Genomic DNA, 144,179 nt, shown 5'->3' with positions numbered 1-144,179 from the left:
TGACCCTCTTCTCTGGGGCTGGGAAGGTCCTGGGAGTGGACAGGCTGTCCCTCTCAGTAGACCCCCCTTTCTCTCTTTCTCTACTTCAATCAGAGGTCTTCGTCACTCCATCGGGATTCAATCAGTGGTCTGCTATTGGATGGAATTCTCAGGACATCTGAAAGAGGGGCATTACCAGAATGAACAGATTTTCACATATGGGTGCTCTATATTGAGTCATGATGATCATATGACAAGTCATGCTGAGATATCCACTACGTCATCATGCAGTATTGCTCTCTACAGCACTTCATTACTACTACCTATACTGAGAGTTCAGCTATTGCCACTGGATGTTTGCCTGTGATTGTAAAATAGTTATTGAGTAGGGAGTAGGGAACCCATGGAATTAAGAAAAGGGACCGTACTGTATCCATGTTTTCTTTCCATCCGTGAGGTCTCTGAGCAAGTGCTGAGTGGCATGTGAGTGCCAGGTACAGGGGACGGATATGAGAAAGGGCACGCCTGTTATGAAAAAGGGTGTTTTGGGGGTTGTTTCATTCTTAGATGACAATAGCCCCTTTGTAGTACTTCAGGGGAGTGTGTGTGTATTTCATTGTTTGCATGTGTGTGTGCAGAGAGGTGACCAGTGGGCCCTGATGACAAACAGATCTATATGAGAGAAGTTGGTTGGATCTGACCAATGACCAGCCAGAAGTTGACTCCTCAGGGCTCTCATCTCATAAACCTGTGTGTCCCCTCCAACCCCAACTCCAAAATTACAGCCTCGAGCCAAGTGAACCAGAAATGGACCAATAGCAAAGCCAGGAAAAGGAAACAATCTCTACACACATTCATTCTCTCCAGACAGAATAACATCTAACTTCTGTCTCCATACAACCTCTAACATCTGTCTCCATACAACCTCTAACTTCTGTCTCCAGACCAACCTCTAACTTCTGTCTCCATACAACCTCTAACTTCTGTCTCCAGACCAACCTCTAACTTCTGTCTCCAGACCAACCTCTAACTTCTGTCTCCAGACCAACCTCTAACTTCTGTCTCCAGACCAACCTCTAACTTCTGTCTCCAGACCAACCTCTAACTTCTGTCTCCAGACCAACCTCTAACTTCTGTCTCCAGACCAACCTCTAACTTCTGTCTCCAGACCAACCTCTAACTTCTGTCTCCTGACCAACCTCTAACTTCTGTCTCCTGACCAACCTCTAACCTCTGTCTCCAGACCAACCTCTAACTTCTGTCTCCAGACCAACCTCTAACTTCTGTCTCCAGACCAACCTCTAACTTCTGTCTCCATACAACCTCTAACTTCTGTCTCCATACAACCTCTAACTTCTGTCTCCAGACCAACCTCTAACTTCTGTCTCCATACAACCTCTAACTTCTGTCTCCAGACCAAACTCTAACTTCTGTCTCCAGACCAACCTCTAACTTCTGTCTCCAGACCAACCTCTAACTTCTGTCTCCATACAACCTCTAACTTCTGTCTCCATACAACCTCTAACTTCTGTCTCCATACAACCTCTAACTTCTGTCTCCAGACCAATCTCTAACTTCTGTCTCCAGACCAACCTCTAACTTCTGTCTCCAGACCAACCTCTAACCTCTGTCTCCAGACCAACCTCTAACTTCTGTCTCCATACAACCTCTAACCTCTGTCTCCAGACCAACCTCTAACCTCTGTCTCCACTGGTCTCTATGGAGAAACTGGAAGGTGGTGTGAGCCTGGGTCATAATAATAATGATCAGTCCTTTGCAAAGGTATTTACCCCCTTTGTATTTCTTCACATTTTATTTTGTTATAAAGTGGGATTCAAATGTATTGAATTGCCTTTTTTTCAACAATCTACTCAAAATATTCTGTCAAATTGGACATTTCTGTCACGACTTCCACCGAAGTCGGCTCCTCTCCTTGTTCGGGTGGCATTCGGTGATCCACTTCACCGGCTTTCTAGCCATCGCATCTCCATTTTTTCATATATCCATTTGTCTCGTCTTGTTTTCATACACACCTGGTTCTCATATCCTCAATCAATCTACTTGTATTTAACCCTCTGTTTCCCATCATGTTTTGTGTGTCATTGTTTTCATGTCAAGCGATGTTCTTTAGCGCTTTACTTTATTGTTCCGTTTTTTTATTAAATCTGCTTGAAAATCTATGGCAAGACTTGAAAATCTATGGCAAGACTTGAAAATGGCTTTCTCCCCAACATCTTGACAGAGTTGAAATAATTAGGAAAAGAATAATGGGATAATATTTCACAATCCAGCTGTGTACCCAAGAAGACGGCTGTAATCGCTGCAAAAGGCGGTTCTAACATGTATTGACTCAGGGAACTGAATACTAACGCAACCACTTTATTTTAATTCTATAATTGTTATCAATCTTTAAAAATAGAACACAATAAAATGTGAAGAAATCCAAGGAGTATGAATACTTTTGCAAGGCACTGTAAATACTAGCTCGGAGCCATGTGGTTTTGTGCTGAACGTTCATTCAGAGGGAGCTGGATACTGTTTTTAGTATGACCCTGTCTGAACACTGGACAGCTTTTCAGTCAATAAGGCAGGCTAAAGTTAAAAAGATTGAACGGGATTAAGCATTTACAAATTCGTAACACATACAAATTGCAGAACGTAACATGACATACAAAATGGATGACGTTGTGCACAATTGTGCAAAACTACTGGCTGAAATAATACAAACCTTTATACACTAAACGCAGAATTAGCTTTTGAATGAAGGGCTGGCTGGGAGAGGAGGGGGAGGCGTAAAACCTATTAAACACTAAAGCATGAGAGATGTTGGGATTTCATTTGGAGGGAAGTCACAGTGGCTTGTGTTTACTGTGGGGTTTGGTGTCAGGGAGAAAGTGGGGGAGAGAGAGATATGTGTTTGATGGAGGGCAAGATGGGGCGAGATGTGGGGGAAACAGGGCGAGATGGGGGGGACGGGGCGAGATGGGGGGACAAGGCGAGATGGGGGAGACAGGGCGAGATGGTGGGGGGCAGGGTGAGATGGGGTGGGAGGCAGGGCGAGATGGGGGGGGACAGGGTGAGATCGAGGGGACAAGGCGAGATGGGGGGGGCAGGGCGAGATGGGGTGGGAGACAGGGCGAGATGGGGTGGGAGGCAGGGCGAGATGGGGGGGGGGGGGTAGACGGGGCGGGGTGGAGATGTGAGTGATTGACACGACTACTTTATCATCGTCAGCATTGTAATTACACCCTGTCTCTCTCCATCATGCCTCTCTCTTTCTCTCTCTGATAATCCCTCTGTCTCATCCCTCTCTCCCCTGAAGAGGAGGAGAGGCACGACAGGCAGACTGCACACCCGCTATGTCCTCACAGACAACTGCTGGAATGAAGGGAGGAGGGGAGGGTGGGTGGGGTCGGCAGCTGGGGGGTGAGGTAGATTTGAAGGGATGAAGAGAGGAAGACTTCTCCTTGGAATCAGACAACACGTGATGGCTGGGCTCGTTAAGAGGAACATTACACAGATTGGGGTTGGGGGGTTGTGTATGTGTGTGTGATTCAAATCAAAGTTTATTTGTCACGTGTGTGGAATACAACAGGTGTAGACCTTACAGTGAAATGTTTACTTACAGGTTCTAACCAACAGTGCAATTTCTAAAAAAACGTATTAGGTGAACAATAGGTAAGTAAGGAAATAAAAACAACATTAAAAAGACAGTGAAAAATAACAGTAGTGAGGCTATATACAGGCACTGGTTGGTCGAGCTAATTGAGGTAGTGTGGACATGAATGTATAGTTAAAGTGACTATGCATATATGATGAACAGAGAGTAGCAGCAGTGTAAAAGAGGGGTTGGGGGGTGGCACACAATGCAAATAGTCTGGGTATCCATTTGATGACCTGTTCAGGAGTCTTGTGTGTGTACATTGTGTTATGCATGTCTGTATGCATGGGGAATTGCTGGCCAAGCCCCAATATTGTTATAGTGTTCAAAACATGGATGGTAAACCATTACCTTAGACTCAGAGTGTGGAAGTCCTCCTCTCTGAATCTGTGACAGGCAGACAGGCTGTTTTTCCATTACCTAGCTGATAAGGATTTATAGACCCACTGCTGATCTGTCTCTTAGAACCCATCCTCCTCCTCCTCCCTAGCACCCAGCAGCCAAAATAGGCACTGGACATATTTAATACCACAGTCAACTGGCATGGGACATCCATAGGCCATCTGTTGGATAAGTTTCCCATACACTGGGACCATAAGCAGAATGTGTTTGCTTTATGGCACATAAATCTACAGAATCTGTGTAAACACTCAAGCGAAGATTCCGTTTCCATTAGATCCTGTAAATTGATATGACACGGACATCTGTGCTTTCAATGTTTTTGTTCCCTCCAGCAGCTTGACACGCCAGTGTGAAGATGAACCAGTGTGAAGATGAACCCTATACATTATAGATGTTGAATCGGTTCTCTAAGGATTTCTCTCAGCTTAGACATTCTCTCAGTTTGTGTTGCTGTCAGGTAAGGCGAATGCCCGATTAGTCCTGGGGTTGACGCTGGGACAACTGAAGGTCCCATGGGGACTGGAGCTGGGGGGTTGGCCCAGGGGCCTGTCGCAATGAGAGGGAAGAGAAGACAGCTCTCAGCTCCAACCTGATAGACGGCACACTGACAAGGTCATCCTTTATGCACAGGTCAATATCTATTGCAGATGCTCCGCCTCTCTTTATTCCTTACCTGTCTTGTGCAGTTCTGTGTGCTGGGTCCCTTGCGTGTTGTAACCTGGATCTGTGTGTTGGTACTGCCGAGATATCCCTTATAGCTGCAAAGAACTGAGTGTTGTAACCTGGATCTGTGTGTTGGTACTGCCGAGATATCCCTTATAGCTGCAAAGAACTGAGTGTTGTAACCTGGATCTGTTTGTTGGTACTGCCGAGATATCCCTTATAGCTGCAAAGAACTGAGTGTTGCTTGTCAAATCCATGTCACACCATGGTCTGTGGAGAATTACACCTAATACTCAACATGTCAGATTTTAGTATACATTTCAAACAAACAGTGTATTACAGACTATTCAAAGGGTTGAATGCTTTATCACTAGAGGAAGGTTAGTGGTCTCTTGTGAAGGCACCCCTCTCTCCTTAGTGGTAGTTGGAATGAAAGCTATGCCACTGGGCACTTTTGAAACTGAGTTCAAAAAGGCTCATGAAAAGCCAACATGCTTTCGGAGGAGTTTTTTTTAAACTTACTTCTCTGTACAGTGTTCAGCTCAAACATGACCCTGTGGGACTCTTGCATGGCACCTCCACCTTCACAGCCCTATCCCTAAATTGTGTTCGTGGGATGACAGGGTGTGTATCAGATGGATGGTTCTGGGGCTTAGAGTGGACTTGGGTTTGCTTAGTGGACATGTGGTGCGGGGTGCAAGGTCCAGCCTGCAGCTACCTCTCCGTGAGGCAGATAATCAGACACCACATTCCTCCAGCTCCCTTCCCAGGATTCCCGGGACCCAGGGAGCATGGCCGCAGGCATTGCTATGGCGCGGAGGTGACCCCTCTCTTTGATTTAAGGAGAGGACAGAGAGAGGCAGAGGTCAGGCTTTATTACAACTCTCATGGACCAGACAGACTTAGGGGGAGAGAAAGATAATCCCTTTATAGTGTGTGTGGACATGTGTGTTCCAGTGCATGTGTACAACCTGTGTCTATATGTATGTAATAAAAGTGTTTGTTTTCTCTGTGTGTGTGAGTTTAACCGCTGTGTGTCATTCAACAGGCTGGGTGTCTGCCCTTAAGGCTCCACTAACTCACAGGCTGCCAATCACAGCTGTCAATCATCTCTGAGAAGGAGGGAGAACATTAGTGATGGTGTGATGCTGTCAATTACCTCCATATCACTTAAATCTCTCTCACTCTCACTCACACTCACACGCACACACACCCCATAACCGACCATACAGTATCCACTCACAAGTTTTTGTGGGGAGATCCTTGTTGAATGGAGAGATCTACTAGATGTCCCCAGGAGCAGTCTTCTGAGTTACAGTACGTGCTTGACAGTAGCTCCGTTCTGGATGTTTTTATCTTGTCAATGATTCTCAGGCCAGGATGACTATTATTAGCCAGTGAAGTTAGAACACCCACTATGAATTCCTCCCAGGCAGATAGATAGTACAGCACATCCCAGCTCAGACCAGCAGGCAGATTAAGACCAGCCACTGATCCAGTGCAGACAGACAGGATTTAGCTGTGTTTCGTCCAGGGAAGATTTTAAAGGGTCAGAGCAGAGCAGGTGTAACAGCACTAATAAAGGTGTACTGTAGCCTCATAAAGTGCTTTTATGGAGATCTGAAAGTGGATGGCTCTCCTTTGACTCTCTCCATTTTATGCTTTTCATGATGAGAGAGATTTTTGTATTAGTTATCTGTTGTTTTATGAGCTTTGATGTCTCTTCTGGCCTCTGGCCCAGAAAATAGTTTTTCGCTCACGGTTGACCCCTCGCCACTGACCTACTATATGAGACAGAATATCCCTGACAGTACTGGGTCCCACTTGGCCCAGTTGGATGAGTTTGCTTTCTGGTCAGAGGTGCATCCCATACTCCCTCTGTAGAACAATAAGAGAAGAGGTTTTTCAGGAAGTAACACAAAACGTGACATTTAACCTGAGGACAATCCACTGGCCCAGAGAAAGAGCTTCACACTGCAGAGTGCACGGTGGATGTACTGAGCACGAGCAGTTAGACCTGTCCATAGTTTCAGTATTTGTTTCACGTTTCCTGTTTGTTTTACTCTAGAGACCAGCTTATTTATCTATGAACAGACATGAGAAAATGATCTTTGTACTTTGTTGGGTAGTTTTATGATCCTTCCAAGTCCAGATTCACATCTTTTCCAAGATGTTTCAACTTGAAACATTCAAGTTTAGATTTTCACCAGGCACCATGTGTTTCATGGTTGTTCTCCTTTTATGTGAAACAAAATCCAAACTTAAATGAGCTTTTATCTACAACCAATGACGACTTCACACAGCTGGCAGGTTGCAGACAGACAGTATGCAGAGAGAGGAGGGGGGCTGACATGTATACAGTGTGAAGTGTCAAAACCAATGCACAGACAACACAGCCAATGGAGAGGTGTTGAAGGATACATAGTTCATTTTGTCATAAGGATTGCTCCACACTCGAACCCTTTCCACAGAATCTATACCATCTAATATAATGTCTAATTTATACTGAAAAAAAACAATGAAGTGAGTTGAAATGAATGGTCTTGTGGGATGTTTTAGTATATTGATAGACTAAACTTGTCACGCCCTGGCCATAGTTTACTTTGTATGTTTCTATGTTTTGGTTGGTCAGGGTGTGATCTGAGTGGGCATTCTATGTTGGATGTCTTGTTTGTCTATTTCTGTGTTTGGCCTGATATGGTTCTCAATCAGGGGCAGGTTTTAGTCATTGTCTCTGATTGGGAACCATATTTAGGTAGCCTGGGTTTCACTGTGTGTTTGTGGTTGATTGTTCCTGTCTGTGTTTTGCACCAGATAGGGCTGTTTTCGTACGTTTGTTATTTTGTTAGTTTAATCGTGTATAGTTTCCTTATTAAATAAAATGAATCACAACTACGCTGCATTTTGGTCCGCTCCTCCTTCCCACAACGAAAGCCGTGACAAAACTCTCTGGAACCTTTAAGAGTAACTTTACTCTATCCCCTATCCTAGTGTTTCCCAACTCTGGACCTCGGGTATCTCCAACAGTACATATTTTTGTTGTGGCTCCGGACTAGCACACCTGACTCTAGTTGTCAACTATTCACCAAGCCGTTGACAAGGTGTTATAAAAATACAAAATGGTTGCCATTCTGGGTTGGAATGTTTTGCATACCCGGAGAGCTATAACCATGTGCATGCTGATTCTCATGTTTACTGTCCTACACCCTCATATACAAACCAACACACAGGGAACAGTCTGAAACGTCTGCACTTATGGATAAACATGCAGTGGAAAAAAGCTGTACTGTCCTCCTGCAACATAAAGTACAAATAAGCCTATAGAAATATTGTTGCTCAGGCGCACACTAATGCTCACAGCACCCCCAGGTAAGGCGTATTGTTGTCCTGAAGTCGTGTAAAAACACACGCTCTGTTTGGAACAGGCTCCTCTGCAGCGATGGGAAACCTGTGATAACATGTGCCCCGCTGAGCAGGCCTAATCGGATTGTGAATCTTGCCTGTTTCATTTTACCATGCATTCCTATGGAGGGATTATGTATTTGCTGTAAGAATGTATGATGTAAATGCATTTGGATCTCTCTTATGGGGGCCGTTTGGGGAAAAAAGGAGTCCAAAGCTAATGTTCTCCTGATTGTGGCAGGGGGGTAACCTGGTTAAAGGTTACAGTAGGTTCTAAAGGTGATGAGTGAGGGAGTGTGGGTAAAGCGCCTCATCTATGGCACCATTGTGTCTGCTGGTGTCTGCTAAGGCTCTGTGTTCTTGAGGAATCAAGGCTTTATGGTGGTTGTTACACTGCTGGGTGTGTGAAGAATACATTCCCTGGGAAAAATCAGTGGCTTTGGACAGAGGAATGAGAAACGACTCTTCACTGAGGACTTTGATGTGTGTATATGTGGTAAAGAGGGTTTTGGGGAGTTTGATGTGTGTATATGTATTAATGTGGGTTTAGCGGGAGTTTGATTTGTATATATGTATGAAAGGGGGTTTAGGGGCGTTTGATGTGTGTATATGTGTTAAAGGGGTTTTTGGGGAGGGTGTCAGGGGGAATTGAGACCACAGCGGGAGGCTTAGCAATTAAGACCTTATGAAAGATTGTGGCTGGCCTCAACGATGGATGGTAGGCTCTGTGATGCTGAGGAGGAGGCTGCTGAGGTGAGAGAAGGCCGACCCCGGGTGTTACTATGGCGAGGATTACCCCCTGACCCCTTGGTGAAGACACATCCATTATGAACCCCAACCCCCATCCCAGATCACACACCCCCGGGGTCGCTGAGCTCTGGAAAGTTTACTCTGGGATTACTGGTGGTCCGACTCTGAGGCTCTGAAGTCAGCCTGATGGTATAAACACTCTTAAATCATCACATGATCTCACCACCAGCCCTCATCTCCAACTCCTCGATGAGAGAGTGCTTATGTTCAAATCAAATCAAATTGTATTGGTGACATACACATGGTTAGCAGATGTTATTGCGAGTGTAGCGAAATGCTTGTGCTTCTAGTTCTGACAGTGCAGCAATATCTAACATGTAATCTAACAATTCCACAACCTAATACACACAAATCTAAGCAAAGGAATGGAATAAGAATATATACAGTGCCTTGCGAAAGTATTCGGCCCCCTTGAACTTTGCGATCTTTTGCCACATTTCAGGCTTCAAACATAAAGATATAAAACTGTATTTTTTTGTGAAGAATCAACAACAAGTGGGACACAATCATAAAGTGGAACGACATTTATTGGATATTTCAAACTTTTTTAACAAATCAAAAACTGAAAAATTGGGCGTGCAAAATGATTCAGCCCCCTTAAGTTAATACTTTGTAGTGCCACCTTTTGCTGCGATTACAGCTGTAAGTCGCTTGGGGTATGTCTCTATCAGTTTTGCACATCGAGAGACTGAACATTTTTCCCATTCCTCCTTGCAAAACAGCTCGAGCTCAGTGAGGTTGGATGGAGAGCATTTGTGAACAGCAGTTTTCAGTTCTTTCCACAGATTCTCGATTGGATTCAGGTCTGGACTTTGACTTGGCCATTCTAACACCTGGATATGTTTATTTTTGAACCATTCCATTGTAGATTTTGCTTTATGTTTTGGATCATTGTCTTGTTGGAAGACAAATCTCCGTCCCAGTCTCAGGTCTTTTGCAGATTCCATCAGGTTTTCCTCCAGAATGGTCCTGTATTTGGCTCCATCCATCTTCCCATCAATTTTAACCATCTTCCCTGTCCCTGCTGAAGAAAAGCAGGCCCAAACCATGATGCTGCCACCACCATGTTTGACAGTGGGGAAGGTGTGGTCAGGGTGATGAGCTGTGGCTTTCTTCTTGCCACTCTTCCATAAAGGCCAGATTTGTGCAATATACGACTGATTGTTGTCCTATGGACAGAGTCTCCCACCTCAGCTGTAGATCTCTGCAGTTCATCCAGAGTGATCATGGGCCTCTTGGCTGCATCTCTGATCAGTCTTCTCCTTGTATGAGCTGAAAGTTTAGAGGGACGGCCAGGTCTTGGTAGATTTGCAGTGGTCTGATACTCCTTCCATTTCAATATTATCGCTTGCACAGTGCTCCTTGGGATGTTTAAAGCTTGGGAAATCTTTTTGTATCCAAATCCGGCTTTAAACTTCTTCACAACAGTATCTCAGACCTGCCTGGTGTGTTCCTTGTTCTTTATGATGCTCTCTGCGCTTTTAACAGACCTCTGAGACTATCACAGTGCAGGTGCATTTATACGGAGACTTGATTACACACAGGTGGATTGTATTTATCATCATTAGTCATTTAGGTCAACATTGGACCATTCAGAGATCCTCACTGAACTTCCGGAGAGAGTTTGCTGCACTGAAAGTAAAGGGGCTGAATAATTTTGCACGCCCAATTTTTCAGTTTTTGATATCCAATAAATGTCGTTCCACTTCATGATTGTCTCCCACTTGTTGTTGATTCTTCACAAAAAAATACAGTTTTACATCTTTATGTTTGAAGCCTGAAATGTGACAAAAGGTTGCAAAGTTCAAGGGGGCCGAATACTTTCGCAAGGCACTGTATCAATGATGTTGCTCTTGCTGCAGGCGATTCCCTGATCCACCTCTACGCACACGACACCATTCTATATACTTCCGGCCCGTCCTTGGACACTGTGCTATCTAACCTCCAAACAAGCTTCAATGCCATACAACACTCCTTCCGTGGCCTCCAGCTGCTCTTAAACGCTAGTAAAACCAAATGTATGCTTTTCAACCGTTCGCTGCCTGAACCTGCACGCCTGACTAGTATCACAACCCTGGATGGTTCCGACCTTGAATATGTGGACATCTATAAGTACCTAGGTGTCTGGCTTGACTGTAAACTCTCCTTCCAGACTCATATCAAACATCTCCAATCGAAAATCAAATCCAGAATCGGCTTTCTATTCCGCAACAAAACCTCCTTCACTCATGCCGCCAAACTTACCCTAGTAAAACTGACTATCCTACCGATCCTCGACTTTGGCGACGTCATCTACAAAATAGCTTCCAACACTCTACTCAGAAAACTGGATGCAGTTTATCACAGTGCCATCCGTTTTGTCACTAAAGCACCTTATACCACCCACCACTGCGACTTGTATGCTCTAGTCGGCTGGCCCTCGCTCCATATTCTTCGCCAGACCCACTGGTTCCAGGTCATCTACAAGTCCATGCTAGGTAAAGCCCCGCCTTATCTCAGTTCACTGGTCACGGTGGCAACACCCACCCGTAGCACGCTCTCCAGCAGGTGTATCTCACTGATCATCCCTAAAGCCAACACCTCATTTGGCCGCCTTTTGTTCCAGTTTTCTGCTGCCTGTGACTGGAACGAATTGCAGAAATCGCTGAAGTTGGAGACTTTTATCTCCCTCACCAACTTCAAACATCTGCTATCTGAGCAGCTAACCGATCGCTGCAGCTGTACATAGTCTTATCGGTAAATAGCCCACCCAATTATACCTACCTCATCTCCATACTGTTTTTATTTATTTACTTTTCTGCTCTTTTGCACATCAATATCTCTACCTGTGCATGACCATCTGATCATTTATCACTCCAGTGTTAATCTGCAAAATTGTAATTATTTGCCTACCTCCTCACGCCTTTTGCACACAATGTATATAGACCCTTTTTTTCTACTGTGTTATTGACTTGCTTATTGTTTACTCAACGTGTAACTATGTGTTGTCTGTTCACACTGCTATGCTTTATCTTGGCCAGGTCGCAGTTGCAAATGAGAACTTGCTCTCAACTAGCCTACCTGGTTAAATAAAGGTGAAACATTTTTTTGGGGGGGTACATGGACAATGGTGGCCATCTTGAAGCATTTGGGGACAGCAGACTGGGATAGGGAGAGATTGAATATGTCCATAAACACACCAGCCAGCTGGTCTGCACATGCCATGAGGACGAGGCTAGGGATGCCGTCTGGGCCAACAGCCTTGCGAGGATTAACGTGTTTAAATGTCTTACTCACATCAGCCATGGAGAAAGAGAGCTCTCAGTCTTTGGTAGTGGGCCACGTTGGTGGCACTGTATTACCCTCAAAGCGGGCAAAGAAGGTGTTTAGTTTGTCTGGAAGCAAGACGTCGTTGTCCGCAACGTGGCTGGTTTTCCTTTTGTAGTCCGTGATTGTCTGACGACCGTGCCAAGTACGTCTCATGCCTGAGATGTTGAATTGCGACTCCACTTTGTCTCTTTACTGACATTTCGCTTGTTTGATTGCCTAGCGGAGGGAATAACTACACTTTTTGTATTCGGCCATATTCCCAGTCACCTTTCCATGGTTAAATGCGGTGGTGAATGCCGCCATCCATCCACTGCTTCTGGTTAGGGTAGGTTTTAATAGTCACAGTAGGTACAACATCTCCTATACACTTCCTTATAAATTCACTCACCGAATCAGTGCATACGGCAATATTATTCTCTGAGGCTACCCGGAACATGTCCCAGTCTGCGTGATCAAAACAATCTTGAAGCCTGGATTCTGATTGGTTAGACCAGCATTGAATTGTCCTTAGCACGAGTACATCCTGTTTGAGTTTCTTCCTACAGGAAGGGAAGAGGAAAACGGAGTCGTGGTCAGATTTTCCGAACGGAGGGCAAGGAAGAGCCTTGTATGCGTTGCTGAAGTTAGAGTAGCAGTGATCCAGTATATTTCCAGCCCTAGTGCTACAGTCAATATCCTGGTAGAATTTAGGTATCCTTGTTCTCAAATTTGACTTGTTATAATCCCCAGCTACAATAAATGCAGCCTCAGGATACATGGTTTCCAGTTTGCATAAAGTCCAGTGAAGTTCCTTGAGGGCCGTTGTGGTATCGGCTTGAGGGGGGATATACACGGCTGTGACAATAACCGGTACCGACTGACAGCATATCCCGAGAGAGCCATGTTTCCGTGAAACAGAGTATGTTACAATCCCCGATGTCTCTCTGGAAAGCAACCCTTGCCATAATTTCGTCTACCTTCTTATCTATGGATGGTGTGCGCGCCTTCGAAGTCTGACCAGAAGACTGCTCCGTCTACTTCTTCTCCGGCAGCGTTGTTTGGGTCAGCCTCAGGAATCAGTTCAAATGCCCTGGATGTATCAGACAAAGGATCCGCTTCAGGAAAGTCATATTCCTGGTCGTAGAGCTGGTAAGTTGACGTTGCTCTGATATCCAATTGTTTTTCCCAGATGTATGTAATAATACTTAAGATTTTCTGGGCTAATAATGTAAGAAATAATACATTAAAAATCAATACTGCAAAGGACTAGAATCGAGGCAGCCCTCTCTGTCAGCGCCATCTTCACCAAGATAGAGAGAATACCGTTTTAAAGCCTTAGCATCTCCTAAGCTGCCCAGAGAAATGGAGGATAAGAGAGCGATAGAGGGGGATTCTGCATGGGTGTAGGTGGTGAATTTGGGTAGAGGGGTTGGTGAGTTTGGGCATTGCAGACAGATGTGTTCAGTAGCCATGGTGCTAGTGCATGTGTGACAGAGTTGTGAGGGTGTCTGGCTTGGCAGATGCTGGATCAAAAGCTGTCTATGTGAAGGTATGCTACTACTGATGGGATTAGGGCCAAATATTACTGATTGGGCCTAGGGCATACTATACTACTGCCTTCCGGGCAACGAGAGGTGGGAGTTTTGGGATGTGAAGGGCAGTTGTGGGAGAGTGAATGGGAGGAAGACAGAGTTGGGATTCTTCACTGGCGGCCCTTTCTCATCATTGGGCTTTAATTATTCCCCTCCGCTGCTCCCTCCATCTCTCCCTCCGTCACTCCATTCAGAAAACTAAATGAACTCTTCACTCTGCTTGAGGATGAGGTAGTCCAAATGAAGGAGGACTCCCCAGAATTGTCAGCATGGTGCAGAATTGAAATCACTTAGAGCAGAATAGTCCCTCTACATAGTCTATTTTAAGGTGGTGTTATAATCCTGAAGCAAGATGTTAAACCCTGAGGGTGAAATGTTTCTGTCCTGGTTTTAAAGAGATACTTCGGATTTTGGCAATGAAGCCCTTTATCTACCTCCCCAGAGCCAGATGAACTACTGGATACCATTTTTATGTCTCTGCGTGCATTGGTTGAAGCTCAATGTTAAATTCAAATCTCCTTACCATCATAACTAAGCCAATATGACACCAATGTCGATGAAAATTTGCAACACACTCCTCGCCTCTTGTCATGAGCCATCCTGCCTTTACAGAGAACCACAGAGCAGATTTTTAACAGAGTCTGTAGCATTATGATCCTTCCACACCTACTTCAGACCTGCTCTCTTATTTGTACATAGAGGTTACGGGGCAGGCCGGCGATGTAAGTTACTGATCTTGGAACAGGTCTTGCAGTGATGTTGAGCTATAATCGCATCATGTAGCCTAGGCTAGTCATCCGGGGTAGTGCACAAAGTATCCAGAGCAGGTGCAGTTTGGATGGAGGCTCAGTTCAAGAACAATCAAACGTATAACTCCTGGCTTGTCATGCAGAATCCAAAGCTGGGCCGTACAACATGCAAAAAGGTAGGGAGCTTTGGTCCGGAAAACACTGGAGGGATGAAACTAACAATAGAGTGGGTGTAATGTTCAGTAACGTCCTCTGCCTCCAACATTTAAAAAAAACAAAGAGCCCTCAGCAAAAAGGTTTTTGAACATGCCCAAACCAAGCCCCATTTAGCAGCAGCAAGCACTGTAGAAAAGAAGACACCTTAACACAGGTTAAAGTCAAAATAAAAACTACAGCGAGTCTTCCGAACAGCTTACAATGAGACTAAATGTCAAAGGCCCGCTCATGGATTTGAGCAAGAATTTGACATGGGGAGAATTCTCCATTCCAATATTGCTTGCTCCAACATACAGCAACATATTTCATATACGAAATTGAAGTGAAAACTATTTGAAAGAAAAGTACAGTGCTCTCCCAAAATGAACCCAATGCTCGATGAGGCTTCAAGTTTGATTAAATAGAGTGCCTTGATTATATACATCAGACTTCAGCTGGCAGATATGGGCGTAACTGCAAAATGTTTTGCTGTTCTTGTGGAACTGGATGATTTCCTGGGGCAATTGTCCGTAATCTGTTATCTTCATTAGAGGGTGTAAAGTTTACTGAGATCTTTCTCTCCAAAACCCTTACATATGATGATGCGTCTGTTATGCTGGGACACAAGAGCGGAGTAGCAACAAGGCTCCAGGCCCCCTTCCCTAATATAACTGTTTGGCACTGCTTGGTACACAGGCTTGGGCTTGCAGTAGGCCATGTGTTAAATGAAACGGGAGCTAAAAATCATTTACTTATGGACAAACGCAATGAGCTTTATAGCGTATCCAACAAAAAACGAATGGTGCTGAGAGAGTGATCATAGAGTTTAGACATTCAGCTGTGCAAAATCGTCAGGATCTTGGACACTAGATGGGTGGCATCCAGTTTTAGAACTGTAGAGTCTGTGTGGAAGAATTTCCCAGCTCTTCACAAGTATTTCACCTCAGCAGCTGAGGATGCCTTCTGCGACGGTGTGACCCGTCTGAGCTATGGTGGCCTTGCCATGCGCATGTCCTCACATGCGTTTGTTAACAATCTAGGTGTGATGCACTTCAAGAACTATCAGAATTGTCACTCGAGCTCCAAAAGAAAGACTGCACAATTATTACTGCACACTGGCAAGTCTTCAGGGAAGCGAGGGTGTTCAGTGCAATGACAGAGCAGCCAGGCCGACACACTACTCAGCCAGAGAGGCATTCAGCAGAACTCTTTCCAAGGTGTCAAACTGAATGGTGGAAGACCCAGCGAGTCCTTAGCAGAGAGACTTTTCCAGAGCTTGGCGAGGAACATGGAGGCTAGAATGTTCTCAAGGAGGACGGGCAGTGGACAATACAGGACACAGCCAGTTCATTGATGAGCTGAAGGTGCTTTACGCGCAATACTGGCCCAAGGCAGCAGGAGCACTGTACGGAGAAACAGAGAGAACCTTTCTGCCAGCGGTTTGGCATTGACAGTCCACTTCTGGTCATACGGACCTACAGGCAGTACAGGGTCACCAATGCTAAAGGAGACATTCCAGGTGGAATTAAAGAGCTGTTGGAGATGGTCAACACCATCCCAATGTCCATTGCAGAATGCGAGCAGGGATTTTCTCAAAATAATATTTTTTTGCACCTCAACTTTCACCTTCTTGCATACCTCCGCCATACCAGGACTAGTCTTTCTGAACCTTTCTGGCCCACCCCTGTCCAAATTCAACCCAGACCATTATGTGAGATCATGGATTGCTAAAGGACGCAGATGTGTCACAGACACCAGGAAAAAACAAGAAATAGGGAGTAGAAGAAGCACGAGGAAATGGCTGTGTTTTTGGGAAACTAAGGTAGGAACATCTTTTTCCTTTACAAACTTGCTCTGTACTGTGAAGTTAATCTGAATATGCGCTTCATCATATCACATAGGCAGGAGGCCTATATATTCTGGTATGTGTGTTCTACTGTAGTCTACATTGATGTCTGGAAAAGTTATATGAAATTAAAGTCTTGTAAACCCCACAGCTGAGTATGCAAATGGTCAGGTTCTGCAGTGACGTCTAACATTTTTGCTATACATTGATGTCATTGCATTAACGTCCCCACCATGGGGTCTGAAGGTCCTGGGTTTGTCTCACGGAGGATACATTTTGACCATTCTCTTCATGTATAGTTTTGACACGTCCCCTTTGTGTATCCCAAGTCTATTTTCTGGGTTATAGGTATATAGACTGGTTTCCATGAAGCTGTCTGCTCAAGAGGAAGCTGCTCACTGTAACCAGTGCCTGTAATCTGGTTCAGGTTATTAATAAACCTACCAGGGCGTTTACAAACAGTATAGGAACTATAGAATTCATGTGTATCAATCACATTTTCACCCATGTTGCAGAACTCCTCTCTAAAGCTGTACCCATTGGAAGTACTGACCATAATATAGTGGTCGTATCTAGAAAAGTCAAAGTCCCAAAGGCTGGGCCTGAAATAGTGTATAAGAGATCATACAAAACATGTTGTACTGACTCCTATGTTGAAGTCTAATGTGTGTAATGAGGAGCATCCAGAAGCTGCACTTGATTCAATTTATGAAATTGTTTCTTCTAGTTATTGATAAGCATGCACCTATTAAGAAACAGACTGTTAGATCTGAACCTTTGGATTGATGAGGAATTTAGAAACTGTATGGTTGAAAGAGATGGGGCAAAAGGAGTGGCTAATAAGTCTGGCTGCCCTTCTGATTGGGAAACTTACTGTAAATTGAGAAATAATGTCACTAAACTCAACAAAAATAAAAAATAAACTTTATTATGAAACCATGATAAATGACAAAGTAGAATGGAAAAAAAGCTATGGGATACTTTAAATTTAATTATGGGCAGAAAGACTAATTCAACTCCATCTTTCTTTGAATCAGATGTATTGCAACCTTTAGATGTTGCAAAATACTTAATGACTATTGGCAAATTAAGCTGAATTAGGCATTAAATGCCAACAACAAACTTTGAGACATCCTATTCATGCATAAAATACAAAATAACGAAGGGAAATAGTTAGCGTGGGTGAGGTGGAAAAATGATTGTTGACCATCAATTATGAGAAAACACCTGGTATTGATAACTTCGATGGAAATATGCTAATATGTTATATTGCCACTCCTATTTGTCATATTTTATTCTAAATGTGGAGAAAAATGTTGTCCTCAGACCTGGAGGGAAGCCAAAGTCATTCCGCTACCCAAGAACGTTAAAGCACCCTTCTTTACTGGTTCTAACCAATGATTTATATATACACTAGATGACTGCTCCTTCATCTTGGCACTTCCCCACCATTAGAAAACATATTTTGGAAGCTAGATGAATGCATTTATTAATGTCTACATTTGTTTTTGCCACATTTATTTACAGACCCCCTAACGCATACTTTTAAATGATACTATGTGAGCTAAGCAATCAAATAAAAAAGGATAAAATATATAAAACATTTTCCATAAAGTACTATTTTTTGAAAGTTCTAAGACTACTGTCACCACTACAACAACAAAAATACTTCACTACATTAGGCTGTTTGAGAAGGTTTGATTTGTTTGAAGTAATATAAATCAAATGTATTGGTCACATACATATGGTTAGCAGATGTTATTGCGAGTGTAGCGAAATGCTTGTGCTTCTAGTTTCGACAATGCAGCAATATCTAACAAGTAATATCTAACAATTCCACAACAAATACTTAATACACACTTATCTAAGTAAAGGGATAGAATAAGAATATATAAATATATTGATGAGCAATGTCAGAGCGCATTTGTTAAGATGCAGTAGATAGTATAGAATACAGTATATAGTAATAAAAGATATGTAAACATGATTAAAGTGACTAGTGTTACATTTATTAAAGTGGCCAATGATTTCAAGTCTGTATGTAAGCAGCAGCCTCACTGTGTTAGTGATGACTGTTTAACAGTCTGATGGCCTTGAGATATAAGCTGTTTTTCAGTCTCTCGGTCCCATCTTTGATGTACCTGTACTGACCTCACCTTCTGGATGGTAGCGGGGTGAACAGGCAGTGGCGAACAGAAGAGCAATTGACAACAAAGGATTACACCAGCTCTACCCCTGACCTCCCTCAAACAGTCCCAGGCAACACAGTACACCAGTAGGAGGTTCTGTGGTTTTAACCCATGACCCCTTGACCCCTCTTAGTTGCCGCTCAACTGGCTGTGAAATGAGTGGATACTTGTGGTAAAGTTATGTATCCATAGCAACTCCTACCTGTAGTGTTTCTAAAGAACAACCCACAAGACTGCTTGACTTCAACGCCACTTCAACATCTATTTCTCTCCAAGACTTTTCCTAAGTTTTCCCATTTCAAACCACATTTCTACCAACCAAGTAGATAAAAGGGGCAGTAGAAATGCTAAAATATTGGATGTGGAGTTGTGTGTTTGAACTCTCCTGAGAGAGTTCCATGGCAGACTTCTTCACCTATTCTTCACATGTTTTTTTACAAAAGGATAGATTTGGAGATAGATAAAGTTGAATTTTTTGGCAGGTACTACATATGCAGGATGCTACCCTCCACAGCATGGCCTTTGCTCCAGAACAAAACTCCAAACCTACAACCTAATATTGACCAAAATTAACCAGAGAGATTACTGCTTCCTTTTTCCAAGCTATATGGAGGGTGCTCTAGCCAACCAAAGGCAGAGACCCAAGGACACCATTCCAACCTGGACCTGAGTGAGTAGAGTTTGGTGCTATTTTGAAGCCAAGAAGAAAAAGCAAATTGAAAAAATGAAAAATATAGTACATTACAATGATATATTTTACTTTATGGGGAATGAATGCTGAGTAAAGGCTCCCATACTTGCAAGGGCAGGCCAGATACAAATTCAATTAGCACTAAGGTGTGAAGTAAAAGGCCTTTGGGCACAACAAGTGTCGGGAGTCTTTGAAGCATCCTCTGAAGCCCCTCATGCTGTTCAGAGACCATCCACTGGCATTTTATACAAGAAATCTGCCTCCAGAAATAAAAGCTTCTCCCAAGTGGGTGACACCTACTCCCGTTGCCTGCTGTACTGCTACTTGGATTCCACCTGGTGATCTGTTCACCGTCTGCCCTGGTCTGTCTCCCCCTGTCTGGTACAGGTACCTCCACCACACTCACCCCTTTCTGTTCACTGTCTGCCCTGGTCTGTCTCCCCCTGTCTGGTACAGGTACCTCCACCACACTCACCCCTTTCTGTTCACCGTCTGCCCTGGTCTGTCTCCCCCTGTCTGGTACAGGTACTTCCACCACACTCTCCCCTCTCTGTTCACAGTCTGCCCTGGTCTGTCTCCCCCTGTCTGGTACAGGTACCTCCACCACACTCTCCCCTCTCTGTTCACAGTCTGCCCTGGTCTGTCTCCCCCTGTCTGGTACAGGTACCCCCACCACACTCACCCCTTTCTGTTCACAGTCTGCCCTGGTCTGTCTCCCCCTGTCTGGTACAGGTACCTCCACCACACTCACCCCTTTCTGTTCACTGTCTGCCCTGGTCTGTCTCCCCCTGTCTGGTACAGGTACTTCCACCACACTCTCCCCTCTCTGTTCACAGTCTGCCCTGGTCTGTCTCCCCCTGTCTGGTACAGGTACTTCCACCACACTCTCCCCTCTCTGTTCACAGTCTGCCCTGGTCTGTCTCCCCCTGTCTGGTACAGGTACTTCCACCACACTCTCCCCTCTCTGTTCACAGTCTGCCCTGGTCTGTCTCCCCCTGTCTGGTACAGGTACCTCCACCACACTCACCCCTCTCTGAACCCTGTCTGCCCTGGTCTGTCTCCCCCTGTCTGGTATAGGTACCCTAACCACACTCACCCCTCTCTGTTCACAGTCTGCCCTGGTCTGTCTCCCCCTGTCTGGTACAGGTACCCCCACCACACTCACCCCTCTCTCCCTGGTCTGTCTCCCCCTGTCTGGTATAGGTACCCTAACCACACTCACCCCTCTCTGTTCACAGTCTGCCCTGGTCTGTCTCCCCCTGTCTGGTACAGGTACCCCCACCACACTCACCCCTTTCTGTTCACTGTCTGCCCTGGTCTGTCTCCCCCTGTCTGGTACAGGTACCCCCACCACACTCACCCCTCTCTCCCTGGTCTGTCTCCCCCTGTCTGGTACAAGTACCCCAACCACACTCACCCCTCTCTGTTCACTGTCTGCCCTGGTCTGTCTCCCCCTGTCTGGTATAGGTGCCCTAACCACACTCACCCCTTTCTGTTCACAGTCTGCCCTGGTCTGTCTCCCCCTGTCTGGTACAGGTACCTCCACCACACTCACCCCTCTCTGTTCACAGTCTGCCCTGGTCTGTCTCCCCCTGTCTGGTACAAGTACCCCAACCACACTCACCCCTCTCTGTTCACTGTCTGCCCTGGTCTGTCTCCCCCTGTCTGGTATAGGTGCCCTAACCACACTCACCCCTTTCTGTTCACAGTCTGCCCTGGTCTGTCTCCCCCTGTCTGGTACAGGTACCCCCACCACACTCACCCCTCTCTGTTCACAGTCTGCCCTGGTCTGTCTCCCCCTGTCTGGTACAGGTACCTCCACCACACTCACCCCTCTCTGTTCACAGTCTGCCCTGGTCTGTCTCCCCCTGTCTGGTACAAGTACCCCAACCACACTCACCCCTCTCTGTTCACAGTCTGCCCTGGTCTGTCTCCCCCTGTCTGGTACAGGTACCTCCACCACACTCACCCCTTTCTGTTCACAGTCTGCCCTGGTCTGTCTCCCCCTGTCTGGTACAGGTACCCCCACCACACTCACCCCTCTCTGTTCACAGTCTGCCCTGGTCTGTCTCCCCCTGTCTGGTACAGGTACCTCCACCACACTCACCCCTCTCTGTTCACAGTCTGCCCTGGTCTGTCTCCCCCTGTCTGGTACAAGTACCCCAACCACACTCACCCCTCTCTGTTCACAGTCTGCCCTGGTCTGTCTCCCCCTGTCTGGTACAGGTACCCCCACCACACTCACCCCTCTCTCCCTGGTCTGTCTCCCCCTGTCTGGTACAAGTACCCCAACCACACTCACCCCTCTCTGTTCACAGTCTGCCCTGGTCTGTCTCCCCCTGTCTGGTACAGGTACCTCCACCACACTCACCCCTTTCTGTTCACAGTCTGCCCTGGTCTGTCTCCCCCTGTCTGGTACAGGTACCCCCACCACACTCACCACTTTCTGTTCACCATCTGCCCTGGTCTGTCTCCCCCTGTCTGGTACAGGTACCCCCACCACACTCACCCCTCTCTCCCTGGTCTGTCTCCCCCTGTCTGGTACAGGTACCCTAACCACACTCACCCCTTTCTGTTCACTGTCTGCCCTGGTCTGTCTCCCCCTGTCTGGTACAGGTACCCCCACCACACTCACCCCTTTCTGTTCACTGTCTGCCCTGGTCTGTCTCCCCCTGTCTGGTACAGGTACCCCCACCACACTCACCCCTTTCTGTTCACCGTCTGCCCTGGTCTGTCTCCCCCTGTCTGGTACAGGTACCCCCACCACACTCACCCCTTTCTGTTCACTGTCTGCCCTGGTCTGTCTCCCCTGTCTGGTACAGGTACCCCCACCACACTCACCCCTCTCTCCCTGGTCTGTCTCCCCCTGTCTGGTACAGGTACCCCCACCACACTCACCCCTTTCTGTTCACCGTCTGCCCTGGTCTGTCTCCCCCTGTCTGGTACAGGTACCCCCACCACACTCACCCCTTTCTGTTCACCATCTGCCCTGGCCTGTCTCCCCCTGTCTGGTACAGGTACCCCCACCACACTCACCCCTCTCTGTTCACCGTCTGCCCTGGTCTGTCTCCCCCTGTCTGGTACAGGTACCCCCACCACACTCACCCCTTTCTGTTCACTGTCTGCCCTGGTCTGTCTCCCCCTGTCTGGTACAGGTACCCCCACCACACTCACCCCTTTCTGTTCACCGTCTGCCCTGGTCTGTCTCCCCCTGTCTGGTACAGGTACCCCCACCACACTCACCCCTTTCTGTTCACCGTCTGCCCTGGTCTGTCTCCCCCTGTCTGGTACAGGTACCCCCACCACACTCTGCCCTTTCTGTTCACCGTCTGCCCTGGTCTGTCTCCCCCTGTCTGGTACAGGTACCCCCACCACACTCACCCCTTTCTGTTCACAGTCTGCCCTGGTCTGTCTCCCCCTGTCTGGTACAGGTACCCCCACCACACTCACCCCTCTCTCCCTGGTCTGTCTCCCCCTGTCTGGTACAGGTACCCCAACCACACTCACCACTTTCTGTTCACCATCTGCCCTGGTCTGTCTCCCCCTGTCTGGTACAGGTACCCCAACCACACTCACCACTTTCTGTTCACCATCTGCCCTGGTCTGTCTCCCCCTGTCTGGTACAGGTACCCCAACCACACTCACCACTTTCTGTTCACCGTCTGCCCTGGTCTGTCTCCCCTGTCTGGTACAGGTACCCCAACCACACTCACCACTTTCTGTTCACCATCTGCCCTGGTCTGTCTCCCCCTGTCTGGTACAGGTACCCCAACCACACTCACCACTTTCTGTTCACCATCTGCCCTGGTCTGTCTCCCCCTGTCTGGTACAGGTACCCCCACCACACTCACCCCTTTCTGTTCACCGTCTGCCCTGGTCTGTCTCCCCCTGTCTGGTACAGGTACCCCCACCACACTCACCCCTTTCTGTTCACTGTCTGCCCTGGTCTGTCTCCCCCTGTCTGGTACAGGTACCCCCACCACACTCACCCCTTTCTGTTCACCGCCTGCCCTGGTCTGTCTCCCCCTGTCTGGTACAGGTACCCCCACCACACTCACCCCTCTCTGTTCACCGTCTGCCCTGGTCTGTCTCCCCCTGTCTGGAACAGGTACCCCCACCACACTCACCCCTTTCTGTTCACTGTCTGCCCTGGTCTGTCTCCCCCTGTCTGGTACAGGTACCCCCACCACACTCACCCCTTTCTGTTCACAGTCTGCCCTGGTCTGTCTCCCCCTGTCTGGTACAGGTACCCCCACCACACTCACCCCTTTCTGTTCACCGTCTGCCCTGGTCTGTCTCCCCCTGTCTGGTACAGGTACCCCCACCACACTCACCCCTTTCTGTTCACCGTCTGCCCTGGTCTGTCTCCCCCTGTCTGGTACAGGTACCCCCACCACACTCACCCCTTTCTGTTCACCGTCTGCCCTGGTCTGTCTCCCCCTGTCTGGTACAGGTACCCCCACCACACTCACCCCTCTCTCCCTGGTCTGTCTCCCCCTGTCTGGTACAGGTACCCCCACCACACTCACCCCTTTCTGTTCACCGTCTGCCCTGGTCTGTCTCCCCCTGTCTGGTACAGGTACCCCCATCACACTCACCCCTCTCTCCCTGGTCTGTCTCCCCCTGTCTGGTACAGGTACCCCCACCACACTCATCCCTTTCTGTTCACCGTCTGCCCTGGTCTGTCTCCCCCTGTCTGGTACAGGTACCCCCACCACACTCACCCCTCTCTCCCTGGTCTGTCTCCCCCTGTCTGGTACAGGTACCCCCACCACACTCACCCCTCTCTCCCTGGTCTGTCTCCCCCTGTCTGGTACAGGTACCCCCACCACACTCACCCCTCTCTCCCTGGTCTGTCTCCCCCTGTCTGGTACAGGTACCCCCACCACACTCACCCCTTTCTGTTCACTGTCTGCCCTGGTCTGTCTCCCCCTGTCTGGTACAGGTACCCCCACCACACTCACCCCTCTCTCCCTGGTCTGTCTCCCCCTGTCTGGTACAGGTACCCCCACCACACTCACCCCTTTCTGTTCACCGTCTGCCCTGGTCTGTCTCCCCCTGTCTGGTACAGGTACCCCCACCACACTCACCCCTCTCTCCCTGGTCTGTCTCCCCCTGTCTGGTACAGGTACCCCCACCACACTCACCCCTTTCTCCCGAGTTTTCGCTCACCTCCAGTACATACACACTGCTGGGGCGAATGACCCTGAACTTACAATTGCTGGCCTCAAGGCATTATACATGTATACATATTTTTTTCTTGTGCGTTTTGCCATTTTGCTATTTGCCTCATGGCTCCTGCATACTTTGTTGACTACAAACCTTCTTTACCCAACTGTGGGACAGACTATGTTTGTTCCCACACTCGGGACTCTGACTCTCTATTGGTTACACAGACTTTTGGCCTTCCATCCTATTCTAACCACCTCTCGCTGGTTTGTATTCATGTTACCCGATGAAATTGCTGTACAATATGATCTTGTTGCCATCTGATGCATATTCAGATGTCATAATTCAGCACTGCAGAGCTCTCTCTGTACTATGCTGTGCTTTGATTGTATTACTGTTGATGATATCTGGAAATGTGCATGTACACCCTGGCCCACCTACTGTTGATAGCCCTAATTCTGACTCTGCTTCCCTAATTTCTGCTCTTGTAAAAGCCTGGGTTTTCTGCACGTTAACATTGGAAGCTTATTACCTAAAATGGATCAATTAAAATTGTGGGCTCTCAGCTCCAATCCAAATGTGTTGGTCATTACTGAGACGTGGTTAAGAAAGTGGGCTTAGAATACTGATGTTAACCTTTCTGGTTATAACCTTTTTCGACAAGACAGACCTTCCAAAGGTGGGGGAGTGGCAGTCTTTCCCAAGGATCAATTTCAGTGCTTGGTTGTCTCCAGCAAGTCTGTCTCCAAACAATTTGATTTGCTGGTTTTAAGCATTGAACTTTCAAATAGCTCTTTGTTGCTGGGTGCTATCGTCCTCCGTCAGGACCAGCCAGTACCCTACCTGCCCTAAGCTCTCTCCTGGCCCCATACACTAAGTCTGAATTTGTCCTTCTAGATGACCTAAACTGGGACATGCTTAATCCACCTGATCAAGTCCTAAAGCAATGGGACTCTAAATCTTTCTTAGATTATCACCAATCCCATAAGGAATGACTCCAAACACTCAGAAAAGGCTACTCTTCTCAATGTTATCTTTATAAATAATCCTGACAGATATGTCTGTTTTTTTCTGTAATGACCTTAGTGATCACTGTTTTACAGCCTGTGTTCATAATGGCTGCTCAGTGAAATGACCTGTCCTGATTTGTCATAGTTGCTTGCTAAAAAACTTTAATGAGCAAGCCTTCCTTCATGAACTGGCCTCTGTAAAATGGTATAGAATCAGCTTGATCCCCTCTGTCGAAGACTCTTGGACCTTCTTTTCTTATATTTTCAGTGATATTGTTAACAAACACGCCCCCATACAGAAAATCGTTTGACCGTGATCTTGCAGAGTTACTCCACCTCAAGAATTGCATTTGGCGAAAGGCTCGGCACATGCATACTCAGGCTGACTGGTTATCATTTAGGCAAATGAGAAATAAGTGCACTTAGGCTATCCGGAAGGCCAAAGTTAGCTACTTTAAGGAGCAGTTCTCTCTCTGTGGGTCTAACGCCAAGAAGTTCTGGAAAATGGTTAAAGACCTGCAGAATAAACCCTCCTCCTCACAGCTGCCCATGTCACTTAAAGTTGATGATGTGGTTGTTACTGACAAGAAGCACATGGCTGAGCTCTTTAATCACCACTTAATTAAGTCAGGATGCCTATTTGACTCAGCCATGCCTCCTTGCCTGTCCAACATTTCCTCATCTCCCACCCCAACTATTGTGACTATCCCCGATGCTTCTCCCTCTTCCCCCCCCCTGCCCCGCTACAAAGTTTAGGTGGTGCTGAAGGAGCTCCTTAAACTTGACCCCCAAAAAACATCTGGGTCAGATGGTTCAGTCCCTTTCTTCTTTAAGGTTGCTGACTTGAACTGTCCTTCTCTCAGCACGTATCAAGCTACAGGCTAAAGTTAAATCTAGACTTGGTTTCCTCCTTCGTAATCGCTTCTCTTTCACCCCAGCTGCCAAACTAACCCCGATTCAGGTGACCATCCTGCCCATGCTAGACTACGGAGACATAATTTTTAGAATGGCAGGTAAGTGTGCTCTCGAGCAGCTAGATATTCTTTACCATTCGGCCATCAGATTTGCCACCAATGCTCCTTATAGGACACATCACTGCACTCTATACTCCTCTGTACACTGGCAATCTCTGTATACCTGTCGCAAGACCCACTGGGTAGGCAAGAGAATGGTTGTGGACAGGCAAAAAGGTCAAAACCAGATCAGAGTCCAGGAGGTACAGAGTGGCAGACAGGCTTGTGGTCAAGACAGGCAGCTGGGTACAAAGTCCAGAAACAGGCAAGGATCAAAATCTGGAGGACAAAAAAAGGAGAACACAAAAAGCAGGAGAACTGGGAAAAATGCTGGTTGACAAACTGGCACAGAGAGACAGGAAACAGGGTAAATACACTGGGGAAAATCAGCGACACCTGGAGGGGGTGGAGACAATCACAAGGACATGTGAAACAGATCAAGGCATGACAGTTACTGACAGTTGTGCCTGCTTTGTGTACTGTTGTCTCTACCTTCTTGACCTTTGGGCTGTTGACTGTGCCCAATAACGTTTGTACCATGTTTTGTGCTGCTACCATGTTGTGTTGCTACCATGCTGTGTTGTCATGTGTTGTTGCCTTGCTATGTTGTTGTCTTATAGGTCTCTCTTTATGTAGTGTTGTGTTGTCTCTCTTGTTGTGATGTGTGTTTTGTCCTATATTTCTATTGTATTTATATTTTTTTAAATCCCAGGACCCCATTTTTCAGCAGAATCTGCGGAATGAGACACGTGTCAGACGGTGTAAACACAGTTCACTTTCATAGCAGCAACGTTGTATTCCTTCTCGCATCTCCTCCTCTTACCCTTACCATCAGCTGTACGTGACCAGGAAAAAAAAACCTTCCGAGCCAAACCATATCATAACTGCTACACAATACCTACATCGTTTTCAGCATATTAGCTTAGGTAACATGATAGTCAACATAGCTAATAGAACTAGCGCGTTAGTAAACCCGCTACAATCATGAAGTAGCGTTACAGTGTAAACAGTTCAGCAGTTACACCGGCGGGTCCCAGTGGCAATATATTAGTAAAACCAAAAGCGTACCTTGACTTTGAAGAGTTCCAGTGTTGTGTTGGATAGTCATAGCCAGCTAGCTAACATGGCATCCCTCTGTTTGAGCAGGTTGTTTGAGTAGGCTAAACTAGCTAGCTGCATTTGCTAGCTAAGTAAGTGAAACTGAAAGTGAAAAAATATGATCTCTCTCTTGCCCTCTCCTTCATTTTGGAAGAAATTAATTTGTTCCAAACTGTTCAACTATTGTCTTTCACTCTGAGTCAATTACTCACCACGTTTTATGCACTGAAGTGCTAGCTGGCTGTAGCTTATGATTTCAGTACTAGATTCATTCTCTGATCCTTTGATTGGGTGGACAACATGTCACCTCATGCTGCAAGAGCTCTGATAGGTTGGAGGAGGTCCTCTGGAAGTTGTATTAATAACTGTGTTAGTCCATGGAAGGGGGTGAGAACCATGAGCCTCCAAGGTTTTGTATTGAAGTCTATGTACCCAGCGGAGGACAGAAGCTAGCTGCAACACCATGTTGCTACCCTACAGAGTGCTGTTGAGGCTACTGTTGTCACGACCGTCTGAATATATATCCCATTTAGCAGACGCTTTTGTCCAAAGCGACTTACAAGTCGGCTGGGGCCACTACTTTTACACATGGGTGGCCCTAGCGGGAATCGAACCCACGACGCTTGGCGTTGCAAGCGCCATGCTCTACCGACTGAGCCACATATGACCGTGTGAATAATTGGACCACAATTGGACCACATTTTAATGATAGTGAAACTTCCAAAAACAACAAAGATATAATGATCGTGAAATACGTAGCACACATAGCCACTCACACAAAACAATAACCCCCCTAGTCACGCCCTTACCTATTACACCATAGAGAACCCAGAGGGCTCTCTATGGTCAGGGCATGACAGTACCCCCCCAAAGGTGTGGTTTCCGACCACGAAACCTGAAACTAGATGGGGAGGGTTAGGGTTGGCAACTAGCGTCGGTGGCAGCTCCGGTGTGGGACGCAGCACCCGCTCAGACCGCAGATCCAGCCATGGAGCCGGGATGGACGCCGTACCCGGACTGGGCACCGGCGCAGAGGAAGGCTCTAGATATGGAGCGGGACTGGACACTGTGCCTGGACTGGGCATCGGCGCAGTGGAAGCTCCGGGCCGTGGACCGTCATTGGAGGCTCTAAACTGTGAACCGTCGCTGGAAGCTATGAACTGTAAACCGTCGCTGGAAGCTCTGGACTGTGAACCGTCGCTGGAAGCTCTGGACTGTGAACCATCGCTGGAAGCTCTGGACTGTGAACCGTCGCTGGAAGCTCTGGACTGTGAACCGTCGCTGGAAGCTCTGGATTGTGAACCATCGCTGGAAGCTCTGAACTGTGAACCGTCGCTGGAAGCTCTGGACTGTGAACCGTCGCTGGAAGCTCTGGACTGTGAACCGTCGCTGGAAGCTCTGGACTGTGAACCGTCACTGGAAGCTCTGAACTGTGAACCGTCATTGGAAGCTCTGGACTGTGAACCATCGCTGGAGGTTTCGGGCTGTAGACCGTCGCTGAAGACTCCGGACTGTACACACACACTGGTGGACGAGTGCTGGGGCTGGGGAGGTGCGTGGAGCCGGCAAAGGTTGCACCGGACTGATGACACGCTCTTCAGGGCGAGTGCGGGGAACCGGCACAGGACGTACCGGGCTAGGAAGGCTCACTGGAGGCCTGGTGCGTGGAGCCGGCACAGGTTGCACCGGACTGATGACACGCTCCTCAAAATGACTGCGCTGCAGCATACTCCTAGCCAACATCTCTCTCCGATATCCCTGCTCATACTGCTTCATCGACTCCCAGACTGTTACTGGCTCTCTCCTCGGGCTCGGCCGACCACCCCTTGTGTCCCCCCCCCCAAGAAAAACCTTGGGGTTGCCCTTGGGCTGATTTAGGCCGTGGACCCCGGCGTCGTCGCTGTCCTCCTTTACTCCTCGGCGACTCCCGCCAAGGAAGGGTCTCGTATCCACCTAGTATCTCTTCCCATGACCAACTCTCCTTCACTTCCTGGGCACGCTGCTTGGTCCTGCTATGGTGAGATATTCTGTCACGACGTCGTATGAATAATTGGACCAAGGAGCAGCGTGAGTAGAGTTCCACATTTTAATGATAGTGAAACTTCCAAAAACAACTAAGATATAACAATTGTGAAATATGTAGTTCACATAGGCACAACACACAAAACAATATCCCACCTGCTAGGTGGGAAAAGGACACACTAAGTATGATCCCCAATTAGAGGTAACGAAAATCAGCTGCCTCCAATTGGGAACCATACACACACACCAACATAGAAATATAAAACCTAGATACCCCCCTAGCCCTGACAGGGCGTGACAACTGTAGACCTTCATTGCAAAATAGTGTGTTTTAATCAATTTATTTGGTGACAGGTGATTTATATTTAGAATAGTTTTATCTAAAAAGGATATTTGAATTTTCTTGAAATTCACTGAGGAGGATGTTCCCCCCTTCCTCCTCTGAGGAGCTTCCACTGGCCTGTATGTAGGTAGCCAGCCAGTCAGGGCAGATAAGGAGAGGGGTCTTGGCTGAGGCTTGGACTAGGCTGGGGCTGATGTTGGGGTGAGGTGGGGTGGGGTTGAGGTATGTGTGTGGAAGTATGTGATGGGATTAGTGGTCTTTGGCCAGGGCTAATCTGTGTTTCCCTGGGGAGTCTGGGCCCAGGGTTGGGAGGAGTTTGGTTTGTGGCTGTGGGAAAGGCTGGCGTGTTGGCCAGGCCAAGGTTGGCTCCAGCTCCGTACAGGGCTGCCTCTGTCAATGTGGCTGATGCTGTAGGCTAATGAATGCTTATGTGCTAAGGGATTGCTTGAACCTCAAGTGGGTGTCACAGAAGACACAGTTATGAGTTTTTATGAGTAATTTGTCCGTTCGCAGTGCGCGAAATTCAAACATATTTTTTTGAAATATGTAAGTTTCACACATTAACAAGTCCAATACAGCAAATGAAAGATAAACATCTTGTTAATCTACCCATCGTGTCAGATTTCAAAAATGCTTTACAGATAAAGCACAACATATGATTATGTTAGGTCATAGCCAAGTCAAAAAAACACACAGCCATTTTCCAGGCAAAGATAGGAGCACAAAAAGCAGAAATATAGATAAAATTAATCCGTTTGATGATCTTCATCAGATGACACTCACAGGATATCATGTTACACAATACATGTATGTTTTGTTTGATAATGTGCATATTTATATCCAAAAATCTCAGTTTACATTGGCACCGTACGTGCAGGATTGTTTTGATTCCAAAACATCTGGTGATTTTGCAGAAATACTCATAATAAACATTGATAAAAGATACAAGTGTTTTTCACAGAATTAAAGATAGACTTCTCCTTAATGCAACCACTGTGTCAGATTTCAAAAAAACTTTACGGAAAAAGCATAAACTGATAACGGAGCTCAGAACCCAAAACAGCCAGAGGAATATCCGCCATTTTGGAATCAACAAAGTTAGAAACAACACCCTAAATATTCACTTACCTTTGATGATCTTCATCAGAAGGCACTCCCAGGAATCCCAGTTCATCAATAAATGACTGATTTGCTCCATAAAGTTCCATCAATTATGTCCACATAGCCACTTGTTGTTAATGTGTTCAGCCCAGTAATCCATCTTCATGAGGCGCAGGCACTTCATCCAGACAAAAATTTGAAAAGTTCCGTTACAGTCCTTTAGAAACATGTCAAACGATGTATGGAATCAATCTTTAGTAGGTTTTTAACATAAAACATCAATAATGTTCCAACCGGAGAATTCCTTTGTCTTCAGAAAAGCTCTGGAACGAGAAGTAACTTTGTCAGAAGCGCGCGTCATGAGACCAAGGCTCTCTGCCAGACCACTGACTCAAACAGGTCTCAGGAGCCCCACCTTTATAGTAGAATCAAACCAGTTTCTAAAGACGGTTTACATCTAGTGGAAGCCCTAGGAAGTGCAACCTCATCCATATCTCAATGTGTATTCGGTAGGCCATGCTTTGAAAAACTACAAACTTCAGATGTCCCACTTCCTGGTTGGATTTTTCTCATGTTTTCGCCTGCCATATGAGTCTGTTATACTCACAGACATCATTCAAACAGTTTTAGAAACTTCAGAGTGTTTTCTATCCAATACTAATAATAATATGCATATATTAGCATCTGGGACAGAGTAAGTGAAAAAGTGAAACCGCTGCCCCCTATCCCAAAAAGGTTAAGAGGTCATGTTCATTGATATTCAAAGTGGTATCCACTACATTTGATTGATCTTGTCCTGTGAGTATGTCCTGTGAGTATATTTGTCCTGTGAGTTACATTTGGCATTTTTGTGTATATCTCAATATTTGTGTTTTTATCTGTGTGATTAAGTTTTGATTCAGGATGTACATACAATATGTGTATGTCTGTACACATTGTTTGGATAGAGGTGGAGAGGAGCTGGGACTAGACCGTTTTGGTCACACAGGAGGGTTAGGTCTAGGCACCACTTGGAAATGGGAAATTAGCCTGGTGCTGAACTGTGTGTGTGCAGGTTTTTTTTCTGGGCCAAAAAGGGGCTGATAGGGTTAGGAATTGAATTTTAGAGACAATTTTAGAGGAGCTGAGACAAATCTTTGCAGTTTTAAAACTAATTTACTGCTATTCTACATATTCTGCCATGGTGCTGAGAGACAATGTTGCCATTTTAAAGCAAATGTTCTGCTATTCTAAGCACTTTGCCATGGCTAATGCTGTGTTATTTTGCTTTACACTGTTTGGCTTGTCCAAGGATTTCAAATTGTAGAAAAACCCCTGTTTTGCAAGACACACAGACCCACTCTCACACACACACACACTCGCACACACACACATGCACGCACACATGCCAGACACCACAGGCGCCACCCATTGTTTGCGTGTGTGTCTTGCAAGGCTCGGTGCAGGCGCTCTGCAAGAAACAAACACACATGCAAGACTACACACTGTTTGCTTGGATTTGGCGGGTAGGCAGGGGTGGAAAGATCTGTCAGGAATATTTTTAAAATAAAAACTAAAAAAGAAGGCACAGAGAGGGCTTTAGGGGGAGGTGTGTGGTTCTGTGTTGGGATAGGTATCCATCCAGAGAGCCTTTCAACTGATGAGCTGGCAGATGGTTCTGTGGTTGATGGTTAATGGGGAAAGAGGGGAGTAGGAGGGTGACATCTGGAGGGGGTAAGTGTGGTTGTGGATAGGAGTCAGGACCTGAGGTAGTTGGCATCCCCATGACCTATAGGAGCAGAGTTAGTGGGTTTCACCCATCACCCATTGACTACCCCCCCTCCCTATATCACTCCATAATGACCCTATGGAAATATGTATCCCTGTATCCCCCTCACTTACCCTTACCTTCCCAACATGATTCTACACATCTATGGATGCTAAAGAGTCCTTGTAGGTAGGAAGAGTGTTTAACTCCAGGCTGGGATTGATATTTGTCTAGAATTAAAACAGGATTACGGGAGCACCTGGCCTCCATCAGGAGAGTACAGTGTACAGAGGTGGATCAGAGGAGATGCTAGGCCCCTCATTACACCCCCATATTTATACACTAAGCACCTTTAATGGGTGCCTGCCAGGGGTCTCTCACCCCACACACCAGGGTCAGAACAGGCTTAAACTACAGGAGAATATGGCTGATGTCCCTGTGTGGTTCATTAGCGCTAGGCTAAACTTTATAAGAGTGAAGGCTGTAAGGGACGGCTGGAGACACAGGGGTTCTTCATCATCATCACGCACACACACACACACACACACACACACACACACACACACACACACACACACACACACACACACACACACACACACACACACACACACACACACACACACACACACACACACACACTAGACACCACAGGCACCACTCACTGTCTGTGTGTGTGTCTTGCAAGGCTCGGTGCAGACGCTCTGTAAGAAACAAACTCACATGCAAGAGCACACACTGTTTGCTTGGATTTGGCGGGTAGGCAGGGGTGGAAAGATTCTGTTAGGAATATTTTTTTAATGAAAACCACAAAAGCAGGCACAGAGAGGGCTTTAGGGGGAGGTGTGTGGTTCTGTGTTGGGATAGGTATCCATCCAGAGAGCCTTTCAACTGATGAGCTGGCAGATGGTTCTGTGGTTGATGGTTAATGGTTAATGGGGAAAGAGGGGAGTAGAAGGGTGACATCTGGAGGGGGTAAGTGTGGTTGTGGATAGGAGTCAGGACCTGAGGTAGTTGGCATCCCCATGACCTATAGGAGCAGAGTTAGTGGGTTTCACCCATCACCCATTGACTACCACCCCTCCCTATATCACTCCATAATGACCCTATGGAAATATGTATCCCTGTGTCCCCCTCACTTACACTTACCTTCCCAACATGATTCTACACATCTATGGATGTTAAAGAGTCCTTGTAGGTAGGAAGAGTGTTTAACTCCAGGCTGGGATTGATATTTGTCTAGAATTAAAACAGGATTACAGGAGCACCTGGCCTCCATCAGGAGAGTACAGTGTACAGAGGTGGATCAGAGGAGATGCTAGGCCCCTCACTACACCCCCGTATTTATACACTAAGCACCTTTAATGGGCGCCTGCCAGGTGTCTCTCACCCCACACACCAGGGTCAGAACAGGCTTAAACTACAGGAGAATATGGCTGATGTCCCTGTGTGGTTCATTAGCGCTAGGCTAACCTTTATAAGAGTGAAGGCTGTAAGGGACGGCTGGAGACACAGGGGTTCTTCATCATCATCATCACACACACAACAGCTCCCACTTTTCTGTTTGTTTGTGTGACTGTGAGGACTGGAACCCTGAGAAATAGCACACTTACTTATACTTCCTCCTCTCCTCCTCTCCTCCTCTCTCCTAACCCAGTGCAATAAACATTGTTCAGCAGCACTTACTTTTCGAAAGGAGCAGTATTGAGGCGTTGGCCTCGGAGGGCATAATTGGATTGGACACAGTATATCGTTGAGGGTTTTCCGAGGGTGGGAATAACGTTACATAGGGGCTATACCCTGTGTTTAGATAGATAGGTACCATGTGGAGTGGATGGCCAGGTGAGGAGGGGGAGAGAGAGAGATTGATAGTTGCCCCTCTCCGTTCATGCTCTTCACAATCCCTCACAGTGGCTGCCATTCAACACTTCAGCAGCAGCATAAACATTTATGCAGGGCCACATTTTTATGTGCACTGTAATTTTGGTTGAGTGCTTGTATATATCCCACATCTGTTGCTGTGGGGTATTGATGTTAGGGACAGTATAGGATGGAATCACAAGCTGTAATGTAAAATCAATAATAATTGTTTGGCAAAAATGTAGATTTTGTACTGCCAGCCCTTGTTATAAGTAACAATCCTTCGTAGGAAGTGCTTACATTACTACGCATATTATTTGTCAATTGTGGAAATAAAGTAAGATATACAGTGCCTTGCGAAAGTATTCGGCCCCCTTGAACTTTGCGACCTTTTGCCACATTTCAGGCTTCAAACATAAAGATATAAAACTGTATTTTTTTGTGAAGAATCAACAACAAGTGGGACACAATCATGAAGTGGAACAACATTTATTTGATATTTCAAACTTTTTTAACAAATCAAAAACTGAAAAATTGGGCGTGCAAAATTATTCAGCCCCCTTAAGTTAATACTTTGTAGCGCCACCTTTTGCTGCGATTACAGCTGTAAGTCGCTTGGGGTATGTCTCTATCAGTTTTGCACATCGAGAGACTGACATTTTTTCCCATTCCTCCTTGCAAAACAGCTCGAGCTCAGTGAGGTTGGATGAAGAGCATTTGTGAACAGCAGTTTTCAGTTCTTTCCACAGATTCTCGATTGGATTCAGGTCTGGACTTCGACTTGGCCATTCTAACACTTGGATATGTTTATTTTTGAACCATTCCATTGTAGATTTTGCTTTATGTTTTGGATCATTGTCTTGTTGGAAGACAAATCTCCGTCCCAGTCTCAGGTCTTTTGCAGACTCCATCAGGTTTTCTTCCAGAATGGTCCTGTATTTGGCTCCATCCATCTTCCCATCAATTTTAACCATCTTCCCTGTCCCTGCTGAAGAAAAGCAGGCCCAAACCATGATGCTGCCACCACCATGTTTGACAGTGGGTATGGTGTGTTCAGGGTGATGAGCTGTGTTGCTTTTACGCCAAACATAACGTTTTGCATTGTTGCCAAAAAGTTCAATTTTGGTTTCATCTGACCAGAGCACCTTCTTCCACATGTTTGGTGTGTCTCCCAGGTGGCTTGTGGCAAACTTTAAACAACACTTTTTATGGATATCTTTAAGAAATGGCTTTCTTCTTGCCACTCTTCCATAAAGGCCAGATTTGTGCAATATACGACTGAGTGTTGTCCTATGGACAGAGTCTCCCACCTCAGCTGTAGATCTCTGCAGTTCATCCAGAGTGATCATGGGCCTCTTGGCTGCATCTCTGATCAGTCTTCTCCTTGTATGAGCTGAAAGTTTAGAGGGACGGCCAGGTCTTGGTAGATTTGCAGTGGTCTGATACTCCTTCCATTTCAATATTATCGCTTGCACAGTGCTCCTTGGGATGTTTAAAGCTTGGGAAATATTTTTATATCCAAATCCGGCTTTAAACTTCTTCACAACAGTATCTCAGACCTGCCTGGTGTGTTCCTTGTTCTTCATGATGCTCTCTGCGCTTTTAACGGACCTCTGAGACTATCACAGTGCAGGTGCATTTATACGGAGACTTGATTACACACAGGTGGATTGTATTTATCATCATTAGTCATTTAGGTCAACATTGGATCATTCAGAGATCCTCACTGAACTTCTGGAGAGAGTTTTCTGCACTGAAAGTAAAGGGGCTGAATAATTTTGCATGCCCAATTTTTCAGTTTTTGATTTGTTAAAAAAGTTAGAAATATCCAATAAATGTCGTTCCACTTCATGATTGTGTCCCACTTGTTGTTGATTCTTCACAAAAAAAATACAGTTTAATATCTTTATGTTTGAAGCCTGAAATATGGCAAAAGGTTGCAAAGTTCAAGGGGGCCGAATACTTTCGCAAGGCACTGTATATATATATATATTCACTTCCGTTCAAAAGTTTGTGGTCACTTAGAAATGTTCTTGTTGTTGAAAGAAAAGCACATTTATAATTTTAAAAGGCTAATTGCTCATTAGAAAACCCTTTTGCAATTATGTTAGCACAGCTGAAAACTGTTTTGCTGATTGAAGAAGCAATGAAACTGGCCTTCTTTAGACTAGTTGAGTATCTGGAGCATCAGCATTTGTGAATTCGATAACAGGCTCAAAATGGCCAGAAACAAAGAAGTTTCTTCTGAAACTTGTCAATCTATTATTTTCTGAAAAATGAAGGCTAATCCATGCGAGAAATTGCCAAGAAACTGAAGATCTCGTACAACGCTGTGTACTACTCCCTGTACCACAGTGCAAACTGTCTCTAACCAGAATTGAGAGAGGAGTGGGAGGCCCCGGTGCACAACTGAGGAAGAGGACAAGTAGATTAGAGTGTCTAGTTTGAGAAACAGACACCTCACAAGTCCTCAACTGGCATCTTCATTAAATAGTACCCGCAAAACACCAGTCTCAACGTCAACAGTGAAGAGGCAATTCCAGGATTCTGGCCTTCTAGGCAGAGTTCCTCTGTCCAGTGTCTTGTGTTCTTTTGCCCAACTTAATCTTTCCTTTTTATTGGCCAGTCTGAGATATGGCTTTTTCTTTGCAACTCTGCCTAGAATGCCAGCATCCCAGAGTCACCTCTTCACTGTTGAATGCATTTCTGATCAATTTGATGTTATTTTAATGGACAAATATATATACACACACACACACAGTATATCACAAAAGTGAGTACACCCCTCACATTTATGTAAATATTTGAGTATAGCTTTTCATGTAACAACACTGAAGAAATGATACTTTGCTACAATGTAAAGTAGTGAGTCTACAGTAATATAACAGTGTAAATTTGCTGTCCCCTCAAAATAACTCAACACACAGCCATTAATGTCTAAACCGCTGGCAACAAAAGTGCGTACACCTCTAAGTGAAAATGTCCAAATTGGGCCCAAAGTGTCAATATTTTTTTGTGGCCACCATCATTTTCCAGCTCTGCCTTAACCCTGGAGTTCACCAGAGCTTCACAGGTTGCCACTGGAGTCCTCGTCCACTCCTCCATGACGACATCACGGGGCTGGTGGGTGTTAGAGACCTTGCACTCCTCCACCTTCTGTTTGAGGATGCTCCACAGATGCTCAATAGGGTTTAGGTCTGGAGACATGCTTGGCCAGTCCATCACCTTTACCCTCAGCTTCTTTAGCAAGGCAGTGGTCGTCTTGGAGGTGTGTTTGGGGTCGTTATCATGTTGGAATACTGCCCTGCGGCCCAGTCTCCAAAGGGAGGGGATCATGCTCTGCTTCAGTATGTCACAGTACATGTTGGCATTCATGGTTCCCTCAATGAACTGCAGGCAGCACTCATGCAGCTCCAGACCATGACACTTCCACCACCATGCTTGACTGTAGGCAAGACACACTTGTCTTTGTACTCCTCACCTGGTTGCTGCCACACACACTTGACACCATCTGAACCAAATAGGTTTATCTCATCAGACCACAGGACATGGTTCCAGTAATCCATGTCCTTAGTCTGCTTGTCTTCAGCATACTGTTTGCGGGCTTTCTTGTGCATCATCTTTAGAAGAGGCTTCCTTCTGGGACAACAGCCATGCAGACCAATTTGATGCAGTGTACGGCGTATGGTCTGAGCACTGACAGGCTGACCCCCCACCCCTTCAACCTCCGCAGCAATGCTGGCAGCACTCATACGTCTATTTCCCAAAGACAACCTCTGGATATGATGCTGAGCTTGTGCACTCAACTTCTTTGGTCGACCATCTCGAGGCCTGTTCTGAGTGGAACCTGTCCAGTTAAACCGCTGTATGGTCTTGGCCACCGTGCTGCAGCTCAGTTTCAGGGTCTTGGCAATCTTCTTATAGCCCAGGCCATCTTTATGTAGAGCAACAATAATTTTTTCAGATCCTCAGAGATTTCTTCGCCATGAGGAGTGTGAGAGCGATGACACCAAATTTAACACACCTGCTCCCCATTCACTCCTGAGACCTTGTAACACTAACGAGTCACATGACACCAGGGAGGGAAAATGGCTAATTGGGCCCAATTTGGAGATTTTCACTTCGGGGTGTACTCACTTTTGTTGCCAGCGGCTTAGACATTAATGGCTGTGTGTTGAGTTATTTTGAAGGGACAGCAAATTTACACTGTTATACAAGCTGTACACTCACTACTTTACATTGTAGCAAAGTGTAATTTCTTCAGTGTTGTCACATGAAAATATATACTCAAATATTTACAAAAATGTGAGGGGTGTACTCACTTTTGTGATATACTGTATATATACAGTACCAGTCAAACGTTTGGACACACCTACTGTACTCAAGTGCATTTTTAATTTGCTGATGATGTTGACCTGAAACAAAGAAATGTAATAATAATAAAAATGCAGTACCAGTCAAAAGTTTGGACACCTACTCATTCAAGGCTTTTCTTTATTTTTACTATTTTCTACATTATATAATAATAAGACATCAAAACTATGGAATCATTTAGTAACCAAAAAAGTGTCAAACAAATCAAAATAGATTTTAGGTTTGAGATTCTTCAAAGTAGCCACCCTTTGACAGCTTTGTACACTCTTGGCATTCTCTCAACCAGCTTCATGAGGTAGTCACCTGGAATGCATTTCAACTTACAGGTCTGCCTTATTAAATGTTAATTTGTGGAATTTCTTTCCTTCTTAATGCGTTTGAGCCAATCAGTTGTGTTGTGACCAGGGGAGTAGACAGAATTTTCAGGGGGGGATAGGCCTCGAATAATTTGGATAGGTATTTTTTCGACTTATCTATTACATTTTTTTGCGATGTGCACGGTATGTTACTTCGTAATACAATTGTTTGTATTATAATACAACCTCGTTACATATACAAATAATTACCAATCCCGGCATATTAAAATAAGACAGTATTTTTAGACCAGTTGCCAACTTGCCAACAACATAAAATGTATCTTCATGCTCACTTTAATCTCGATGGGAAAACAAGTCTATAGTTGATGTTACCATTTATACCACGGCAGGCAGTAGTACTATAAAAAGGAACCTTACCTTTAGTAGACGTATCATAAGGCCTGACCTACATCACAAGGCACAGACGGCGAGGCTTTGAGTTGAATATGGTGATGATTTCATCATAATCCAATGTATGTGTCAGTTCACACTCAAAAGACAGTAAGCGCCCGGCTGAAGTGGTTTAGCATGGCGCTTGTCTTTGATGTGCCAAGACGATTTGTCATCCTAGTTGTTGTTGAGAAAAGTCTCTCCACACTGCATGATGTCATTGGAAGTGTGACAATGATCCTCAACAGAGTTAAAATATCATCAGGGCAGCTGTCAAGTACACTCATTATGGAGGAAAAGTCACGCTTTCCCATGTTCATTTTGCGACTCAACTGCTGAATAAAAACAGTGAATTCAGTAACCTCAATAGACATTGCATAATGATCGCATGTGGTCTTCAGCTGCTCTTTAAGGCCGCAGGTTTGGGATTCTTTGGAAAAGGAGGCTGCCGCTCGCATGATCCCACATGTGTCTTCTTGAAATCTTGAGTTCAACTCAGTAATCTGTCTGTCTAGAATATCTTTCCAAAGTTGGCTCAGGTTACCGTCACTCTTGATGCTGGATGTTTTCCCTAATGAAGTTGTGACTACACTGTCAGACAATTTTACAGGCAGTTTTCGCTGCCGTAATGCGCTCACACCCCAATGACTAATATCATGCTTAATCCTCATCTCTTCAGTTAGCTTGAAAACTTTATCCTGGTCTCCCCCTGAGTTAGCTCTGAATTTAGAAAAGCTGCTTTTGAGGTTTCAATTAAACCAATACAGTCCGTCACAGATAATGTAGAGCTTTGTAATCCCTTCGTAGCAAAATCACTAGTGTCAAACAATTTACTAAATGTGACTAACAGGAAAAAAAACTTCTTGTTCTGGATTTGTTGTAAGAGGGCATCGGCTTCTAATGTGGTTTGTCCACAAGCCTCTGGAAACTCTGCAAGAACCTCTAAAATGACATCTAGCAATAACAGCACTTTACACACAGACCCTGATTTTGAACTATGTGGAAGGCGCAGAATGAACTTCATCATCCTGCTTTGCACACAATTGAACAATATCTATGACCACTTTAACATGTGCACGGTTTCCTTCTATAAAATCCATGTTTGCATCGGCATGTATTTGGTTCAACACAGTCCCACGAATTCTAGGCCCATGGTTTCGCCTTTTAGGATTCACATTTTTCAAGGGCACTAGCATGTAATTTGCTATTCTCGTGTTTGCAGCAAGCATTTCTTGTCAGTTTCCAAATGTCTGAATTTGACATTTGCCCCAGAAAAATGCCTACAAAACGTACAATAAATTGCATCTTTTGCTTTACTATACTCAATCCACACGAACTGGTCATACCACCTTGAAGAGAAGCAGCATGATTTGCCATTTATCATACTTGAAGGGAACTTTGCTAGCTTTGGTTGACAGGCTGGATCATCAACGGCAGACACATCTGTCAGTGGACCTACTGCAGGTTCACCCCTACCCGCAGCATCAAGACCGAGAGGAGACGGTGGGGCAGGCAAGCATGCCTGGCTCAATGGGGAATTGGCGGTTGTGATGGACTGTTGTTTCTCTTTGCTTATTTGAGCTGTTCTTGCCATAGTATGGACTTGGTCTTTTACCAAATAGGGATATCTCTTGTATACCACACCTACCTTGTCACAACACAATTGATTGGCTCAAATGCGTGAAGGAAAGAATTTACACAAATTAACTTTTAACCAGGCACACCTGTTAATTAGTGAAATGCGTCCCGTCAACTGGTGTAAATCATGTAGTGCCTTGTGTCATGATCACAGATTTTAGAGAAACAAATGTCGGTACATATACAGTTGAAGTCGGAAGTTATACACCTTAGCCAGATACATTTAAACTCAGTTTTTCATAATTCCTGACATTTAATCCTAGTAAAAATTCCCTGTTTTAGGTCAGTTAGGATCACCACTTTATTTTAAGAATGTGAAATGTCAGAATAATAGTAGAGATAATTATTTCTTTCAGCTTTTATTTTTTTCATCACATTCTCAGTGGGTCAGAAGTGTACATACTCTCAATTAGTATTTGGTAGCATTGCCTTTAAATTGTTTAACTTGGGTCAAACGTTTCGGGTAGCCTTCCACAAGCTTCCCAAAATAAGTTGAGTGAATTTTGGCCCATTTCTCCTGACAGAGCTGGTGTAACTGAGTCAGGTTTGAAGGCCTCCTTGCGCGCACACATTTTTTCAGTTCTGCCCACAAATGTTCAATGGGATTGAGGTCAGTGCTTTGTGATTGCCACTCCAATAACTTGACTTTGTTGTCCTTAAGCCATTTTTCCACAACTTTGGATGTATGCTTGGGGTCATTGTCCGTTTGAAAGACCCATTTGCGACCAAAGCTTTAAGTTGATGTCTTGAGATGTTGCTTCAATATATCCACATAATTTTCCTCCCTCATGATGCCATCTATTTTGTGAAGTGCACCAGTCCCTCCTCAGCAAAGCCCCCACAACATGATGCTGCCACCCCCGTGCTTCACGGTTGGGATGGTGTTCTTCGGTTTGCAAGAATCCCCCTTTTTCCTCCAAACCTAACAATGGTCATTATGGTCAAACAGTTCTATTTTTGTTTCATCAGACCAGAGGACATTTCTCCAAAAAGTACAATCTTAGTCCCCATGTGCACTTGCAAACCGTAGTCTGGCTTTTTTTTATGGTGGTTTTTGAGCAGTGGCTTCATCCTTGCTGAGCTGCCTTTCAGATTATGTCAATATAGGACTCGTTTTACCGTGGATATAGATACTTTTGTACCTGTTTCCTCCAGCATATTCACAAGGTCCTTTGCTGTTGTTCTGGGATTGATTTGCACTTTTCACACCAAAGTACATTCATCTCTAGGAGACAGCACTGATTTTGAAGGTAGGCCTTGAAATACATCCACAGGTACTCCTCCAATTGACTCATATTATGTAAATTTGCCTATCAGAAGCTTCTAAAGCAATGACATAATTTTCTGGAATTTTCCAAGCTGTTTAATTAAAGGCACAGTCAATTTAGTGTATGTAAACTTCTGAACCACTGGAATTGTGATACAGTGAGTTATAAGTGAAATAATCTGTCTTTAAACAATTGTTGAAAAAATTACTTGTCATGCACAAAATAGATGTCCTAACCGACTTGCCAAAACTATAGTTTGTTAACAAGACATTTGAGGGATGGTTGAAAAACGAGTTTTAATGACTCCAACCTAAGTGTATGTAAACGTCCAACTTCAACTGATAAGGTTTGATAAATTCACCTCTGAAGGTGAAATGTGTACTTACATTCTGAAATCTTGCTCTGATTTATCATTTCAAGGGTGCCAGAGATAACATGAAGTGTCGTTTTGTTTAGATAAAATAATTGTTCATATTCTAAAAAGGTCCATATAGCATGCACGATTCATTTTGTATTTCCACTCGTTCAATTTGCAGAGAAAGGAATCTGTAAATCTAACGCTAAATGTTGTTTCAACCAGTCAAATTACATTCATATTTATTCCTCCGAGATCCTAGAACGTATCCAGACTTCACTATATCATTAGGAGTGTCGTATATCCCACAGGACACCAAATTTAGTCAGAAAGCGACGCCTTCAAGGTGCACCGATGACACAGGAGGTATTCACTTGATTGACTGTAACTTTGTCAAATAAGCACCAATCGGGATTTAACAAAGCTAGCTAGATAGCCAATGAACTGGGCTTTATGGGAGTATGCACAATTTTGCTGCTAACCTTGTGCGACAGCAAGCATTTTCATTTTGGACAAAAATTGCAAGAATATGGAGAGTTGTGAAGTTAGTAAAACTAGGTGTTTTGCAAATGTTGAACTTACAATATGGCTACTAATACTGGAAAAGCTAAATCAAATTCCAAGTATACAGATTTGACAATATTCTTGGGAGGGAGGGAGGGAGGGAGGGAGGGAGGGAGGGAGGGAGGGAGGGAGGGAGGGAGGGAGGGAGGGAGGGAGGGAGGGAGGGAGGGAGGGGCAGATAGTCATCTGGAAGAGGTTGTCCCAGTGTTTAGATGTGGCCTCGGTGCAGAGACTGATAAGCAAGAGGAAATCTCAGATTAGCTGTAATCAGCACAGACTTGTTTATCTGTTCACACTTTGACCCATCCATTCAGAGAGAGAGAGGGGGGGGAGTTGGAGAGCAAAACTCTACCCTTCAATTCCCCACAGCTAAGGGATGAAGAGGGATAGGAACCAGAGTTCCAGCTCCAAAAGAACATATATTCCACCAATCCAATTCATTTAGAACTTGGTTTGGTCTCCAAAACTAAGTTAGAAGAGTTAAGCACCTTGCAGGGATGGAAGTTTGCAAGGTACAGGACAAGGTACAGGACAAGGTACAGGATCAGTACAGACAAGGTACAGCATCAGTACAGACAAGGTACAGGACAAGGTACAGGATCAGTACAGACAAGGTACAGCATCAGTACAGACAAGGTACAGGACAAGGTACAGGACAAGGTACAGGATCAGTACAGACAAGGTACAGGACAAGGTACAGGATCAGTACAGACAAGGTACAGGATCAGTACAGACAAGGTACAGGATCAGTACAGACAAGGTACAGGATCAGTACAGACAAGGTACAGGATCAGTACAGACAAGGTACAGGATCAGTACAGACAAGGTACAGGACAAGGTACAGGATCAGTACAGACAAGGTACAGCATCAGTACAGACAAGGTACAGGATCAGTACAGACAAGGTACAGGATCAGTACAGACAAGGTACAGGATCAGTACAGACAAGGTACAGGACAAGGTACAGGATCAGTACAGACAAGGTACAGCATCAGTACAGACAAGGTACAGGATCAGTACAGACAAGGTACAGGATCAACACAGACAGGCTGGACCACATAGCCTTTGAACATGTCACTGTGTATATGGAGTGGGACCACAAAACCAGTCAAGACTGTGTGCAAGGGAAAGCCCCCTGGCCATCTGTTTCCAGTTGGGTTTGATCTCTCAAACTGATCTGGGCCCAACAATATGCCCTTTCAGTGCCACACTCACTGGTCGCGGCTACGTGCTGCATTAAGGCAGCGCCCATCAGAGGCATAAAATAATCCAGTTTACCTCAGTCTAAGGACTGGGCCCAGCACTCTGCTGTGTTGTAGGCAGGGGTCTGGTTTAGTTGAAACAGGATCATTTCTTAATTTTAAGACAAATTAGATTTTAGTTGAAAAAAGGTATCATGTTCAGGTGAGTGGGGTAAGTTGAGCCAAAAGGATAAACTGAGTCACCCTTATGAAGGAAGAAACCACATGGAACAAGTGGTAAGCAAGTTAAGTCCAAAAAAATGATTTTCACCAAGTCAAATGAATTGATTTTGTTAGAGGTTTCATGATGCTTAATCACTACATGACCAAAGGCACTGATGTTGGGCGATTAGGCCTGGCTCGCAGTCGGCGTTACAATTCATCCCAAAGGTGTTTGATGAGGTTGAGTTAAGTTCTTCCACACTGATCTCGACAAACCATTTCTGTATGGACCTCGATTTGTGCACGGGGACATTGTCATACTGAAACTGTTGCCACAAAGTTGGAAGCACAGAACTTTCCAGAATGTCATTGTAAGATGTAGCATTACGATTTCCCTTCACTGGAACTAAGGGGCCTAGCCCGAACCATGAAAAACAGCCCCAGACCGTTATTCTCCCACACCAAACTTTACAGTTGACACTATGCATTGGTGCAGGTAGTGTTCTCCTGGCATCCGCCAAACCCAGATCCGTCCATCGGACTGCCAGATGGTGACTGCTTGTGTGCGGCTGCTCGGCAATGGAAACCCATTTCATTAAACAATATGATTTTGGAACTTGGTAGTGAGTGCAACAGATGATTTGGGAACTTGGTAGTGAGTGCAACAGATGATTTTGGAACTTGGTAGTGAGTGCAACAGATGAATTTGGGAACTTGGTAGTGAGTGCAACAGATGATTTGGGAACTTGGTAGTGAGTGCAACAGATGATTTTGGAACTTGGTAGTGAGTGCAACAGATGAATTTGGAACTTGGTAGTGAGTGCAACAGATGATTTTGGAAATTGGTAGTGAGTGCAACAGATGATTTTGGAACTTGGTAATGAGTGCAACAGATGATTTGGGAACTTGGTAGTGAGTGCAACAGATGATTTGGGAACTTGGTAGTGAGTGCAACAGATGATTTGGGAAATTGGTAGTGAGTGCAACAGATGATTTTGGGAACTTGGTAGTGAGTGCAACAGATGATTTGGGAACTTGGTAGTGAGTGCAACAGATGATTTTGGGAACTTGGTAGTGAGTGCAACAGATGATTTGGGAACTTGGTAGTGAGTGCAACAGATGATTTGGGAACTTGGTAGTGAGTGCAACAGATGATTTGGGAACTTGGTAGTGAGTGCAACAGATGATTTTGGGAACTTGGTAGTGAGTGCAACAGATGATTTGGGAACTTGGTAGTGAGTGCAACAGATGATTTGGGAACTTGGTAGTGAGTGCAACAGATGATTTGGGAACTTGGTAGTGAGTGCAACAGATGATTTGGGAACTTGGTAGTGAGTGCAACAGATGATTTGGGAACTTGGTAGTGAGTGCAACAGATGATTTGGGAACTTGGTAGTGAGTGCAACAGATGATTTGGGAACTTGGTAGTGAGTGCAACAGATGATTTGGGAACTTGGTAGTGAGTGCAACAGATGATTTGGGAACTTGGTAGTGAGTGCAACAGATGATTTTGGGAACTTGGTAGTGAGTGCAACAGATGATTTTGGGAACTTGGTAGTGAGTGCAACAGATGATTTTGGGAACTTGGTAGTGAGTGCAACAGATGATTTGGGAACTTGGTAGTGAGTGCAATAGATGATTTTGGGAACTTGGTAGTGAGTGCAACAGATGATTTTGGGAACTTGGTAGTGAGTGCAACAGATGATTTTGGGAACTTGGTAGTGAGTGCAACAGATGATTTGGGAACTTGGTAGTGAGTGCAACAGATGATTTGGGAACTTGGTAGTGAGTGCAACAGATGATTTGGGAACTTGGTAGTGAGTGCAACAGATGATTTGGGAACTTGGTAGTGAGTGCAACAGATGATTTTGGGAACTTGGTAGTGAGTGCAACAGATGATTTGGGAACTTGGTAGTGAGTGCAACAGATGATTTGGGAAATTGGTAGTGAGTGCAACAGATGATTTTGGGAACTTGGTAGTGAGTGCAACAGATGATTTGGGAACTTGGTAGTGAGTGCAACAGATGATTTTGGGAACTTGGTAGTGAGTGCAACAGATGATTTGGGAACTTGGTAGTGAGTGCAACAGATGATTTGGGAACTTGGTAGTGAGTGCAACAGATGATTTGGGAACTTGGTAGTGAGTGCAACAGATGATTTTGGGAACTTGGTAGTGAGTGCAACAGATGATTTGGGAACTTGGTAGTGAGTGCAACAGATGATTTGGGAACTTGGTAGTGAGTGCAACAGATGATTTGGGAACTTGGTAGTGAGTGCAACAGATGATTTGGGAACTTGGTAGTGAGTGCAACAGATGATTTGGGAACTTGGTAGTGAGTGCAACAGATGATTTGGGAACTTGGTAGTGAGTGCAACAGATGATTTGGGAACTTGGTAGTGAGTGCAACAGATGATTTGGGAACTTGGTAGTGAGTGCAACAGATGATTTGGGAACTTGGTAGTGAGTGCAACAGATGATTTTGGGAACTTGGTAGTGAGTGCAACAGATGATTTGGGAACTTGGTAGTGAGTGCAATAGATGATTTTGGGAACTTGGTAGTGAGTGCAACAGATGATTTTGGGAACTTGGTAGTGAGTGCAACAGATGATTTTGGGAACTTGGTAGTGAGTGCAACAGATGATTTGGGAACTTGGTAGTGAGTGCAACAGATGATTTGGGAACTTGGTAGTGAGTGCAACAGATGATTTGGGAACTTGGTAGTGAGTGCAACAGATGATTTGGGAACTTGGTAGTGAGTGCAACAGATGATTTGGGAACTTGGTAGTGAGTGCAACAGATGATTTGGGAACTTGGTAGTGAGTGCAACAGATGATTTTGGGAACTTGGTAGTGAGTGCAACAGATGATTTTTACCGTCTACGTGCTTCAGTACTCGGCGGTCCCATCCTGTGAGCTTGTGTGGCCTACCACTTCGCGGCTGGGCTGTTGTTGCTCCTAAACATTTCCACTTGACAATAACAACACTTGAATTGTTGAATTAGTGGTTGTGGTAGTGGTGTTTAATTCAGTACAAAAATGTGTAGGCGGCTTAATTTACCATATCCCATGGCTCAGAAGATTATATTTCCCTTGACGCAGTGATGCTGAATGTAAAATATAGCACAATTTACCTCACTCTCCCCTACCTATAAGATAAATGGTTTTGGCTTTGGATTGGTCTTATGTTCTTTCTCCACCTTTCTGGGCTGCTTGACACATACTGTTCCTACTGTATGGAAGATTCACTGGGGATCGGGACTGGTGAGAGATGGTAATGGCGTGTATTGACTGGAGAGTGTGTGTGTGGTCTGTGGGGAGTACTATAGAGTCCAGTACATTTCTCTCCCTGCTGGACTATAACGGTAAACCCTGAAGGCACCCAGAAGATACACATGCACACTCACACACAGGCACACACAGGCACACACACACACACTGATAGACCACCCATGTGTAACACTAAAATCAAACAGACCTAAATATTGACCAAAAAAACAATCACTCAACACACAACACATTCTAGGCTCACAAAGCAGTAAAGCAGTGCTACACACAACCACACTGCCACCCTCCCTTTGACAGACTTGATGAATGGCTTTCTGGATGGAGGGGTAAACAAATAAACATCAGAAACCATGATCTCTGGGTCAGGGGTTATAGGTCACGGTGAATGACAATGCTGCTGTAATCATCTGTGTTCAGGTCACGACCTTACCATTCTGCACCAATCACAGCGCAGCATCACTGTCCCTGAGCCAAATGTAATGGACTATCTGCCGTACTTAACATTATCGTTGCATATCATAAATACTTATTTAGTCAGAGTGTTGTGTCTTCCAGATTCCAGACGCTCTAGAGATGATAAAACCATCTATCAGGAAGGGAGATTATCCTGACATGTCTCCCCATAGAGGGAGCACTACTCTGGGGCCCGGGGCCAGAGAACCGTCCCTCAGCCCTCCTGGGTGTAGGCTAGGAGCCAGGGAGCTATCAGTTTGGTCAGTAGTGGATAATTGAGCAGTCACGCCGTTCTAGAGATATGAAGGTTTTGGAGAGTTCCAAGAATACAGTGCATTCGGAAAGTATTCAGACCCCTTCACTTTTTCCAGATTTTGTTACATTGCAGCCTTATTCTAAAATTGATTTAAAAAATTTATAAATCCTCATCAATGCCCAATATTGACATTTATTACAAATACAAACTGAAATATCACGTGTACATAAGTAATCAGACCCTTTACTCAGTACTTTGTTGAAGCACCTTTGGCAGCGATTACAGCCTTGAGTCTTCTTGGGTATGACGCTACAAGCTTGGCACACCTGAATTTGGGGAGTTTCTCCCATTCTTCTCTGCAGATCCTCTCAAGCTCTGTCAGGTTGGATGGGAAGCATCACTGCACAGCTATTTTCAGGTTTTTACAGAGATGTTCGATCAGGTTCAAGTCAGTCTGGGCCACTCAAGGACATTCAGAGACCTGTCCTGAAGCCTCTCCTGCTTTGTCTTGGCTGTGTGCTTAGGGTCGTTGTCCTGTTGTAAGGTGAACCTTCTCCCCAGACTGAGGTCCTGAGCGTGCAGGAGCAGGTTTTCATCACGGCTCTCTCTGTATGTTGCTCCGTTCATTCTCCCCTCAATCCTGACTAGTCTCCCAGTCCCTGCCGCTGAAAAACATCCCCACAGTATGATGTTGCCACCACCATGCTTCACCGTAGGTATGGTATTGGCCAGGTGATGAGTGGTGCCTGGTTTTCTCCACACCTGACGCTTGGCATTCAGGCTAAAGAATTCAATCTTGGTTTCATCAGACCAGAGAATCTTGTTTCTCATGGTCTGAGAGACCTTTAGGTGCCTTTTGGCAAACTCCAAGCAGGCTGTCATGTGCCTTTTACTGCGGGGTGACTTCCGTCTGTTCCACTCTACATTAAGTCCTGATTGGTGGAGTGCTGCAGAGATGGTTGTCCTTCTGGAAGGTTCTCCCATCTCCACAGAGGAACTCTGGAGTTCTGTCAGAGTGACCATTGGCACTTCTCCCCCGATTGCTCAGTTTGACCGGGTGGCCAACTCTAGGAAGAGTCTTGGTGGTTCCAAACTTTTCCCATTTAAGAATGATGGAGACCACTTTATTCTTGGGGACCTTCAATGCTGAAGACATTTTTTGGTACCCTTCCCCAGATCTGTGCCTTGACACAATTCTGTCTCTGGCACATCTATTCCTTCAACCTCATGGCTTGGTTTTTGCTCTGACATGCACTGTCAACTGTGGGACCTTATATAGACAGGTGTGTGCCTTTCCAAATCATGTCAAATCAATTGAATTTACCACAGGTGGAACCTAATGAAGTTGTAGAAAAAGTCAAGGGGTCTGAATAATTTCCAAATGCACTGTAGATCCCTGAGGAGCTCCAGAGATTGTTTCAAAGTCCCCATGGTACTGAATGTTACTGAGAGCACAGGCGACGCTATGAAATGGGTCATGGGGTATTGGGGAGGAAGGGGAGTAAAGGAGAGGCAGCATGGTGAGAGTGAGTGGGAGTGGGAGTGGGACAGAGGGACGAGGAAAATTCTTGGTCAGGAGAGGGTTGAGAGAAGAAGGAGTGTTGTGCAGATAGAAGGGAGTAGGGAGAGCTCAAGACATATTTGAAGGGAGCGAGTGGGAGGAGGATGGGTTCGTGTGGGACAGTGAAAAGGGTAATTATTCCTCAATGGGGAATAAAGCCAGAAAGAAGGTATAACTGGGACTGCTCTATTTCAGGCGAAACCACAATCCACAACTGTGTGTCTGGGAGTCAAAAACAATATCCTCTCAGTCTCAGCGCAGTTAGAAAGGCTTTTCTAATGACATGTACTGTATAGTTAACCGTGTCTTGTCTCTGTTTGTTTCAGTACATGAATTGAAACATGCATTCTTGTAATACAATATGTGTTGTTTTTGACTGAGTATCAGTTGTTCATTCTGACTATGTATGTGAGGCAGTAGTAGCGTTGAGTCTGTTGACTACGAAGCTCCTCCTAGTAAGCAGCTCCCTCCCATGCTGCTGTGTTTAAAGGCACCGGTCAGTGGTCACTGTACAGGTCAGTCTGCAATTAGGGTCTGCTTAGACTGATGCCCTCTGAGGTGTCTACAGGGCTCCTGAGCACCCCTGACAACCCCCAGTGTCAAAGGTAAAATGTAACTAGGGTAGGTCCATGAGCCTGGGGGTTAGGCCCACTGATATAACCATGGCAACCCAGGTGGCTGATAGGTAGGGTGGCAGGTACATTGTCTCATGAAATGTACGAGTTATGCACACAGCAACTTGTGTAGCCATTTTCCCTCAACACATCCAGACCCATCTACAGTCACTCTGCACCTGCACTAAGATACTATATGTATTGGAGGTAAGGTACTATATATATCGGCTCTCCTTCCTGTCCAGACTATAGCTGCACACAGACACACACGCACGCACACACATCCCTCTCTCCTCCCCTACTCTGGAAGAGTACAAAGGATAGGCTGAGGTGAGGCGGACTGTAGAAATAGATTCTAGACTGGTCCCAGTGGAGAGACACAGCCTACTGCTCCTCTCTCCTCACTCCGCTCGGATCCACTTCCACTCCCAGTGTCCACGCGCAGCTCAGCTCCAGAGAGGGAAGAAACATTTATGAACCCCCCCTTCCTGTCTCTAATGGATAGGCTGCCCGCTGGCTGTGGCTCTCCCACCACTGCCTCTTCTAGCGAGCAGAGCAGGGAACATGGAGACCATGCATGGAGGGTAGCGGACAGCTAAGTTAGTATCGTACAGTTATATCACCTTCACTGAGTATGTGGACATCTGAGTGACATCACACTATTTCCAAATCCTCAAGATTTGACCCTCAATACAGGGGCATTGGACGGGAGGAGAAAAATATAGTGAAGAAAATGCGTTAAAATGTTTTAATCAAGAAGCCTCACACTATGATTGTCACAGTTGTATACACTGAACACAAATATAAACAAACATGCAACAATTTCAAAGATTTTACTGAGTTACAGTTCATAGAAGGAAATCAGTCAATTTAAATAAATTCTTTAGGCCCTAATCTACAGATTTCACATGACTGGGCAGGTGCGCTGCCATGGGTGGCCCTGGGAGGGCATAGGCCCAGCCACTTGGGAGCCAGGCCCACCCACTGGGGAGCCAGGCCCAGCCAATCAGAATTTGTTTTTCCCCACAAAAGAGCTTTAATACAGACAGACACGCTCCCTCAAAACTTGAGACATCTGTGACATTGGGTTGTGTGACAAAACTCACATTTTAGAGTGGCCCTTTATTGTCCCCAGCACAAGGTGCACCTGTGTAATGATCATGCTGTTTAATCAGCTTCCTGGTATGCCACACCTGTCAGGTGGATGGATAATCTAGGGCAAAGGAGAAATACTTACTAACAGGGATGTAAAGACATTTCTGCACGGAACTGGAGAGAAATAACATTTTTGTGCAAATGGAACATTTCTGGGATCTTTTATTTCATGGAACATGGGACCAACACTTTATATGTTGCGTTTATATTTTTGTTCAGTATATGTATTATTTTAATTTTATTTTATACTTCACACTTAAGCTTGGAGCTTAAGTATTTACTGTACACTGCATGTGACTTGATAAAAATGTAATCTAAGCACTTGGATAGTATAGTAGGGCATCTGTCATTGCGCAGTGGTTGTTTTCAATATATTTTATGTCATGCGATCTTGATGGTAGGTGCTGTCAGACTTGTGTGTGTGTGTGTTTGCATGTTCAATATGGACTCAGTGTGGCCCGACTGGACATGGAGTGTGTCATAGAGACCCAGACATAATCATTCTCTGTCTCTGTCTCTGTCTCTGTCTCTGTCTCTGTCTCTGTCTCTGTCTCTGTCTCTGTCTCTGTCTCTGTCTCTGTCTCTGTCTCTGTCTCTGTCTCTGTCTCTGTCTCTGTCTCTGTCTCTGTCTCTGTCTCTGTCTCTGTCTCTCTGTCTCTGTCTCTGTCTCTGTCTCTGTCTCTGTCTCTCTCTCTGTCTCTCTCTCTCTCTCTCTCTCTCTCTCTCTCTCTCTCTCTCTCTCTCTCTCTCTCTCTCTCTCTCTCTCTCTCTCTCTCTCTCTCTCTCTCTCTCTCTCTCTCTCTCTCTCTCTCTCTCTCTCTCTCTCTCTCTCTCTCTCTCTCTCTCTCTCTCTCTCTCTCTCTCTCTCTCTCTCTCTCTCTCTCTCTCTCTCTCTCTCTCTCTCTCTCTCTCTCTCTCTCTCTCTCTCTCTCTCTCTCTCTCTCTCTCTCTCTCTCTCTCTCTCTCTCTCTCTCTCTCTCTCTCTCTCTCTCTCTCTCTCTCTCTCTCTCTCTCTCTCTCTCTCTCTCTCTCTCTCTCTCTCTCTCTCTCTCTCTCTCTCTCTCTCTCTCTCTCTCTCTCTCTCTCTCTCTCTCTCTCTCTCTCTCTCTCTCTCTCTCTCTCTCTCTCTCTCTCTCTCACACACACACACACACACACACACACACACACACAATATAAGCAGTTCAACATTCTCTATGACATTCTCAATCATACTGGGGCGGCAGGGTAGCCTAGTGGTTAGAGTGTTGGACTAGTAACCGAAAGGTTGCAAGTTCAAATCCCCGAGCTGACAAGGTACAAATCTGTCGTTCTGCCCCTGAACAGGCAGTTAACCCACTGTTCCTAGGCCGTCATTGAAAATAAGAATTTGTTCTTAACTGACTTACCTAGTAAAGTAAAGGTTAAATTTTTTTTTAAATAAATACTGCTTCTGATCTGGAGGACTCACTAAACACAAATGCTTCGCTTGTAAATGATGTCTCTGTGTTGTCGTGTGGATATCTATACATTTAAAAAAATCTATTGAAAATTCTGCCGTCTGATCTTCTTATTATAAGCAATTTTAAATGATTTATAGTTTTACTTTTGATACATAAGTATATTTGAGCAATTACATTTAATTTTGATACTTAAGCATATTTAAAATCAGATACTTTTAAACGAATACTCAAGTATTATTTTTATTGGTGACTTTCACTTTTACTTGAGTCATTTTCTATGAGGGTATCTTTACTTTTACTTAAGTATGACAATTGGGTACTTTTTACACCACTAATTGTTACTTTGTTCAATATGTTTTTCAGTTAAATGTAAATCCTTTAAGGTCTTCTTGAGATTGCATCACTTTGCCCCAAATATCCAATAGTACTTCTTGCGCACAGACCATGATAATTTATTCGTTTCACTTTATGTTAGGTTAAAATACCTAAACAGACGCAGAGTTTGAGCTTAACTCAATTACAGCCCCTCGTCGACAAAATAATGTAACAAACTTATTTATCACATAGTGTGTAAAGTGGACTCTCTGATGAGCATTTTCGTTGAGAGCGTGTCTGTTGAGAGGCGGGTCGCTTGGAACGCTTCCGTTTGATGGCTGCTGCTCTGTTCTCTTGCTCCTCCAGAGAAAGGCGGGGTTGTATAGCGAAGTCTGTTCAGAGGTAGAAACAAACCCACGCTGTCAAGCCCGGCACAGAGAGAGTGGTGGACCCGGAACAAACTAATATCTGATAAAATTATGCACGGAGTCTAGATACAGGAGTGACTGAGTCCTTCACGTTTATGACAAACAGTTTTATAACTTATGAAAATACAGTGCTACAATAATTTTGAATTTAAATATTCGTTTGTTACAGAGGTGAATTGCAAAACTTCCCAAACTCAAAGATCTATCGAAATTCAAAAGGACATTTCCAAGGATGAAGGAATTATCATATTTCTTCTGCCAGCGGATGATTAGGTTTGCTCTTCTTCTAACAACAGTCTCAGCTACCAAGATGAACGTACCACGACTCAGACTTTCATACAAAGGTAAAATAAATTCAAATACATTAATTTGATCACATTTATGTTTTCTGGTCAGCTATAATGATTTTTTTTTTCAAATGTTTTATTATTTCAACAACGTCTAAGACCTCGATGGGGAGGAACGTTTTGACCGATCTAGGCTTACAACTGGGGAAAAATTAAATTATTATTTTGCCTAATAGTCTATTCATATTCAACTATGTGTCATCATTTGAAAATAGATTTTGACAGAATGCGCACCAGGTGTTTGAACATGTGCATTACTTTTTCCAGGGCGTGTATGTGAATTATAGCCTATTGCTCTGTATCCATTATTAGGCTACCCACTCCCACGTAAGCACCTCAAAGTTGAAGAATGTAGGCTAGTGTGTGTTTGTGTTTGTGTTCGCCTGTGTTTTCGACAAGACACATCACAGACGCCAGGGCTCTCCACAGAGCAGAGCCATTCAAAGCGTGTGAGCCCAATTGTGGGCAACAGTATGAATGTCTTAAAGGTGTGTTGCAAATAATATTGTAGAGTATTATAGGCCTATGCTTGCACAATTCAGACAATGGGATAAAGGCAATTACATATATTGGTGTTAATGAAATTATATTCTATGTGCTGTTGAATTCAATGTAATCTACATAATTTATTGGACAATAAGAAATGCAGTATGTTCTATTGTTCAGTTCATGAGAACATGAGTTAATGTGTAAGATTTTTGAGAACATTGAAAAAAATAAGTAGGCCTAGATACAAAAAAATACAATATTCTATAGGTATATTATAGCTACAAATGTAGCTTCTGAGTGTTTTTAATGCACAGGCCTGTTTTATATAATGTGGACTAGTTAAATATTTTAATTCCTCAGTGTTATAACCTACATCCCACGCACAGGCTTCTTGGGAGGGTCTTGTCAAGGTGGGAAATGATTGTTTAAATATGGTTGATTGTGGTCTACTGTAGGTAGCGAGCGGTTAGTCGAAGCCCCACATTTAGTTTGTTGGTTTTAACGTGGATACATCGCCGACCTTTCTCCCTGAAGGGATTTTTGGTGTATTTTCACCTCCTTGCGGTCTGGCACACCGTGGCGCGCGAGACGTTTATTTCATTCCTGCGCCGCAATTAAGTTTTATAGAGCGAGCGGACACTGCTGTTCGAGACGGAAACCTCTAGGCTCTGTCTTCGCACACTCAACTATGACAATATATGGATTCATAATATATTGTCTAACCACTTACATTCAACTGCTGTTTTATCTGCGGCTCATAGACTAGAGTGGGATAAATCAATCTCACAAGGTTAGAAATGTGGAATTATGGTTGTACATGCCTTGAACGTGTGATACCCCTGAGTATATTTGTCATCTCAGGCTGCCTGTAGTACATGTATATGCTTGATTTGGCGGGAACATAGAGTTGTAATTTCCTGGTCAGTGTTCACAAACATGGCCCTTCTCCAGTCCCAGTGGGTCTGCAAGCATTAGTGATAAAAGTCAAACGGGATTTCCTCCTGTTGGACGAGATGTTTTCAATAGAAAATAATTATCCTCATATTTTCTTTATCCTGTTGCTGAAAAAATGGCACATCTGACTGACTTGTAAAATGTAGCTGGTATTGACTCAAATCTTTCCCCTAGCCAGATCCCACTATAAAGCCCTGAGATATCATCCTTCCCTGGGGATTTAGAGGCAATTTAGAAAAAGGAAAAAAGTGTAATTATCTTATTTAATCAATTAGTATGGGTATTTAATGTAGGAAGGGGTACTAAGCAGCACCCTTCCTCTGAATCACCACTACCTCTCCTTCCCTCCATCTGTTACACCCCTCCTCCCATCTAGTCCTTCACTCAAAGATAATCATCAGACTGTTAAACCTCCAATCGGTCCTTCAGACTAGAGTCCCAGGTCCCCCTAACCCTCCCCTTTACTCCTCCCCCCCTTCACTTCCCCATTCCCCCTCCCTCTCACCCTCTTCGCCCTCTGGTGGTATTGGTTGATGTTGGTATTGGATCTGGTGATGCCCCTGCCTCCTGCTCTGTGTGATTAGTTTCGGGGTCAGGCTGGATGGATGGTTGGTGTCTGAGCAGGCAGTGTTTGTGATGTGAAGTAGGGAACCCTTGGTGGTGGGCTCTTAAAGTGGGTCTGGGTCCCCGGGGATGGGGGTCTAGGGGCCGGGTGTGTACTAGAGGTCTCAGGGGGTGTCATTGTAGCCCCAGGTCTGTTCTGTGTGTGCTGGTGAGTTTGTAGATGGAGCCCCCTGGCCCTCTGTCTCCTCACCTTCCACCATGTCCTCCCTTCTCCCCATCCTCCCCCTCCTCTGCCCCATCAGGCATATGTAGACCTCAGCAGGGTAAATAAACCTGTACACGCTCAAATGCACTGACACAAACAGTCGCACGCACGCACGCACACACACACACACACACACACACACACACACACACACACACACACACACACACACACACACACACACACACACACACACACACACACACACACACACACACACACACACACACACACACACACACACACACACACACACACACACACACACACACACACACACACACACACACACCTATCTCACATGTACACAAGCACAAATACACACATAAACACAGGGCTCCTCATCTTCATCCACTTTGAAAGGATTCAATTTGTTTCCAGAGTACTGCAGATGGAGAGGCTGTTTGTTTTAATTCATTAATGCGTTTGTTTTTACAGTGTTTCCCAGATGTTGTTGAGGGGGGATTGAGAAGGAGTTGAATAATCTGTCATTGTCTGGAGATCCAGAGGCTGGAACGTTGGGTGTTTCCATCCCTCTCTCTCTCTAGCTCCCAGACTTCTGCAATAATCTGTCATTGTCTGGAGATCCAGAGGCTGGAATGTTGGGTGTTTCCATCCCTCTCTCTCTCTAGCTCCCAGACTTCTGCAATAATCTGTCATTGTCTGGAGTTCCAGAGGCTGGAATGTTGGGTGTTTCCATCCCTCTCTCTCTCTAGCTCCCAGACTTCTGCAATAATCTGTCATTGTCTGGAGATCCAGAGGCTGGAATGTTGGGTGTTTCCATCCCTCTCTCTCTCTAGCTCCCAGACTTCTGCAATAATCTAGAAACATAAGGCAGAAAAAGGGGTCTCAGAAAACAATCCAGTTGACTCATCACACCAATTAACAGCATATTGTACAGCTCCGAGAGTGAAATACGGAGTAAAACCTTTTGGTGTATGACAGAGATTGACAGAATTGGAGTGGACTAGCGCCTGCTGGCATTGCCTCTCAGCTCAACTCCAGGAGTGTGTTTAGAGTGTGTATCCATGAAAATTGTCATTATGGAATAACTTTAGGAAAGCAGAAGCTCAAGAAAGTCTGAGGAGTTGTTCTAATTAAGCAATAAAGCCCGAAGGGATGTGGTATATGGCCAATATATTACAGCTAAGGGCTGTTCTTAGGCCCAGAGGTGCCTTATTACGGTTTTAAACTGGTTACCAACATAATTAAAACAGTAAAAATATATGTTTTATCATACCCTTGCTATACGGTCTGATATAGAGCTCACACCACCCAATTTATATAGACTGTCTACCATTGAGTGGTGGATTGTTCTAGAATGTCCATCAACAATGTCTGTGTTTTCCAGTATCTCAAAAAACAAGATGTCTGCCTTGCTGCTGCTATGCAGGAATGGTGACAGTAGCAGGTAGCTATCTGCTAGACGCCCGACACCTCAGCGCTGTCATCTCTTCTCTTATCACACTCTGTGACGCTCTCACACGTGTGTGTCTGGTGTCTGAGCCCTGATAAAGTGTCACCATGTCTGCCACCTCTGCCGTAGCACTCTGAAGTTACAGCTCCCAGACGACAATACCGTCAGATCACACAGCACCGACAGAGGAGTGGAGAGAGGGAGAGGAACACATGAGATGTGTGAGAGAGGAGAGGGGAGGCTGGGAAAATATAAGAGAGAAAGAAAGAGCCAGAGAAAAAGTTCCACTTGTCAGACCTATGGAAACTCTCCGGACTCTGGCAAACCAATTGTGTTTTTCTGTATGCCTATAAATGAAATTACAATGAAGTGATGTTGAGGAACACATATTTATTGTCAGGACAGATCATTTGACGTGGAACCAGAGGGTTTTTGTAATGCCTCATCAAGTCAGTGAAAGCAGGTAGGGTTATGAACTCTACGCAACCTCTCCTCAGACCCCCTCTACTACTCAGACCCCCTCTACTCCCAGCACCCCCAATATCTCCCAGTCCCAGTAAGGGCATGTCAGTGTGACTGGGAAGTAATGATTACACAGTCATGGCTGGAGCGCCATCATGAGAGACCCATGGCTTTCTCCAGTCCAGTGGTGACTATCACTGAGAGCTATACACGGCCTCTAATTAGGTAACGTGCCTTTCTCCCCCCGTTTCCCTTGCTCCTCTTCCCATATTGTCTCATCTGGTCGGGGTCTGGGCTTTTCGGTCTGTAATGGCCAGGTTCCGTATTGAGTGGAGAGTGATCTGATGTTGAGATGTTTTCAGTGTTTAGATTTGGTTCTGATAAGCTACAGTTACTGTACTGTGTTGGTCTATCCAAGTCACTAAGGGCTAACTCTGGGCTTTCCCATACGTTTAGCCATTCTGTTTGGAGTCATGTCCATTTTACTCATTGCACGCACGCACGCACGCACGCACGCACACACGCACACACGCACACACGCACACACGCACGCACACACGCACACACACACACACACACACACACACACACACACACACACACACACACACTCACACTCACACACTCACACACTCACACACACTCACTCTCTGATAGACTCATCTCTTGGTCTGTTTCTTTAACCTCTCTGTAGATCATTGTCTGTGGAACCATTAGGGTCCAGCTGAGCCGCAGCATTTAACAAACTAAAGCAGCACCATAGAGAACAGCTGGGTCAGTGTGGTAGGCCTCTACAGGCCTGGCTCTATATGAGGACTGTGTGTGTGTGTTAAGGGAATGTTAGGGAAAAGAGAGGGATTGATGAATGCATGAATGGAGAGGATGGTGGTATAGCGATGGAAGGAGGATACAAGGAGGGCTAGCAATGTGTGTGTGTGTGTTGGTGTGTGTGAGAGAGAGATTGTCTGTGCAAGTCTGTTTGTCTATATACACACTATACATTACAGCATAAGTCTCTGTGTATCATCTGTATTTTTGATTGTGTGTTTGCGTGTGTATTGTATATGTGTATAAATCAGTGATGTGTATAAACGCTGGATTACTGAGGACACTGTATTGAAACCATCATGCAGCCATCTTGGTACTCCTCCTCAATTATAAAAAAAGTGTTTGGAAGCTATAGAAAAACATTAATTAATGTCTAAATTAGTTTTTGACACATCCTTCCTGTTTGCCCCTGTCCGGGGGTATCATTAAATGGGGCCACAGTGTCTCCTGACCCCTCCTGTCTCAGCCTCCAGTATTTATGCTGCAGTAGTTTATGTGTCGGGGGGCTAGGGTCAGTTTGTTATATCTGGAGTACTTCTCCTGTCTTATCCGGTGTCCTGTGTGAATTTTCGGTATGCTCTCTCTAATTCTCTCTTTCTCTCTTTCTTTCTCTCTCTGAGGACCTGAGCCCTAGGACCATGCCTCAGGACTACCTGGCATGATGACTCCTTGCTGTCCCCAGTCCACCTGGCCGTGCTGCTGCTCTATTATTTGACCATGCTGGTTATTTATGAACATTTGAACATCTTGGCCATGTTCTGTTATAATCACCACCCGGCACAGCCAGAAGAGGACTAGCCACTCCTCATAGCCTGGTTCCTCTCTAGGTTTCTTCCTAGGTTTTGGCCTTTCTAGGGAGTTTTTACTAACCAACGTGCTTCTACATCTGCATTGCTTGCCGTTTGGGGTTTTAGGCTGGGTTTCTGTACAGCACTTTGAGATATCAGCTGATGTACAAAGGGCTATATAAATAAATTTGATTTGAATTTGATTTGATTTATTTTATTATATTACAAACACCTTAATGTGAACATTTAAATGAAATTATTAGAGACTACTAATGTTACTATCCCCTAACCTTAACCCTTAACCACACTGTTAGCCTTATGCCTAACCCTAATCTTAATCTAATATTTTTTTTGTTATAGACTTTGTGGCTGTGTTAACTAGTGGAAACCCCTAATTCTATGCTTTACAGATGGAGACTGACTGTAGCTCCAGATTGGATTAGATTTAGGCTGGTGACGCCATTACAGTTTGTTGCTACTAATTCACTGTTTTAGTCAGACTCAGACATGAGGTAGCTACCACCATAGCTGAATCCATTATTTAGTTTTGCCCTATAAAATACAGAATATATTTGTATGAGCTACGAACTAACTTGAAAATCCAACTTGTAGTCTAACGTTAGCTAGCATGTAGCTTGCTAGCTAGCCTGCCTCGCTACTATTATCAAATGATAACGTTATATAACCAACAGTATCTCTTTTCTTTCAAGGGCCAGATTAATCGATTCCACTCAATGAAGGGAACCAAAGTGGGAAGAGGGGCAATTTGCACGTGGAGCTTGGCAAAAGGGGGTATGATTTCTTGACATCACTGAGGATGTCAACTTTATGACCAAAATTATCCTATCTACACTTTGTAGTCAATTTTGACACTAGAATAACTGTTTCTGACTCGTATCGATGCCACATAGACCTTTTTAAAGGGATTAGTTCCTGTTTAGGTGCAACTCATTCTTTAAAGGTGATGGATGCCAGGGATTTGATGTTGGCTCTCGGTTTCTTCATAAAAGGCTCTCCCTCTCCTCGTCTTGGGTAAACAGCTCAGACCTCTGCATATTTCATCATATTTCATTGGAGAGAAAGAGAGAGCAAGAGGTCCTGCTTGGCCCGTAGTGCAGGCAAAGAAAGAAGGAGGGAGAAAAGGTCTGGAGTTTGAGGAGGAGGGAGGAATATTTACTTTAGGCTTTCAACCTACAGCAATCCCTGCATTCACTGTTACTCAGTGAGGAGTGAGTGGGGTTTGTATATTTTCTGACTGCTGGTGGGATTGGCCCTTTCTGCCGTGGCTAGTTGACCCGGTGAGAGAGTTAGTGACAGGGCTACAGTTTCAACTGGGGTCGCAGGGCCGTGGTCCTGGGGGTCTCATTGGGCTATGGTACTGGGGGTCTGGGGAGCTGGAGGGAGGTTGGGGGGGTAGTAGTATTGATAAGAATGTCTAAATGCAAGATGGTCCTGTACATTTACCCCCCCTTACTACTGTAATCACATTGATTGAATGTCACATCTATTTCTCTGATTCTCTGATTTCTCCTATTGGCTGATGTTCAGTGCAGTAAACACAGGAAGCCGATAATATTATTCTTGCCTTTTGGCAAATGAAACAGAGGATTGGTAGAGTGTAAGGAAGGTCCTGTGGTCTCAGTGTGTTGGTCTGGGTGAGGCTACGTGTGTGGGTGTAATGTTGAGTATTGTAGAATTAGATTGGATGAGGAATTAACTTGGAGTCTGTCTGTATGTTGTCTCTGTGCGTGTGTGTGTGTGTGTTAGTCAGTTAGTGTAATGTGTGTGTATATACATGTGTCTACCCGTGTCTTCGCACTAGAGATCCAGAGTTGTGTGGCTGTGGGCCAGTGAAAGGTGAGCAGGAGAAAGCGTGGGGTGATGGGAACCCCCTCTGAGAGCGTTCACAGTGCACTGGGAACAAAGTTAGTGTCGAATTTGGACACAGACTTTGTTGGGACACGGACTTTGTTCCTCGTGCGCTGTAAACGCTCTCAGAGGAGGTTCCCATCACCCCACGCTTTCTGGGGCGGCAGGTAGCCTAGTGGTTAGAGCAATGGGCCAGTAACCAAAAGGTTGCTAGATCGAACACCAGAGCTGACAAGTTAAAAATCTGTTGTTCTGCCCCTGAGCAAGGCAGTTAACCCACTGTTAGGCCGTCATTGTAAATAAAGAATTTGTTCCTCACTGACTTGCCTAGTAAAATAAAGGTTTAATAAAAAATTGTCTCAGCAATCAATTCATTCCACCCTGGAGCTGTTGACAGGAAGTGCCAAGAGCAACAACGCCCGCTGCATTTGATATAAACTCAGCAAAAAAATAAATGTCCTCTCGCTGTCAACTGCGTATATTTTCAGCCAACTTAACATGTGTAAATAGTTGTATGAACACAGCAAGATTCAACAACTGAGACATAAACTGAACATGTTTCACAGACATGTGACAAACAGAAATTGAATATTGTGTCCCTGAACAAAGGGGGGGGGGTCAAAATCAAAAGTAACAGTCAGGATCTGGTGTGGCCATCAGCTGCATTAAGTACTGCAGTGCATCTACTCTTCATGGATTGCACCAGATATGTCAGTTCTTGCTCTGAGATGTTACCCCACTCTTCCACCAAGGCACCTGCAAGTTCCCGGACATTTCTGGGTGGAATGGCCCTAGCCCTCACCCTCCGATCCAACAGGTCCCTGACGTGCTCAATGGGATTGAGAAAGAGGGCTCTTCGCTGGCCAACACTGATATTCCTGTCTTGCAGAAAATCAAGCACAGAACGAGCAGTATGGCTGGTGGCATTGTCATGCTGGAGGGTCATGTCAGGATGAGCCTGCAGGAAGGGTATCACATGAGGGAGGAGGATGTCTTCCCTGTAAAGCACAACGTTGAGATTGCCTGCAATGACAACAAGCTCAGTCCGATGATGCTGTGACGCACCGCCCCAGACCATGACGGACCCTCCACCAAATCGATCCCGCTCAAGAGTACAGGCCTCGGTGTAACGCTCATTCCTTCGACGATAAACGCAAATCAAATTAAAGTTTAGTTGTCACATGCACCGAATACAACAGGTGTAGTAGACCTTACAGTGAAATGCTCTAACCAATCGTGCGGGACAACAAAAAAAGGAAAATAAAAAGTGTGTGTGTAGGTAAGTAAAGAAATGAAACAACAGTAAAAAGACATTTGAAAAAAGAGTAGCAAGTTACAGACACCTGTTAGTCAGGCTTATTGAGGTAGTATGTACATGTAGGTATCGTTAAAGTGACTATGCATATGTGATGAAGAGAGAGTAGCAGAAGCGTAAAAAAAAGGGGTTGTCGGGTGGTGGGACACAATGCAGGTAGACCGGTTAGCTAATGTGCGGGAGCACTGGTTGGTCGGGCCATTTAGGTAGTATGTACATGAATGTATAGTTAAAGTGACTATGCATATAAGATAAACAGAGAGTAGCAGCAGCGTAAAAGAGGGGTTGGGGGGAACACAATGCAAGTAGTCCCGGGTAACCATTTGGTTACCTGTTCAGGAGTCTTGTTGGTAAAAAATGTTGAGAAGCCTTTTTGTCCGAGACGTGGCACTCCGGTACCACTTGCCATGCGGTAGTAGATAGAACAGTCTATGACTGGGGTGGCTGGGGTCTTTGACAATGTTTAGGGCCTTCCTCTGACACCGCCTGGTGTAGAAGTCCTGGATGGCAGGCAGCTTTGCCCCAGCGATGTACTGGGCCGTACGCACTACCCTCTGAAGTGCCTTGCGGTCGGAGGCCGAGCAATTACCGTACCAGGCAGTGATGCAACCGGTCAGGATGCTCTCGATGGTGCAGCTGTAGAACATTTTGAGGATCTCAGGAACAATGCCCCATCTTTTTAGTTTCCTGAGGATGAATAGGCTTTGTCATGCCCTCTTCACGACTGTCTTGGTGTGTTTGGACCAATCTAGTTTTTTGTTGATGTGGACACCAAGGAATTTGAAGCTGTCAACCTGCTCCACTACAGCCCCGTCGATGAGAATGGGGACGTGCTCGCTGCTCCGTTTACTGTAGTCCACAATCATCTCCTTAGTTTTGGTTACGTTGAGGGATAGGTTGTTATTCTGGCACCACCAGGCCAGGTCTCAGACCTCCTCCCTATAGGCTGTTTCGTCGTTGTCGGTGATCAGGCCTACCACTGTTGTGTCGTCATCAAACTTAATGATGGTTTTGGAGTTGTGCCTGGCCATGCAGTCGTGGGTGAACAGGGAGTACAGGAGAGGACTGAGCACGCACCCCTGGGGAGCTCCAGTGTTGAGGATCAGCGTGGCAGATGTGTTGCTACCTACCCTCACCACCTGGCGGCGGCCTGTCAGGAAGTCCAGGATCCAGTTGCAGAGGGAGGTGTTTAGTTCCAGGATCCTTAGCTTGGTGATGAGCTTTGATGGTACTATGGTGTTGAACGCTGAGCTGTAGTCAATGAACAGCATTCTCACATAGGTGTTCCTTTTGTCCAGGTGGGAAAGGGCAGTGTGGAGTGCAATAGAGATTACATCATCTGTGGATCTGTTTGGGCGGTATGCAAATTGGAGTGGGTCTAGGGTTTCTGGGATGATGGTGTTGATGTGTGCCATTACCAGCCTTTTAAAGCACTTCATGGCTACGGATGTGAGTGCTACGGGTCTGTAGTCATTTAGGCAGGTTGCCTTTGTGTTCTTGGGCACAGGGACTATGGTGGTCTGCTTCAAGCATGTTGGTATTACAGACTCAATAAGGGACATGTTGAAAATGTAAGTGAAGACACCTGTCAGTTGGTCAGCACATGCCCGGAGCACACGTCCTGGCAATCCGTCTGGCCCCGCAGCCTTGTGTATGTTGACCTGTTTAAATGTCTTACTCACGTCGGCTACGGAGAGCGGGATCACACAGTCGTCCGGAACAGCTGATGCTCTCATGCATTCCTTAGTGTTGCTTGCCTCGAAGCGAGCATAGAAGTGATTTAGCTCGTCTGGTAGGCTGCTATTACAGGGCAGCTCGCGGCTGTGCTTCCCTTTGTAGTCTGTAATAGTTTGCAAGCCCTGCCACATCCGACGAGCGTCGGAGCCAGTGTAGTATAATTCAATCTTAGCCCTGTATTTGCGCTTTGCCTGCTTGATGGTTCGTCGCAGGGCATAGTGGGATTTCTTGTAAGCTTCCGGGTTAGAGTCCCACGCCTTGAAAGCGGCAGCTCTACCCTTTAGCTCAGTGCGAATGTTGCCTGTAATCCATGGCTTCTGGTTGGGGTATGTACATACAGTCACTGTGGGGACGACGTCCTCAATGCACTTATTAATAAAGTCAGTAACTGATGTGGTGTACTCCTCAATGTCATCGGAAGAATCCCGGAACATGTTCCAGTCTATGATAGTTTAGCATAGTTTAGCATCTGCTTCATCTGACCATTTTTTTTATAGACCAAGTCACTGGTTGCTTCCTGCTTTAATTTTTGCTTGTAAGCACAAATCAGGAGGATAGAGTTGTGGTTGGATTTACCAAATGGAGGGCGAGGGAGAGCTTTGTACGCGTGTGTGGAGTACAGGTGATCTATAATTTCTTTCCCTCTGGTTGTACATTTAACATGTTGATAGAGATTTGGTAGAACTGATTTAAGTTTCCCTGCATTAAAGTCTCCGGCCACTAGGAGCGCCACCTCTGGGTGAGTGGTTTCCTGTTTGCTTATTTCCTCATACACTTGACTGAGTGCGGTCTTAGTGCCAGCATCTGTCGGTGATGGTAAATAAACAGCCACAAAAAGTATAGCTGAGAACTCTCTAGACAAGTAGTGTGGCCTGCAGTTTAGCACAATATACTCTACTTCAGGCAAGCAAAATCTAGAGACTTCCTTAGATTTCGTGCACCAGCTGTTGTTTACAAATATGCAAAGACCGCCCCCCCCCTCCCCGTCTTACCGGAGTGTGCTGTTCTACCCTGCCGGTGCAGCGTGTATCCCGTTAGCTGAATATCCATGTCGTCATTCAGCCACGATTCCGTGAAGCATACGATATTACAGTTTTTGATGTCCCGTTGGTTGGATATTCGTGATCGTACCTCGTCTAGTTTATTGTCCAGCACGTTGGCGAGTAATATTGACGGTAACGGCAGCTTTCCTAGTTGCCTTCTGCTGGTCCGGACGAGGCATCTGGCTCTTCTTCCTCTGAGTCGCTTCCTTTTGCGAATAATTGGGATGTCTGTCCTGTGGGGTGTTTGGAGAATATCGTGTGAGTCCTGCTTGTTGTTGTTGAAGAAATCTTCATCTAATCCGAGGTGAGTGTTCGCTCTCCTGATATCCAGAAGCTCTTTCCTTCTGTAAGATACGGTTGCAGAAACATTATGTACAAAATAATTTACAAATATCGCGAAAACCACCCACATAATAGCACAATTGGTTAGGAGACCGTAAAACGGCGGCCATCTCCTCCGACCATCACCCCTGGTGAGACAAAACCACGACTCGTCAGTGAAGAGCACTTTTTGCCAGTCCTGTCTGGTCCAGCTACGGTGGGTTTGTGTCCATAGGCGACGTTGTTGCCAGTGATGTCTGGTGAGGACCTGTCTTACAACATTCCTACAAGCCTATTGCGGACAGTCTGAGCACTGATGGAGGGATTGTGCGTTCCTGGTGTAACTTGGGTAGTTGTTGCCATCCTGTACCTGTCCTGCAGGTGTGATGTTCGAATGTACTGATCCTGTGCAGGTGTTGTCACATGTGGTCTGCCACTCCGAGGATGATCAACTGTCCATCCTGTCTCCCTGTAACGCTGTCTTAGGCGTTTCACAGTACGGACATTGCAATGTATTGCCCTGCCCACATCTGCAGACCTCATGCCTCCTTGCAGCATGCCTAAGACATGTTCACGCAGGTGAGCAGGGACCCTGGGCATCTTTCTTTTGGTGTTTTTCAGAGTCAGTAGAAAGACCACTTTAGTGTCCTAAGGTTTCATAACTGTGACCTTAATTGCCTACCGTCTGTAAGCTGTTAGTCACTATCAGTTAGTGTCTTAATGACCATTCCACAGGTGCATTAAGCATGGGAAACAGTGTTTAAAACATTTACAATGCAGATCTGTGAAGTTATTTGCATTTTTTACCAATTATCTTTGAAAGACAGGGTCCTGAAAAAGGGACGTTTCTTTTTTTGCTGAGTTTAGTTATTGATATTTATAGGATACAGATGCACGAATGCGCGCACACATATAAACACACACACACACACACACACAGTGATCACACACACTGCGATATCTCAGCACTTCTGGCGATTACATAGGCCGCCGTTAACTTATACTTGAGCTAATACTCCATACAGGCCACGTGTGTGTTAATTAAGAGAGTAGCTCAACATGGTGTGCTGCCTGCCACTGATAGGGAGAGTCAGCTGGTACAGGGGCCAGGGAGACTGCCTGCCTACTAGTGTTTACGAGGGAAATTTCTTCATTACAGAGAGAGAGAGGAGGAGGGAGACCTTCTCAGCAGGGTCTGACAAGACTAGCTTGGACTGGACTGGGCATTCCAGTACCCCTCTAGACCCTCCAAAAGTGGCCTGGTTCTGACCCACCTTGTTGGGAAGCACTAGAACATTTGACAGATGATGGACCATTCTATTGGAACGTATCATCACAAGCCTGTCCCATTTCACGGCCCTCCATACCAGCCATTCCCAATTCAGCCCTAATTCCCCCATAATGCCAGGTTTAGGGTGTTTTATGAGCACTGTGTGTGAACCAGTAAGGTTTGGACTGAGTTTTGGGTGAAACCTCACTCCACTGTGAAAGTCATTGGCAAAGTTTACAGTGTCCTAGGTTGTCCTTCTGTTAAGGGGTTGATTGAGGTCTGGGATGCTGAGGTCACCCTCTACCCCCCTCTCTCCCTCTCCACCCTTTTCTGGTTGGCTCTATAGGGGGATCGTGTGACCCTGTCAGATAAGCGTCCTGAGACGATTAATAAAAGAGATTTTCCTGTGTGTGTGTGTGTGTGTGTGTGTGTGTGTGTGTGTGTGTGCGTGCGTGCGTGCGTGCGTGCGTGCGTGCGTGCGTGCGTGCGCGCGTGCGCGCGTGCGTGCGTGCCCAGTGGATCCCTTCAGACAGAGCCCTGGCAGTGGTGTGAAGAATGTACTACAGCTCGACCTCGACCGAATCCACAGGGACGACTTATGTCTCCACTGAGGACCTTCACAACACTATGTGAGGTCTTAGACATAGAATGTCTAAATGGGTTTTTAAGAAGCAAAAAAACGAGCTTAGAAGTTGAGGGAAGGCCCAACGCACCTTCAATGTGTACATTACTCTCTCTGTCAAACAGACACACAGGCACTCCCTCACACATACTCAGTGTAGAGCTTCACCATATAATGTCATAGAAAGACCAGGTCCATACCAGTCAGTAGTAACCCAGAGTATTGTGTCACCAGCCAAGACAAACACCTGACTTCTGTCGCATAGACTCAAGTAGCCATAATAGACCCCATAGAGATTCAGTCTCCATATACTGTGGAAGAATCTCGTTTGCATTCTCCTTGCATCCTCTCTCCTTTCTTCTCTTCCCCTTCTCAAAACCCATTGGAGGAGAAGCTCCAATGGGTTTTGAGAGGGGAGGGACCTCTGGCATTCTCAACCAATGGGTTTTGAGAAGGAGACGAGGAGAGAGGACCTAAGGAGAATGCAGTTGAGATCTTCCCTGTAAAAATGATCTAATTAGGAAAGAACAGCACTGGGGATGATACACAGCACTTATTTTTCTGGGAGAAATTGTTATTTTCCTGTTTGTCTGTGTGTCTGTGTGTGCGTGCAAGTTTGCTTACTTGTTTGTGTATGATTCTGTGGTCGGTTATATATGACAGGCCCGGAGATGGTAAAGGACGCGTGGGCAGAAAATACAGGGCTTTCATGTGTCAGGCATCTGTGGTGTGGCAGGTGGACACAGATAATGGTGGCAGCCAAGTGAGTCCCCTGTGGGTCCGTGCACAGAGGAGGGGGTGGGTAGTCCAGACAATGTGGAAAAGATGGAGGAGGAGGTGGGAGGGTTGATTTGTGTGTAGACCCAGATTCCTGCCATTCTTGGCACACAGCAATAATATACAGCAGTGCTAAAACAAGGAACACTGGCCTGGGAAGTCTTTTACAGTTTTGTCCAACTGCTTACACTCCTTCTTTTTCAAAACTCTCACAATTCCCAAAACTGCACACACAAAATGCAAAATACCTCACATCTCCTTGAAAATGTAACACTGCATTCAAAATGCCATAAACACATGTCAGAATGAAGCATTTGCATCAAATGGCAAACACTGCTTTCATAATAGTACATTTTTGGATATACCATGTAAACACTGTTGTTCTAAATCTAAAGTTCTTTCATAGGCTTATATCTACATTTCAATACAATGTTCTACAGTGAAAGTAATCAGCTGAGAGGGGTAACAAGTACCCTGTAAACACCAAAGCAATGTAGAAACAGAAAATATTTATTAGGCCGAACATTACTGTTGTATACAGCAGCATACAACAAAACCATAAACATATGGGGGGGGGGGGGGGAAATCACCAGTGCTAAGCTACGCTTCATCTCTTCTCCGGCCTGAGTCTGGCCACAATACTTCGTCCACATCACAGGATAAGTTTTCTCTTGCCAAATGGAGGGAAGTATCTCCTAGCGTGGTGTATCCAACCTTGGACAGAGGCAACCTCTATGTCCCCACATGGAGGGAAGTATCTCCTAGCATGGCGTATCCAACCTTGGACAGAGGCAACCTCTATGTCCCCACATGGAGGGAAGTATCTCCTAGCATGGTGTATCCAACCTTGGACAGAGACAACCTCTATGACCCCACATGGAGGGAAGTATCTCCTAGCATGGCGTATCCAACCTTGGACAGAGACAACCTCTATGTCCCCACATGGAGGGAAGTATCTCCTAGCATGGTGTATCCAACCTTGGACAGAGACAACCTCTATGACCCCACATGGAGGGAAGTATCTCCTAGCATGGTGTATCCAACCTTGGACAGAGACAACCTCTATGACCCCACATGGAGGGAAGTATCTCCTAGCATGGTGTATCCAACCTTGGACAGAGGCAACCTCTATGTCCCCACATGGAGGGAAGTATCTCCTAGCATGGCGTATCCAACCTTGGACAGAGACAACCTCTATGTCCCCACATGGAGGGAAGTATCTCCTAGCATGGTGTATCCAACCTTGGACAGAGGCAACCTCTATGTCCCCACAAGGAGGGAAGTATCACCTAGCATGTCGTATCCAACCTTGGACAGAGGCAACCTCTATGTCCCCACATGGAGGGAAGTATCCAACCTTGGACAGAGGCAACCTCTATGTCCCCACATGGAGGGAAGTATCACCTAGCATGGCGTATCCAATCTTGGACAGAGGTAACCTCTATGTCCCCACATGGAGGGAAGTATCTCCTAGCATGGTGTATCCAACCTTGGACAGAGACAACCTCTATGACCCCACATGGAGGGAAGTATCTCCTAGCATGGTGTATCCAACCTTGGACAGAGACAACCTCTATGACCCCACATGGAGGGAAGTATCTCCTAGCATGGTGTATCCAACCTTGGACAGAGACAACCTCTATGTCCCCACATGGAGGGAAGTATCTCCTAGCATGGCGTATCCAACCTTGGACAGAGGCAACCTCTATGTCCCCACATGGAGGGAAGTATCACCTAGCATGGCGTATCCAACCTTGGACAGAGGCACCCTCTATGTCCCCACATGGAGGGAAGTATCTCCTAGCATGGCGTATCCAACCTTGGACAGAGGCACCCTCTATGTCCCCACATGGAGGGAAGTATCTCCTAGCATGGCGTATCCAACCTTGGACAGAGGCAACCTCTATGACCCCACATGGAGGGAAGTATCTCCTAGCATGGCGTATCCAACCTTGGACAGAGGCACCCTCTATGTCCCCACATGGAGGGAAGTATCTCCTAGCATGGTGTATCCAACCTTGGACAGAGGCAACCTCTATGACCCCACATGGAGGGAAGTATCTCCTAGCATGGCGTATCCAACCTTGGACAGAGGCAACCTCTATGTCCCCACATGGAGGGAAGTATCTCCTAGCATGGCGTATCCAACCTTGGACAGAGACAACCTCTATGACCCCACATGGAGGGAAGTATCTCCTAGCATGGCGTATCCAACCTTGGACAGAGACAACCCCTATGACCCCACATGGAGGGAAGTATCTCCTAGCATGGCGTATCCAACCTTGGATAGAGGCAACCTCTATGTCCCCACATGGAGGGAAGTATCTCCTAGCGTGGCATATCCAACCTTGGACAGAGACAACCTCTATGACTCCACATGGAGGGAAGTATCTCCTAGCATGGCGTATCCAACCTTGGACAGAGACAACCTCTATGACCCCACATGGAGGGAAGTATCTCCTAGCATGGCGTATCCAACCTTGGAAAGAGACAACCTCTATGACCCCACATGGAGGAAAGTATCTCCTAGCATGTCGTATCCAACCTTGGACAGAGACAACCTCTATGACCCCACATGGAGGGAAGTATCTCCTAGCATGGCGTATCCAACCTTGGACAGAGACAACCTCTATGACCCCACATGGAGGGAAGTATCTCCTAGCATGGCGTATCCAACCTTGGACAGAGACAACCTCTATGACCCCACATGGAGGGAAGTATCTCCTAGCATGGCGTATCCAACCTTGGACAGAGACAACCTCTATGACCCCACATGGAGGGAAGTATCTCCTTGCATGGCATATCCAACCTTGGACAGAGACAACTTCTATGACCCCACATGGAGGGAAGTATCTCCTAGCATGGCATATCCAACCTTGGACAGAGACAACCTCTATGACCCCACATGGAGGGAAGTATCTCCTAGCATGGCGTATCCAACCTTGGACAGAGACAACCTCTATGACCCCACATGGAGGGAAGTATCTCCTAGCATGGCGTATCCAACCTTGGACAGAGACAACCTCTATGACCCCACATGGAGGGAAGTATCTCCTAGCATGGCGTATCCAACCTTGGACAGAGACAACCTCTATGACCCCACATGGAGGGAAGTATCTCCTAGCATGGCGTATCCAACCTTGGACAGAGACAACCTCTATGTCCCCACATGGAGGGAAGTATCTCCTAGCATGGCGTATCCAACCTTGGACAGAGACAACCTCTATGTCCCCACATGGAGGGAAGTATCTCCTAGCATGGCGTATCCAACCTTGGACAGAGACAACCTTTATGACCCCACATGGAGGGAAGTATCTTCTAGCATGGCGTATCCAACCTTAGACAGAGACAACCTCTATGACCCCACATGGAGGGAAGTATCTTCTAGCATGGCGTATCCAATCTTGGACAGAGACAACCTCTATGACCCCACATGGAGGGAAGTATCTCCTAGCATGGCGTATCCAACCTTGGACAGAGGCAACCTCTATGTCCCCACATGGAGGGAAGTTTCTTCTAGCATGGCATATCCAACCTTGGACAGAGACAACCTCTATGACCCCACATGGAGGGAAGTATCTCCTAGCATGGTGTATCCAACCTTGGACAGAGGCAACCTCTATGTCCCCACATAAACCATATTTATAATTGCAGTCTCTTGTACATCTGTAAACAAGTGTCCTCGTCCTCCATGATGTCTTTGCCTTTCCACTCTGTACAGAATTCAAACACAGTATGTGTTCAGCATAGGAACTGTAAACAATGTACAAACAAATGTAGTACAGCATGAAAACCAACCTCATTCATTCAATGCAGTGCAGCATGATAACCAACCTCATTCATTCAATGTAGTACAGCATGAAAACCAACCTCATTCATTCAATGCAGTGCAGCATGATAACCAACCTCATTCATTCAATGTAGTACAGCATGATAACCAACCTCATTCATTCAATGTAGTACAGCATGAAAACCAACCTCATTCATTCAATGTAGTACAGCATGATAACCAACCTCATTCATTCAATGTAGTACAGCATGATAACCAACCTCATTCATTCAATGTAGTACAGCATGAAAACCAACCTCATTCATTCAATGTAGTACAACATGATAACCAACCTCATTCATTCAATGCAGTGCAGCATGATAACCAACCTCATTCATTCAATGCAGTGCAGCATGATAACCAACCTCATTCATTCAATGTAGTGCAGCATGATAACCAACCTCATTCATTCAATGCAGTGCAGCATGATAACCAACCTCATTCATTCAATGTAGTACAGCATGATAACCAACCTCATTCATTCAATGTAGTACAGCATGATAACCAACCTCATTCATTCAATGTAGTACAGCATGATAACCAACCTCATTCATTCAATGCAGTGCAGTAAATGGATGGCTTAGAGTTACAAATGTTTATGCAATACTATGCAGTCGTACGCATTTTACACGCATTTTACAGTACATTACTGTAATGCTAAAATAGTCATTAGATAGTTGCATACCTGTTCTCATTTTTGAAGGTTCGAATTATGGACGCCACTGTAAATCGACTCAAGTTGGGCTGGACTCTCAGTCCAGCCTCTTTCATGGTCAAACCATGGTTGATCACATGATCAACAAGTTTTGCCCTAATCTCATCAGAGATGGCTCTCCTTCCTTCTTTTCTTTGCCCTCGTCCTCTTCCTCTCCCTCCTACTCCTCTTGCTCTCTGTCCATTGTTGGCATCCATTGTTCAAAACAGGTAATCTGACCTTTGACCTATTTATAGGCCTATACTACAGTAAAGCCGTGATTGGTTAGTGATCAGTTAAGCTATTAGTGTTTGCACATGTGAGGAGTGTGTGCGTGTGACCTGGTGAATAAGTGTAGCATTTTGATTGGTTGTGTTTGGAAAAGGAAAGCAAGTGACTTCCTGTTCGATTTTTGTGTTTTAGGTAGATAATTGTGTGTAGTGTTTTGAAAAAAGTGTTTTATGCAATTGACAACTGAGTCAAACGCTGAGAAATAGCTTATGGTTTTGGATATTTGTGTGTAGTTTTGCACTTTGAGTGAGAGGTTTCAAAAATCGTGTGACATGAAAAGATTTTGTGTGTAAGCAGTTGGAAAAAACTGTAGTAGTGTAATAACTTTAGTGTATGTGTGTATGAGTGTGTGCACGTGTTTATCTATAATAGTGGGGACTAGAAGTCCCCACAAGAATAGTAAACTAACAAACATTTGACCAACTGGGGACCTTTGGTTAGTCCCCACAAGAGCAAATGCTATTTCTATGGGGTTTAGGGTTAAGGTTAGAATTCGTTTTAGAATTAAGTTTATGGTTATGAGCTAGGGTTAGGTTTAGGGTTAGGGTTAGATTTAGGGTTAGGGAAAATAGGATCTTGAATGGGACTAAATTGTCTATCCCCACAAGATTAGTTATACAAGACTGTGTGTGTGTGTGTGTGTGTGTGTGTGTGTGTGTGTGTGTGTGTGTGTGTGTGTGTGTGTGTGTGTGTGTGTGTGTGTGTGTGTGTGTGCACTATAAAAAAAGCCAATATAACCAATTGTTTAAACAGCGTTCTACTGTGAGTTGAGTTTACTTTAAAAGGACAAGAATTTGAGCTAATGTGTTCAAGTTTGTTTACTCAGCAAACTCTGCTCAAAGTGAGCTGAATATCAACAAGCTTGTTGAGTAAAATTACAAATTCATGTTTGCTCAAAATCCCTCAAAACTACACCCATCATTATCATACTTCCCACCATAGTTGATTAAACTTATGCCACACAGTGATAAATATCATACATGTTTCTAAAATAATGAAATGTGTTAGTTATTGGACTTATTGTACCCGATAGTGAGATGTCTGTTCCAGTTCATATGATTTAGGTAGCTCAATAATCAATCTTGGCAAGGCCTTTGAGAAATATGCAAATAATGTAGAATATATTCTCACGTGGAATTGTATCTTCACTTAACCTACATTTCAAAATTGAGTGATCATACAATTCAACCAGAGAATGTATGTTGGTTCTAATATATCACCAAATTTTAAGCAAATTTACAATCCTATTGCAGGGAGAAGGTGGGTTCGAGATGTAGCGATGAGAGGCATGAGGTGGAGACAATGGGAGAAGGGATGTGAGTGTTTCACCATAGTGTGGCTACGGGGGTCTAATGGGCATCAGATGTGCCCCCTTCCTCTGCCCCTCTCCCTTCACCCCCTCATTCCTCACCCTGAGCTCAGAATAACACTCCTCCAGCCAGCCCTTAACACACTAACTACTAACACTGCTTGGCTTGGGGCACAATTTGTACCTACAGATGATACAGTCAGATAGAAGAGCCTTGAGCACTCCCTCACACACAGCCTACGTTTCACCAGCCCCCCTCTCTCTCTCTCTCTCTCTCTCTCTCTCTCTCTCTCTCTCTCTCTCTCTCTCTGCCTTAGTCTCTCCTTCTCACACTATTTAAATATTTATTTTCCTGTCTAAGCACTGAAATAATACAGCTAGATTGGGGTTATGTCTATGAGAAACCCCATCCATCAGAAACTGTCTTTACATACACAGCTGTGATGGAGGAGGAACATGTTGGCATGTAAGCCATATGGCTAAGGCATCGAGAGGATCTGTATTGAGTACAATTTCCCAGAAGTGATTGGATGTTATGGTTACAGAGAATGTAGTAAATTGCATGTTGAATGTTTTGTGAGTTTTTTCCCAAGCCTGGAGTTGGTCAGAGGTTACCATTAAGCAAAACTGGTTAACTCATCGTTATTTCCACGTAATTCCAACCCCCAAAATCTATGTGATGTCGTTCAAGCAACGCGGAAATCTGATTGAATTTGGAAAAAGTCATCAACGTAAGGGCATTTCGTCTTTTTTTCACCCAATTTTTAACCTAAATCCAATGATAGGGTGATATTAGTTGTAGATGTCACGTTGAGTTCATGTTAATTAACAACTCAACCTAATGTAAATCAAAACGAGACGCTGAACTGACGTCTGTGCCCAATGAGCATCATTATCCCAAGTCAAAGTTTTTGTGGCTGGTGGCAATGTGCATCACTGAGGTGGCTGAGGCATCGTCTGGGTCAATGGTGTTGTGGTTAGCACTCAGACAGACCATAATCAGGGACACTCTGCATTAATATTGAATTGGTATTGGGTTAGTATTTGGATAGTCTGGGTTAGTCTGGGATTTCCTTGGTCTTATCTGTTGAATCAATATTATCCCTGGGCTCAGGTGTCAGCTCTGAGGACCATCCAGACAGGGAGGTGGACACACGCACGCACACACACACACACCACACACACACACACACACACACACACACACACACACACACACACACACACACACACACACACACACACACACACACACACACACACACACACACACACACACACACACACACACACACACACACACACACACACACACACACACACACACACACACACACTATTACGGGGCATTAGCCTATGGGGTGCCAGTATAGTGCGACCAGATGAAGGGCTCAGACCAGATGTTTACACTCTTAATCCACTGGATAAACAAACAGGAAGACTGAAGAGGAGGGGAGAGGAGGAGGAGAACCCTCGATAGACTCCCACCCTCCCTGATCCCCTCCTCTCTCTCCCCAGTCTCCAGTGTTTGGTTCCCAAAGCCCCAGACCCACAGAGAGTGACCCCTCTTTCTCTGTTTATTTGTGTCTGTGGGACACTGCAATGGGAAGACAGTGGATGTTGGTTAAAAGCTGCATGTAGGAGCATAGTTAGTTTTGCTGAGTTTAAGGCAGAGGGTTTTGCTGGGATAATCAATATTTGACACATTGACAACAAATGGTTATTACTTAGATTTGGAAGGGATGTTCTTATTTTGGAGCATTGCGTTAATGTAAATGTGGCATATTTATCTCCATATGTACAATGTTGTTCTTTACATTTGGGGTTATTTTTTTTGGTAACTGTAGGGTTCTAAATGATTTGGCAGATGTTTGACTGTCGTGAGGTTTTTTAAAGAGGTAAAAAGACAGAGTTGAAGATGGAGAGCGAAGGAGAAAAAGAGGAGAAGTGTGTGGGGTATGTGTGAAGTATGACTGTTTTCCGAGGCGTCAGGCTGTTACAGTGATAACAAGCTACAGATGAGCTGAAATCTGTTAGGTATTAGCTTGCCACCACCACCTTTCTGTGTGTGTGTTTGATTGTGTGTGTTTTATGTGTACTGCACAGTATCTTCAGTTTGGGGGGTTTGGGAACAGGCAGAGGAGATAGTGGCTAAAGGAATGTAGTAGGAGCTGCATCACTGATAGGTTTCATTTACTCCTCTCTTGTCAAAACATAGAGGTGAGAGCAGAGCAACAGATCTCGACCTCATAGTTGGCTATCTCGAGCTTCAACACTCACTCCAGACTGAAATCTATCCTCAGCTCATACAGATCAGTGGAAAACACTGAACCCCTACATGCATTTACAGGTGTACGCTGATAACTTAAAATGAAAACAGTGACTGAATTTCTGCAAGAGTTCATTTGGACTCTGTTCAGTTAGACACTGTTCAGTTGGACTCTGTTCAGTTGGACTCTGTTCAGTTAGACTCTGTTCAGTTGGACTATGTTCAGTTAGACTCTGTTCAGTTAGACACTGTTCAGTTGGACTCTGTTCAGTTGGACTCTGTTCAGTTAGACGCTGTTCAGTTGTACTCTGTTCAGTTAGACACTGTTCAGTTGGACTCTGTTCAGTTGGACTCTGTTCAGTTAGACTCTGTTCAGTTAGACACTGTTCAGTTGGACTCTGTTCAGTTAGACTCTGTTCAGTTAGACACTGTTCAGTTGGACTCTGTTCAGTTGGACTCTGTTCAGTTGGACTGTTCAGTTAGACACTGTTCAGTTAGACACTGTTCAGTTGGACTCTGTTCAGTTAGACACTGTTCAGTTGGACTCTGTTAAGTTGGACTCTGTTCAGTTAGACTGTTCAGTTAGACACTGTTCAGTTGGACTCTGTTCAGTTAGACACTGTTCAGTTGGACTCTGTTCAGTTAGACTCTGTTCAGTTAGACACTGTTCAGTTGGACTCTGTTCAGTTAGACACTGTTCAGTTGGACTCTGTTCAGTTAGACTCTGTTCAGTTAGACTGTTCAGTTAGACACTGTTCAGTTGGACTCTGTTAAGTTGGACTCTGTTAAGTTGGACTCTGTTCAGTTAGACACTGTTCAGTTGGACTCTGTTCAGTTAGACACTGTTCAGTTGTACTCTGTTCAGTTGTACTCTGTTCAGTTAGACACTGTTAAGTTGGACTCTGTTCAGTTGGACTGTTCAGTTAGACACTGTTCAGTTGGACTCTGTTCAGTTGGACTCTGCTCAGTTGGACTCTGTTCAGTTAGACACTGTTCAGTTGGACTCTGTTCAGTTGGACTCTGGTCAGTTAGACAATGTATCTTTGTCTGTAACATGATCTGCTACAGAATAGTATTGATGGATGTTTCCTTCTGCCTATACTGTACATGTGTCTCAACCCTACTACCCCTCTAGGTATCTCTCTTCTGTACTGTCTGTATTTGCTAACCTGTCTGTCTCCAGTATATATATATATAGGTATACATATGTCACCTGTGGCCTTGTGGCCCTCATCTGTACTTATCGCTGTGCTCCCCCCCTCTTTCTCCCCGTTAATGCTCATGTCTACAGGACCTGTCTTTGTGTCTGTGAGTTAGATCTCCTGTCTGTCAGTTTGTCCGTCCATCCGTATGTCTGTATGCTGAGTCAGTGGTACCTTAGGCTGCATTCTGTTGGGAGGTAGGCTTAGTCTTTGAATTGGAAAAGGCTTCAAATAACTTTTATAAGGTCTTAATAACAGGCAGCCCTGTTGTTTGGCTTCTGCTGTAGCGATGGTTTCATCAGATTCCAATTAAAGGGGTTGGGTTTGACTCGTGCCACCTCAGCTTTTCCATTTATATACATTTTATTCACAATTAGGAAATATATGAGGGGAAAAACACTGTAAAGTGAAAAGTGTTCTCCAATGCTTTCTACAGTTCATTATGGTGATGAGGGATAACTGTGTGTGTGTGTTGGTGTTTAGCTGGCTGTTAAAAAGCTGTAATAGTGTTTATGTACATGGGAAGACCAATGCCTAGAGCTTGTATGATATCATCAGTGTATGTCTCTGCATGTCTGTCATCTCTCCGCTGTCACCTTCTCTACTGAGTCTCTCGGCCTTTCCGCGCAAACACACGCACACACACACACACACACACACACACACACACACACACACACACACACACACACACACACACACACACACACACACACACACACACACACACACACACACACACACACACACACACACACACACACACACACGCTGATAGACGAGCCCCTGTCACTCAGTGTTCGCTGAGTGATGCACAAGGCCCCCTCTGTACCCATCGACACCTTGTCCATCCGTGGGGCCCTACAGAGTTCTGGGCGTCAGGTCCTCACAAGACACAGAGAGAGAGACACACACCCCACACACAACCCCCCACCCCCAGACACAGAGAGACCCCCCCCCCCCCCCCCCCCCCCCGACACACACTGGGCTGATCAGGCAAAAACATACAAACCACCACCTCTCATCAAACTTGAACTGCGTATCTAGGCCACTCTTGTAGAGAGAGACTGTAGATGTGTTTGTTATTTGATGTTGTTGCCAGAATAGCTGGAGATCCAACAGTGAACTAATGTCTGTGAGACATTAAAGAGTAGAAATGGCAGGCTGAAGAGATGTTTGAAATATAATTACAACACTCCCTGAGCTGAATAATTACCTCAGGTACCACTCTGCCTTTTAATGAGCTCAACGCTTCTGATCTGATGGTTAGAGATCAAAGGATTTTCTCTCTCTCTCTCTCTCTCTCTCTCTCTCTCTCTGAGTTCCACCTCCTGACTCTCGATTGGTTTTGGGAAGAGGGAGATCTGATGTGTACAGACCAGTCTGGCAACACTTCACAGAGACCACCGACAGAGACACACACACACACAGTTTTTCTGTCTTCTCTTACAACACTCCAGCCAAGATGTCAGGGGAGCATGCCTGGCCTCCCTACTGTGCTCTATGTTTATGGTCTGCGTGTGTTTGGTCGATCTGGGTCTGCACTGTAGAGGAGAGCCAGTAAGAAGAAGGCCCTGAGTGGATACTGTGCACACTAAAAAGTAGGGTTCCTCAAGGGTTCTTTGGGTGATTCTTCAGTATGGAACCATATTGTCCCAAATAACCCTTTGAGGCCTTCAGTGGTTATTTTCAGTTCAAAATAGGATTGTTTCCTATTTTAGTGATGAAGGGTAGTGTCATTCCAGTTGATCTAATCTGTTGTGTTCTGCTATGACAGTCCCACTTGGCTTAGTTGGTAGCGCATGGCACTTGTAATGCCAGGGTTGTGGGTTCAATTTCCACCGGGGATCAGTACGAACAAATATGAAAATATATGCACTAACTACTGTATGTCGCTCCGTCTGCTAAATGACTGAAATGTTAATAGAAACACATTGTACTGTATATGACTATGGCCAGTGATGGTGCCTTGTGAAAAACTCATGTATGGTAATTGAGAATGGTTGACTAAATCAGTAATTCTTCATTTTCTGCATGGGAACACCAGCCATTCCAGCGCTAGCACAGCTGATTCAACTTACTAAACACAATAATAACACCTATGGACTTTAACAATATAATATGGCTATTAATCTAGAATTAAAACCATGTATGGTTCTAAAAAGAACCTTCCATCAAGGTTCCATAAAGAATCATAAAAAGGGTTCTATTTAGCAGCAAATAGGGTTGTAACCATAGTGGAATCCTTGGGGTTGTAACCATAGTGGAATCCTTGGGGTTGTAACCATAGAGGAATCCTTGGGGTTGTAACCATAGTGGAATCCTTGGGGTTGAAACCATAGTGGAATCCTTGGGGTTGAAACCATAGTGGAATCCTTGGGGTTGAAACCATAGTGGAATCCTTGGGGTTGTAACCATAGCGGAATCCTTGGGGTTGTAACCATAGCAGAATCCTTGGGGTTGTAACCATAGCGGAATCCTTGGGGTTGTAACCATAGCGGAATCCTTGGGGTTGTAACCATAGCGGAATCCTTGGGGTTGTAACCATAGCGGAATCCTTGGGGTTGGAACCATAGCGGAATCCTTGGGGTTGGAACCATAGCGGAATCATTGGGGTTGTAACCATAGCGGAATCCTTGGGGTTGTAACCATAGCGGAATCCTTGGGGTTGTAACCATAGTGGAATCCTTGGGGTTGTAACCATAGCTGTCACGACTTCTGCCGAAGTCGTTGCCTCTCCTTGTTCGGGCGGTGCTCGGCGTTCGACGTCACCGGTCTTCTAGCCATCATTGATCCTTTTTTAATTTTCCATTGGTTTTGTCTTGTCTTCCCACACACCTGTTTTCAATCCCATTCATTACCTGTTGCGTATTTAACCCTCTGTTTCCCCTCATGTCTTTGTCAGAGATTGTTTTATTGTCAGTATAGTGTGATTGTTGCATAGGTGCGCGTCGGGTCCTCGTACCCATGTTTGGTTTGTTTGTTCATTTATTGTTATGGAGCATACTCGTGAAACTTTATTAAAAGACTCCATTTTACACTCAGTTTGACTCTCCTGCGCCTGACTTCCCTGCCACCTATTACACCTATGCATGACAATAGCGGAATTCTTGGGGTTGTAACCATAGCGGAATTATTGGGGTTGTAACCATAGCGGAATCCTTTTTTTGGTGCTATATAGAAACATTTTCTTATGGTTCTTTATAGAACCTTATGAATGTGTTATTTATGAAACCATACAGGTTCCATTTAGAACTGTATGAGCATGGTTATTTATAGAACCTTCAATTCCCCCCCCATATAATACCAAAATGGGTCCCAAGCCAAATAACCCTTATATGGCACTACAGTGCCTTCGGAAAGTATTCAGACCCCTTGACTTTTTCCACATTTTGTTACGTTACAGACTTTTTCTAAAATGGATTAAATAAAACAAATACTCAGCAATCTACACAGAATACCCCATAATGACAAAGTGAAAACTGTTTTTTAGAAATTATATTCATAAGTATTCAGACTCTTTGCTATGAGACTCGAAATTGAGCTCAGGTGCATCCTGTTTCCATTGATCATCCTTGAGATGTGTCTACAACTTGATTGGAATCCACCTGTGGTACATTCAATTGATTGGACATGATCTGGAAAGGCACACACCTGTCTATATCACCCACAGGTGACAGTCCATGTCAGAGCAAAAACCAAGCCATGAGGTGGAAGGAATTGTCCTTAGAGCTCCAAGACAGGATTGTGTCGAGGCACAGACCTGGGGAAGGGTACCAAAACATTTCTGCAGCATTGAAGGTCCCCAAGAACACAGTGGCCTCCATCATTCTTAAATGAAAGAAGTTTGGAACAACCAAGACTCTTCCTAGAGCTGGCCGGCCGGGGACAAGGGCCGTGGTCAAGCAACCGATGGGGACTCTGACAGAGCTCTAGAGTTCCTCTGTGGATATGGGAGAATCTTCTAGAAGGACAACCATCTCTGCAGTGCTCCACCAATCAGGCCTTTATGGTAGAGTGACCAGACGGAAGCCACTCCCCAGTAAAAGGCACATGACAGCCCGCTTGAAGTTTGCCAAAAGGCACCGAAAGACTGAGGCACCGAACAAGATTCTCTGGTCTGATGAAACCAAGATGGAGCTCTGACCTGAATACCAAGCGTCACGACTCGAGGAAACCTGGCACCATCCCTACGGTGAAGCATGGTGGTGACAGCATCATGCTGTAGGGATGTTTTTCAGCAGCAGGGACTGGGAGACTAGTCAGCATCGAGGCAAAGATGCACGGAGCAAAGTACACAGAGATCCTTGATGAAAACCTTCTCCAACTTCTCCAACTCAGGGCCTCAGACTGGGGCGAAGGTTCACCTTCCAACAGGACAACGACCCTAAGTACACAGCCAAGACAACACAGGAGTGGCTTCGGGACAAGTCTCTGAATGTCCTTGAGTGGCCCAGGAAGAGCCCGGACTTGAACCCGATCGAACATCTCTGAAGATACCTAAAAATAGCTGTGCAGCAACGCTCCCCATTCAACCTGAAAGAGCTTGAGATGATCGGCAAAGAAGAATAGGAGAAACTCCCCAAATACAGATTGTAGCGTTATACAAGCTTGTAGCGTCATGCCCAAGAAGACTCGATGCTATAATCCCTGCTAAAAGTGCTGGAGTAAAGGGTCTGAATACTGATATAAATGTGATATTTTATATTACCATTGTTATATTTTTTATTAACAAAAATGTCTAAAACCTGTTTTTTCTTTGTCATTTTGGGGAATTGTGTGTAGATTGATGAGGAAAAATATATATTTAATCAATTTTAGATTAATGCTGTAATGTATCCAAATGTGGAAAAGGCAAGGGGTCTGAATACGTTGAGGGCACTGTATATAGAACCATTTGTTTTAAGTGTTGCGTGTGTGTGCGTGTGTGTGCGTGTGTGTGCGTGAGCATGCGAGCAAACATGCGTATGTGTTGATGGGTGGTGTACCTCAGAGTAGCGTGTTCCATGTCAAGCCCAGATAACTCTTTCTGCAATGAATGTGTATTACAGGCACATGACATCCTATAAACAGTGTAAAGTGAAAGGAAGCATGGGACTCCACTCAAACTGCTATTGATCTTTATTTGTCATCTCAGAACACAGAACACTGAGTCATTCTCTAGCTGAGCCAAACCTTCCAGTTCTCTAATGTTCTGGAAGACCCCTGAATACCTCTGAACAAACATGGAGATCTCCTTCCCAGCAGGGAGCCCACCCAGAACAACAACCCAAATTCCATCTTAATCACAAACGGTCTTTTCTTCAGCATATTGAGCAGATTTATAGTAGTCCTCCATATTGATGTATTGCATACAAAAAAGAAAGAGAAACATCATTAAAAACAGGTTACTCCATATTTTCACAGTATGGCTAATAACATAGGACATGACTGCATGTGCTGAAATACAACAGAGACATAATCTAAACGACAGGCTCCTCGCTGGTCCCAGACATTAATTCAACATCTATTCCACTAAATGATATGGAAACAACATTGATTCAACCAATGGGTTTCTACGTACTCCATGAATGGAGACCAGGTCAGGTCAGATTTCTTCCGGGACCCACACACGGTGGACCTAACCTTTTCAAATGGCAGAGATGACATCACCTCCTTGACCTACTGCATATTGATGTTTTGCTTAGTTTTCCACTGGGTTTATATATCTTCACATCCCCACTCTGTTCCTATCTGCATCCATCCATCCATCCTCCTTCACCTCCTCCTCCCACAGACCTTGTAGCCACCAACCGGTCCTCTATCTTCAGTGGTCACCACGGTCAACTCTCCCTGAGCGCTGTGTTTCTGGACGAGTACCATGACCGCCTGTTCCTGGGGGGCAAAGACGTCCTCTACTCCCTGAGACTGGACCATACCAACCTGGACTCCAAAGAGGTGAGTCTATGTTCCCTGTAATATATACTGTCAACTCATGTACAATAAACCCCACATCAATAATTATTTCTAAACTCACCCATTGTCTTAGTGTTGTTGTTTGAGCTGCTGACTAGGGTGGCATGTACATCTCACCAGGACTCCATATAGTCACTTAACAGACACTCTTATCCAGAGCAATTTACTGTAGTAAGTTTATAAATCATACCTTTTGTACTGGTCTCCTGTGGGAATCAAACCCACAACCCTGGCATTGCAGGTGCCATGCTCTACCAGCTGAACCACACAGGAATACCAACATCAAATGTCTCTAAATCATCTCTCTTTAATCCAGCTCCAATTTTAGGATTCCTAACTTATTCCCTGTAGAGATTAACACTTTAACAGTATGAGTTAGTGGGAATAGCGGCTTGAGCGGTCTGTCTGTCTGTCTGTCTGTCTGTCTGTCTGTCTGGCTGTCTGGCTGGCTGTCTGGCTGGCTGTCTGTCTGTCTGTGTCCTCATTCACCCTGTGATATACATCCTCCTGTGTGTGTCACACTTATCCTGATCTAGCGTTTACACTAAGCTGGTCTCTTCTTATCAGGTCTTAGTGGTTTCCCACCTGATAGGGTAGCAGAGGGAGAAAGAGCTATTGAAAAAGAGAGACAGGAGAGAAAGCTTAACCATAGCCCCAGGTTTCTCCAGCCTCCTCCTCACATATCATTATTATTTATTTAATCCCCCTCTATCCCTCCTTCTCTCTGGTCCTCCATCATAGACTAAGCTCTCTGCTCCTCCCTCCCTGCCTCTGTATATCACTTAACCTGCTATGTACCAGTTTACTGTTAGACTCCATTTAGAAAGTTAACTCACTATTTATTATATATATTTTTTATGTAGGGAGAAGATCAGCTTTAATATTGCAGATATATTGTAGCTTCCATCAATGTAATTGTCTGCATCACTTCCAATCGCCATATATTTTGTTGGCGCATATACGTACATACATATACTAATAGTGGAAGTCGGAAGGTTACATACAACTTAGCCAAATACATTTAAATCTCAGTTTTCACAATTCCTGACATTTAATCCGAGTAAAAATTCCCTGTCTTAGGTCAGTTAGGAACACCACTTTATTTTAAGAATGTGAACATGTCAGAATAATAGTAGAGATACAATTTGAAATAAATAATTATTTCTTTCATCACATTCCCAGTGGGTCAGAAGTTTACATACACTCAATTAGTATTTCGTAGCATAGCCTATAAATTGTTTAACTTGGGGCAAATGTTTCGGGTAGCCTTCCACAAGCTTCCCACAATAAGTTGGGTGAATTTTGGCCCATTCCTCCTGACAGAATCAGGTTTGTAGGCCTCCTTGCTCGCACACGCTTTTTCAGATCTGCCCACAAATTTTCTATGGGATGGAGGTCAGGGCTTTGTGATGGTCACTCCAATACCTTGACTTTGTTGTCCTTAAGACATTTTGCCACAGCTTTGAAGTATGCTTGGAGACCCATTTGCGACCAGGTTTAACTTCCTGACTGACGTCTTGAGATGTTGCTTCAATATATCCACATCATTTTCCTCCTCATGATGCCATCTATTTTGTGAAGTACACCAGTCCCTCCTGCAGCAAAGCACCCCCACAACATGATGCTGCCACCCCCGTGCTTCACGTTTGGGATGGTGTTCTTCGGCTTGCAAGGCTCCCCCTTTTTCCTCCAAACATAACCATGGTCATTATGGCCAAACAGTTATATTTTTGTTTCATCCATTTCTCCAAAAAGTACGATCTTTGTCCCCATGTGCAGTTGCAAGCCGTAGTCTGGATTTCTTATGGCGGTTTTGGAGCAGTGGCTTCTTCCTTGCTGAGCGGCCTTTCAGGTTATGTCAATATAGGACTCGTTTTACTGTGGACATAGATACTTTTCTACCTGTTTCCTCCAGCATCTTCACAGGGTCCTTTACTGTTGTTCTGGGATTGATTTGCACTTTTTGCACCAAAGTACATTCATCTCTAGGAGACAGAACGCGTCTCCTTCCTGAGCGGTATGATGGCTCCGTGGTCCCATGGTGTTTATATGAACGTGGTACCTAAGGCGTTTGGAAATTGCTCCCAAGGATGAACCAGACTTGTGGAGGTCAACAATTGTTTTTCTGAGGTCTTGGCTGATTTCTTTTGATTTTCCCATGATGTCAAGCAAAGAGGCACTGAGTTTGGAGGTAGGCCTTGAAATACATCCACAGGTACACCTCCAATTGACTCAAATTATGTCAATTAGCCTATCAGAAGCTTATAATGCCATGACATAATTTCTGGAATTTTTCAAGCTGTTTAAAGACACAGTCAACTTACTGTATATAAACTTCTGACCCACTGGAATTGTGATACCGTGAATTATAAGTGAAATAATCTGTGTGTAAACAATTGTTGGAAAAATGACGTGCGTCATACACGCAGTAGATGTCCTAACCGACTTGCCAAAACTATAGTTTGTTAACAAGAATTTTGGTTGAAGAATGAGTTTTAATGAGTGGTTGAAAAACAAGTTGTAATGACTCCAACCTAATTGTATGTAAACCTCTGACTTCAACTGTATATACATATCTTAAAAAAATACATATTTCCTTTATTACCCTCCAACCCTACCACCTCTCCCTCAATTGGAGCAAACTAGTGACAACAACGCTTAGGCCTGTAATTCCAGTTTATACATACTATATACATTTTATGTATATATTAAGTCAACTCACTATTAGTAATGTCTATACTCCTAGCCTCAGTCTGGCTGGGCCCACTAGTCTTTGACAGGGAGAAACAAACATGGATGAGTTGGAGAGATGAGGTCACAGAGACCAGGTTGGCCTGTGAACTGCCCACAGCTCACTGCCCACAGCACACAGCTCACTGCCCACAACTCACTGCCCTCAGCCCACAGCCCACAGCTCACTGCCCACAGCCCACAGCCCACAGCCCACAACTCACTGCCCTCAGCCCACAGCTCACTGCCCACAACTCACTGCCCTCAGCCCATAGCTCACTGCCCACAACTCACTGCCCTCAGCCCACAGCCCACAGCTCACTGCCCACAACTCACTGCCCTCAGCCCACAGCCCACAGCTCACTGCCCACAACCCACTGCCCACAACTCACTGCCCTCAGCCCACAGCTCACTGCCCTCAACTTACTGCCCTCAGCCCACAGCTCACTGCCCACAACTCACTGCCCTCAGCCCACAGCCCACAGCTCAATGCCCACTACCCACTGCCCACAACTCACTGCCCTCAGCCCACAGCTCACTGCCCACAACTCACTGCCCTCAGCCCACAGCTCACTGCCCACAACTCACTGCCCTCAGCCCACAGCTCACTGCCCACTTCCCACTGCCCTCAGCCCACAGCTCACTGCCCACAACTCACTGCCCTCAGCCCATAGCTCACTGCCCACAACTCACTGCCCTCAGCCCACAGCCCACAGCTCACTGCCCACAACTCACTGCCCTCAGCCCACAGCCCACAGCTCACTGCCCACTCCCCACTGCCCACAACTCACTGCCCTCAGCCCACAGCTCACTGCCCACAACTTACTGCCCTCAGCCCACAGCTCACTGCCCACAACTCACTGCCCTCAGCCCACAGCCCACAGCTCAATGCCCACTACCCACTGCCCACAACTCACTGCCCTCAGCCCACAGCTCACTGCCCACAACTCACTGCCCTCAGCCCACAGCTCACTGCCCACAACTCACTGCCCTCAGCCCACAGCTCACTGCCCACTTCCCACTGCCCTCAGCCCACAGCTCACTGCCCACTACCCACTGCCCACAACTCACTGCCCTCAGCCCACAGCTCACTGCCCACAACTTACTGCCCTCAGCCCACAGCTCACTGCCCACAACTCACTGCCCTCAGCCCACAGCCCACAGCTCAATGCCCACTACCCACTGCCCACAACTCACTGCCCTCAGCCCACAGCTCACTGCCCACAACTCACTGCCCTCAGCCCACAGCTCACTGCCCTCAGCCCACAGCTCACTGCCCACTTCCCACTGCCCTCAGCCCACAGCTCACTGCCCACAACTCACTGCCCTCAGCCCATAGCTCACTGCCCACAACTCACTGCCCACAGCTCACTGCCCACTACCCACTGCCCACAACTCACTGCCCTCAGCCCACAGCTCACTGCCCACAACTTACTGCCCTCAGCCCACAGCTCACTGCCCACAACTCACTGCACTCAGCCCACAGCCCACAGCTCAATGCCCACTACCCACTGCCCACAACTCACTGCCCTCAGCCCACAGCTCACTGCCCACAACTCACTGCCCTCAGCCCACAGCTCACTGCCCACAACTCACTGCCCTCAGCCCACAGCTCACTGCCCACTTCCCACTGCCCTCAGCCCACAGCTCACTGCCCACAACTCACTGCCCTCAGCCCACAGCTCACTGCCCACTACCCACTGCCCACAACTCACTGCCCTCAGCCCACAGCTCACTGCCCACAACTCACTGCCCTCAGCCCACAGCTCACTGCCCACAACTCACTGCCCTCAGCCCACAGCTCACTGCCTACTACCCACTGCCCTCAGCCCACAGCTCACTGCCCACTACCCACTGCCCTCAGCCCACAGCTCACTGCCCTCAGCCCACAGCTCACTGCCCACTACCCACTGCCCACCATCGCTTCTTAAGAGCTTCATTTACATTACATTTACATTTAAGTCATTTAGCAGACGCTCTTATCCAGAGCGACTTACAAATTGGTGAATTCACCTTCTGACATCCAGTGGAACAGCCACTTTACAATAGTGCATCTAAATCATTAAGGGGGAGGGGGGTGAGAAGGATTACTTATCCTATCCTAGGTATTCCTTGAAGAGGTGGGGTTTCAGGTGTCTCCGGAAGGTGGTGATTGACTCCGCTGTCCTGGCGTCGTGAGGGAGTTTGTTCCACCATTGGGGGGCCAGAGCAGCGAACAGTTTTGACTGGGCTGAGCGGGAACTGTACTTCCTCAGTGGTAGGGAGGCGAGCAGGCCAGAGGTGGATGAACGCAGTGCCCTTGTTTGGGTGTAGGGCCTGATCAGAGCCTGGAGGTACTGCGGTGCCGTTCCCCTCACAGCTCCGTAGGCAAGCACCATGGTCTTGTAGCGGATGCGAGCTTCAACTGGAAGCCAGTGGAGAGAGCGGAGGAGCGGGGTGACGTGAGAGAACTTGGGAAGGTTGAACACCAGACGGGCTGCGGCGTTCTGGATGAGTTGTAGGGGTTTGATGGCACAGGCAGGGAGCCCAGCCAACAGCGAGTTGCAGTAATCCAGACGGGAGATGACAAGTGCCTGGATTAGGACCTGCGCCGCTTCCTGTGTGAGGCAGGGGCGTACTCTGCGGATGTTGTAGAGCATGAACCTACAGGAACGGGCCACCGCCTTGATGTTAGTTGAGAACGACAGGGTGTTGTCCAGGATCACGCCAAGGTTCTTAGCGCTCTGGGAGGAGGAAACAATGGAGTTGTCAACCGTGATGGCGAGATCATGGAACGGGCAGTCCTTCCCCGGGAGGAAGAGCAGCTCCGTCTTGCCGAGGTTCAGCTTGAGGTGGTGATCCGTCATCCACACTGATATGTCTGCCAGACATGCAGAGATGCGATCGCCACCTGGTCATCAGAAGGGGAAAGGAGAAGATTAATTGTGTGTCGTCTGCATAGCAATGATAGGAGAGACCATGTGAGGTTATGACAGAGCCAAGTGACTTGGTGTATAGCGAGAATAGGAGAGGGCCTAGAACAGAGCCCTGGGGGACACCAGTGGTGAGAGCGCGTGGCGAGGAGACAGATTCTCGCCACGCCACCTGGTAGGAGCGACCTGTCAGGTAGGACGCAATCCAGCGTGGGCCGCGCCGGAGATGCCCAACTCGGAGAGGGTGGAGAGGAGGATCTGATGGTTCACAGTGTCGAAGGCAGCCGATAGGTCTAGAAGGATGAGAGCAGAGGAGAGAGAGTTAGCTTTAGCAGTGCGGAGCGCCTCCGTGATACAGAGAAGAGCAGTCTCAGTTGAATGACTAGTCTTGAAACCTGACTGATTTGGATCAAGAAGGTCATTCTGAGAGAGATAGCGGGAGAGCTGGCCAAGGACGGCACGTTCAAGAGTTTTGGAGAGAAAAGAAAGAAGGGATACTGGTCTGTAGTTGTTGACATCGGAGGGATCGAGTGTAGGTTTTTTCAGAAGGGGTGCAACTCTCGCTCTCTTGAAGACGGAAGGGACGTAGCCAGCGGTCAGGGATGAGTTGATGAGCGAGGTGAGGTAAGGGAGAAGGTCTCCGGAAATGGTCTGGAGAAGAAAGGAGGGGATAGGGTCAAGCGGGCAGGTTGTTGGGCGGCCGGCCGTCACAAGAAGCGAGATTTCATCTGGAGAGAGAGGGGAGAAAGAGGTCAGAGCACAGGGTAGGGCAGTGTGAGCAGAACCAGCGGTGTCGTTTGACTTAGCAAACGAGGATCGGATGTCGTCGACCTTCTTTTCAAAATGGTTGACGAAGTCATCTGCAGAGAGGGAGGAGGGGGAGGGGGAGGAGGATTCAGGAGGGAGGAGAAGGTGGCAAAGAGCTTCCTAGGGTTAGAGGCAGATGCTTGGAATTTAGAGTGGAAGAAAGTGGCTTTAGCAGCAGAGACAGAGGAGGAAAATGTAGAGAGGAGGGAGTGAAAGGATGCCAGGTCCGCAGGGAGGCGAGTTTCCCTCATTTCCGCTCGGCTGCCCGGAGCACTGTTCTGTGAGCTCGCAGTGAGTCGTCGAGCCACGGAGCGGGAGGGGAGGACCGAGCCGGCCTGGAGGATAGGGGACATAGAGAGTCAAAGGATGCAGAAAGGGAAGAGAGGAGGGTTGAGGAGGCAGAATCAGGAGATAGGTTGGAGAAGGTATGAGCAGAGGGAAGAGATGATAGGATGGAAGAGGAGAGAGTAGCGGGGGAGAGAGAGCGAAGGTTGGGACGGCGCGATACCATCCGAGTAGGGGCAGTGTGGGAAGTGTTGGATGAGAGCGAGAGGGAAAAGGATACAAGGTAGTGGTCGGAGACTTGGAGGGGAGTTGCAATGAGGTTAGTGGAAGAACAGCATCTAGTAAAGATGAGGTTGAGCGTATTGCCTGCCTTGTGAGTAGGGGGGAAGGTGAGAGGGTGAGGTCAAAAGAGGAGAGGAGTGGAAAGAAGGAGGCAGAGAGGAATGAGTCAAAGGTAGACGTGGGGAGGTTAAAGTCGCCCAGGACTGTGAGAGGTAAGCCGTCCTCAGGAAAGGAGCTTATCAAGGCATCAAGCTCATTGATGAACTCTCCGAGGGAACCTGGAGGGCGATAAATGATAAGGATGTTAAGCTTGAAAGGGCTGGTAACTGTGACAGCATGGAATTCAAAGGAGGCGATAGACAGATGGGTAAGGGGAGAAAGAGAGAATGACCACTTGGGAGAGATGAGGATCCCGGTGCCACCACCCCGCTGACCAGAAGCTCTCGGGGTGTGCGAGAACACGTGGGCGGACGAAGAGAGAGCAGTAGGAGTAGCAGTGTTGTCTGTGGTGATCCATGTTTCCGTCAGTGCCAAGAAGTCGAGGGACTGGAGGGAGGCATAGGCTGAGATGAACTCTGCCTTGTTGGCCGCAGATCGGCAGTTCCAGAGGCTACCGGAGACCTGGAACTCCACGTGGGTCGTGCGCGCTGGGACCACCAGATTAGGGTGGCCGCGGCCACGCGGTGTGGAGCGTTTGTATGGTCTGTGCAGAGAGGAGAGAACAGGGATAGATAGACACATAGTTGACAGGCTACAGATGAGGCTACGCTAATGCAAAGGAGATTGGAAAGACAAGTGGACTACACTTGTCGAATGTTCAGAACGTTAAGCTTACGTAGCAAGAATCTTATTGACTAAAATGATTGAAATGATACAGTACTGCTGGAGTAGGCTAGCTGGCAGTGGCTACGTTGTTGACACTACACTAATCAAGTCGTTCCGTCGAGTGTAATAGTTTCTACAGTGCTGCTATTCGGGGCTAGCTGGCTAGCTAGCAGTGTTGATTACGTAACGTTACGTTAAAAGAACGACAATAGCTGGCTAGCTAACCTAGAAAATCGCTCCAGACTACACAATTGTCTTAGATACAAAGACGGCTAAGTAGCTAGCTAGCTACGATCAAACAAATCAAACCGTTGTACTGTAATGAAGTGAAATGAAAATGTGATACTACCTGTGGAGCGAGGCGGAATGTTGACCGGGTTGTTGAAGTTCAATTCGGAAGACGTTGGCTAGCTGTTGGCTAGCTAGCTAGCAGTGACTCCTACGTTAAGGACGACAAATAGCTGGCTAGCTAACCTCGGTAAATTAAGATAATCACTCTAAGTCTACACACTCTAAGCTACACAATTACCTTGGATACGAAGACAGCAAAGACAACTATGTAGCTAGCTAACACTACACTAATCGAGTCATTGAGTGTAATAGTTTCTACAGTGCTAGTGGACGTTAGCTAGCTGCTGTGCTAGTGGACGTTAGCTAGCTGCTGGGCAGAAAGCAGTGTAGACTACGTTAGGACGACAAAATACGATCAGCAAAGACAACTATGTAGCTAGCTAACACTACACTAATCGAGTCGTTGAGTGTAATAGTTTCTACAGTGCTAGTGGACGTTAGCTAGCTGCTGTGCTAGTGGATGTTAGCTAGCTGCTGGGCAGAAAGCAGTGTAGACTACGTTAGGACGACGAAATACGATAATTACGCAATTATCTTTGATACAAAGACGGCTATGTAGCTAGCTAAGAAGAAATTGCTAAGATTAGACAAATCAAACCGTTGTACTATAATGAAATGTAATGAAAAGTTATACTACCTGCGGACCGAAGTGTAGATGCGACCGCTCGCTCCAACCCGGAACCGGAAGCTTCAACAGCCACTCTGGCATATCATATTTGGGAAGTGTTTGAACTGTTTCAATACAGTCTTAATGGTAATGACCGACCATGGCAGAAATAAAACAAACACATGCCCATTAAACTCATGTAAATGTGCCACATTAACATGTAAATATTTTACTCTAAACTGAAATGATTGCAGCTCGATATAGACCTTTAGCTTTTGAGGAGTGTTTGTGTGTAAAACCGAACTTGTTTTATGTTGCCATAAATGTGGTCGGTTCTTAACAAACATGTCCCCCTAGTTTCAGTCACACTAGAGACTAGATAAGAGTAGATTTAAACATACGGTCTGTGTGTAGTTCAGTATGTTATGGATCTACTTGATGCATGCCACAGTAAGGTCCTTGATTGGCCAGCTCATGCCAGGGTTTGTCAGTGCTTGTTATGATTGGCTGGTGCCTGGGCTTTCCGGCCAATGGATGACACTACTGAGCCAAACAGGAAAAGGAAGTTGATCAGCACGCTGACAGCCAAGCTCTGGTAAGAAGTTGCCCTAAGGCACAGAAACCCAAGCTGACCAGATCAATGTCTAGACATAGGGGAAACTTTATCCTGCAATTGGTGTTGATGACTAACATGTCAGGATGGTTAAACAGAGGGACGGAGTTATAGAGACAAATAGAACATGATGACCACAGTACTTCCTATTTGAATCCAGGAAATGAATATTAGTATAAATAGCGTAGTGTTGACTATCAGTATGACTGATTCTGTGGGTCAGACCATAAAAAGGCATGTTTCAGACAGGCAGGAATGGATTTATTGTGGTTCAGTTCCAGACAGGCTCGATGAAGGGATAAAGTGTGATTTATAGAGGAGGCCCTAATCCTTTCTGTAACATTCATTTATGATATGATAGCTGTGTTACAGAAAAGCACCTGTATCAGGTGTCGGTTTCTCTCTTATGATGAATGGCCATGCACTATAATGTAGTAGCACGCATGTACATGCACTATAATGTAGTAGCACGCATGTACATGCACTATAATGTAGTAGCACACATGTACATGCACTATAATGTAGTAGCACGCATGTACATGCACCATAATGTAGTAGCACACATGTACATGCACTATAATGTAGTAGCACGCATGTACATGCACTATAATGTAGGCGCACGCATGTACATGCACTATAATGTAGTAGCACGCATGTACATGCACTATAATGTAGTAGCACGCATGTACATGCACTATAATGTAGTAGCACGCATGTACATGCACTATAATGTAGGAGCACGCATGTACATGCACTATAATGTAGGAGCACGCATGTACATGCACTATAATGTAGTAGCACGCATGTACATGCACTATAATGTAGGAGCACGCATGTACATGCACTATAATTTAGTACATGTACATGCGTGTTCCTACATTATAGTGCATGTACATGCGTGCACACATTATAGTGCATGTACATGCACTATAATGTAGGAGCACGCATGTACATGCACTATAATGTAGGAGCACGCATGTACATGCACTATAATTTAGTAGCACGCATGTACATGCACTATAATGTAGGAGCACGCATGTACATGCACTATAATGTAGGAGCACGCATGTACACTATAATGTAGTAGCACGCATTTACATGCACTATAATGTAGGAGCACGCATGTACATGCACTATAATGTAGGAGCACGCATGTACATGCACTATAATGTAGGAGCACGCATGTACATGCACTATAATGTAGTAGCACGCATGTACATGCACTATAATGTAGGAGCACACATGTACATGCACTATAATGTAGTAGCACGCATGTACATGCACTATAATGTTGGAGCACGCATGTACATGCACTATAATGTAGGAGCACGCATGTACATGCACTATAATGTAGTAGCACGCATGTACATGCACTATAATGTAGGAGCACGCATGTACATGCACTATAATGTAGTAGCACGCATGTACATGCACTATAATGTAGGAGCACGCATGTACATGCACTATAATGTAGTAGCACGTATATACATGCACTATAATGTAGTAGCACGCATGTACATGCACTATAATGTAGGAGCACACATGTACATGCACTATAATGTAGTAGCACGCATGTACATGCACTATAATGTTGGAGCACGCATGTACATGCACTATAATGTAGGAGCACACATGTACATGCACTATAATGTAGTAGCACGCATGTACATGCACTATAATGTTGGAGCACGCATGTACATGCACTATAATGTAGGAGCACGCATGTACATGCACTATAATGTAGTAGCACGCATGTACATGCACTATAATGTAGGAGCACGCATGTACATGCACTATAATGTAGTAGCACGCATGTACATGCACTATAATGTAGGAGCACGCATGAACATGCACTATAATGTAGTAGCACGTATATACATGCACTATAATGTAGTAGCACGCATGTACATGCACTATAATGCAGTAGCACGCATGTACATGCACTATAATGTAGTAGCACGCATGTACATGCACTATAATGTAGGAGCACACATGTACATGCACTATAATGTAGTAGCACGCATGTACATGCACTATAATGTTGGAGCACGCATGTACATGCACTATAATGTAGGAGCACGCATGTACATGCACTATAATGTAGTAGCACGCATGTACATGCACTATAATGTAGCACGATGTACATGCACTATAATGTAGGAGCACGCATGTACATGCACTATAATGTAGTAGCACGCATGTACATGCACTATAATGTAGGAGCACGCATGTACATGCACTATAATGTAGTAGCACGTATATACATGCACTATAATGTAGTAGCACGCATGTACATGCACTATAATGTAGTAGCACGCATGTACATGCACTATAATGTAGTAGCACGCATGTACATGCACTATAATGTAGGAGCACGCATGTACATGCACTATAATGTAGTAGCACGCATGTACATGCACTATAATGTAGGAGCACGCATGTACATGCACTATAATGTAGTAGCACGCATGTACATGCACTATAATGTAGTAGCACGCATGTACATGCACTATAATGTAGTAGCACGCATGTACATGCACTATAATGTAGTAGCACGCATGTACATGCACTATAATGTAGTAGCACGCATGTACATGCACTATAATGTAGTATGTAGCACTATAATGCATGTACATGCACTATAATGTAGTAGCACGCATGTACATGCACTATAATGTAGTAGCACGCATGTACATGCACTATAATGTAGTAGCACGCATGTACATGCACTATAATGTAGCATGTACATGCACTATAATGTAGGAGCACGCATGTACATGCACTATAATGTAGGAGCACGCATGTACATGCACTATAATTTAGGAGCACGCATGTACATGCACTATAATTTAGGTAGCACACGCATGTACATGCACTATAATTTAGGAGCACGCATGTACATGCACTATAATTTAGGAGCACGCATGTACATGCACTATAATTTAGGAGCACGCATGTACATGCACTATAATGCAGTAGCACGCATGTACATGCACTATAATTTAGGAGCACGCATGTACATGCACTATAATGTAGGAGCACGCATGTACGTGCACTACAATGTAGAAGCACGCATGTACATGCACTATAATGTAGGAGCACGCATGTACATGCACTATAATGTAGTAGCATGCATGTACATGCACTATAATGTAGGAGCACGCATGTACATGCACTATAATGTAGGAGCACACATGTACATGCACTATAATGTAGTAGCACGCATGTACATGCACTATAATGTAGTAGCACGCATGTACATGCACTACAATGTAGGAGCACGCATGTACATGCACATAAGCACAGACACAAATACACATGGACACAATTGCGGATGGACACGTACGCACATTGTCACAGAAGGTTACTGCTTCCTTGATTGTTTTCTTGGTACTCTGTATAGACCTCTTCCCGAAAGCAAAATAAGCTTTTAAATGAAACACACAAAAAAGCCATCTGCGAGTCAGTAATTTACAACACAGTATCTGATGGTGCCAAAGAGGGGCTTTCCAAAATCAATCTTGAATAAGTGGGATATTGATGATATAGAACACACCGTAAATGTATCACACGGCCTAAATTACTACACTGTGATTACAGTTCCATGTTCGACCCGCCCACATCAATTAGCACTGATTAGCCCATGGATGATTGTGTGGGAGCAAAGACTTAGTGAGATACCTGCTTGGATTTCATGTGATCTAGTACGTTTTCATTGTTTAAACTGTGGCTAATAATGTTCTCATGCCCTAATTGCCTGTAGTTATATTGTGGACTTAGGCAGTGTACAATGTTATGACATGATTTATCATTTTATCATTCTCTCTCTCTCTCTCTCTCTCTCTCTCTCTCTCTCTCTCTCTCTCATCGTAGATCTACTGGCCTCCGTTGCCTGGTAACAGAGATGAATGTGTCCAGAGAGGGAAAGATTCTCAGGTGAGTGACAGCTCAGTCAGGCCTCTCTACTTCCTATTTACTCAAATAATGTCACATCTATGGTTTCCACCGGTCTAGCCTATTCAGCTGCTCTATCAGCCACTCTAGACAGTAACATTCTAGTTACCTTACTGACTGTACTGTACATTCTACATTGCCACATCTGGATCATGTTCTCAGGAAGCTAACCAGCAAATTGATGTCGACAGTTGGCTTGCTGTGTCAACACTCCCTTTTCCTATATCCTACAGGCAACAGACATAGTCCCATGCATCATCCCATCATCCCTTCATCTATCCATGCCTCTATCCCTGGGTACAGTGAAGTTGGTTAACAGCCAGTGAATGAGATAGGGAGTCTTTCAATATCTAGTAATATCCCCTCCCACATGGCTGAGGTATCCAGAGTCGGGTTCCAGACACAATGAACACCAGTAATGACATCTTTAAGAAGACTGCCCATATTGAAACTGGCCCTCACTCCCCAGTCAGACACTCTAAAGACACTTGCGGTTCCATGTTTAATATCTTCTGTCCCCTAAGCCTTGGGTAACAACAGAAAGTGAAACAACCCTCGCATCTGGTCTGGGTTAGGTGGTTTGGCCAGTAAAACAGGACTAATCTGTCTCTGTGGATGTGGAGGGAAGTTTAAGACTCCCCCATTGGGTGTCAACACTGGCCCTATAGGTAACTGTGGCGTTTGAAGTGGCAGGTGAGGAGGGTATCTAATATCAGGAGTTATTACGCGTTTCCTCCTGTATGAGGTATGTGAGCTGGTGTTCTTAGGGGAGAGGAGCAATCGTGAAAAAGGGATAAAGTTGGGCCCACGGTAACTCAATCTAACCTGTGCCAAGGGAGCTGTGGGCTGTGTGTGTTTAAGCTCCCCTCCATACCCCTGGAGACACACCCATGCACCCCAGAAGCACTCACCTACCATCAGACTCATTCAGACCACAGTTCAAGTGGAGTTGGTTCTTGTCCTCTCCATCGTTCTTTTAAACAGGCCTGGACTGAATCTGTTGCTGGAGATACGTTGTTTGTCAGAGAGGAAGAGGGGCCCATGTTTCTAGTCTAGTGTCTAGCATCATTAACAATGACTGGGCTGGGAGGTAGAGGCGAAGTGTGTCTGCTGGGAATGTGTGTACAGCGTCACATCGGTAACAGCTTCTCACCTCTAGTTCCTCCCAACCGGAATACGACACACCACCTCCACCCCAGTGCCCTCTGAGGCTAGGGACTCATTGAGAAAGGCTTTCAGGTACTGTATGTGTTGTTTACCCTATGTAAGAGGGGGTGGTCCCCAGTGGACAGGCCCAGTTATGTCGTTGTCTCTGGGTCATTGATGGGGTGCCCTCTCTGCCGCTGTTCTCTACCTGACAAAGACTCGGACACACACTCAATCAGGGCTCTGTTTACACCTTTCCCCGCTGCTAGACAAAACCCCAGGCAATGTCATAAGTCAAAAAGTTGCAAAGGATAGGTGTTGTTTTGATTGGTTGAAATGAACTTGTTTGTGTTTTTGGCAAAGAGAAAGGCTTGGTTCACAACCCTTACTGAGGGCTGATGTTATCCCAGTGGATGCAGGGACATGTGAGTGTGTACAGAGCAGCTCATTCCGTCACAGATGGACACTTAAATGTGTGTTCTACATATACCCTGTCTGCCTATGCCAGCGGGAGGGTGAGTGAGGACAGAGCTATCCCTCCCTCTCTAACTTTGTTAGGCAGTGTTGGACATGGAGACCTCCCATTAAACAAACACCGTGGAGTGAAGTGGGCACTGGCACTGACTAGACACTGACTAGACACTGACTAGACACTGACTAGACACTGACTAGACACTGACTAGACACTGACTAGACACTGACTAGGCACTGACTAGACACTGACTAGACACTGACTAGACACTGACTAGACACTGACTAGACACTGACTAGACACTGACTAGACACTGACTAGACATTGACTAGACACTGACTAGACACTGACTAGACACTGACTAGACACTGACTAGACACTGACTAGACACTGACTAGACACTGACTAGACATTGACTAGACACTGACTAGACACTGACTAGACACTGACTAGACACTGACTAGACATTGACTAGACACTGACTAGACACTGACTAGACACTGACTAGACACTGACTAGACACTGACTAGACACTGACTAGACGCTGACGAGACACTGACTAGACGCTGACTCGACGCTGACGAGACACTGACTAGACACTGACTAGACATTGACTAGACACTGACTAGACATTGACTAGACACTGACTCGACGCTGACGAGACACTGACTAGACACTGACTAGACATTGACTAGACACTGACTCGACGCTGACGAGACACTAACTAGACACTGACTAGACACTGACTAGACACTGACTAGACATTGACTAGACACTGACTCGATGCTGACGAGACACTGACTAGACACTGACTCGACGCTGACGAGACACTGACTAGACACTGACTAGACATTGACTAGACACTGACTCGACGCTGACGAGACACTAACTAGACACTGACTAGACACTGACTAGACACTGACTAGACATTGACTAGACACTGACTCGATGCTGACGAGACACTGACTAGACACTGACTAGACACTGACTAGACACTGACTCAACGCTGACGAGACACTGACTAGACGCTGACTCGACGCTGACTAGACACTGACTAGACGCTGACTAGACGCTGACTAGACGCTGACTAGACATTGACTAGACACTGACTAGACACTGACTCGACGCTTACTAGACACTGACTAGACACTGAATAGACACTAACTAGACGCTGAGTAGACACTGACTAGACGCTGACTAGACGCTGACTAGACGCTGACTAGACGCTGACTAGACGCTGACTAGACGCTGACTAGACGCTGACTAGACGCTGACTAGACGCAGACTAGATACTGACTAGATGCTGACTAGACGCTGACTAGACACTAACTAGACACTGACTAGACACTGAATAGACACTGACTAGACGCTAACTAGACGCTGACTAGACACTGACTAGACACTGACTAGACAGCCTGGCTGGTTTTAAAGCCGGAGCGCGTTGTGTTACTATTGTTGCACCTATTCAGCGTTCTGATGGTCGCAATCTGTCTCCGTCCCTTATACACAATGTGTCTGTGTCTTGGAGCTGTAGGATGTGCATACTACTTCCCTCCATTGACTGTGGAGGGATGGAGGAGTGAGAGGTGGGTGCATGTCTGTGAGGGTATTTTATTGACTGGCTAAAGGAGGGGAATCGGCTGTTCAATGGGGCTGTGTGACCCCGCTGGTTGACCACTGGGTAACACCTAACGTGTTTGCTTTATGATGGCCTTTCTCACAGGTCGCGACCACATGACCTCTAATTTCATTGCCCCCAGCAGACATAGATGTCCCACAGCCCCTCCCTCAGCAGGAACCAGACAATAACAAAGCCGGAACTACCGGGGTTGTGGCTTTGGGAGAGTTATTAGTCCGAGTGGATGGGTGAGAGATTTGATTGTTTAAAGGATTTGTAGGAGACTTTTGAAGAACTTTGTGAGACTCTGAGACTTCATGCATCAGGGAGTTGGAACCTCAGATTGGTGCCATTTGGCACAGTGCCCTGCCATTATCCAGCACTGCCAGAGGAAACATTCCACTATGTTCATTAATGGGTACAGCCGTACTTATGGGTACAAACGTGGAAGTGACTTGCTTTAAAAAGTGAATCATCTACTAACCAAGGACAAATATGCAGACAGACACTGTGGATCGCTCTAGGCTAACAGTATGTCTAAGCTTACTTGATATGAACAACTACTGCTGGGCTAAAGCAACCAAACTTTAGGAGTTGAGTCTTATAGTGCATTTGATGCCTACGCTTGTGTCTACCACTTGTCTGGGAGCTGGTGGGATTGTGTTGTGTGTCTGTCTAAGTTATCAATGTTCACATCTGTAGTCTGCTCATCTGGCCTTCTCCTCAGCACACTGCTTCTTTGCTCTTTATTCTCCATGTAGCTCCAGCTGTGTGGACCACAGAGACTTGGACTGAAGCATCCTGCTTTTTCCAAAACAGCTTTGTGTGTGCCTCTTTGTGTGTGTTTGCATCCATGTGTGTCTTCGAGTGTGTGTGCACAGCTGTACGCCTGTTTGAGGGTGTGTGTGTTTGTCTTTCTCTCTCTGCGTGTGTTTGTATGTTTCCCTCAACGATGGTCTTGATTTCCTGTTAGTATTAACAGCGCTGATTGCTCTCCAGTGAATGCATGCTGTTTACACTGGAACAAGATGTCTCCATCCCTCAGTATAATCATCTGAGGCCTGATGATATTACCCTACCACCCCGCCTGTCTGTTACACACTCAATATTATGGAGAAATACATTACGAAGGATCTGCCACTCATCAGTTTATACACTGAGTGTATAAAACATTAGGAACATGGAGGAGACAGGGCCAGGAGGCTGCTTCTCGCCACTGAAACCAGTCTGGAGTCTATTTCTACAGTCCGTCTCACTACAGCCTACCCTCTATACTCTACCAGAGCAGGGGAGGAGAGAGGGATGGTGGTAGGTGAAGAGAGGGAGGGAGCGTTTTGGGTAATTAAAACCTGAGAGGAGAAGTATGTGCGTAAGGAGGAGTGTGTGTGTGTGTGTGTGTGTGTGTGTGTGTGTGTGTGTGTGTGTGTGTGTGTGTGTGTGTGTGTGTGTGTGTGTGTGTGTGTGTGTGCGTGCGTGCGTGCGTGCGTGCGTGCGTGCGTGCGTGTGTGAGAGGAGTGTTGTGAGAGGAGTGTGTGTGTGTGTGTGTGTGTGCGAGAGGAGTGTGTGTGTGTGTGTGCGTGAGGAGTGTGTGCGTGAGGAGTGTGTGCGCGTGTGTGTGTGTGTGTGTGTGTCTGTGTGCAGCTATAGTCTGGACAGGAAGGAGAGCCGAGTCATGTTTGGCTGATAGATACGAAGCACACCTGGCTTCACTCCAAACCTCCAATATACTGTACAGTTGCTGGACTTTATCCTGCTAACTGTTCCAAATGTCCGAACTGAATTTGGTAAAAGGGCTTTTATGTACTCTGTGCCATCGTCTTGGAACGCCTTACAAAATACTTTTAAACTGGGAGAACACCCCCGATTGGTGTTTTTAAATCATTATTGAAGGATTTTGAGGCTGATTCCCTGACCTGTCAATGTTTATCATTTGCTGTTTTATACTCTTGTGAATTCAATGGTTTTTACTAGATTACTAGATTACTTGTAGTTTTTCATGTTGTCTGTCTGCCAGGGCACTCTTGAAAAAAATATTTTAATCTCAATGAGCCCTTCTTGTTTTTTTTTGTTTTTTTTAAGTAGTCACACACACACAGCAGCTAAGTGGACGAGTTTGACCCTCTCACCCTAGGGCAGTGACACTCTTGGCTTGTTTCCTGTTGGTCACTGTGACACCACTCCTCAGCTTCTATTGTGAAACTTCAAGAAAAGGATACATCTGTGCCCTACTCTTCCTGAGGGCTCGAGGATTCTATTTTCTCTGTCTCTAGATCTCCTCTCTTATTCCCCCCCTCTCTCTCTAGCTCTCCTCTCTTATTCTCCCCCCTCTCTCTCTCTCTAGCTCTCCATCTTTCTCCTTCTCTTCTCTCTGTTGCCTGATCCCTCCATGTGGCCCTGTCTTTGGCTGTGGGAAAGATCTGGGAAGCCCAGCGTTTGTTGAAGTTTATTGTTTTTCATCTTTTCAAATCTTGCTCTTGGCCCTTATTGCTAACATGTGGAATCAATGGCCTTTGTTAAGAAATATTTTTGCTCTACACAAAATGGTCAGAAATTGGTTGACAGTTTATTGTTGTCCTGTGTATGTGTATTTATTTAACCTGTGTGTGTGTGTGCGTGTGTGTTCACAGACGGAGTGTGCCAACTTTGTGCGCCTGCTGCAGCCCTATAACCGCACCCACCTGCTGGCCTGTGGTACGGGTGCCTTCCAACCCATGTGTACCTATGTGTACGTGGGTTACCGTGGAGAGGTAAGACCCCACTGCATCACACACACACACGCACGCGCGCGCGCGCACACACACACACACACACACACACACACACACACACACACACACACACACACACACACACACACACACACACACACACACACACACACACACACACACACACACACACACACACACACACACACACACACACACACACAGAGGCTCTGACAGATGAGTCACCCTGGTTTTGCTCTACATACTCTCTCCTCCAGCAGCCAGTAATCAGATGAGGCTGTCTGGTCTGGTCTGATGCTGACTGACTCCCATACCTTTGACTGCCTCAGTCTTCTAACCTCGTTGTAAAGCTGTAGTATTGTGATCATGGCAGTGCCAACTACTCCCTATGGATTGTCTGTCTGTCTCCGTTGTATAGTATTTGATACCTGATACTGTCTTATTGGATCCAGTCTGTGAGCACAGTGGTCTCTCTCTCTCTCTGAGACAGTGTGTACAGAAAGAGGCAGCAGGCTGTAGCCGTCAGTAACGTTCAGTGCTCAGAGCTCCAGGCTCAGAGCTCCAGGCTCAGAGCTCCAGACTCAGAGCTCCAGGCTCAGAGCTCCAGACTCAGGGCTCCAGGCTCAGAGCTCCAGGCTCAGAGCTCCAGGCTCAGAGCTCCAGGCTCAGAGCTCCAGGCTCAGGGCTCCAGGCTCAGGGCTCCAGGCTCAGAGCTCCAGGCTCAGAGCTCCAGGCTCAGGGCTCCAGGCTCAGGGCTCCAGGCTCAGAGCTCCAGGCTCAGAGCTCCAGGCTCAGAGCTCCAGGCTCAGAGCTCCAGGCTCAGAGCTCCAGGCTCAGAGCTCCAGACTCAGAGCTCCAGGCTCAGGGCTCCAGGCTCAGGGCTCAAGGCTCAGAGCTCCAGGCTCAGAGCTCCAGGCTCAGAGCTCCAGGCTCAGAGCTCCAGGCTCAGAGCTCCAGGCTCAGAGCTCCAGACTCAGAGCTCCAGGCTCAGAGCTCCAGACTCAGACCTCCAGGCTGAGGACACATGGCCCAGGGTTGTGTTCCAGCATGCAGCTGTCCAGCGGGGCCCTGCTGCCCTGGTGTGAGGCCCTCTGTAGGTGCCTGTATGTGGTGAAACCCCACAAAGCTGCACACAGGCCCATGTGGCTCACCCAGCAGGAGGGGATCGGACTGGGCATGAGGGGGGGAGGCACTGGGCTTGGAGGGTTGGTGAGGGTTCCACCTATTCAAGGTGGGGGATGGAGGTTGTGGAACCAACAGGGTGTTATGTGAGACAGGGAGGGTATATTTATAGGCAGGGAGTGGAAGGGTGGTCTGTCTGTGGTGGTCATATTGGGGGTCTTAGTGTGTTTGTGTGTGTGTTGGTAGTTAGGGTGGAGACTGCTGGATTAACTGTGCGGAGGGTTGTGTGTTCTGCCATGCTGGCCCTCTCTCTAAATTCATCCTCCTGTGTGGTTTGGACCTATGCTTTTTGACACTTCTTATCTCTGTGCTGCCTCTGACAAGCTCACCATGACACTGAGAACAATACATTTACATTTACATTTAAGTCATTTAGCAGACGCTCTTATCCAGAGCGACTTACAAATTGGATACATCTACTTTGTAGAGTAGAGCAGCATAGTGTGTGTGTGTGTGTGTGTGTGTGTGTGTGTGTGTGTGTGTGTGTGTGTGTAGTGCTTGTGCGTGTGTTTCTATGTCTCTCTGTGCCTGTGTGTGTTGGTAGATGGATACAGTGTTTATATGTCTCTCTGTGCCTGTGTGTGTTGGTAGATGGATACAGTGTGTTTCAATGTCTCTCTGTGCCTGTGTGTGTTGGTAGATGGATGCAGTGTGTTTCTATGTCTCTCTGTGCCTGTGTGTGTTGGTAGATGGATACAGTGTGTTTCTATGTCTCTCTGTGCCTGTGTGTGTTGGTAGATGGATACAGTGTGTTTCTATGTCTCTCTGTGCCTGTGTGTGTTGGTAGATGGATACAGTGTGTTTCTATGTCTCTCTGTGCCTGTGTGTGTTGGTAGATGGATACAGTGTGTTTCTATGTCTCTCTGTGCCTGTGTGTGTTGGTAGATGGATACAGTGTGTTTCTATGTCTCTCTGTGCCTGTGTGTGTTGGTAGATGGATACAGTGTGTTTCTATGTCTCTCTGTGCCTGTGTGTGTTGGTAGATGGATACAGTGTGTTTCTATACTATGTCTCTGTGCCTGTGTGTGTTGGTAGATGGATACAGTGTGTTTCTATGTCTCTCTGTGCCTGTGTGTGTTGGTAGATGGATACAGTGTGTGTCTATGTCTCTCTGTGCCTGTGTGTGTTGGTAGATGGATACAGTGTGTTTCTATGTCTCTCTGTGCCTGTGTGTGTTGGTAGATGGATACAGTGTGTTTCTATGTCTCTCTGTGCCTGTGTGTGTTGGTAGATGGATACAGTGTGTTTCTATGTCTCTCTGAGCCTGTGTGTGTTGGTAGATGGATACAGTGTGTTAAGGTGTGAAGGCGACGTAAGGCAGCTGACTGCACATCTGTCCTGGGGAGGCCTGGAACAGAGGGGAAACACCCTGTCAAAGGTCATCCCACCCACAGACCGGCCTGAAGGTTCATGACCCCCCCCATGAGCAAATAAAATATGAATGGATAAGAGAAACAACAACAACAAAAACATTTTTTAGCAATAAAGTCGTGCGGTCTTAAAACTAGCGTGTGTGTGGCAGTGGAGGCTGCTGGGGGAGGACGGCTCATAACAGAAACCATATGTTTAAGATTTGATACCATTCCACTGATTCCGCTTCAGCCATTACCACGAGCCAGTCCTCCCCAATTAAGGTCCCACCAACCTCCTATGGTGTGTGTGTGTGTGTGTGTGTGTGCGTGCATGCGTGCGTGCGTGAGCGTGTGTGTGTGTGTGTGTGTGCGCGCATCAAAGAGCATGTGTGTGTGCCAGTAGTCATGTCAGGCTAGGAAGTGGGGTTGCTGGGCTGTTTGGCTTGGCAGGGCTGACTACAGAACGACAACAGACATAACTAGCGCCAGTCCCCTCGCTCTGCACCGAGTTACCACAGAGAGACTGGATCTGAGAGAGACTAGCCAGGAGGAGAAAGAGAGGGAGGGAGGGAGTAGAGAGAAGGGGGGTGGGGAGGGAGAGATGGATGAAGTAGAGAGAGAGGAGGGAGAGATGGATGAAGTAGAGAGAGAGGGGAGGCAGGGAGAGATGGGTGAAGTAGAGAGAGAGGGGAGGGAGAGATGGATGAAGTAGAGAGAGAGGGGAGGGAGAGATGGATGAAGTAGAGAGAGAGGGGAGGGAGAGATGGATGAAGTAGAGAGAGAGGGGAGGGAGAGATGGATGAAGTAGAGAGAGGGGAGGGAGAGATGGATGAAGTAGAGAGATAGGAGGGAGAGATGGATGAAGTAGAGAGAGAGGGGAGGGAGAGATGGATGAAGTAGAGAGAGGGGAAGGAGAGATTGATGAAGTAGAGAGAGAGGAGGTGGAGATGGATGAATAGAGAGAGAGGGGAGGGAGAGATGGATGAAGTAGAGAGAGAGGAGAGGGAGAGATGGATGAAGTAGAGAGAGAGGAGGGAGAGATGGATGAAGTAGAGAGAGAGGAGGGAGAGATGGATGAAGTAGAGAGAGAGGAGGGAGAGATGGATGAAGTAGAGATAGAGGGGAGGGATAGATGGATGAAGTAGAGAACGAGGAGGGAGAGATGGATGAAGTAGAGAGAGAGGGGAGGAAGAGATAGATGAAGTAGAGAGAGAGGAGGGAGAGATGGATGAAGTAGAGAGAGAGGAGGGAGAGATGGATGAAGTAGAAAGAGAGGAGGGTGAGATGGATGAAGTAGAGCGAGAGTAGGGAGAGATGGATTAAGTAGTGAGACAGAGGAGGGAGAGATGGATGAAGTAGAGAGAGAGGAGGGAGAGATGGAGGAAGTAGAGAGAGAGGAGGGAGAGATGGAGGAAGTAGACAGAGAGAAAGAACACCTGACCAGTTTGGCTGACCCAAACTTAAGGAAAGCTTTGACTATGTACAGACTCAGTGAGCATAGCCTTGGTATTGAGAAAGGCCACCGTTGGCAGACCTGGCTCTCAAGAGAAGACAGGTTATATGCCCACTGCCCACAAAATGAGGTGGAGCCTGAGCTGCACTTCCTAACCTCCTGCTAAATGTATGACTATATTAGAGACATTGTGGAACTCAAAGCCAACCTTCCTCTCTCCTCACTGACAGTGTCAATATAGCTGGGAAGGTCCTTGTGCCACTGGGAATCCCTGTGTGATTCAAAGCCAAGGAAAGGGCACTAACTGGAAAAGGCCACAAAATCAAGGACATGCGGTGTTATTTTAATCATGGTAGCGTTATTAAGTGTAATTCTATCCTGCTGACTTCCATGTCATGGTGTCCTACATGACAGTGTGTACAGTCATTCAACCAGAGAACCACAATGCCTCATTATCTGCACTAGGAACTGCTACCCGGAGCTGGAGACTGTGGATAGTTCACAGAGAGGACATTCATCTGGGTCCTGATTCACTTGGAGCTCATCCTGTCTGTCTTTTTACACTCACTGTGTTACCCCTTGTTACTCCTGTCCCTCACTGATGACATCACTCCAGTCAAAGAGTCACTACTGTATTAGGGCATAGAGATACATTCAATTAAGTGTTCTATTTAATTATATGTATTAGAGTGACGTACTGTATGTTGAAATATTTACAATGAGTTCAGTAATTGCCCTTACAGCCTTACATTCAAATCGTAAGATTTTCTTAAGAATTTAACTGTCGCCTGTAATTGCACTTGCAACCCTGGACTATTAAACTTCTAATCGAATATTTTAATGATATGTGATATCTGGATTTTTCCTAATTCCATTTGTCTTTTTTCCCCTAACAGCATGTTTTCACCATGGACCCTACCAAAATGGAGAACGGACGGGGGAAGGTTCCTCACGACCCCAGCCTCCCCTTCGCTAGCACCTTAATTGGTAGGTCCTGTATTCTGTGTCTTTATTAGTCCAGTATGTTTATCTCAACACAACAGCCAGAAAGGGTTTGATGTTTCTGATTCTGTGAGACACTGTAGTAAGGGTGTTCCTCTCTTGTTGTCATTCCACATAGCTTGTGAAATTAGCCAGATTTACTGCATCAACATGCAACTCTAGAAGTCGCAGGGGTGAAAAGTGTGTGTGTGTGTGTGTGTGTGTGTGTGCGTGCGTGCGTGCGTGCGTGCGTGTGTGTGTGTGCGTGCGTGTGTGTGTGTGTGTGCGTGCGTGTGTCCTCCCACCCTGCCTCTGCTGCTGAACCCCACAGACTCCAGGATCTGTCCCAAAATGCATTGGATCTGGCAGGCAGACATACAGGGACGGCCAAAGGCCCAGCAGTCTATCCTTGAGCACACTGATACACATAAGACAAACCCTACACAAACAACGTAATATTCCACTAATGCTCACTCACATACACTGTATAAAGCTAACATGGAAAAACACACAAAACACACACACACACACACACACACACACACACACACACACACACACACACACACACACACACACACACACACACGTTGTGTACATGTTCTACACTGTTGAATCACACATCTATTATCCTCTATTCATTCTGTAGGGACTTTTGAATCAATTAAGGTGTAATTTCTGGTCGCAATGGATAGATTCATCAGACAGAGATAGAGAGAGAAAGAGAGATGGGGAAGAAATAAAATAGAGCGAAAGAGAAGGGGAGATGGAGAAGTAGAAAACGAGAGAGAGAGGAAGACGGAGCCTATTTGTCATGGCCATTGTGTCCCACTAGTAAAGAGAGCTCTTTGGCAGGGGGAGGCCAGGAGGTCAGTAACCCTCCTGTCTGCTTCCTCACACACACGCATCCCTCTGATGTTTCTCTGCATCTCTTCTTTCTCTGGGATCAGCTATTGAAAGAAGCTATTGCCTTTCGGCGGGGCAAGAGTCTGCATTAATCACTCTTCTCAAAACTCTGTGGGACCAACCCAGACTGACTCTCTGTTTGTGTATGCTCAGGGGTGTAAGGCAGCCCCACTGTCTCTGTACAGCTAGCTGCTATTATAATTCAGCTCCTTGGTTGGGAAACAATCATCGGAGCCATAGATACACACACGTGTGCTCGCACACACAGGCACTTCCATCCTCAGTCAGTGAAGTGATGGCAGGGTTTAGGGAGCTATGACACGGCCACTGTAGATGAATATACTCTTGTTTGGAGCATGACCTGAGCTCTGTCATGTAGAGCAGGGATAGCATTTCATCTGATACGAGTTCAGTTGGGAATGCTGTCTGATTCAATGGGAGATGCTGTTACAGACAGTTGATCTGATCTTTGTCCAGTCTATGAACCTTCTCTAGGGATGCAGGACATGTGGCTTGGGGTATGTCTACTATATTGGCCAATTTTGTATTCCTGTCATCGTGACATTTTTCCCCTGCCATTTTTCCCCTTCCTCATCCTCTCTCCTCATCCCCTCCTCTTTCATTCTCTTCCTCCATCCTTTCCTCTCTGTCTGTTCCCAGGTGGGGAGTTATACACAGGGCTGACTGCAGACTTCCTGGGTAGAGACTCAGTGATCTTCCGTAGTCTGGGAGGTCGCTCCACCATGAGGACTGAGACGGACCAGAGACTGCTGCATGGTACAACAACTGTACTGTACTGCACCCATACTGAATACACACCTAAACCAATATCAATTATACACCCATTCTGCACCACTTGGTTCTTACATCTTCTATAGACACTACTTGCTAAGACATACCTCCTATTTGCTCTCTTTTTTTAAATGTATTTTTCACTGACTCTCTCACTCTCTCACTCACTCACCCACTCACCCACTCACCCACTCTCTCTTCTTCCCTCTCTCCAGATCCTAAGTTTGTTGCGGCCCACCTCATCCCTGATAATGATGACCGTGACAATGACAAGGTGTACTTCTTCTTCACGGAGAAGGCCATGGAGGCTGGGAACAGAGAGGGGGCCATCCACACCCGCGTAGGACGTGTGTGTGCGGTAAGAGAAATATACATACAGTTGCACCTAACTAAATCGCATACCACCCCAACAGATCAACAGATGATGCAATCTCTATTGCACTCCACACTGCCCTTTCCCAAATGGACAAAAGGAACACCTATGTGAGAATGCGGTTTATTGACTACAGCTCAGCAATCAACACCAGAGTGCCCTCCAAGCTCATCACTAAGCTAAGGACCTCTCCCTCAACGCCAGCAAGACAAAGGAGCTGATGGTGGACTTCAGAAAGTGGAGGGCCGAGCATGCCCCCATTCAAATCGACGGGGCTGTAGTGGAGCCAGTCAAGAAATTCAAGTTCCTTGGTATCCACATCACTAAGGACCTATCATGGTCCTGCTACGTTCCCCAGCTAGAAATCCAAATAATGTTGCTCAACAACTACACAAAACAGGTGGGTTTTAGCAGGGGTTCTGTAAGACACTCATGGGTGTGTCCACTGAAAGTTGACTAACAACAATACCTGGAACCTAAACGACACTCACCATGAGGGACCACTAAATTTGCCTAAGATGAGGCAAACAAAAGAAAACCCCCACAATAAACTTAAAGACAGGAAGCAAACCAAAAATGTGGAGCAAAATTAAATCAGGGAAATCAGACAAAGGAATGTTATTTAAAAAAAATAAAAAATAGTGAGTGCCAACTAAAGGTGGGCCAGCCACTCTTAGATAGCACATGGGCCAGCACAGGTGAAACACCCTCCCACTAACGAGATGGCAACCAGCACAGGTATAACACATACTGACGAACGAGGTGACCCCAATGGTGCGCCCTACGTGCTAACGAGCTACATGTGCTAAAGTCCAACCTCAAAACAAAAATGGAAAAACCAAAGCCTGTACAGTCAAAACACACCAACACAGTCTTGAAGAGGGCACGACAATGCCTCTTCCCCCTCGGGAGGCTGAAAAGATTTGGCATGGGCCCTCAGACCCTCTGAAGTTATACAGCTGCATTATTGCGAGCATCTTGTCTGGCTGCGTCACCACATGGTATGGCAACTGCCATAAGATTGCTGGACAGTTAATCACATGTCTACCTAGACTGTTTGCATTGACTCTCTTGCACTAATGCTATTTTTGATTTATTTAACTAGGCAAGTCAGTTATGAACAAAATCTTATTTTCAATGACAGCCTAGGAACAGTAGCTTAACTGCCTTGTTCAGGGGCAGAACGACAGATGTTTACCTTGTCAGCTCAGGGATTTGATTTTGCAACCTTTCGGTTCCCAGTCGAACACTCTAGCCACTAGGCTATTCTCACTCACTGGACTCTACCCACAGACTCACACATACTACACTGATACACCAACATTGGAGGAAAGGGCTCGTAAGGAGGCATTTCACGGTAAAATTTACACTTGTTGTATTCGGTGCATGTGACAAATATAATTTGATTTGATAGTTCACTCTCCAGGACCCCCGAGGTCAGTCTTCAAATTCTCTGAGACCACGTCATGATCTGGGGCTTGGGAACTGGATCATGGCTCGGAGTTATTTCCACAGTGGAGCTTCAGCTCTGGTATAGTGATAGTTTAACGTTTAGTTACAGGGAGATGTGCTTATAGTATCTCCTTACAGGGAGGGTCTCTAATGGTTTAGTCAGGCCACAGGTGGGCGGGTTGGGGAGAGCTGACATTCCCCAACAATTGGCGTCTTTCTTCCTCCTTACACACACAGCTGTTGGATGTGCTCTGGTATGAGCGTCAGAGTGTGCATGCCTCCCATCTCTCTCACACAGTCATGCATCCCTTCTGACACACACACACACACACACACACACACACACACACACACACACACACACACACACACACACACACACACGCACACCACAGCTGACAGGTTCGCAATCTGCTTTAGATTCGCCATCTGCTTTAGAGTCTAGGCAATTTATAGTGTAACATTCCTTTGCTCACACTTACAAGTATATGGTTCTCACACAAACAAACACACACAGTCCCCACAGTCCCCCCCAAATCTCTCTCCATACATGGTATATTTCTTCCTGTACATCCCTCCCCAAGGCGTTGTTAAACACTGCCTGCTATTGTCAGTTCCACCAGAACAGGACCACATCCTTCCAAGAAAGCAATGATCTGATCCCAGACAGCTTACACGGCCCTGGTGTCTATTAAACGACCCTGTCTGTCTGTACGCTGCCTGTATGCTAGCGCTACAACAATACACTATAAAACAGTATGGAGGTGAAGCTCATATGATTACATCTCCATAACCCGTGCTCTCTGTCTCCCCAGTGTCCAGTGCATGGTTATAGAAGGGTTTACCAGACAGCTTTCCCACGGGAGAGGACAGACAGAGTTAGTTAGCTACAGTATGTACTTCTATGCTTTGTAGTCCTGCTGCCGTATAGATAATGGTTCTTCTTTGTTTGGGTGTAACTGATCAACTCTATTTGTTTGCCTTGTATTGACAATTATACTGTATGTCTAGTCAGTGTGAGCCATCTCTCCTCTCTCCCTCCCTCTTTTGGTTAGTGTATGTGTTGTCTGTATGACTGAGATGTTATGGTGATGATGGTGGTGGTGATGGTGGTGGTGGTGTTTTGTCTGTATGATTGAGATGTAATGGTGGTGGTGGTGGTGGTGGTGTGTTGTCTGTATGATTGAGATGTAATGGTGATGGTAGGGATGATGGTGGTGATAGTGGTGGTGATGTGTTGTCTGTATGATTGAGATGTAATGGTGGTGGTGGTGGTGGTGGTGGTGTGTTGTCTGTATGATTGAGATGTAATGGTGGTGGTGGTGGTGGTGGTGTGTTGTCTGTATGATTGAGATGTAATGGTGGTAATGGTGGTGGTGGTGTGTTGTCTGTGTGATTGAGATGTAATGGTGATGGTGGTGGTGGTGGTGGTGGTGTGTTGTCTGTGTGATTGAGATGTAATGGTGATGGTGGTGGTGGTGATGGTGGTGATGGTGGTGGTGTGTTGTCTGTATGATTGAGATGTTGGTGGTGGTGGTGATGGTGGTGGTGGTGGTGATGTGTTGTCTGTATGATGAGATGGTGGTGGTGGTGGTGGTGGTGGTGATGGTGGTGGTGATGTGTTGTCTGTATGATTGAGATGTAATGGTGGTGGTGGTGGTGGTGGTGGTGGTGTGTTGTCTGTGTGATTGAGATGTAATGGTGGTGATGGTGGTGATGGGGGGTGATGGTGAGTTGTCTGTATGATTGAGATGTAATGGTGGTGATGGTGGTGATGGTGATGGTGAGTCGTCTGTATGATTGAGATGTAATGGTGGTGGTGGTGGTGGGTGTCTGTGTGATTGAAATGTTATGGTGAGGGTGGTGGTGATGGTGGTGGTGTGTTGTCTGTGTCCTCTATAGAATGATGCAGGTGGACAGAGAGTGCTGGTGAATAAATGGAGCACCTTCATCAAGGCCAGACTGGTGTGTTCTGTACCTGGGCCTCATGGCATTGACACACACTTTGACGAGCTGGGTGAGACACACATATACACACACACACACACAAGCACAAATAATGTATGCTCGCAGGCACCAAACCTGAGCACATTAACAAAAGTACTCAATAACGCTTGTATTTTGTTTCACAGAGGATGTTTTCCTGCTTAGAGGCAAGGATGAGAAGAACCCAGATGTTTATGCCATCTTCAGCACCATCAGGTGAGCTCCACACATGGTTACACACGTCCATATCACCGTCTATGAATTTGACAGTGGTTGCATTCCTCCAGACCCATCCCTTACCAAAACAAGCGGCAAGGCGGACATTTTGTTGTTTTTCAAATCCCAGTCTGTAGCTTTAACCTGTTGATGCTCTGGGGGCGCTATTTCATTTTTGGATGAAAAACGTTCCCGTTTTAAACAAGATATTTTGTCACAAAAAGATGCTCGACTATGCATATAATTGATAGCTTTCGAAAGAAAACACTCTGACGTGTCCAGAACTACCAAGATATTTTCTGTGCATGCCCTAGAACATGAGCTTCAGGCAAAACCAAGATGAGACGGCATCCAGGAAATGAGCAGGATTTTTGAGGCTCTGTTTTCCATTGTCTCCTTATATGGCTGTGAATGCGAGAGGAATGAGCCTGCCCTTTCTGTCGTTTCCCCAAGGTGTCTGCAGCATTGTGACGTATTTGTAGGCAGATCATTGGAAGATTGACCATAAGAGACCACATTTACCAGGTGTCCGCCCGGTGTCCTGCGCCGAAATTGGTGCGCAAAAGTCAGCTGCCAGTATTTTTCCATGGGATTCAGAGAGGAAAGCAAGCTTCCACGAACTGCATATCAATGAAGAGATGTGAAAAAACACCTTGAGGATTGATTCCAAACAACGTTTGCCATGTTTCGGTCGATATTATGTAGTTAATTCGGAAAAAGTTTTACGTTGTAGGTGACTGAATTTTCGGTTCGTTTCGGTAGCCAGACGCAATGTAGAAAACGGAACGATTTCTCCTACACACAGACGCTTTCAGGATAAACTGCGCATTTGGTATGTAACTGAGAGTCTCCTCATTGAAAACATCAGAAGCTCTTCAAAGGTAAATGATTTTATTTATTTGGTTATCTGGTTTTTGTGAAAATGTTGCGTGCTAAATGCTACTCAAAATGCTATGCTAGCTTTGCATACTCTTACACAAATTAGTCAATTTCTATGGTTCAAAAGCATATTTTGAAAATCTGAGATGACAGTGTTGTTAAGAAAAGGCTAAGCTTGAGAACAGACGCATTATTTTCATTTTATTTGCGATTTTCAGAAATCGTTAACGTTGCGTTATGCTAATGAGCCTGAGGCTTTAGTCACGATCCCGGATCCGGGATGGGGAGTTCCAATGGAGGAACCAAACCCTAATGAAATCAGTCCCTAACATTAAACGTTCCTCTCTCCCCTAGTAACGTGTTCCAAGGCTTTGCAGTTTGTGTGTACCGTATGGCAGACATCAGAGAAGCCTTCAACGGGCCTTTTGCACACAAGGAGGGACCTGACTACCAGTGGGGGGCTTACGAGGGCAGAGTGCCCTATCCAAGACCTGGGGTGGTGAGTAATACCATACAGTACCATACTGCAGGCTACCATGCCATATCTACAAATTAATACTTTGTTTCAGACTCCTTGTCAGCTTGCTTGTGTGAGAGAGATCAGGTGATCAAACTGGGGCGAGAGAGAGAAATTGAATGAGAAAGGGAGACAGACAGCGACAGAGAGAATGAAGAAGAAACTCCAACAGAGGGATAAAGAGCTAGTCCAGTGTGGTTACTGTTGGTCCTCCCCTCAGCAGCTCTGCCTCATGTTTTCTTGTCATCCACATCGCTGTAATTTAGCTTCATTCAGGGCCCGAGTGTCAGAGCAGAATCGGCACCTCTGTGGTTTCAATCCACACACAGGCCTGATTAAGAAGTATGTCCTGGCCGAGAGAAAGAGAGAGAGAGAGACAAGACATTCAGGGGCACGCCTGTAATTCATTTTTTATTTTGCCTTTATTTAACTCGGCAAGTCAGTTAAGAACAAATTCTTATTTTCAATGACGGCCTAGGAACAGTGAGTTGACTGCCTTGTTCAGGGGCAGAATGGCAGATTTTTACCTTGTCAGCTCAGGGATTCGATCTTGCAACCTTTCGGTTACTAGTCCAACGCTCTAACCACTAGGCTTCTTTTACACCCATTGGTGTAAAAGAACCCCAGCATTGTTGATTTTTTTTAAATGGTTTGTTTCAATATCTATGTTTTTGCAACTAAATTGATTTATTAATTCATCTAATGCTACTCAAATATAAATAATATATATTTATCTAAACTAATCCAATATGTTACTTGTTGTTCCAGTTTAAATGGTTAAGTAGTCTCATATGCTGTATTAGTAGTTTTCCCAACCTGGCAGTTATTCTGAAGAATTGAAAATGTTGGATATCCCCACTCTGGTTGGATTCCAATAGGAAAGACACATCATAATGACCCATGAGTTTTAGGTCATTGTATTAGGGTAAAAGTAGGCCCTCAAAATAAGACCTTATTAATAAATACTTTGTACGTTGTATTGTGTTAAAGAATTTAATGTTAATGATAACATATTCGCTTAGGATCTCATTTGGTGAAGACCACAGGTCTACAAATCGATGAATGCAACAACCATGTGTCCATCAAAAAAAAGTGTCATGGGCATTAACTACAATTCACTGGAAAGCCAAGGCACTCTGGGAAATATTCAAATAAGGCTTTACCCGAGCATTGTGTTAATTTAACACTGACAAGTGTGGACCCGTATAGACACTGGAGAATTTACTGTGTACATGCTCCTATACTAATACTTTACATATGCTGGGGGAATCTGCTCCAGTTTGCTCATTCCTGAGGTTCACCAATGTAAACACTCCTAAGCCAAAGACACCCTAAATTACTGGATCAATATATAGCTGACTGGCTTGGATCTGTGTGTGTCTCAAATAGCACCCTATTCCCTATAAAGTACACGACTTCTGTCCATTGTCCATAGGGAATAGGGAGCCATTTTGGATGCATCCTCTGTTTGGCACTGTGGACACATTTGGCTATCTCCTCCCTCAAACAGAGATCACCTCAGCTGTACTGTTTCTGCAAACTATTGTGCAATCTTCTGTGATTTAGTGCTTAGGCGGTGTGCATAGTTTTCACTCCCGTAATGAGAGTAGATAAGAATTTGGCAACAATTTTTTCTCCATTCCTGTCAATTCAGGAATTTAGATAGGCTTTGATAGCAGTAGTGGTGTGTGGGTGAAATCGCTGGGGAAGCTAAAAGTGAAGCATTATTACAACCTACAACCAGTCAAATGTTTGGACACACCTTACTCATCAAGGGTTTTTATTATTTTCTACATTGTAGAATAATAGTGAAGACATCGAAACTATGAAATAACACATATGGAACCATGTATTAACCAAAAAAGTGTTAAACAAATCAAAATATATTTTAGATTTTAGATTCTTCAAAGTAGAGTTACCTCTGCTGTAGAGGTTAACTTCATTAGAGTTACCAGCCTCAGAAATTGCAGCCAAAATAAATGCTTCACAGAGTTCAAGTAACAGACACAACTCAACATCAACTGTTCAGAGAAGACTGTGTGAATCGGGCCTTCATGGTCAAATTGCTGCAAAGAAACCACTACTAAAGTACACCAATAAGAAGAAGATTCTTGCTTGGGACATGAAACATTTGGGACATGAAACATGAGCAATGAACATTAGACTGGTGGAAATCTGTCCTTTGGTTTGATACGTTCAAATCTGAGATTTTTGGCTCCATTCGCTTTGTGAGATGCAGAGAAGGTGAACGGATGATCTTTGCATGTGTGTTTCCCACCGTGAAGCATGGAGGAGGAGGTATGATGGTGTGGGGGTACTTTGCTGGTGACACTGTAAATTATTTATTTATCCGACCTCAACCCAATTGAGATGGTTTGGGATGAGTTGGACCGCAGAGTGAAGGAAAAGCAGCCACCAATTGCTAAGCATATGTGGGAACTCCTTCAAGACTGTTGGAAATACATTCCTTATGAAGCTGGTTGAGAGAATGCCAAGAGTATGCAAAGCTGTCATCAAGGCAGAATTTGAAGAATCTAAAATCTATTTTGTTTTGTTTAACACTTTTTTGGTTACTAAATGATTCCATATGTGTTATATCATAGTCTTGATGTCTTCACTATTGTTCTACAATGTAGAAAATTGTAAAAATGAAGAAAAACCCTTGAATGAGTAGTGCGTCCAAGCTCTAGACTGGTGCTGTTGTGATAATTGCATTGTTTGCTCTGTATCCTGTTAGTTCATATGCCTTGCGACTGTGATATATAGGCCTAAAGGCCGAGACAAAGAGAAGACATATTGGCAGAATAAATTTAACCACAGCTTTGTTTCATCACAAGAGATGCCTCCATTATTCCAGCACCATTTCAACATTTCCACATCATCAAATCACCAATGTTTACTCTAATTCAGCGACAACTCAAAGATACTAAACACAATTTAGTCCAAAACTTTGTCATACAGTACACGCTTGAATTTTTTGTTGTCTTAGGCTACCAGGCTAAAATGCTTGTTAGCTAGCGTAACTTATTTTCATTGGCAACTTTAGCTAGTTAACATTAGCCTTCTACATCTTGCTACATATTGAACTCCCATCGTCTCAGGCTAGGTGCACAATGTAGCAAACATTGGTTGGATCAGAATCTGCGTTATAATCATTGGCTAGTACATAGAATTAAGTAAAACCACAAGATCAAATCCCCATCTCCATCCATGGCTAATTTAGAAAAGGGCAGCAACACAACAAGATGCAACAATTCAAGTTGTTTCTGTCAATATGCTCTCGATGCGATTTGATAGGAGTGACGCCAAATCCAAACTGGCTTCCCTTTACACTTTTTTTTGGTGCGCCAGGACCAACGCTGATTGGCTATTATTTTTTATAAATGATCAAGGGAGGCCAAATGGTCACGGGCATCCCTTACATTCAATGTTATGGGCAGCAACACTGTCATACTCTTTTGGACCAGACTGCTTTAGATTGATGGTCTACACATACAGAGGGGCTGTTTTGCCGGTCAGATACATTCAGCCTCTTGCGATTTAAAGGAAAATTACGAAACATAGAGACGAAAGATACATTTTATATATATATTTTTTGTCATTTTTGGGGGGGAAGCCTGGCTTCCGTTGGTATCTATGAATACACGTCCATTCTATGTCCATTCCAACTTACAGTAACTGAAATTATCTTTTGCAATGCTGTCAGAAGTGTCTATGGATTAGTCAATGTTATGACAGAATTTTAAGAACTCTTCCCAAGCAGTGTTGAATATGACTCCCAGCCAAACATTGTAAGGGAGTCACAGAGAAACACAGACCTAACTTACTAAATGACTCATCAACTGATCTCTAAAGACACCGCTGAATAAAACGTTCATGTCACATTCCCCCTTTTACATTTAACACAAATCATATGTTTTTATAAAATGATTACTAAAGAGTTCCTCTCATCTCCAGTGCCCCAGTAAGATCACCAACCAGCCTGGCAGACAGTTTGGCAGTACCAAGGACTTCCCAGACGCAGTGCTCCAGTTTGCCCGAGGGCACCCCCTGATGTGGCGACCGGTGTACCCGGCCATGAAGCAGCCTCTGCTGGTCAAGGCCAACTTGCCCTACCGCCTCAAACAGATCGTGGTGGACCGTGTGGAGGCAGAGGATGGACAGTATGACGTCATGTTCATAGGCACCGGTTCGTCCTGACTTCTCCACATTTCTGGAATTAGTCTGAGTGGTGACTATAGTCAGGAAACTTGAGTGTATTGGGATGTAAAGTTGACCATTTTGACCTCTGACCCCAGACATAGGCACTGTTCTGAAGGTCATTGCATTGCGCAGCGGCAACACTCTGGACACAGAAGAGGTCACTCTGGAGGAGCTGCAGGTCTTTAAGGTAACTAGATAAGATGCCTCCTTTCTCCGCTGTCTCCCCTCCTCCTCATGTATTTAAAAGTCTAACCAATTCACAATGTCTGAATGCGAATGAAATATAATATTTTTATGTTATTAAGGTGCCAACTCCCATTACCTCTTTGGAGATCTCAGTAAAAAGGGTGAGTAAATGTAAATTATTTATCACAGTTGACATAAACTTAAAGAAAACATGCAAGCACTGAAGCCAACACCACATAAAACATTCTCATTCTCTGGTTGTACTCTGACCCCTTTCCGCACACAGCAAGCACTGTACGTGGGTTCTCCGGTGGGTGTGGCCCAGCTGAGGCTTCACAGGTGTGAGACGTATGGGAAGGCCTGTGCTGAGTGCTGCCTGGCCAGAGACCCCTACTGTGCCTGGGACGGCACCTCCTGCACTCGCTACACCTCGCTCAGCAGACGCCGCTATCGCCGTCAGGACATCAAGCATGGCAACCCGGCCCTGCAGTGTATGGACCAGAACCTCAGTGGTGAGAGAGGGGGAGAAGGAGGGTAAAGGGTGGGAATGAAAAGCTTGGGAATGAAATGAGTGTAAAATAATTACAAAATGAAGATGATAGACTATGTGAGAAGAATATATAATACGGAGACTCACAACATGCCAAGTGGAAAGTAGGGCACTCTAATATCCTGTTGATAAATGCTTATTACAATGTTGTGCATGACAGAGGGGTGAGGGGAGTGAGCTAGTCTGGCTGTCATGGTGGCCAAGCTGAAATTGACCCAAAGTATTTGCTCCAGGGAGGTCACAGAGGTCAAACCTGTCCATTGAGAGGCATTAGACTGAGAGGTGAGGTAGGACAAACACTGGGACGGCATCTGTACATAGCCCATCTGTAAATAGCCCATCCATATACCTCATCCCCATACTGTATTTATTTATTTATTTATCTTGCTCCTTTGCACCCCAGTATCTCTACTTGCACATTCATCTTCTGGAGCAGAACTATCACTCCAGTGTTTAATTGGTATATTGTAATTACTTTGCCACCATGGCCTATTTATTGCCTTACCTCCCTTATCTTACCTCATTTGCACACACTGTATATAGACTTTTTCTACTGTATTATTGACTGTATGTTTGTTTATTCCATGTGTAACTCTGTGTTGCTGTGTCTAACTGCTTTGCTTTATCTTGAACAGGTCACAGTTGTAATGTAAATGAGAACTTGTTCTCAACTATGCGACTATATTTAACTATATTTATCTATGGTTAAATAAAGGTGAAATAAATAAAAAATAATAATAAAAAAAATATTCAATGGTACCCTATTGCCTACATAGTGTACTACAGGAAGGACTGGTTTGGTTACTTTCTAAATGTAATCCGTTATAGCTGCTAGTTACCTGTCCAAAATGTTTATCAGGAATGTAACTTTTGGATTACCCAAACTCAGTAACTGATTACTTTCAGTTACTTTAAAAGGCATTAGATGAAGACAAAAAAGACCCATCAAACACATTTAGTGTGTCATCATAAATTTGGTTTGTCTGAATGTAAAAGTGATCCAATAAGAAATCATCTAGTTTTTCAAAAGTATCTGTAATCTGATTACAATATTTGTGCTGGTAACATAACTGATTACAGTTTGTAACCAGATTACACCCCAACCCTGACGACAGGGCTTTGGTCAAAAGTATAGTACACTACAGTATATAGGTTATAGGGTACCATTTGGGCTGCAACCTGGGTCTGTAGAGAAATAAATATAAATAGCATCTCTAATTTTCTCTCAGGGGAGAGCGAACAAGACATACACTGTAAACAATGTATAGGTTGGATGACCAAAGGCCAGTTGATATCATGTGTCGTTTATATTGTATAGCCCAGTGTCAGTCCTACAGTCGTGGCCAAAAAGTTTAGGAGAACGACACAAATATTAATTTTCACAAGGTCTGCTGCCTCAGTTTGTATAATGGCAATTTGCATATACTCCAGAATGTTATGAAGAGTGATCAGATGAATTGCAATTAATTGCAAGGTCCCTCTTTGCCATGCAAATTAACTGAAACCCCCCAAAATATTTCCACTGCATTTCAGCCCTGGAACAAAAGGACCAGCTGAAATCATGTCAGTGATTCTCTTGTTAACACAGGTGTGAGTGTTGACGAGGACAAGGCTGGAGATCACTCTGTCATGCTGATTGTGTTCGAATAACAGACTGGAAGCTTCAAAAGGAGGGTGGTGCTTGGAATCATAATTCATCCTCTGTCAACCATGGTTACCTGCAAGGAAACACATGTCATCATCATTACTTTGCACAAAAAGGGCTTCACAGGCAAGGATATTGCTGCCAGTAAGATTTCACCTAAATCAACCATTTATCGGATCATCAAGAACTTCAGGAAGAGCGGTTCAATTGTTGTGAAGAAGGCTTCAGGGCGCCCAAGAAAGTCCAGCAAGGGCCAGGACCGTCTTCTAAAGTTGATTCAGCTGCGGGATCGGGGCACCACCAGTACAGAGCTTGCTCAGGAATGGCAGCAGGCAGGTGTGAGTGCATCTGCACGCACAGTGAGGCGAAGACTTTTGGAGGATGGCCTGGTGTCAGCAAAGAAGCCACTTCCCTCCAGGAAAAACATCAGGGACAGACAGGTATTCTGCAAAGGGTACAGGGATTGGACTGCTGAGGACTGGGTTAAAGTCATTTTCTCTGAATCCCCTTTCCGATTGTTTGGGGCATCCGGAAAAAAGCTTGTCCGGAGAAGACAAGGTGAGCGCTACCATCAGTCCTGTGTCATTCCAACAGTAAAACACTCTGAGCATTCATGTGTGGGGTAGCTTCTCAGCCAAGGGAGTGGGCTCACTCACAATTTTGCTTAAGAACACAGCCATGAATAAAGAATGGTACCAACAGATCCTGTGAGAGCAACTTCTCCCAACCATCCAGGAACAGTTTGGTGATGAACAATGCCTTTTCCAGCTTGATGGAGCACCTTGCCATAAGGCAAAAGTGATAACTAAGTGGCTCGGGAAACAAAACATCAATATTTTGGGCCAGGAAACTCCTAAGACCTTAATCCCATTGAGAACTTGTGGTCAATCCTCAAGAGGCGGTTGGACAAACAAAAACCCACAAATTCTGACAAACTCCAAGCATTGATTATTCAATAATGGGCTGCCATTATTCAGGATGTTGCCCAGAAGTTAATTGACAGCATGCCAGGGCGGATTGCAGAGGTCTTGAAAAAGAAGGGTCAACACTGCAAACATTGACTCTTTGCATCAACTTCATGTTATTGTCTATAACAGCCTTTTGTCACTTATGAAATGCTTGTAATTATTACTTCAGTATTCCATAGTAACATCTGAGAAAAATATCTAAAGACACTGAGGCAGCAGACTTTGTGAAAATGTATATTTGTGTCATTCTCAAAACCTTTGGCCACGACGTTAGAGGGAAGTGGAAATCATGTGAAGTTTATATTGTATATCCCTGTGTCAGGTCTAGAGTGAAGTTGTTATCTGATAGAACACAAGCTGTGTTTGACTGAGGTGTCAGGTCCCTGTGTAAAATGTGCATCCCTCTGTTGGGAGCCAGAGTGATAGCAACATGAAACACATGCTTTATCTTAAAACAACACACTTGTGTATATACTGTACACAGACAGATACTGTAACACAGATTATCACAAATATACACAACTTGTGCTGTATTTGGGTTCCTTGTCTGTAACTTATAGGTATGAAACATATGATATGGTGCAGTTGAAATACACAGCATTACCGGTGGGTAAGAAATGACATCATACACAAGCCGTGGGCTGAATGAGAGGGTCTTTAAGAACCTTTTAATTGACCAAGTAATGGAAACTAGGTTGTATATATGGAGAAGCTTCACTGAACCTTGACACGCCTGTGCTGAGAATAAGACAGATCCCTGTCGGTTTGTCATGGTGTGAGAGGGGAACAGAAGGGCAGAGTGGGGGAACAAAAGAAGGAAGGGTGTAGCAGTCAGAGGGGCGGAGAATGTGTGTTTGCTCGCCCCAAGGCGTGTGTGAGGGGTGATGAAAGTTCTCTGCCAGGCCTAGGAGTTCCTTAGGGTTGGATTGCATTACACTGACATTGAATAAAGGCACTAAAAAGGGAGATTTTGTGTCTACCATAGCTGAAGATGACATGACCAAAGTCACAGGGCCTACTGAGACCACACCATACTCTGAAGATCACATTTCTAAGTGTACATATTCTAATGTTGTGTCTGCTGTGCGACAGTGGAGGAGCTGGATGTAACAGAAGACAGGGTTGTGTACGGGACAGAGAACAACAGCACCTTCCTGGAGTGTGTCCCCCGCTCCCCACAGGCCACTGTTACATGGCTGCTCCAACGAGATGGCCGCAAGGAAGAGGTGAGATAGATTGATCAATGGAGGGAGGGAGAGAGTGTGAGAGACAGATGGAGGAATCACGAGAGTGTTGGAAAGAAATGGGTAGAAAGAGAGGGAAAGTCTGATGAAGGATAGAGCAAGAGATGGAGCAATAAGAGGTATGAGACAAAAAGCAGAGAACAAGAGATTTAAAGAGATGTTTGAGAGAGCGAGAGAGCGAGAGAGCGAGAGCGAGAGAGAGAGGGAGAGGGAGAGAGAGCGAGGGAGAGAGAGGGAGAGAGAGGGAGAGAAAGCGAGAGAGAACGAGAGAGGGAGAGAGCGAGAGAGAGAGAGACATGTCCGCTCCAGCTTAGTGCCCTGTTACATGTACAGTAAAGCTCCTGTTTCCTCAATGCCAGGGTCTCTTTATGGTTCCTCTAGGCTTAATGGAGTGTTTCAGTCAAGCATGTACGTATTAAGACATTAGAGCAGCTTTCTATTTCCCACCAAATAAACCTGGCTCTCAGCTGTCAATTGGAGAAACAGGCTGCCCTGTTTGCTTTGGCACAAATACACGCCGTGGCAGAGAGAAAGGACAAAAAAACTACTGCTGAATTTCATGGCAAAATTCTTCTTAGCCTTCCAAGCTGAGAAAACAGCACAAAAACTCAACGTTCACCCCTTCCCCCTCTCTGTGCCATACCTCATCCACTTTGCATCCCCTCATCTCGCCATGTCACCACCACTTTGCATCCCCTCATCCCTCCATCTCACCACCACATTACATCCCCTCATCCCTCCATCTCACCACCACTTTCACATCCCCTCATCGCTCCATCTCACCACCACTTTGCATCCCCTCATCCCTCCATCTCACCACCACTTTACATCCCCTCATCCCTCCATCTCACCACCACTTTACATCCCCTCATCCCTCCATCTCACCACCACTTTACATCCCCTCATCCCTCCATCTCACCACCACTTTGCATCCCCTCATCCCTCCATCTCACCACCACTTTGCATCCCCTCATCCCTCCATCTCACCACCACTTTGCATCCCCTCATCCCTCCATCTCACCACCACTTTGCATCCCCTCATCCCTCCATCTCACCACCACTTTGCATCCCCTCATCCCTCCATCTCACCACCACTTTGCATCCCCTCATCCCTCCATCTCACCACCACTTTGCATCCCCTCATCCCTCCATCTCACCACCACTTTGCATCCCCTCATCCCTCCATCTCACCACCACTTTGCATCCCCTCATCCCTCCATATCACCACCACTTTGCATCCCCTCATCCCTCCATCTCACCACCACTTTACATCCACTCATCCCTCCATCTCACCACCACTTTGCCCCTCTTTATTTCTTCTGTTATTTTTGACCTCTATATGTTCCCCTCTTGCCTTCCTATCTCCCCTTCTCAATCTCTTCTGTTCTCCCTCCATACCTCCAAATATCTGTTATTTCCCTTCTCTTCCTCCCTCCCTCCCTCACCCTCCCTCCCTCCCTGCAGGTGAAGCTGGATGACCGAGTGATGCATATGGAGCAGGGCCTACTCTTCCGCCGCGTGTTCCGTCAGGATGAGGGTGTGTATGTGTGTCTCTCCCGTGAGCACGGCTTCACCCAGACCCTCATCCGCCTCTCCCTGGAGGTCCTGCAAGGGAACACACTGAGTGAGCTGCTGGCCCGTGACGACACCCCCCTCGACGGTCCCCTGGGGGTAAAGGGGTACCGGTCCTGGCCACCCTGCCATACTTACAGGAGCACCAACCCCCTCAGCCACCTGCGCCCCTGGTTCAAGGACATCATGCAGCTGATCGGCCCGTCCAACCTGCCGCACGTGGAGGAGTACTGTGAGAGGATGTGGTGCAACGACAAGCTGCGGCGTAAACACAAGAGCATGCTGGACAAGTACCGGCAGGCACAGGACAGCGTGCGCAAGACCCGCAATAAGGGCTCCGGGGAACGCAACCGGACGCCGCGGGACGTCAGTAACCGACAGCCGTAGAGGGGAGGCAGAAACAGATGAAGGGAGGAAAAAGAGAAGGACTACATGACATGATGAATGAGAGAACGAAGAGGTGGTAGTGATATGTATTGTAGGAAGATGTACTGCCAACAGGGATGAGGGTTGAGACTGATTTGGAGGCAGAAGGGAGGAGGAGAAAGAGAGCGACAGGTACTCATGGCACTCATCAACTCTCATTTGCTTCATGAAAAACCCTCAACTGTTTCCACAAAGGGACCCTTCTCCTCTCCACGCACCCTTGCAACCTCAGTGTCTCTGTATGATTATGGATTGACTGTAACATGCTGCAAATAGTGTGTGTGTTGGACTGCTACAACTGATCTCCTTCTACCCAACATTGCACTCATTTCTCTTAGGTCATTGAGCCCATTCCATGTTACCCATTCTGTGACTGCTTCTGTGTTCTTCGCTCTGTACCCCTTAAAACTGCATTTCCGGAGCCTTTGCCTTACCCTGCACCTCAACACACCCTACACTGCTATGGCTCACTTCATATACAGTCAGAAAGTTAACCGTTATTTTTTAGCAGTGTAATCCCACCACCCTGCAAATGATTCACAACAGCTAATTCTGTCCACACATACTCACACACACTGTTGAGCGAACATACAAGCACACTCACACAACCATCACTCAACCAGCCATAACAACACACAAGCACACTCACACAACCATCACTCAACCAGCCATAACAACACACAAGCACACTCACACAACCATCACTCAACCAGCCATAACAACACACCAGACAATTGCTTTAACTGGAAGTTGCCATGAGACGATTGTTGACGGTTCAACAGAGAAAAGGCCTGTTTGTTGCTTTGTATTATCAGCTAGACTCCAGGTCCCACCATTCCTTTGTGTGTCGTAGGTGTTGTTCTCACTCCTGACAAAGGAAGGAAAATAAAAAGGGTCATTGGCGCTGGCTGAATGTTCTGCTGATGCTTTGTAAACATTGGTTCTTCATTTAAATACAGGATTTCTGTCTCCGTTGTTGAAATACAATGTTTCACTAACATACTTCACCGGAAGCTCTCCTTCCACGGGCGCTGGTTATAGCGGAGGGTGGGAGAGTGAGAGCAATTATTAGCCTCCTGTCCTCCTGTCCTCCCCTTTCTCTCCAAATATTGTTTCTGATCGTATGTTAGACCGACCAGATGTGACGGAGAGAGTGTCGCAGGACTTGTATAGACAAGAATGGGGAGTTGATGACTATTGATGATTGGATTACTGTAGGTATGTCCTGGTTTGAGTGGTTCACTATACAGTACCAGATCTTATTCTGGTTGGTTATAAAGATGGCATTAACACAGTATTTTTCACCAAAAGGGAAAATATACTGCTCCACACAACACAATAGCTTATGGCACACAACTATGCAAAAACAGGATTGTTGAGTAACTAAAAAAAACAATAACAGTGAATATGAATAAAACAATGAAAAGGTTACTGACAAAATGCCATTTGTTTTAGATTTTTCTGGAGCTCCATCTCGCAGTTACTATCAGCAATAGTTTATTGAACAAAACAGTCGTTTTGACATGCTTTGTTTTGAAAATGTCATTCTTAGACTACAACATAAAGTGAGACTTCCAATGTCGATGCCGTGTGGTTTGTAACTCATTGGCGGGTCTCTTTCACAGGGAAGAGCCTGATTTAAATGTTGTATTTATGTCTTATTTAATGCTCTCCTGCATGCGGTGTAAGTGTACTTAACACTAAAAGTTTGGACACACCTACTCAGGGTTTTTCTTTATTTTTTACTATTTTCTACATTGTAGATTAATAGTGAAGACATCAAAACTATGGAATCATGTAGTAACCAAAAAAGTGTTAAACAAATCCAAATATATATTTGAGATTCTTTAAAGTAGCCACCCTTTGCCTTGATGACAGCCTTACACACTCTTGGCATTCTCTCAACCAGCTTCACCTGGAATGCTTTTCAAACAGTCTTGAAGGAGTTCCCACATACTGTATTCTGAGCACTTGTTGGCTGCTTTTACTTCACTTCACTCACAACCAGCTGTGGTAGCCATGCTGGTTAAGTGTGCCTTGAATTCTAAATAAATCACAGACAGTGTCACCAGCAAAGCACTCCCACACCATCACACATCCTCCTCCGTGCTTCACGGTGGGAACCACACATGCGGAGATCATCCGTTGACCTACTCTTATCTGTGGCGGTCCTCATGAGAGTTTCATCATAACGCTTGATGGTTTTTGCGACTGCACTTGAAGAAACTTTCAAAGTTCTAGAAATTTTACGGATTGACTGACCTTTATTTCTTAAAATAATGATGGACTGTCGTTTTTCTTTGCTTATTTCAGGTGTTCTTGCCATAATATGGACTTGGTCTTTTACCAAATAGGGCTATCTTCTGTATACCACCCTTACCTTGTCACAACACAACTGATTGGTTCAAATGCATTTAAGAAGGAAAGAAATTCTACAAATAAGTGTTTAACAAGGCACACCTGTTAATTGAAGTGCATTCCAGGTGAATACCTCATGAAGCTGGTTGAGAGAATTCCAAGAGTGCGCAAAGCTGTCATCTAGGTGGTTACTTTGAATAATCTCAAATATAAAATATATTTTGATTTGTATAACACTTTTTTGGTTACAACATGATTCCATGTGTGTTATTTCATAGTGTTGATGTCTTCACTATTATTCTACAATGTAGAAAATAGTATAAATAAAGAAAAACCCTTCAATGAGTAGGTGTGTCCAAACTTTTGACTGGTACTGTATAAATGCATTTCTTCCCCCCAAACATAAACCTCTGACTTCATTTTCTTGCTGACTCCCATACACTTGCCTGTCTTTCTGCAGGAGAGCTTCTGTGATGTTTTGCGTGGTGACGTTTAGGGACCAGGTTGTGGTGGGTTTGTGGTGTTGTAAATTTGTGGGCTTATAGGGGTGGGGAATGGTTTAACGAGCCAATGAACAAGCAGATTGGCACATGTGGTTTTCTGTTGCCAATTAGAAAAACAAGACTTCCGTCTTGGAGGTGTGTTTCCTGGCCAATTCCACGTTTGGTTAATGATGCTTGTCCCCCCTGAGACACTGTAGAGATGGAAGCATATTTCACTTCCTCAAAATTCCCTGAATGAGTCTAAGATAATATAGGAAATCTGTGATTAAATTAAGTTTTTACTGAGCATGTTTCAGTTGGCAATTGTAAATCTAACTAAGGTATTTGGTGCATTATTCTCAAGTTAAAAAAATTGCATTTTGTCTTACGTAAACAAAGTCGGGCTGCTGTGTAGGTCTGCCTCACTGTCTATGCTATTGGATAGAGAGCAATCACCGCAGCTGTTCACCCCAGGTTAATGGGCAAATGTAAATTGTCAAATCAAAACCCAACCTTAATTTACCCATTGTGACACACGGATGTTCCAAACTCCATTTTAGACGAGATTGACTTTAAGACTGCTTTTTTAAGGCTGTGAGAGTTGTAGGCAAGGGTGTGGGGATGTGGGATGTTGTAGGGAGTGGGTGTATGAGGGTTGTGGGATGTTGTAGGGAGTGGGTGTATGAGGGTTGTGGGATGTTGTAGGGAGTGGGTGTATGAGGGTTGTGGGATGTTGTAGGGAGTGGGTGTATGGGGGTTGTGGGATGTTGTAGGGAGTGGGTGTATGGGGGTTGTGGGATGTTGTAGGGAGTGGGTGTATGGGGGTTGTGGGATGTTGTAGGGAGTGGGTGTATGGGGGTTGTGGGATGTTGTAGGGAGTGGGTGTATGGGGGTTGTGGGATGTTGTAGGGAGTGGGTGTATGGGGGTTGTGGGATGTTGTAGGGAGTGGGTGTATGGGGGATGTGGGATGTTGTAGGGAGTGGGTGTATGGGGGTTGTGGGATGTTGTAGGGAGTGGGTGTATGGGGGTTGTGGGATGTTGTAGGGAGTGGGTGTATGAGGGTTGTGGGATGTTGTAGGGAGTGGGTGTATGAGGGTTGTGGGATGTTGTAGGGAGTGGGTGTATGGGGGTTGTGGGATGTTGTAGGGAGTGGGTGTATGGGGGTTGTGGGATGTTGTAGGGAGTGGGTGTATGGGAGTTGTGGGATGTTGTAGGGAGTGGGTGTATGGGAGTTGTGGGATGTTGTAGGGAGTGGGTGTATGGGAGTTGTGGGATGTTGTAGGGAGTGGGTGTATGGGAGTTGTGGGATGTTGTAGGGAGTGGGTGTATGGGAGTTGTGGGATGTTGTAGGGAGTGGGTGTATGGGAGTTGTGGGATGTTGTAGGGAGTGGGTGTATGGGAGTTGTGGTCCAGTGGTAGAGATTAGTTCTGTCAGGTCAGAGAGGAAGGAGAATCCTGATCAGAGCCAGGAATAATGCAAATCACACAGACAGACCAGACTGCTTTTATCAATCTACAAGATGCTTGCTTGCGTGCGTGCCTTTGCAGCAAGTATTTGTGTCCAGGGATCAGCGGCTGCTTTGTGTATGAGTGTGTCTGTTTGTCATCTGGCAGTGCAGTGTTCAATGTTTTGTCTGTTGTTGGCATGTTTGGAGCAGGCTAATGAAGCCTGCCAAATCAATTGTAATACTATCCTTGAGTAACATCTCAGGGGCTTTGTCTACACAGGCAGCCCAAATGTGCTATTTCTTTCACTAATTGGTCTTTTGACCAATCACATCAGCTCTTTTCACATCAGATTTTGTTCAGAGCTGATCTGATTGGTCAAAAGACCAGTTAGTGAAAAAAAGCAGCCTGAGTAAACACAGCCAATGAATCTGAAAAAGATTGAATTGATTTTAGGATAAAATGGATTCTTGAGTGTAAACATTAGACATGCCCCATTTGAGTGTAAACATTAGATATGCCCTATTTGAGTGTAAACGTGCAGTAGATTGTGGTGCATTTCATTTTTGAACTCCTAGTTGGCGAACTCCAGCCCCCAGCCTTGTTATTGTTATCAATGAAGGTACTCTTGCGTGTAATTGTAGCGTAATTGCCAGGGTAACGTCTGTATAAAAGCTTAGAATTGTTTTTAGTTTTTTGTCGGGGAAGCAAAAGACATGGTCTCATAAACCCAACCCCAACCCAACCCCCTAAACGCCTTGACAACCTGAGCACAAACACAACCACAGAGCCTGTCCTGAAACCTTAAAACACCTCAGCCCATTCTGTCCTCATTCTTCACTGTGTGAAACAAAACCGCAGAGTGGTACAATGTGACATTGTCGGAGGGACATAGGCTGCGTTTACAGAGGCCGTTCAATTCTGACGGTTTTTTAGTGAGACTTTGACCAATCAGATCACCTATGAAAAAGATTTGTGAAAATATCTGATGTGACTGGTCAGAAGACCAATTAGTGGAAAAAATATCAGAATTGGTCTGCCTGTGTAAACGCAGCTTTACTGGGTCAGACTTATGGGCAGCAGCATTAACCGTAGAGGCTCCGTTGGACCCAATCCCCCATAAACCCTCTTTATCCACACTGCAGGGGGGATGGGAACTCCAGCTGCTGCAGCCATTTCACTTAAGGCCCTTAACTCGTTAAAGATCAGCATTGCACACCGGTTACAGTCACGTTAGGTGCTCGTTAGGAGCCACCAAGGCTTAGCTTAAACAGGTGGGTCTCTTTCAATAATTTTACCTCTTTTGAGGAAGCCTGGGTACCAGGCAAGCTAGTGTGGGAGGGAGATCAGGACTGTTAAACCTTGTTCATATCGACAGTTTGAAGTGGCTCAAACCCATTTTTTTTGCATATCTGATTTGAATCTGTTCTTTTTTTTCAGTCTGAACAGCCAATAAGCACGTTGAATCTGATGTTTCAACCCACATTTCAAACCACTTTTGTAGGTGGTTTGAAGTCAGATACAAATCTGATTCCTGGCCATAAGGCAAGTCAGTTAAGAACAAATTCTTATTTATAATGACGGCCTACCAAAAGGCCTCCTGCAGGGACGGGGGCCTGGGATTCAAAATAAAAAATAAATACTATATAAATATAGGACAAAACACACATCACACATCAACAAGAGAGACAACACAACACTACATAAAGAGAGACCTAAGACAACAACATAGCAAGACAGCAACACATGACAACACAGCATGGTAGCAATGCAACATAACAACAACATGGTAGCAACACAAAACATGGTACTAACATAATTGGGCACAGACAAGAGGAGAGACCCAGGGATGTGTGTGCTTTGGGGACCTTTAACAGAATGTGACTGGCAGAATGGGTGTTGCATGTGGAGGATTATGGCTGCAGCAGATATCTCACATAGGGGGAAGTGAGGCCTAAGAGGGTTAAATAAATAAGCATCAACCAGTGGGTATTGCGACAGGTATACAGAGATGACCAGTTTACAGTATAGAGTGCAATGATGTGTCTAGCATCTGAATCAGGGTTAGCTTGGCAGCTGGGGTGAAAGAGGAGCGATTACGATAGAGGAAACAAAGTCTAGATTTAACTTTAGCCTGCAGCTTTGACATGTGCTGAGAGAAGGACAGTGCACCATCTAGCCATACTCCCAAGTACTTGTATGAGGTGACTACCTCAAGCTCTAATCCCTCAGAGGTAGTAATAACACCTGTGGGAAGACAGGCATTCTTCTTACCAAACCACATGACCTTTGTTTTGGAGGTGTCCAGAATGGTTAAGGGTAGAGAAAGCTTGTTGGATACTAAAAAAGCTTTGTTGTATAGCATTTAACACAAAATCCGGTGAGTAGCCTGCTGAGTATAAGACTGTATCTACTGCATATAAATGGATGGGAGATCTTCCTACTGCCTGAGCTATGTTGTTGATGTAAATTAAGAAGAGTGTGGGGCCTAGGATCGAGCCTTGGGTACTCCCTTGGTGAGAGACAGTGGCCGAGACAGCAGATTTTCTGACTTTATACACTGCACTCTTTGAGAGAGGTAGTTAGCAAACCAGGCCAAAGACCCATCAGAGACATCAATACTCCTTAGCCGGCCCACAAGAATGGAATGGTCTACCGTATCAAAAGCTTTGGCCAAATCAATACAAATAGCAGCACAATATTGCTTAGGATCAAGGGGAACAGTGACATCATTGAGGACCTTTAAGGTTGCAGAGACACATCCATAACCTGAGCGGAAACGAGATTGCATACCAGAGAGAATACTATAGACTTCAAGAAAGCCAGTCAGTTGATTATTGACAAGTTTTTTCCAACACTTTTGATAAACAGGGCAAAATAGAAATAGGCCCATAACAGTTAGGATCAGCTTGATCCCCCTTTAAATAAAGGCCAAACTGTGGCTGCCTTCCAAGCAATGGGGACCTCCCCAGAAAGGAGAGACAGGTTAAAAAGGTCAGAGATAGGATTGGCGATGATAGGGGCAGCAACCTTGAAAAAGAAAGGGTCTAAACCATCTGACCCAGATGTTTTTTGGGGGTCAAGTTTAAGGACCTCATTGAGAACCTCAATGTCTGCAGGAAGAAACTTCCTAGCGGGGCAGGGGGGGGGGGAAAGAGGGAGAAGCATCGGGGATAGTCACAATAGTTGGGGTGGAGATGAGGAAATGTTGGACAGGCAAGGAGGCATGGCTGAGTCAAATAGGAATCCTGACTTAATGAATTGGTGATTAAAGAGCTCAGCCATGTGCTTCTTGTCAATAACAACCACATCATCAACATTAAGGCAGCTGTGAGGAGGAGGGTTTATTCTGCAGGTCTTTAACCATTTTCCAGAACGTCTTGGGGTTCGACCCACAGAGAGAGAACTGGAACTCCTAATGAATAAACAAATTAGGCACATTTGTGGAGTCTTGATACAACATTTTGAACAGAAATGAAATGGTTCATTATATCAGTCTAAAACATTGCACATACACTTCTGTTATGTTACATTTCCACAAACGTCAAAGTGTTTCCTTTCAATTGGTGCCTCAGGGCCTGAGCTACAGGCAGTTTGTAACGGGTGTCATCGTCTGAAGGACCAAAGTGCAGCGTGGTAATTTTTCATGACTATTATTGAACTGAACACTGGAACAAAATAACAAAGAGAATAAACGAAACTGAAACAGTCCTGTCAGGTGCAGAAAACACTAAACAGTAAATGACAACCCACAAAACATAGGTGGGAAAAAGCTACCTAAGTATGGTTCCCAATCAGAGACAACGATAGTCAATACAAAACATAGAAAAAGGAACATAGAATGCCCACCCAAATCACACCCTCTCTAAGTTCAGGGCGTGACACAGTTAGATTTGGGTAAGTCATTTTAGGCGAAAATTGAAAAGAATTGTCAGATCCTTAAGAGTTTTTAAAGTAACTAACTTTGGCCTTCTAGATAGCCTGAGTGCACTTCTTTCTTATTTGCCTGAACGATAGCCAGTCAGCCCTAATATGTGTGTGTCTGAACAGTCCAATCTGATTTATTTGCCTTCAAGTGTTTAAAGACTGATATTTGGCATGTCTTGTTGCTTACTAGCTACCCTGTTGACAGTTTGACAAGAACATGTGGTAGTTAACTAGCATGTTGATTGTTTACCAACACATTAGTGAATGAGCTAGAAAGCTACACAGCTACCTAGTTGACTGCTGTGGCTAATCAAAAAGAACTTTGACATTTGGATCATCTTATCCGTTGAGGCTTTACACTATGATTTTGAACATTCAAAGCAACTGGGAAACATCAATAGAAGGTGTTGTTGTCACCTTCAATTGCTACAAAATTCTATTTATAAATATTGTAGATATTCTGAGTGATAGGAAGCACGAGCACCACCAACCAGCCTTCACCACTGCTCACCCTCCTTTATTACTATGACAACTAGCATAGCCATGTCAGCAAATTACTGCTGTCTGAACACACACACACACAAATCCGATTTGGTCGCTTGTTGAAAAACAAAAGCATTAAGGCCTGCAACGTGAACAAGGCTTTAGACAGATTTGAGCATTAAGGCCTGCAACGTGAACAAGGCTTTAGACAGATTTGAGCATTAAGGCCTGCAACGTGAACAAGGCTTTAGACAGATTTGAGCATTAAGGCCTGCAACGTGAACAAGGCTTTAGACAGATTTGAGCATTAAGGCCTGCAACGTGAACAAGGCTTTAGACAGATTTGAGCATTAAGGCCTGCAACGTGAACAAGGCTTTAGACAGATTTGAGCATTAAGGCCTGCAACGTGAACAAGGCTTTAGACAGATTTGAGCATTAAGTCCTGCAACGTGAACAAGGCTTTAGACAGATTTGAGCATTAAGGCCTGCAACGTGAACAAGGCTTTAGACAGATTTGAGCATTAAGTCCTGCAACGTGAACAAGGCTTTAGACAGATTTGAGCATTAAGGCCTGCAACGTGAACAAGGCTTTAGACAGATTTGAGCATTAAGGCCTGCAACGTGAACAAGGCTTTAGACAGATTTGAGCATTAAGGCCTGCAACGTGAACAAGGCTTTAGACAGATTTGAGCATTAAGGCCTGCAACGTGAACAAGGCTTTAGACAGATTTGAGCATTAAGGCCTGCAACGTGAACAAGGCTTTAGAGCGTGTTTTGACAACTAAGTGGTTTCCTAATATGGATGCTGTAATGACATTGCATTGTGATATGCTGGGCCATACAACTCCATGTCAACCTTACCTATTCCATTGTGTTAAGTAAATATAAAATGTACACACTAAAACAGGCCCAGAGACGATTATGTGCCAAATCTGTCAATATTCCCTTGAGCAAGGCACTGAACCCTAACTGCTCCTGTAAGTCGCTCTGGTTAAGAGCCTCTGATAAATTACTCAAATGTAAATGAAAAAATGCTTACAGGCGGAGAAAGTACCCCTATAGATAGTGTTGGGAAGCTGCTCTGAAAATATAGTTTACCAAGCTACCAATTACTTCACACTGGAAGAAGTTAAGCTACCCTATAGCTATATATAGTTTACTTAACTAAATGTACTTTGAAAAAGTAGTTCACTACATCCAGACTACTTTCTGGTAAATTATCATATCTAAATCTGAAATGTCAGACTACAAATTGCAAGAACAGATCACTCTGGTGTCAGATGTCAACAGAATGTGTAATTTAGCCTATTTAACACTGTTTCAAGAGACAATTGGGCAGGTTTGATATTGAAAAATGAAATAAATTCTAGGCTGCTTCACCATTATTTTATTTTTGCAACAAAGCAGTGTGCAGGTCCAGTAGTAAGCTACACCTCGACTTGGAACAATGAAATTAACTACGGAAAACATGACCAATATTTGCATTTAGTTCAACTACCACCAAGCTACTGCAAAATGTAGTTATATTACTACATAGTTGAACTACATGTAGTTCACTATAGTACTCCTCGACAGTGCCAATATAATGTACATGCCTTAGTTAATGGTTTCACCAGCTAGTACGCACAAACTTACACAACCACTATCCCTGTTTAACATCCCATAAACACACTTTATATAACGTTTAGACAATATAAAACACTGTAATAATGCCACAGGCCCACCATCACTCTGGTGACATAATTGCTGGTGTTGATTCATACACAAAACACACCCTGTTAGTTGACTGTCTATAGAGATACTGCTGCTCCATGAATGTGCCATGTACAGACTTATGTCCACATTGTGGTTTATCAGGTGTAGAAATCCCAGCATGTATCTGCAGCAACACGCCATCCGGGGTTGTGTTTGCTATAGAGCACAGATTAAATTGGCAATGGTTAAACCACTGCTAGTCATGGCTTCAACCTGGATGTAATAGAGGTTGAGTCCGTCTACAGGGTAATCACTGCACCAGAGAAAAAACAACATTCACAGAGCCCAATCCAAACAGCTCATAGCCTTTGACAACCGTCTGGTCTATGAAGTCTTTGAAACGTCCACCAGAATCAGACATGAGAGGATTTGAGGACTGTTCCCAGATGAGATTTCTGTCTCTAGCCCCAACCTGCAGTCAAACTGCCAACCTGGTGTTCTGGGAGGCAGAATGTTGGACAAAGTTCTGGGTCTGACAGACAGTTTGTGTGAGACTGGCACTCTTCAGCTGTCAGTAGAGCCAGGGGCAGACCTCACCTCTCCTCTGGTGGGACTCAGACACACAGACAGAGGTGGAAGACGACTGATCCAAGGTTATTATAGTTGTGTTTTTATATTTGTTTATATTTATATTCATTTAAATATATATATATATATATTCTGTTTAGTTTGTTAGTATTCAGACTTGATTTACTAGTAAGTTTTAATTTAATAAAAACATTTATTTTTATTTTTTTTATTTTAAGATTCAGTTGTAGTATTATGTACTAGGCTTGGTGGGTGTAGCGTATACCGGGGTATTTGGAAATAGTTGTAGTATTATGTACTAGGCTTGGTGGGTGTAGCGTATACCGGGGTATTTGGAAATAGTTGTAGTATTATGTACTAGGCTTGGTGGGTGTAGCGTATACCGGGGTATTTGGAAATAGTTGTAGTATTATGTACTAGGCTTGGTGGGTGAAGCGTATACCGGGGTATTTGGAAATAGCCACGGGATTTTTAAAAAATTTTAGAAAGTTTTTCAATACATTTCTATATTTGTAGCTACTTTTAAGTAAATGCCTGCAGTCAACTTGTGAAATATGTTGGAGATAAAGCAGATTGCGTTCTTTATTTCCCCTGTCACATTATTGTGCACTATGAAGCTTACCGTAGTTCCCCAGAACAGTTGAGCCAGTCAAGTGTTCATTTGTAAATAACACAACAGGAGAAAGCGGGGGCAGGTAAGTTCAGCTGTGTGTTGACAGGGATCACGTTTTATATTGAAAGTCATTGCTTTTGTGCTTCAATCGAGTGATCAGGGACATGCAACTATAGTTGTCCTTCATAGAAAATGCATTAGTGCAACACATTCAGCAGAAAATAGCTTCATTGTCATCAGATGACAACAGAATTGCGACACTATTTGGCTGGCAGCCATACAAGTAAATGAGCTTACAATGTAAAAGCAAGGTATAAAAAACTGCCTGACCATGATATTGCTAATGTTTACCATAGAAAGAACATCATCAGCCACATTTCCAAATGTTTTGCTTCAAGTTAATGTTGCATTTTTACCAAAGATTAGAGTGACTCCTAAGTTTAACTTGCTAGTTATCTAAGCAAGTTGCTGAATTAATATTATTCCTGCCGTGCTTGAGAAGTCAAAGCCCTTTGGATGAATTCTGTACAGCTGCCACTGCAGTTTGATTTCCTTGCATTTTTTATTGTCAGATCTGGGGCTGTCTGCTCCTCCCCTATCTTCTCCAAGCAGAGCAGGCAGGCCCGTTTCCCCAAGCAACTCCCAGACTCCACATAGACACAGTGGGCACACAGTATTGTTCTTCCTTCAGACAAGCATGCATCAAAACTTTAATTTGCAATGTTTCTCATTCACATTCGCATGTAAGTGACCAGAAATGACATTCGGTAACTCCTACCTATATATACAGTGGGGCAAAAAAAGTATTTAGGCAGCCACCAATTGTGCAAGTTCTCCCACTTAAAAAGATGAGAGAGGCCTGTAATTTTCATCATAGGTACACTTCAACTATGACAGACAAAATGAGGAAAAAAAATCCAGAAAATCACATTGTAGGATTTTTAATGAATTTATTTGCAAATTATGGTGGAAAATGAGTATTTGGTCACCTACAAACAAGCAAGATTTCTGGCTCTCACAGACCTGTAACTTCTTCTTTAAGAGGCTTCTCTGTCCTCCACTCGTTACCTGTATTAATGGCACCTGTTTGAACTTGTTATCAGTATTAAAGACACCTGTCCACAACCTCAAACAGTCACACTCCAAACTCCACTATAGCCAAGACCAAAGGGCTGTCAAAGGACACCAGAAACAAAATTGTAGACCTGCACCAGGTAAGCAGCTGCAATAGGTAAGCAGCTTGGTTTGAAGAAATCAGCTTGGTTTGAAGAAATGGAAGACATACAAGACCACTGATAATCTCCCTCGACCTGGGGCTCCACGCAAGATCTCACCCCGTGGGGTCAAAATGATAACAAGAACGGTGAGCAAAAATCCCAGAACCACACAGGGGGACCGAGTGAATGACCTGCAGAGAGCTGGGACCAAAGTAACAAAGCCTACCATCAGTAACACACTACGCCGCCAGGGACTCAAATCCTGCAATGCCAGTCGTGTTGGCTTCGTAAGAAGCATTTCAAGGTCCTGGAGTGGCCTAGCCAGTTTCCAGATCTCAACCCCATAGAAAATCTTTGGAGGGAGTTGAAAGTCCGTGTTGCCCAGCAACAGCCCCAAAACATCACTGCTCTAGAGGAGATCTGCATGGAGGAATGGGCCAAAATAACAACAACAGTGTGTGAAAACCTTGTGAAGACTTACAGATAACGTTTGACCTCTGTCATTGCCAACAAAGGGTATATAACAAAGTATTGAGATAAACTTTTGTTATTGACCAAATACTTATTTTCCACCATAATTTGCAAATCAAATCAAATCAAATGTATTTATATAGCCCTTCGTACATCAGCTGATATCTCAAAGTGCTGTACAGAAACCCAGCCTAAAACCCCAAACAGCAAGCAATGCAGGTGTAGAAGCATGGTGGCTAGGAAAAACTCCCTTGAAAGACCAAAACCTAGGAAGAAACCTAGAGAGGAACCAGGCTATGTGGGGTGGCCAGTCCTCTTCTGGCTGTGCCGGGTGGAGATTATAACAGAACATGGCCAAGATGTTCAAATGTTCATAAATGACCAGCATGGTCCAATGATAATAAGGCAGAACAGTTTAAACTGGAGCAGCAGCACGGCCAGGTGGACTGGGGACAGCAAGGAGTCATCATGTCAGGTAGTCCTGAGGCATGGTCCGAGGGCTCAGGTCCTCCGAGAGAGAGAAAGAAAGAGAGAATTAGAGAGAGCACACTTAAATTCACACAGGACACCGAATAGGACAGGAGAAGTACTCCAGATATAACAAACTGACCCTAGCCCCCCAACACATAAACTACTGCAGCATAAATACTGGAGGCTGAGACAGGAGGGGTCAGGAGACACTATGTCCCCATCCGAGGACACCCCCGGACATGGCCAAACAGGAAGGATATAACCCCACCCACTTTGCCAAAGCACAGCCCCCACACCACTAGAGGGATATCTTCAACCACCAACTTACCATCCTGAGACAAGGCTGAGTATAGCCCACAAAGATCTCCGCCACGGCACAACCCAAGGGGGGGGGAGCGCCAAACCAGACAGGATGATCACATGATCACAACACACTCTCGGGGAGACAAATTCACCTTTCATCAGGACAATAACCTAAAACACAATGCCAAATATACACCTCAGCCACACCTTAATTTATTTGATCTCCACTCTAAATGAATAGTTGGTGAATAGCATGTTATTCCCATGCTTAAGTTCAAGGTCAGAATACGCATAGAGAGAAAGGGCATAAAAAGGACTTCCATTCTATTTACGTTCACTTAACTTGGGTTGGAATCGACCCCTTTAGCGTCTTACCCAGAACGAGTCACAGCTGTAATCGCTGCCAAAGGTTATTCTAACATGTATTGACTCAGGGGTGTGAACACTTACATAAGTATTTCATTTTCAATAAATTTGCAAACATTTCAAAAAACTATGTCATTATGGGGTGTAGTGTGTAGATGGGTGAGAAAAAACGTATATTTTAATACATTTTAACAAAACTTTTGAACGGTAGTGTAAGTATTCAGAGCCTTTAATCAGTACTTTGTTCAAGCGCCTTTGGTAGCGATTAACACCTCAAGTCTTCTTGGGTATGACACTACAAGCTTGGCACACCTGTATTTGGGGAGTTTCTCCCATGCTTCTCTGCAGATCCTCTCAAGCTCTGTCAGGTTGGATGGGGAGCGTTGCTACACTGCTATTTTCAGGTCTCTCAAGCAATGTTCGATCGTGTTCCATTCCGGGCTTTTGCAAAAAATTCTACAAACCTGTTTTTGCTTTGTCATTATGGGGTACTGTGTGTAGATTGATGAGGGAAAAAAACTATTTAATCAATTTTAGAATAAGGCTGTAATGTAACAAAATGTGGAAAAAGTCAAGGGGTCTGAATACTTTCCAAATGTACCGTACACGTAGATAGGGATAAAGTGACTAGTCAACAGGATAGAAAATGAGCAGTAACAGCAGTATATGTCAAAAGACTCCGTGCAAAAAGGGTCAATGCAGATAGTCCGGGTATCTATTGGTTAACTATTTAAGTAGCTATTTATCAGTCTTATGGCTTGAGGGTAGAAGCTGTTCATGGTCCTGTTGGCTCCCGACTTGGTGCATCGGTATCGTTTGCTGTGCGGTAGCAGAGAGAACAGTCTATCATTGGGTGGCTGGAGTCTTTGACAATTTGCAGGACACAACGTGCAATAGAGGTCCTGGATGGCAGTGGCACGACCCCAGTGATGTACTGGGTCATACGCACTACCCTCTGTAGCGCCTTACGCTTGGATGCCATTCAGTTGCCATACCAAGCGGTGATGCAGCCCGTCAAGATGTTCTCAAAGATGCTGCTGTAGAACGTTTTGAGGATCTGAGGTCCCACGTCAAATCTTTTCAGCCTCCTGGTGGAGAAGAGGCATTGTGATGCCCTCTTTACAACTGTGTTGGTGGTGTGTGTGGACCATGATAATTCCTTAGTGATGTGAAACTTGAAGATCTAGACCTGCTCCACTACAGCCCCATTTATGTGAATTTCCACAATCTTGCTGACTTTGAGGGAGAGGTTGCTTAATGATGGTGTTGTAGTCGTGTGCGGCCACGCTGTCGTGGCCCCCGGTCAGCATGGAGGATGTGTTGTTTCCTACCCTCACCACCTGGGGGCGGCCCGTCAGGAAGTCCAGGATCAAGTTGCGGAGGGAGGTGTTTAATCCCAGGGTCCTTAGTTTAAGGATGAACTTGAATGGCGCTATGGTGTGTGTGTGTGTTTGTGCGTGTTCGTGTGTGTGTGTGTGTGCGTGCGTGCGTGTTTGTGCTTGTGTGCCTGCGAGCGGCTGGTCAATGAATTATTTTCCCAACATCTTAGTGTTTTTGAAAGAATTCCTCATGCTGTGCAATTCCTCATGATCTCTACCAGCTATTGCTGAAATATTGATTTGTAATAAAAAATGACACATTTTGATAGTAGGTTAAACTTTAATGCCAAAAGATGACTCGTTTTCATCATCTTGCTCTTCCCAGAACATGACCCACTACAGTCATACAGGGAAGAACTCTTGTCATTTACAGGCAACCATTTGCTGTGAGCCAATATTGGAATCTCACAGATAGTGCAACACAGTCATAATCAGTACACAGGATGTGTGTGTGTGTGTGTGTGCGTGCGTGCGTGCGTGTGTGTGTGCGCGTGTGTGTTTTCTCAGAACTAATGACCAAAGTGGGCCGCAGCGCAGGCTGGGTAGAGTGTGATGTGAAAAAGCAGGAACAGGCAGTGTGTGACTCCAGCCATGTGATAACTGCACCAGCTGTGCTAATTAATAACACAGTGACCTAAGGAACCTGAGATACACTGTTCAGAAGTAGGTCATACAATGGATACCAGGTACAGTCAAACTCTCTTTCTCTCAGTTGTTTTCCTTCAATCACTCCCTCTCTTTCGCACACACTTAAACCTGTTACATCCCGTGCTAATACAAACAAATTAGGGTAAATCAATAGGAAAACACATTAGAACTAATAATGAATGGCTTGTGAGTTAAATCATTTCCCTACATTTC

General features: G+C 45.3%; 1 protein-coding gene across 1 annotated transcript; it reads left to right on the top strand.

The window, feature by feature from the left end:
* Positions 1 to 54,649: 54,649 nt before the first annotated feature.
* Positions 54,650 to 129,099, top strand: LOC135528059 (semaphorin-3G-like). Its single transcript, XM_064956829.1, has 16 exons — positions 54,650 to 55,030; positions 85,125 to 85,285; positions 98,589 to 98,651; positions 104,533 to 104,652; positions 109,518 to 109,608; positions 111,169 to 111,285; positions 111,516 to 111,658; positions 115,028 to 115,142; positions 115,258 to 115,327; positions 116,561 to 116,705; positions 120,681 to 120,912; positions 121,022 to 121,113; positions 121,232 to 121,273; positions 121,399 to 121,624; positions 125,368 to 125,501; positions 126,984 to 129,099. The coding sequence occupies exons 1-16, from the start codon at positions 54,919 to 54,921 to the stop codon at positions 127,476 to 127,478; spliced, it is 2,358 nt and encodes a 785-aa protein (XP_064812901.1). The 5' UTR covers positions 54,650 to 54,918; the 3' UTR covers positions 127,479 to 129,099.
* The last annotated feature ends 15,080 nt before the right edge of the window (positions 129,100 to 144,179 follow it).

The sequence above is a fragment of the Oncorhynchus masou genome, chromosome 33 (genome assembly GCF_036934945.1).
Source record: "Oncorhynchus masou masou isolate Uvic2021 chromosome 33, UVic_Omas_1.1, whole genome shotgun sequence".
Classification (NCBI taxonomy): Eukaryota; Metazoa; Chordata; class Actinopteri; order Salmoniformes; family Salmonidae; genus Oncorhynchus; species Oncorhynchus masou.
This window is presented reverse-complemented; position numbering and strand designations above follow the sequence as displayed.

Bases quoted from the DNA above. Each gene is read 5' to 3' on its own strand.
- LOC135528059 (XM_064956829.1), top strand. From the start codon at position 54,919: ATGAAGGAATTATCATATTTCTTCTGCCAGCGGATGATTAGGTTTGCT. The intron at 111,286-111,515 runs GTACAACAACTG...CCCTCTCTCCAG, and splicing joins GGACCAGAGACTGCTGCATG to ATCCTAAGTTTGTTGCGGCC. The intron at 121,625-125,367 runs GTGAGAGAGGGG...GCTGTGCGACAG, and splicing joins TATGGACCAGAACCTCAGTG to TGGAGGAGCTGGATGTAACA.